Source organism: Homalodisca vitripennis, chromosome X, assembly GCF_021130785.1.
Source record: "Homalodisca vitripennis isolate AUS2020 chromosome X, UT_GWSS_2.1, whole genome shotgun sequence".
Lineage (NCBI taxonomy): Eukaryota > Metazoa > Arthropoda > Insecta > Hemiptera > Cicadellidae > Homalodisca > Homalodisca vitripennis.
In genome coordinates, this window is record NC_060215.1 from 140,008,110 (window position 1) to 140,152,288 (window position 144,179).

A 144,179-nucleotide genomic window follows, 5' to 3' on the forward strand; every position below is an offset into this window, starting at 1 on the left:
TAATTAGTTTTTTGTGCATTCTTAACCTTATGCCAAGGGATTTGACATCTAAAGAGGAGGGTGGATTCCAATCTTCTAAAGACAGTTCCAATTTGTAACATTAACAATGACAAATGTTCGAAAACCTGTTATCCCCCAGATAAGATTTGGCTTCCATGTTTAAAGTTCATTATTGACTATTGATCATTTGAAAGGGAAACATGATTTGGGACATTTGTTGTTAATGTTCCAAAAACTTAAAATTATGTTTAAAAAACCAGAGATTTCTCTCTTCTTCAGTGGCAGTGGTTAAAACAGAATATTTTGGAATTGATGCATGAAGAAGAGAATATATATATAAGTTTTGGAAACATAGTGTTTCTGTTTTGTAAGTTATATGGAGAGTTAGTTGTCTACTTCATTAAGTAATTAACTGGTATAGTTTAAGTCCAAATATGACGTTGATACAAATTTTATTACGTGTTGCAGTATGCTATTATATAGTATGGTAACTCTAAATAGGTATAAGTGTTATTCTTTAACTCAGTTATTTATAGTATCTGATCTCACAATATATCAGAACTAGTACACACTTACAGGCACAGAGAGGCAGTCCTCGGTTGAACCATTCACAGCTACTCGACTAGGCTCACTGTGAGAGGGTTTGTATGTGCCTCTGTCATTGAGATAGATGTGAACCTAACAAATGCTTACTAAGTGGAGAGCACTTTGTAGAAACACTTGTCTCCTGTCGTAAGGTACCTGTGGGCTGAACATGCCTATCAGTTCAAACTACAGATCACTGCCTGCACATACACACTGACAAAGGTTTCCTCTTTCCACTCTTATTTAATGAACTCTTTAATATAACTATTTACCAGCTGCCAAGTCAGCATCCTACTAGCTATTCAATCGCTTGCTTAGATATTTTTCTCTTCTGTGATGACATTTTGTGCAATTTATTTTTAATATTTAATATAGTTTATAACCAGCAAATAATAAGTAGACAAAATAAGAATAACAGTTTTATTTTTACATTACATTACTCTACATAACTTCCTCTACATTTTATCCTTTAACAAATAAAAACATGAGTAAGATGATTTAATTCTGTGTGAAAAGGCTCATTTGCCAACAATATGGTATCTAACCAATTTTATTAGTAGCAAAACTAAAATAAATGTACAATTATTCAGTTTTTTAAACAAAATCTCTTGTTCTCATACAAGATTTTCATTTGAATTAATATAAAACATACTTAAAACTAACAAATAAAACAAATCTGGATTTTTCTTTAAAATAAGCAAACATGATAAGATACTATTCTAAGCAGGTAACAAATAACTGCTTATTGATCAATCCTACGCTGTCCATTTTCTTGGCTGCCTTTGATCAGCGAAACCCCATCACACCCTGTTCTTGGATTTAAACGGAGTCAGTACTGCAGCTTTGGTTTCGTTTATTCTAGTTGGTGGTTGGACCCGTCTCTTCCAATCTTGTTAGAAATTCTGTGAAGTCATAATTAAAAAGTCTGTTCAATTTCTCACACCCATCCATCCCTTCAAACTCTAAATGTTTGTTTTCCCACCCAAACCTGAAATTGTTTATGATGAGGTGATCATAACTTATATACATATTTATGTTCCCTCTGAGCCGCTCTATTTCATCTTTCACTGCTAATAGTTGAGCACGTTTATCTCGCACTTCTTTTGGAAAGTCTTGATGTACGGAATATCGTGTTCCCCTCAGCCTGCTTACTTTAGATAATATTTCTATTATATCATCATTGTTTGGAAACTGAGCTAAGATAATAGATTTAGTTTTATTTAACGGGTATGCCCGGTTCACCCAGATCCCACTCGACGTTCCAAGAAATTCAACACAAAAGTCTTTTATTGCATCTTTTAAGCTTGTTTCCCTTGCAAGAGGAACGTGATAAAAAATTAAATTATTCTTGCGATTGTTGCACTCTAAATCATACAATTTTTTCTCTATTACTTTTTTTTCCTTCTTCAGAGAACTAACTTCGTTTTTCAGAGAATTATTTTCTCGTTTCAAAAATTCAATATCACTCTTCAAGGTCTGAACATCTTCTTTTGTGGCAACATTCGCCAGTTTATCATCAAGTAATTTACTCAAACCTGAAAGTGTGAGTTCTAAGACTGGTGTATCCATTTTTTTAAATTTCTTGTTCAATATCCTTATACACAATTAATTTTATATTGTAAGTTGAACCACACCAACAGTGCCAACCTAAAATCAACAAACACACGACTAGCAAGATTTTAATATGATAAGCTTTTAGTACAAATAATTATTTTAGTAATTTTCAAAATAAGTAAGTAGTCTTTAGAAAACTGGGCAATTTGTTATAAAATTTAATTCGATTATTTAAAAAAAAGAGTTGATGTGATATTTTTTCTCTGAATTCTGAATTCAGGGTTACCACATAAAAGCATTAAAAAGGACAGGTTTATATTAAAGGTTATAAAATATATGTATGAATGTTTTCTGAAGTTTGTAATTAGGCTGATGAAATCAATATCCTGTAAAACAATGTAGATTTAGGATTCTGTCATGCCATTATATATTAGAGAGCTATTTTTAGGTGACAAATATTTATTAAAATGCTTAGAAAATAGAAATAACTGAATAGAACATGTTTATTTGGTCATGACGTGTTCTATTTAATAAAAAATAAACTTTTTATTGTTATTTTTCTAACAAAATAAGGAAAGAATACATCTAAAAAAATACGGAATGATCATTCAAATATGGAAAGCGTGTTCCTCCAAATCTTTAACTTTAAATTGCACCTCTCAATGTCTTATCCGTTTCAATACACATATTGGTTCCATATTAGATCAAGGATTTGGCTATCGAAGCACTTCAGTATTACACTCGCTATTTATTGTTCACTGATTATACTAACATAATATTAGAGTATTACTAATAAAATATGCTATAAATAGTTCCGAACAATATAACATGTTAACTTGTTTAAAAATATTGGGCTGCAGGTCCACAAGAGGCCGGCAAAACAGTCAAATGTAAATATCAATAAAAACCAAACATTTATCTATTGTATTCAAGAATTCCATAAAATATTTTATCTGATTTAATGACCGATTTTGATGATTTTTTATGGTTTTCCATGATGATTAGATTGTTTGTGTATTGCCTAATGTTAATGGGTAGATTACATTTTTGCTAAGGTCCACTGTGAAATGTACAAGTTGTTTATGATGAGATTGAAATATGATTTTCATAAATCAGTGAGGATGATTATTTTAAGTTTGACGCATTTCATGACTAGTTGTATAATTATTACCCCATAACTATTCCTGCTCCTCGACATCTCTGCCCACCCAACAAAACCCCCATAAATTGTTTTTCTAATTGTAATAAGTCTAATACTTATTTGCCTTACATGGAAGTCACAGTCTGTCATATTTATATCGAAAAAGGACTTTAATATTAGAACGAATCTCTGTTAAAATTTCCTCAAAAAATAGGAATAATCCCCTTGAGTTAGTCTATTTCTATATTTGTAGGCCTTTCTTACTTTTGTTTTTCCATTACTGTCCTTAAATTGCAGTTTGTTTAATATCTACTCTTTTTTGTATATTAAGGAGAGTTTAAATGTTTCTATCATGAGCTATTGAATGTTAAGCCTATGTCTGGAAAACAAGTAAAAATTAAATAGGAAAAAATATAATAAAATCTTTTATTTTTTTTTAAGAAATAACCCATGAAGGTACAAAATTTTCAATGCATAATCTACCTATAACCTACACATGTACAAATGCATGAAATTACAAATAACAAGCAAATACGATGTTTTCATAATCAAACAGAGGTCTAACACAACTGAGTAAATAGCAATAAAATGGAAATACTATTTCTTCAAAAGCAAACAGTAGGCCTAACACTACTGAAAATAGCCAAAAACTCATTTATAAATGTAATTTAGTAAACCGGCAAATCCGAATATTATCACAAAACGGGCGCAAGCCTAGGTACCTAGCCTACAATGGTTTCAAATCAGAATATGGTCAAAGAATTATTATATAATACAAACATACTTGTTTAAATTATCTGTGTCGTATTCTGGCTAATAAATTACTTGAAATGTAATAATAATTATCAATTAAATTAGTCTAGACTTAATACACTTGTCTTCTTTATTTGAAGTTTGTAGTAGGATACGGAAATCAACAATAAACTCACAGATGACTAAAGGAATGGCTGCAGTTACTTAGGTTTTTTTTCTTTTTCCAGCAATTGGTTTGCAACCATGAAAGGTCGCCAACAAAGTAAACATTGTTTTCAAGATTAATACATATAATGTTGCTCTTATAAGGATGCATTCATGTTATTAAGTGTTAGCCAAATTTGAATTCATAATAGTTTTTATTATTAGGTTTAAGTGTGGTCTCTAAATATTGATTTACAATTTCTGTCGGGTTGAGCATGTAATATTTGTCACATTAACAGCATTTTAATTTATGTTTTCGTGATTTTAAGAATAGCTAATTCAGTCTTTTATAAATTTTTGAATTAATTTAAAACCGTTTCAGTTTTTGGCTGAATTTGAATGTACTGAATGTTTTATGCATGGTTTGAAAATTAAACCGCCGCTTTAAAAGTTTCGTTTACAGAAAAGTATTTGGCTTAACAGGCATATATTAGTGTACCGGTATAAAATAAGTTTGCATTTGAAAATATTGGGAATTGTACCCTAGATCTTCGAATTTTGGCACGTTCTATGCTTAATAATAATAATTCAAAAGATAAACTATATTATTACACATTCAATTTGGCCAGTAAACAACAAATGTTTAATTATGTTTAATTTCTGTACTCATAAGTTATGTTGCAAAATGAAATATTTTGGTTTATATTGTTTATGGATGATTTTTGAACAAGTACTTTCTTATATTATATTATCATTCATCTTTAGTTACCTTAAAGTTCAATAAAAGTCATGGAAATACTATTGAACTGTTGTTAAAATTTTTTTGGAAGATACCGTTGAGTTTACTGTATCCTTCGTTAATTCCATTGATAATCCTTCCCCTCAAAATCGCCTTATATAAAATATCTTATTACAAACATAAATAAATATTGCACGTAATTATAACAAATTCTACACAGGAAATAGGAAACGTTTTTAGGAAATAGGAGTTTAAATTTCAGGTGAATCTATGATAATATGAAAGAAAATAATTTCAGATATGATCAGGTCTGCCATACGTGACCAGATGAAGTTAATCATGTCATTCGTGCCTTCCAGATCTGGTCATGTATAGTATACGCGACCTGAACATTTCCGGACCATATCAATATTTCAGATAAGGCCTAATCTAATTTCCAGATATTGCTATATCTGGAAGCAATTCCATAACTGGCCAGATCTGCCCAAAACCATGTTTTTATCAGGCCTTTTTATTGTATATAGATTCTCTTATGTTTCTTGAACATGGAATGTTCCGCCTGTGATGAGAATTCCTCACAAGAATATTAGTTTAATCGCCACAGACGGCTCAGCCTACAATTGGCTGGGTAATTCTTGGGAATAAACGACTGAAAGGCTGGTATACGATTTGTGTTAAGCTTTAGATTACGGCTCCAATAGACGTGACAATAACACAGTTCACTACCACACGGTTTATAATCACGGCCACGTCCTAAATTTGAGGGGAGCTGGAGTAGGCTATCCGCCCTGGCGTCGCCCTTAGCGGTGATCGAGGCGTTCGACAGTCCCGTCCGTTTGTCATACGAGAATATTTGATCAACTAAATTATATTTTCTTCTGTTCTGTCTACTAATGTAGACATCAAATATTGAGCAATGACCATGTTCTGAACGAGATATGACTATACATTAATATTTTGGTGAAATGAATTTAAAATCACTCTTTCTCTATTTATGAAGACTAAAAACTACTAAAATTCAACCAGGGAGTTTTTTTCCTGAAGCGATGTAAGCATTAGGAACTGTTAAGTGAACATAAATAAAATTCACTCTGTTCTTTTCTACTATTTTGCTTCACAACTATACCTATTTAATATTACAGCCATTTTCCGTGTGGGTATAAGATAGATTTGCCGGAAATATGATTAAAAACTCAGGGCTAGTGTATAAGATACCAACATGACTTTTACTGTGTTTTAAATATTAGCCTAACATGTTTTGCTACAGATTTTGTGCCTAAATACATTTTGTGGTACGAAAAAAGTAACTGAAACTTCTGTGTAGAAAATTTCATTCTGGTGTCAGATTTGAACTATGAGACCTGTGGTTCTGTGGCTATTGGTCTTTACAAAAAGGTATGCACAGAAAAATTCACAAAATATGCATAAAAAGTAATTTTATAGTCAACCAGTGGAGATACAGAAAAGCCATTAGGCCTACGTTTTAGATAATTTTATAAAACTCAATACAAATTGGATATGATGTGCGAACTATGATTTGGCCGCTATCAGGCTCAAATCATTATTTTGAACGTAAAAATGATAGCAAAATTATAATTTTTTAAATTTAAACGAGTTTTGTGTCTAAGTTACAGCACAAAGTTACTGGACCTTTTTCATAAATCACGTCATTTTCTCATTTCCACGGAAAATTAGATTTGAGCTACGACCAATGGCTTAGCTGTCTTTTTCACATGAAAATCACTGTAATTTCTACTATGCGTGTGTTTTGTTGCTTAACCAGAAGAGATAGGACCAAAGGTTACTAAATCTTTTATGTAGTTCACTTCATTCACCTTTAAAGACTGTCAGATTCGAGCTACCTATAACGGTTTATCTGTAATCGGGCAAAGAAAGGCATGCACGTGTGAAAAATAGCAAAATTTTGTGTACTTTTTTGAGGGGTTTACAAGTAAATATTATTTGTTTATAAAATTTTCCTGTAGGTTATACTTCAAAAGGTACATTTGTACCAAATTTTAAATTTCTAGCTCTTCTAAAAGTATGATATATTTACATACATACAGAATATATATCAGTGAGTGAGTCAGTCAGTGAGTGAGTTACACATGCGGCTGTATAAGTTCTGTACTTAGATTAGAAGAAAATGAATCTCCTTGTTGATTGCCACGCACTCTTGGGTCACCAGCTTAAAGAAAACAATAGATGATAGTTTCAGGTAACAATTACAAACTTCCTTCATATGAAATAAGGTATCTTAAAGCGCTCAGTTTCATTTGAGAATTTGGAAAATATATAATTGTGTTATAAACAATATATAATATAGAAACAGTTTTTCTGTATTTAAGAAATCATTGTTAGTACTAAATTGACTTGTAACAACACTATATTGAACATAAATGTACATACACACCAATATGTTGATCAGTCAAATCTACAAAAATTATTCACTTTTAAAATTTGTTCACTCTTACATTACTGTTGTGATAATGGCTATTTTGTTATTGATCAAAGATATACTCATGTAATTCGGAAAGATTGTGTTGTTATTGATGTATTGCCATATCATAACAAAATAACCAATCATTTAAGCATCTTTCCTCAAAATTCAATATTCTTGTACTGAATTAAACATTAAAAATGTATAAAGCAAAATTCATCCATATTTCCCCATTTGTTTTTCCACCAATGCTTTTACTCTCAAACATAGTCAAGACGCAGATATAATATGAGTTTATAAACACGAAAAATATTTTTGTTCAGAAAAATCCTTACTATATGCCAAGGAAGCTCTTTCATAAAGTTATATTGTTTCCAAAATGAACCATTAATCAGGACATTCATCAAGGATGCTCCATTAACTGTACACGAATACACTCTCCTATTTCATCAATGATCTTGATGAGGCTTGGATGTATAGAATTAGATTTTCTCCATTAAATATTAGTTGAGTTTTATTGCCTTTGTTAATTATTTATTATGTTAGAATAAGTTTTCACGTGGATTGCTCTGCCATATTCAACGTAACAATAATTGTGTTGGCAGAATGCCTGTTTTTACTGAATTGTGAACACACTTCTCCTTCCACTTCAAAAATCATGTTTTATAATTTTCTACTGTAATTCATCAAGAGTATTAAGCGACTATTTCCTTACACAAATACACTATCAAGTCTTGGAACTTTTCCTGTAACAATGATGCTGCTTGTTTCTCTTCCCAGTAAATGTAGTAAATTTCCTATCTGAATCAGATCTGTGGAGATGCTTCTTAATGCTTTTTTCGTATTGAAAATAAAGAACTAACAGTGTTTTTCATAAGCTTTGCTTCATCGATGAGTAGAGACCCAACATCTGTCTCTAGATGACAATTTTGTAGATCTTCTGACAGGGGTGACAACTCAGTCTGCACTTCACTCACCAATATTTTGTATTGAAGTGATAACAGCTATTGTTAAGTATTACAATGAAAGACACATGACATTGCATGAGCTGGTATCTGCGCTTAGACTCTTTTGTATTTGAGATCTGAAGCAGACGTACCAATTCTTGAAACGTTTCTTTTATTGCAACACTAATGATGGAACATGTCTATAATCTTGTTATCCCTTCCAATTATGCGAAGCCAATAATGAACTTTAAACAGAGTATTGTACACCTCCACCTCCTAGTAGGTACAACCGAATGTTACCTTTTTCGAGCACAAGCTTCTTGCTGCACACGGCTATTGATACATGCTCAGATCGGTGAAATAACAAATTGACTAGTATGCTTCTTCTGAAATAGATTCTTTCTAGGTGTAGCAGCACTAGAGGCTGCATCTGCCAGCATACTGGGTACTTCCATAACAACATCTATTGCATACGAGTTATAACGATCAGCAGAATCTTAGGTATGAATGATATAAAGGTCAGGCAATACTTAAAGCTGCTATATGTAGAGCTTTATCCAAATACGCTGTAATCCAGTCTATAAGAAGATCTAAGGTGATACTTGTGTTCACTGCCAATCATTCAGGCATTCTCAAGGGTACACAGACTAACAGAAACAACAGCCTGTCATTAGATTATATCTTGTAGGGAATTCTGGAATTATCCACACTATGTATTTATAAGAGAATGTTGTAGACAAAACAAGGAATATATCCTCAGATTGTTTTTGATTCTGGTTGGTTATTTCATTCAATATTGTCAGTACCCAACAGGAATGTGCCAGCTTATAGTAGTCATGGCGGTGTGTGAGCAAACAAAAGAGTGATATTGTTCTACAGAGATGTATGTGAGGATTATTTAAGTTTGTAAAATTGAGTTTTTCTTTAAAAAAGGGTTTTTTATAACAGAGGGCCAGGTTTCCTGGACCTGGTAATTGCCTCTCAGCCATCCGGCTTATTGTGCACCCTCTTCCAGGTTTAAGCTGTGTCAAATCCCAGGACTTTGCAAAACCACGAGATCTGAAGTATGCTTGGCTGTTCCAACCCCTCTTCAATATGCCTAAGAAAACCTCGGGACCTTGAGTGTTTGCTCTGTAGTGCCAGACATTCAAATATGACGAGCTTGGCTGTTTGTCAACCTCACCACATTTCCTGCACAGTGTTTCCTGAACTGGAATACCTATTCTGTTCAGGTGGCTTCAGAATATCCAATGACCTGTAATAAAACCAGTCATATTACGGATCTCTGTTCTATTTATTCTAAGGGCATCTGCTGCAATGTTCCTTGATGGTCCATTGAGCAAGCACTTCGCTGTACGTTCCCCTCAGTTCTCTTCCAGTGTTGTCAGTGCTTGTTGCTTAGTTATTGAAAAAAAGGGTTTGACATTGTGATATGGTGTATCAAAGTGACAACTTAGTATAGAAAAATTGACAACTGGATAGACAATGTTTCATTGTTGTCCCACACTAATACATAAATTTAACCTTACGAAATAATCTAATATTACAATTAACGTATTCAGATCTATTTTTAGTTTAATTGAGTATGTGAATGAACATAGATTTGAGAAAATGAGCAACTCTAGCTAACCAAACCTTTGTGTATTCACACTAGTTTTATTAAAAAATGTCCTGCTGAGTGTTTGCAGTGCACGCTCAAACAACCTTTGATTAAAGAAAACCCTTATTATCAACACTTACCTTTCAGCTCTTAGTATATTAAATACGATTTTTAAGTTTGTTAAATATACTAAAAAAGTTATAGGCACTATTCAAAAATATTGAATTATTGCCTTTTTTGTTATATCAAATTTAATTTCCCAAAATGATTGTTCTTGTCTCTTCAGAGACCTTTAACATGATCTGTTTGAGAATTTCCTACATTTAATAACATTGTACAGCCGTTGAAGAGTTACAGTAACCTTCCTCTGGACTATATGCCTTACAAAGAAAGTCTTTTAATTGTAATTTGGAGACACTAAAAATAATTTACTATTCTCAAGTGCGCTCCCATATTTCGTATTGTGTATGGGACCAAGGAAAACTTGGATATTGTTCTCAAACTCCAAAAAAGGAGTTTAAAATAATGAAAAATTTAAACAAATGATAGTGTTAAAGACCTTGAGATTTTTACAGTATATGGATTATATATATATATATATATATATATATATATATATATATATATATATATATATACACACATATGTATATGTGTGTGTGTGTGAATGTATAAAATATGTAAAAAAATAACAGCCCCTCCATGTTAAGAGTGAGCCATAGTACAAGATGTGGTATTACACTGGACAGACATAGACTTCAGTTTTATGAGAAAAACACTAATTACGTGGGAAAAAAAATGTTGAACTAAAATTCCACTAACAATAACTGCAGAAAAAAAATAATGCAATATTTACAAAAAATTGAAGTCATACATGATTTTTTTATCTCTATATTCATTTGAGAAGTTTTATAGTTCTGGATTGAGCCGAGTTTTTATACAACAGCAATATATCAATTTGTGTTTATGTATTTATTTGGATTGTGTTGTGTATTTATTTAAATTATTGTTGCTAACTTATTGTTGATTACTGAAATATACTATTATTGTTATAGTTTAAAAATGTATCTTTTTAATTATTTATAATATTGTTAACTATTTCTGTATTTAAAAAAATCAATCTGTGTTATGGCTAAAGCTGAACTTATTAGGGCTTTGGTAATTAGATTGAATATAGGATTAGAGTATGTTATCATATTATAACCTCTTAGTTTTTAAGTATATTAGTTAAGTAATTTTTATGACGCTATTCGAAGTATACAAAATGTATATTCAATGAATAAAGAGAATTTCAATTCAGCTATAGTTGAAACCCATTTTTAATGTACAAATGTTCCTCATACAAATTAATAACCATATATAAATAAATTATGTCCTTATTTTTCATAACACATATTATCATAAATAGTTTTAAAGACAATGTCTAATATCATTGCAATTTAATTAATGACAATTTCTTTCTTTACAAACTTTATAAATCATGTCACAGAAATAGGATTCAGTTAAATACTCAAAATATTGCACAAAGTAATTTTATATTGAGTAATAAAGTCGGTTCAGGAGCCATCGATGTAAAGCCATCTTCAAATCCCTGCCTCTTTTAGACTGCAAGTTTGCTGGCATGTGGTTGTAGAGATTCATCCCCATGTAGAAAGGTTTTTGCTCAAACTGTCTAGGCGATGTGCTGGAAGTTTGAAAGTGAACTACTTCTTGTATTGTAGCAATGTAGATTGTACCTCTGCAGATTCCCCCATCAGTGTACATGATCACACCATGAATATAAAGTGAGACTACAGAGAGGATGTTCAAGAGTTTGAAGGAATTACTCCAACTTTCCTGGTGGTGGAAGCCTGCTAATGTTCTAAGACATTGTATTTGTATAATAAGGATTTGTTGAAGATTCGTAGCAGAAGTTCTGCCCCATGCAACAAGGCCATATCGTAACTGGGACTCGAAACGTGAGAAATAGTTTACTTTTGCTGCCTGTAAGCTGCTAAGAGAAACTAGAATTGGCTGGTGTTAAGTGTCTTGCTCAGACTGTCCACATGCTGAGTCCAGTTTAAGTATGTGTCTATGATTATGGTATAAATTTAGACTCTGTTTCTAAACTGATACGAGGAATGGCCAACTCATGATATCATTGTGATTTAAGCAGTTAGCTCTCAAGTGTTAATCGAAATTGCTAAACTATAATTTGCATTAGGGCAATTGAGCTGGAAGTAGGTCATTTACAGTTGGATCATTAATATAACTATGATTATAGAAACTCTCTTTCTATGTGTACGCAACTAAAGAAATATTCCGGGGAGTAATATTATCAATTTATTTACGTGTTTGCATGTATGTTACTGCACATACAACTGAAATTGTGATACTGTATGCTGAACAAGTTTCAGTATAATAATAAATAAAAAAGATAAGATTTAATTGAACACATTGGAGATGGGTTATTTAACCCTACATCGGGCGCTAAACGGAGTTTTCCTCCGTGTATTTTTTATTATTAAAAATAGTACTACTTTTCTGATGTTGGCAGTCGTTTCCCGCAGTGTACTTCACGAACATCTTTCGGAGAAGCGAAACAATAGCCTCCCGCTTATCTTTGTCAAAATCTGTCAGTATGAGGTCTACTTCCGTGCGAGACTGGACGATTCCTCCGTGAGCACCCGATGTTGTCTTTGTAGTGCTTGGACGAACGTGAGCACCTTATAGTGTTTAGTTTTTATGGAGTAATAATCCGTGTGCGCCTAAATGTGTGACCTGTGATGGTTTCTTTTTAAATTTTACAAAATATTTTATTTGAATTTTGTGAAATGGAGAATGAAGACGAGAGAATTGTCAGTACAGTACCCGTGTGCTAGGGAACATTTCAGTACTGTTTATGGAGTGAACATTGTCGTTATAAGAACCAGAAGGAAAATGTTTTGAAACTTTGTGTAGTGTTTAAAAAAAATTTTAGTAAAGAATAAATTTTTATTTTAGAGTAATAATTGACATTACAATTGTATAATATCTCAAGAATTGAAGTAAGTTGTTTTTGTAAGAAGTTAAAAACTGAGTTAATTTCCATATATTATTACAATAGATTAAACATTTTTACAATTAATTGCATTATCCCTTAAAATAAATCATGTTGTTATTATACAATAACATTTTTTAAGATTTTGAATTTCTTATTTGGAAAATTCATTACATAAGAGAGTAATTTTTATTTAATTTCTAAAAATGAATATATTACATTGTAATTAAATCAGTATGAATATTTAAACAAATAAAAATAGTTTAAACGACTATGATATCCATTATTCGCTAACCTGGAGGAAACATCCGTGAGCGCCTGACGGTGTTTCTAATTTTAAGCGCCTGATGGAGGGTTAACCATACATGGGTAGGTTGATTTTTTAAAATAATTATTATTGGATCTAAGAAATTTACTCAGTTTCAAAATCAAGGTCTTTATTCGTACATTACACAAGTTATTACCATCAAACAGGTAACCATTCATTTACATAAGACAACTTACTCTAGAACGATCTATACAATATTTATGCTAATTCTAAAAGGTCTCTTGCACACTATTTGAGGGCATACACAAAAATCTATGTCACACAAACAATGAATATTAATACTTAGTACAATATGTACCAGATCACTAATCCTAAAACATTTCTTACACACTATTTAGGAGTATACGTACACATTTTACATAAAATACATTTAATTATAATCAATAAAACTTATCAAACCTGTTTAACAAGAAACAGGATTTTTTAGACTCCGGTGATTGTTTTGTAGTACAAGAAATCAACAGCAATGCGTTAAAGACCTGATCTCTTCCTTGGTGGTAAACTAACCCAACACATAAGTGCAATTCAGGTTAAAATAAACAAATGTACTAGAGCGTTGAGGCATGCACAAGTCAGAAAACGTCGTAGGAGGCATCACTGAACCAGTGGTCATTTCCCTCCTCCTCATTGACTTCTCTTCATTTTGACTGGAAACTGTAACAAAATTTAAATAAATTTTTACAAAGCAAAATGGATCGGTTTAAAAAGTTGTTATTGATAAACGATATAAGAGGAATGCTATGCTTTAATACAACATTAAACTGTTTATATCAATTACTGGTGACAGCATAGCCTAATCAGGGGAAAACAATGCAATAGCCCATTGTGTGTATACTTGAAAATGAGTTTTGGATGCAATTACAGCTATAAGAAAACAAAATAAACTGAAACGCATACCAGATACATCAACAAAAGGTGCAGATCAGAAGATTTAACATACTAAGTTTGTTTCTATGGATTTTTTTATTAACATTTCTTAAATAAAAAAGAAAAGAGATTATGACGGAAAAAGGTAAGCTTAGACAAATAAAAATTAATATGTTGATATTTCTTCCAATATTTCAATTACTTGCAACCAATTGCTACTGTCTCAAGTGTTTTCATTCTGGTTTTCAGGAACTAGTGCGAGTCTATCACCCATAAATCAATATTTGGGTTTTTAATATTGAAGGTGAACCAAATTTACAGTTCAATTTAATAATAAAGTTAGTAGAAAGGTGTGTCCTTTGTTTAGAGATGTATTATTATTTACAGACGGTTTGGTCCCTGTACTGTAATACCATTGTCTTTAACTTCTTTCACAAATTAGATGCTAGCTGTTGATACACACGCACAATGTTTAAAGATATTTCGATAAACTCAGCAGATATACAAGGCACAAACATAAAAAATGAGACTGATATTTAAGGTTAGATGATGAGTGATTTCTTTTACCTTTATCCTTCCCTATCCAGTGGTTTAAAGGAGAAACTTATGCAGCATTCAGGCGAGCATAGTAGAATGATGTTTACAAATATTGTCATGAAAATGGAGTTCCGTAATGTTGATGAGCGGTATAATTCTTTTTGTGTACGTGTGAAACTTGGCAAGAGTAAAACTTGATGATTTTGAACAATTTCCAACAGATTTTTGGGACTAAATGTACCATGTACACAGTCAGTGGTAAAAGTGTTTGTTGAATGTTAAACAAGAGTTGGAGATTTCGAGTATTTCATCTGATTGAAAATGAGGTGAGATTTTAAGATTATACCATTTCATTTTATTAAAAAATTACTCTCAAATGATGGGGTTTTATCAAACAATTTAAACTTTAATTAGCCACCAATTTTGATAGAGTAACATTAGAGATCTCTAGTTTTTGCCATCATTTTTCTTTTTAAAATAGCCTTAAAATTAGGCATCACTTGCTATTTAAACATTTTGATTTACCCCCAAACTATCCCATTTTGGGGAAGGGGGTCAAAAATAAAATAAAATGTTCATGCATAAAAACTCATCAGTTGGTTATATAAACATGCCCCAAAGTAAATCACTTCATCTCTATTCGTAAGAAAGTTAATATGGGGAGGGAGGGACTTTTAAGATACTCGGTATTCTTTTCAATTTAGGCAAAAAGCGTAGATTTAACGTGGGTATGCCATCTTGAAATTTCAAACTCAAAGTTTGATTTTAGTATAGATAGTTAATTTGTACAACACTGATGGTACGATGACTACTATGAAGGTTGGCATAATACTCGCAACACTTCCAAATATTTTATTATATAAACTACATCATATTGAAACCTTATTAACAAAAATCTTAGACACAGACAAGGGCTGTTCAAAAAGTATCGGACCTTCTGTTCTTTCGCTTAAACGAATGAAACGCTGGTGGTCAAGATTAGTGGGGATGTGGAGGAGACTGCCATGCGTGCGCATGGACTGTTTCCTATTATGACAAAGCTTCAGTCAGCGGCAGTCAGCCTTGTAGTGTAGACCTCTCTGTTGTGCTCTCGGCAGTTTTTATCAAGTTATAAAATGGGAGAAAAACTTAAATTCACAAGATTCAACAGGCTTTTGAGGAGTCTGTCATGAGCAGTACTCGTATAAAAGTGTGGTACAACTGATTTTAAAATGGTCAAATGTTAGTGGAAAGTGAATCATGTTCAGGTAGGCCATCGACAAGCCGGAATGAGAATGTTATTGAACAAGTGCTAATATTAGTCACAGAAGACTGTTGTCTTACAGTCTGAGAACTAGCAGAACAAATTGAAATCAGCTTTGGGTCAGTAAATTCAATTTTAATCAGGGATTTGAAAATGAGAAGAGTGTCCACAAAATTTGTTTCAAAGTTGATAAAGAAGAAAAAAAATTGGCCTTGAAATTCCACAAGACATGCTGGACAGTGCAAACAGTAACCCTGACTTCCTGAACACAGTGGTGATGAATTCTGAATTTATGGATACGACCTGGAAACCAAGATGCAATCATAGCAGTGAAAACACAAAACATCTCAAAGACAAAAAAAAAAAAAAAAAAAAAAAAAAAAAAAAAAAAAAAAAAAAAAAAAAAAAAAAACGGTAAGTTCGCAGCCAAGTCAAGGTCATGTTGACAGTCTTCTTTGTTGACTCCAGTGGATTTCTTTGGAATCATAAGTACGCACCAAACCATCACAAAAGAATTCTATCTTGAGGTTATTCGTCACCTATGTGATGTTATGCGGCGCTAACGACCGAATCTGTGAGTAACAAAAACTTGGCAGTTCCATCACGACAATGCCGTTGCCCACTCTGCACATCTAATTCAGTTTTCTCACTGAAACACACACCTCTGGTTCACCAAGCTCCATACTCCCCAGACATGACTCCCTGCGACTTCTGGCTATTTCCTAAGCTGAAAATGCCCCTGAAAGGAACTCGATTTCAAGAAAGAAGATATTAAACAGAATACGACGGCCGAGCTTGACAGCATTCCAAAAGATGCCTTCCAGAAATGTTTTGAACAGTGGCAGAAGCGCTAGGAGAAGTGTGTGCATCACCAAGAAGGCTACTTTGAAGAAGATTAGAAGTCTGCAGCTCTAATTTAATAAATGCACTTTTAATTAACAAAAGTCCGATACTTTTTTAACAGCCCTCATATATTTGTTTGTAAAAACATGTCATTGATTTAGATACAGTCAATCAGAAATTATGTTTGTCAACATATTTACTTATACCAATATTAGTCCAAAGCCTTTGCACTTGATGAAATGGTGATTCATTCGATGGAAGGTATTTTACAAAAATGAAACCTGTCACAAGGATATTAAGGTGCCTAGGTCAACAATAGATGTGTCGTTAGCGATAGAAAACGTTTTAGATAGTACTGCTACTGAGGAGGAGCTACAAAAACAGGTGTCACTTGCTAAACAAGGTAAGAATATTGAAAACCTCTTACTGTTATGTTATTCAAAGTTTTCCAAACCTTTCAAAAGGTATTTAAAACTATTTAAGCCTAAAAATGCAATACAAATCTTTTTGATTATTAATAAAGGACATTTTATTTCGTAAACTAGGCTAACACAATTTGTAATGACAAACAGATAAGCTATGATTTTAGACATACTTTGAAAAATTACTGTGCTGTCGTGCTAATACATTATAGTAGCCTGAAAAAGAATACCGTAAAAATGCATTGTAAAAACTATTAAATATTGTAAAAGTAATATTTTTACATATTTTCAACGGTAACACGAACATGAATATTGTGCGATGACCTCTAAAGTATGTCCCAAAATTCCTCTCCTTATCCATTCCCATTTCCTTTCTTTGGAGGTTCTGCTATTCTTGTTTGGGTGTCGGCTGCTGAACGATGTCTTCTTAGCCATGTCATGACATAGGGGTCAGGCTTCCATCTGCGGAGCGGGGGACCTTGGAGTTTTAAAAGCAGTAGGGCTGAGACATAACTTACTGTTAATGAGTTCCTTAATGGTGTGAGGATGTTATTCATACTGCTGAACCCTCTTTCACAGTCAGCGGAACTACAGGGTATTATTTTAATGCAGTTTATAAGCTCTTGCAGTCCATCAGGTACCCGCCTGCTCTTGTCCAAGTAATCCCTGTAAGCAGTCACAGCTCTGTTGATGTTCAACTTGAAGCGTTTGCATAGCTGCTCCACTTGAGTTTGGCCAAACCCAGGTTGAATATCAGTAGGCCAGTATTAGAGTTCCAAAACTTTTAGTTGCTCTACAAACTCCTCGTTCTTGACAATTTCTTCGCCTAAGATAGCGGTAAACATTCTCTTCTTTAAGTTGCTGATTACACTAGAAATCAACTGCTCACCATTAAATTATACGATTTTAGGGTTTTCATTTAACTTTACAGAAGCAAAACAGTCTTCCCTCATGGCGACTTGTACCTCCAGAACTCTTGTCTTGTCCCAGGTTTTTCTTTCAAAGATTCCAGAATCTGATTGATCTATGAATCAGTTTGTCTGCAAATACAGGGGACGTGCTTCTGTTTTCCAGACTTTCAGACAACAAAACCAATTCAGCAAGAATGTCATACATAAATGCTAAGTTTAACTAAAACTTATGGGAAGTCAGCTTCTTCAATAAACAATTATATTTGCATCTATCAGTGGATGTTCTCTCAGGATCATCCATTGCTTTAGAGAAGTAGCTGGCTAAGGCTTGATAACCAAACCACACGGCTGAAACAGTACGAAAACTGCTTGCTACCCACCTCGTGCTTACAATTCTGCCGATTTTATACATTTCAATATCGAGCTCCTGTGCACATTCTTTTAACTCTCGCTTATTCTTTGGAGATGTGCTGTACAATGAATACAGTTTATCCATGAATGACTGGAAATGGTTAACCCCGGCTACTTCACTTATGGCTTCCCCAATACTTGAATACTTGAATACTTGAATACTTGTGATCTACGTCGCTGACCGACACTTGTCAGATAGACTGCGTCATTAATACACACAGTGTACAATAAATAGATAATTAAAACATGTAAAAATACATTACAAAATATTTACAAGATGGCGTACGACGTGAAAGTTAAAAAAGTGGCTCATGATTTAGTTCTTCCAGGGAAGTACAGAGGCCTCTCAAGCAAACGATCCTTTAACACCTTTTTAAAATCTCTCATTTCCAGTACTCGCACATTCTGCGGCAAAGTGTTAAAAATCTTGATTGCAGACTGTGGGTAGGCCTTTTGAGTGCCACTGAGACGACAGCGGGGCATGTCGAGGTCCTGAGCTCGGCGGGTGTTATATTTATGCACGTTGTCCTCTGGTCACAAAATCAGCCAAGTTCTCCCTAAGAAGCACCAGGGTGTTGAGGATGTACTGGCTGTATACGGTGAGAACGCCGAGTTCCATAAAAAGGGGCCGGCAGTGTTCGCGCAGGGGCCGATGATGTTAAGATTTCTTAAGGCCTTTTTCTGCAGCAGCAATACATCCCGAACAGCCCGGGGGAATGTCCCCCACAGCACAATGCCATACATCAGGTTGACTATGAAAAAGGGCATGATACACAGTCAAAAGATAAGGTCTGGTTATCAAAGCCCTTAGCTTCCTCAGGAGGTAAATGACTCGAGAGAGTTTGGTACATACCTTTGATAAGTGGTCGTTCCAACTTAACTTAGAGTCCAGCCAGAACCCCAACAGCTTTACCGCCTCCTGGAAGGGGACCCCAGTCTTCAGAGTGCAAAGCAGCGTCTGGGTTTTTTCTTCATTTTATCTTAAGTCTATTTACAGTTGAAAACCAATCTTTAGCCTCCTCTAGTAGGTAACTGGCTTCCAAACGTAGTTGGGTGATGTCGCTCCCTCTGCTCATCAGGGTCGTGTCGTCTGCAAATAACAAAGTTTGGTCATCCATATGCAGGTCATTGATCATGATGGTGAACAAAAACGGCCCGAGAACAGATCCCTGTGGAACACCATGCAGGATACTTTTAGTGTTTGAAGAAGCCCCCATAAGTGACACTAGCTGTTTACGATTGGACAAGTAATTGCAGACGCTGCTTAGCACTGTGCCCCCTATCCCGTATTTTCGTAACTTTGCTGACAAAATTTCGTGGAAAGACTAAACTACGTCAAACGCTTTACTTAGATCACATAGACCAAGTAAAACGGAATCTCTGTCCTCAAAAGCTTCAGTAATCCTATCAACTAGGCTAAGCATGGCTGTTGTTGTTGAGCGTCCCCTTCTAAACCCATGTTGAGCGTCAAGTAGCAATTTGTTCTGCTCAAAGTACTCCATAAGTTGGGTTTTCATTATGGTTTCAAACCACCTTGGAAAAGATAGGCACCAAGGAGATCGGACGAAAGTTAGATGGCAGCATGGGATCGCCCTTTTTAAAGACTGGTACTGTTCGAGAGGTTTTCAGAATCTCTGGAAATATCCCATTTCTGAGGCATGCATTAACAGTTAAAGTAAGAGGCCCTACAATCTCATTTATTACAGATTTCAAAATAAATGTAGACAACCCATGAACATCCTGGCTCCTTGAGTCCTTAAATCCCCTAACCATGCTTAGTACTTCAATGGTACTCACGCTCCTTCCACTTAATAAGCCTCAGTCCTGGTATAGGAGTCCATCATTGTTGCAACAGGGTCTGTCTGCACATCAGGCAAGCTTGAAATGATGTTATCAGCTACATTGGCAAAATAATTATTTGAAATCATCAGGAGTCGCCATAGTCATGGGGACAGGACCAGATTTCCTGTGACTGTTTACTATTTCCCAAGCAGACTTGCATGGATTGGAAGATTGTAAGATGTGGTTAGTATTACTGTTCTTTTTAGCCTCCTTGACCATCCAACTGTACTCCCTTTTCCTTTCACAGTACATTTTGTAATAAACATCCTTAAGAGCCAGGTTACCAGCACTCTTATGATAGTCATGAAGAAGCAAAACAGATGCACGCATTTTAGCAAGTTTCAGGGGTTGTACCATTGTTTAACCTTGGGTCCTCTGTTGGAGTAAGAAGGTTTAGGCTCATTATGCTTATGCTTGAAAAACTTTACAGGAAACAAAGAGTCGAATTTGTCCTTAAATGTCAGAAAAAAGATTCAAAATTAGCAGCAGGGTCAATAGGTGTTTTGCTTAATTTCCACTGGGCATTCATTAATTTCCCTACGTAGCAAGGACAAGGTTATTTGAATTTTATAACTCTCTTTTCAATCCTGTAATTAGCAAGCCAAGAAATTGGTGCAGGGTCTTACCATGTCTGTTGAAATCGTCAGCACCACAGCTCCATGGTCAGCTACGAGGGGATTGACCACTTCAGTTTCTGTGTTCCACGAGTCAGCGTTAGTGGCCGCAGCGTCCAAAACAAGCAGCCCCACGGGTGGGCACACGAGATGTTATATAGAGACCGTAGCTACGCAGAAGGTTTGAGAATGCGGCCTCTTCTCTAGAGGGTATCTCCAAGTGTATATTGAAGTCGCCACAGAAGAAGAATAGCCAGTTCCAGTCTGTGATTCATACAGTGCCATATGATAATATTAGGGTAAACAGATAAAAATCTCCTTGCTACACCTGAGTGCTTTCCCAACATGGCGTTCGCCCCGTAGCGTCGCTTGTAAAGGAAACCAAGTTTTGTTTTAAGTACTCGCCATTAAAACCATATCCTTCAAGGCACTGGAGAACACTGTTAAAAACTGTCTCAGCTTTTTGATCAGAAAGCTCGACTAAGTCCAAAAATAAAGTACTTGGTGGTTTATCCTTGATAATTTCACATTTTAAATATACAATGAGGACGAATTTAGAACTAATGCTTGTGGATTCATCAATGATTATTGACAGTTTTCCAGAAATTTCCTTTACTTGATTCAAAATGCGCATTTTCATTTCCTTTGAAATATGATCTATTATTTCGATCGCGCTATACCTTGAATGAAGGCCTACGCCGACATCTACCCCATTCAGTTTTTATAGCTCAAGCAATCCGAAATGGTCGCTGTATGGACGGTCGTTTTGAGCAATAAAATATGCCGATCTAAACACAGCCTTAGTTGAATCGAGCTGAGCTTGATTCATTTGATCAATTACTTGTGGCATCGAGTGTTTGTTTGATTTGTCAATAATTGTTTGAGCGATTTGGTGAGATTTCGACTGTTTATGTTCAATAATTTTTTCCCTCAAAGATATGAGTTGATTTGTTCTATTTGAGCCATAAAAACAAACTTTGTACGAACGCCACTCATAAGAAAGCGAAACATGTTCTTTTTTGTATGCTCCCAAATTACCGACTTCAAAACAAATTTTACAGCCTAATTTACCTTCCTTTGAGTCTATCCAAGGAAAAGCCGCCTTCTTTATCTCCCACATATCTTCTGTCCAAATTTCAGGCCAATGTGTTCTGTGGAGGGGGGGGGGGGGGGGGTGGTCATCTTCTCGAACTTCCTTTTCATTAGGCTCAGGCTCAGCGAGGTTAATTATTTTAATTTTAGCTTTTGGATTTGATGTTCCAGGAACTGGATTAGAGTCAGTCATATTAGGGGCACTAAAAATGACGTTATATATTTTTTTTTTAGGTTTTGGTTCCATCACTTCACAAAATTCACAAACTAATAATTAAAAAATTAGTAATAGGCTTTCACAAATGTATTATAGAGGACTCAACTCAAACAAAACTAACAGTATATACGGTATGCTGTTTGAACTCAACCACTACGACTAAGACTTTCGACGATAACAGCTTAATACAAGCACTCATAACAACATAGAGACCGGGAACGCGAATAACATGTCTCGACCTGTCTGTGTAAGTATACACACCCTGCAGTTAGTAGGAGATGGACGAGTTGCGAGTTACAAGAGTTGTCTATTGCACAGTGCCTACAACTACCTTGATACCACTCAACGGACATATAAGTGATGTGGGTTTGTTCTGGCCTTTTTATTATCCAGCGACTCGTCACCCGCCTACCACTTTTTACAGGCGGGTGGCGCTCCAGTACACAGCTCCGGCTCTAGATGCTATGCCGGAGCGACGCTCCGCTTCTTAAAGCTGTGCCGGAGCGCCGCTCCGGACCGCTCCGGCCCCACTACACCACTGATTGTACCAAAAGTTAGTTGACTTCAAGGTAGGTGGTGCAAACCAAAGTGCAGTACATAGAATGTTAATTGATTTCTTTATTCCAATGGGACACAGAAAGGACAAAAAAAAATTAGTAAATAGGCCTCAGAAACCTGCTGAAAGACTTAGTCAATTTATATTAAATGTGAAGGCGAGTACTAAATTGCTGCTTTGTAATTAACCAGAAGACAAGCTGGTGGAAATAATAAAAGTTGGGATTTCACCAGTTGCTAGAGCTAGGCTGGTATTTCGCGAGAACCTGAAAACATTTGATGACCTCGATAGGATGGATCTTAATTCAAGAGCAGAATATGTTTTACCAAAGAGGGAAGCCTGTTCAGAAAACAAAAGTGTGAAACAATTTAGTGCACAGCCCAGGAAACAATACGCATCAACACAGATAAGCAATGCTCTGTGTGTGATAAGGTAGACCACTTAGCTAAAAATTGTTACCAAAATAAAAGAGCCCCTAGGTTCCAGACGACAGCCAAAAATCCAGAAAATCTTGTAAATTGGGGGAAGTTGTTAAGCAGCAGAATGAAAGTGTCACAATTTCTCCCCCGTCAAAGGTAAATAAATGAAATAACGTGGAACGTAATTATAGTAAGGGTAATACCACACTGAGTAATAAATTGAAAAATTGTGTTGCCTCTAAAGTAGTGAATAATTATAGCACTCTTCCTGTACTAAAGATTGTATTAGGAAAGAAGTATAATGACAAAGTATTACGAGGGGTATTAGAAAAATAAGGTTCCCATGATTTTTTAAAATAGACAGCTCTATATTTCTACTTAGTGTTATACATCAATTTAAAACTTAAAAGTTAAGCTATTTTTCCACATAATCACAGTTTCTGTCCAGATACTTTTATAGACGATGCTCCAACTTTCCTATCCCCATGTTGTAGAATTCTGCCGCCAATCCTTTGAGGAATCGAGTAACCTCTTCCTTGACTTCATCATCGGTACTGAAGCGTTGGCCACCCAAGTGTTCCTTTAATTGTGGGAATAAGTGATAATCACTTGGGGCTAGGTCTGGGCTGTAGGGGTGATGGGGCACAATAGTCCAGCCAAAATTTTTCAGCAGTTCTTGAGTTTGACGTGAGACTTGAGATCGAGCGTTGTCATGGAGAAGCCTCACACCACTGGACAATCGTCCTCTCCGGCGGTTCTTGATCGCGCGTCTCAGTTTTCTTAATGTGTTGCAATATCTGTCAGAGTTCACTGTTGTTCCATGAGGCAAAAAGTCCTCAGGCAATATTGTCTCAACTTTTTCAACAACTCCATCTGAAACTGAAGGCCATCCACCTCGGTTTTCATCGTGAATTTCCATGCGGCCTTCACTGAATTCTCTACACCATTTCCGAACGTGTTGAACAGATATGCAGTTTTCCCCCATAAACTTCGATTAACTGACGATGAACTTTTCAATAGGTGAAATCTGTTTTGCATTTAAAAAACGTATCACAGCACGAATTTCGCATCTGGCGGTAACAAAGATAGGGAGCTCCATCTTCGAAGGCAGCTAGGCCGGCACTGTTGGACGTAGCGAGGCGCGAGTGGTATGGATAGAGAGAGGGACAGCTGATGAGTAAGGTAGTGTTGCCAGATTTCTCCCAACATATCGCATTCTGTCTCGGCGGCATAGGGGACCTTATTTTTCTGATACCCCTCGTAATACACTCTGACAGTTGTATTATTAACAACCAACATGGCTGACTGACTACAGTCAAAGTGAAGTGGGCTCACAGTTTAAGTGTCCTAAAGTGTGTATTTTTGACAACAGATTTCTACTCACTTCAAGAACTTTTGACCAAAGAATTAGCTAATATTTGGCCCTACTTATAACAAGAAACCTAGAAAAATCATGATATTTTATTGAATTCAGTCTTAGTAGAGCACAAGAATATTATTTTCTTAGAATATGAATGATGATGAATGAATTGATTTTATTTCCCAAATATATGTACAATATTAAAATCCAAACTGTACAATTAACTTCTAAAACATTTTTATTACATTACCGAACGGAGTTTGAAATGAGAACAAAGAATAAATATCATAAGAAATAATCATCATAAAATAAACATCATAAAAATAACATCATGTATAAAACATTGTCCTCGGGAAATGAGCCTGCATGGGCTATGAAGCCTGTGCGCAGACTCGAGTTGCTCACGCCAGAAGAAATAACGGACTGGATATACATTAAAAAAAAAAATGAATATAAAATATAATACAAAATAATACACTATTATATACCACATACACACGTGAATCTGGAATGAATATATTAAAAGGAAAAAACCGTGTAATTTTAATATGTACCTGTTTTAAAGAATTGGATATTATTAATTTTAAAAACATTTACATATTAGCAACAAGGGTAAATAAGCAGGGTCACCGCAGATTATAATGGGGTAGTGATAATGAATAATGATGGGATAGGAGTGGTGGCTGTTCACATGTCAAACTGTCCGCCTGTAGTTCGTAGACAACACTGCCTCGGCCTCCTCAATAGACAATGATAATATCCACTGGTTAACTTTCCTTTTAAAGATAATTGTAGAAATTTCATTGAAAAAACTAAAATTAGGAAACTGTTTACTTATATTAATAAAAAGCACGTGAGCTAGATAGTATGAGTTGGTGTTTGAATAAGATTTAGTTAATTGCAGTGGTAGAATTCCTGTTGATTTAGAATAACGTGTGTTATGGGTGTGTTGAGTTCTTTGAAATAAATCATCTAAATTTTTATACATGTGTATTAAAAGAAATTTTATAAAAAGTTGTCTTATTGTAAAAATTTTAGTTTCTTGAAATAAAATGGATGTTGAAAATCTATGACATTTTTTAACAGCTACTTTCAAAATTGATTTCTGAACCGTAAACGATCAAGATTTGATTTATAAGCTGCCCCCCAAGAAATTATCCCAAATGCAAAAAGAGATTGCACGTATGCATAATATACCATTTTCATTTCTTGAACATCAAGAATATCCCTAAGGTTCTTAAAGGCAAAGATATACTTTCGGGTCTTTTGTTTGAGATATTCAATATGATCTGACCATTTCAAACGGAAATCTATAATAACGCCAAGATATTTATACGAGTTTATTTTTTCGATTGCTTCGCAATTACAGGTACTGTTACTATGATTTCCACAATTATGTATGATCAGATTTTCTAAGACATAATCCGACTGAGGATTCAAAGAGATTGGCATAAATTTTGTTTTAGTTATATTTAAGGAAAGGACATTCTGATCAAACCACTTTTTCAGTAACATTTAATCATTTAATGCTTCTCGTCTCACATCCGCCCATATATTTCCTTTCAGAAAAATAAGTGTGTCGTCGGCAAATAATGTTATTTTCCCGTTTAAATTTAGCTTGGCAATATTGTTTATATATAATAAGAACAGAATTGGCCCAAGTGTACTCCCTTGAACTAAACTGTAGTCTACATTAATTGCATCACTACTAACATTACAAATTGAGACATATTGTTTTCTATTGGTAAAATACCTTTGGAACCAAGTAAGGGCGATGCCCCTAACACCTAATTGTTCTAATTTATTCATTAACTTATTTCTATCAACAGAGTCAAAGGCTTTTTTGAGGTCTAAAAAGATTAGCATTGATTTTTTGTTTTCTGAGATTGCATTATTTAATTCTTTATTTAAATCAAACAATGCATCCGAAATACTCCTATCGTCTCTAAACCCATACTGACACTGAGAAAGCACATTGTTTACCTGGAGAAAGTGTACAAGCTGTTCCTTAACTACCTTCTCCAGTACCTTAGCAAAGACACTCAAGAGGGATATCGGACGAAAGTTGTTTTTATCAGTAAAGCTGTTTGACTTGTGCAAAGGGTACACTTTAGCTAACTTAAAATTATCAGGGAATATTCCCTGGGTAATACTTAAATTGATCAAGTATAGCAGTGGTTTCATAAAAGTGCTTAAATTGTCCTTGAGGACCCGTGCAAAAACGCCATCATGACCCGGGGCAGAGCCTCCACATAAATTTGTCACATGCCGTATTATGTCCAGTTCTGTCACAGTACGTAACGTAAATGTCGCATCCAGCCTATAGTCGCTATCGCTCACCACTGGGTCCCCCACCGGGTTAATTGTATCGGCTAACAATTTCCCAACAGACGCAAAATAATTATTGAAATCATTTGCTACTTGGGTAATTTTATCGTTAGTAATGTTTGAATTTGTCGGCAGAAACTTTCGTATTGGAAATGAGTCCTTGGTTTGAACCCTACCCGCCAATTCATTTACTATTCCCCAAAACATTTTAGAGTCTTTTCTGTTTTCAGTAATTTTAGAACGATAATATTCTCTCTTAGCGTGTTTTAATGAAGTGCTTAGAGTTTGTCTATAGTTGTGGTAATAATGTTTTAATGACACATTAAAAGGTTGTTTTTTAATTCTTTTGCTTAGCTTATCCCTCACTCTTATTGAACAAATCAATCCCGCAGATATCCAAGGCTTAAGTTGAAATAATGAAATAATGAAATAATGATTTATTCTTCCATAAAATTTCAAAATACAAAAATATACATAAGTTTCTTAAGAATAAGCTAACCACACTGCCAGTAATGTGGTTAGCTGCATGTAAATTAAATTCAAAGTAATAATACAACTTGTTGTGAGTTCAGTTCACAATAAACAATTTAATAAAAAAACAGCCAGAATGCCACTCTCTGGGCGCCTAATATAAATACCTATAATACTATACAATACAAGATGCAGAATATCATACACAATATCACTGACAGAATAAAAAAACGTAATAGTATCACAACAACATAAAATAAAAAAGGTAAAACGAGTAGGATCAAGTAGCCGACATACACAACATAAGAACAAAAATAGTAAATAAAACTAACCAAAGAAACAAAAAGATTAAATTTTTTAACTTTCAAAAAATAGATAAGAGGATTCGTACAACACAACAGGAGCATTTACTTTAGTACAAAATTAAACAAAATTGTATTGTTTGTTTTCCAAAAAGCCATTGTTTTAACTTTACGAAGAAATAATTTTAAATTGTTTATGTCTTTTATTTCTGTAGGTAAAATGTTAAAAAATTTTGGTCCAGAATAGAGGAAACACTGTCTAAAAAAATTCTTGTTGACTTTAGGAATTCTAAAGATTTTACGACTTACATTTCTTGTGTCATACCTCAAAGAATGTGTTCCGTCATTTCCACTTCTCAGGTAGAATAATTTTAGAACCTTAAACACATAAAGGTGTTGTATAGGTAAGATTTGTAGTTGGCAATATAATGGAAAAGAACTGTCCCGTGGTTTTTTATTTAAAATTATACGTATTATATGATTTTGAAAAAACTCTTAACCTATCCATTAATGTTTTATACGAACCTCCCCAACAAATTACCCGTATTGCAACCTAGATTGAATTAAAGAAAAGTAGAGTGTTCGTAATAAATTTGGATCACATAGGCGTCTCAAAAAGTAGAAAGTTCTTAGCGTATGCGAAATTTTTCGATGAAGATTAAGAGTATGTTCGCTCCAGTTTAATTTGTCATCCAAAATTAATCCTAAGTAAATTAAAATTATCTACCCTCTCAATATTCAAACAGTCACAGTTAACCTTAGTGCAATTAAGAGTGTGGTATGTAATCGGATATTGAAAAGCAAAATCTCTATAGCCAAAATTTATGTACTTCGTTTTTTTTACGTTAATTATCATAAAATTAGAGTTACACCAGTTCTGTAATAAATCTAAATCGTGATTTATTTTACGGTACAGGGATTGTGAGTCTTCGTCTGAATAGAAAAGTGCGATATCGTCTGCAAACGCATTAACCGCACCAGCAAAGGGCTGTTCAAGAAGGTCGTTTATAAAAACTAAGAATAACGTTGCAGACATTACAGAGCCTTGAGGGACACCTGTCTTAATAAGCAAAGGTGGACTTAAATTATTTGTAACTCTTACCTGTTGGTATCTATTCGTAAGGAAACTCTTAAACCAGGTTCAGGGGAACGCCTCTAATGCCAATTGATTCCAGTTTATTTATTTAGCACGTTGTGATTAACAGAATCGAAACGCTTTTCGAAAATCAATGAACAAACCAGTCACTTTTTTGTTTTCATTTAGGCTACTGTAAATTCTGTTTGTTACGTTAATAAGAGCGTCTTCAGTGGATTTACCCTTTATGAATCCATATTGATTGGTTATTTAAAACAATATTTCTATTTAGGTAAATTTAACAGTCTAACATTAACTATTTTTTCAATGATCTTCGAAAATACAGAAAGAAGACTGATAGGCCTGAGGTTATCCAATTTAATAGATTTTTCTTTTTTGAATAAGGGAACGACAATACTTGTTTTCAATTTTGTAGGAAATATACCAGTGTACAAACTTAAATTAATTAGGTTTGTTTAAAACGGGGACAATATATTCAGCAATATTCTTCATAAGTTCAACAGAAAATGAGTCGTGTCCAGTTGAACGTTTGTTTTTCAAGTGTTTTATAACAGACATAACCTCGTCTTCAGTTGCAGGTGTCATAAAGAATGAATACCGATAGGCTCGAGATGTAGGTGGACTGTCGCTAGGCACAGCTGTTGTCTGACCTTGACCGCGATAATCAGCTGATGCGATAAAGTGTTTATTTATAATCTCGGCTACAGCTCTCACATCAGTCACAACAGTGCCATTATCTAACATAACCTTATCAACAGTTTTTGTTTATATTCCTTCCTGTCAGGCTATTTTAAAATTTTCCATTGTTGAAGCAGAATCTCCACTACAAGCGCTAATTTTGTTAGTGTAATGTTTGCATTATTTTTACGAAGTCTATTTCATTTTTTAAATTATTGCAAAATCTGTTATAATAGTTTTTAAAAGCACTGTCATAAGGTCTCTTTCTAAATGTTCTATGTAACTTCCTTCTTGTTTCTATTTTATTAATTAACTGAAGTGTGATCCAAGGACTGGTAAGGTTTTGCTTTACTTAATTTACTATTTCCATTACTGCATGCACTGCTGCTACTGATAACATCAGATAAAATACCTATAAAAGTATCGTAGCTTGAATCTACATCCCTGGATCGACAACAATCACCCCAATTTATATTCATTAACTTATGCTTAACCATATTATAGTCTATATTATTCCTAAAATTTATTTTAGTTTTTTCATGCATATTACTTAAAGTACAATTTTCTACTAAAACTAAGACCTAACATACAGTGATCGGTTATACCATTATCAAACACATTACTTCTAAATATATCTATTCTTCTGTTCTTAATAAAAATGTGGTCAATACAAGAGCTGGAAATACTTGATATTCGTGTAGGTGAATTAACCATTGAAAAAAATCCAAAAACTGTCCATTAGGCTCAAATAATCTTGTGTATTTTCCGTTATTATCCAGTATATTTAGATTTATATCGCCTATATATATTGTATCATTATTCAGAAGAGGAAAGATATTTGCTAAGTCATCAATGAATTCACTTTCTGAGTACTTCTGTAATCTATATAAACATACTAATCTAAAAAAATAACCTAAACAGCTTTACATTTAGAGACAACAAAGTCAGCAGTAACCATATCCATTTCAAACCTTATCAACTACAAAACCATTTTCAACATAGCACACTACTCCACCGGATCTATATGTGTTGTTACATGAAGCAAAAAATTGGTAACCTGGAATATTATAGAGATGGAGTTCGTCACTTCCAATCCAGACTTCACTCAAAATAATAAAAATCTAATTTGTTCTGAATTTGGCTAATTTCTGCAAGTAGAGTATTAAAGTTTTTTCTAAGGCTTCTTATGTTTGCGTATATTATATTGAAGCCTGATTTTTTATTGGCACCAAAGAAAGTCTTTAAGAGACATATTATAATCTGATTGTTTGTATCCAACATCAAACAGTTAGTGTAATATTAGTGGAACTTAATAAGTAGTAACAATATTCCAGGTTAAAACAAAATATAGAGCAAACCCCAGAAGTAATTTATAAGTCTAAATTTACTTATTAGATAACACACAACATAACATTTTAAGCTTACTTGAGTTTTTCAATGTCATCATTGGTCACAATCTTCTGGCATTTTTCCCCTTCATTTTTCCTAACAAAAAATTTTCCATCTCTACTCCAGGCGAACTTGTAGCCTATGTCCTTACATTTTATCTTTAGCTTTGATAAGAACCTTTTGTTTTCCGGGGACAGATGATCACTGATGAAGACCCTTTGATCGGGAAAAGTTTGATTTACCTGTTTAGCAGTTAAATTTCTCTTTTCTCTGTATTTGGTAATCCAAGTGTCCTTTAATGCCTTCCTTTGGAACTGGACTATTATGGATGGTGTTCGCTGCCTGCTGTATGACGGTATGCTATGCGGTGGGAAGCCGAGATATGACTATCTTCCAGCTCTACGCCTATCGTTTGGCTCACATCCTTCAGTATGTCGAGTATGTTTTCATTAGGCGATGATGGTAATCCGCTGATCTCTATATTATTTTTCCTAGTATTACTGCTCAAGAGATCTCACTCGGTCTTGCAGCTCGTATACATCAGAGGTTAGGCTTTTGTTAATTACTTTCAATTGCTCATTTTCTTTCCTTACCAAGGCTAGTTCATTTTTAATTTCTTTCATGATTGGTATTGTAGAGTCTGTTTTATCAGACATAAACTCAACTGATGCACGGAGTTCACTCATCTCCTTTCTTAGGTTGGCAAGTTCCTCAGAGATCTTAATTAGGCAATCAGTATCAATGTTTTAGATCATTACTCACGTTAGGTTGGTCAGGTTGAGATGATCTGCAGATTTTACACTTCCAGTCCTTGTAAGACCTTGTCTTTCTGCCCTCTAGATCAGTCTTAATGCACTTTATATGGAAAACTAACCTCACAACCACACGGAGCATATAACCTCACTTCCATCTTTTGATAGTTGATCTTTACAGACGCCACAGATTGATGACATTTTTTACTTATTTACAGTTATTATCCACTTTAACTGTACTAATCTAAGTTCTTCTTAGATCTAGTAGATATTTTATTACTTAACTTTGTGGCACTCTCGATTGATTTCTGTACTATATCGTTAAATAGTGTGGAACAATTATTGACCTCCAAGGACTCAAGTACGGGATCCCAGTGGGCGCGTGTCAGGTTGTCAGCAAGTAACATTCGGTCTACGTACGTCAATATTAAAAATTGAAAGAAAACAAATTAAAATATGCATTCCTAACTTTATTTATGAAACAAACATAAAAGAGTCCTATATTATACTTGCATAGTCATACGCTAAACTATAACATTCTTATTTTTAATGTATGATTAAAATTATGTACTTTATCAATTACAACTAGCCCCCTTACAATTTTTGTTGAGTTTATATTCATTACTATACTTTCAATGTACATCAAATGAGCATCATAATGAAACCCTTTATCTTAAAAAGAAAATTTAACAATATTCTTAAATATTAAAAATTGAAAGAAAACAAATTAAAATATGCATTCCTAACTTTATTTATGAAACAAACATAAGAGTCCTATATTTTACTTGCATAGTCATACGCTAAACTATAACATTCTTATTTTTAATGTATGATTAAAATTGTGTACTTTATCAATTACAACTAGCCCCCTTACAATTTTTGTTGACACACACACACACACACACACACACACACACACACACACACACACACACACACACACACACACACACACACGCACACACACACACAAGCATGCAACTACATACATACATCATAAAACTTGATTGGGCTCAGGGCAATTATCCTCAAAAGAATGATTTTCCTTCATTACGATGCAAAATAAAGAAAAACTTAACTAATGCTATTTCATACCATATTAAAAACTTTGTTTACCTATATATGTAAATTAGAAATAACAAAAATATTTGTACTGAACTTGAAAATAAAACTATATTACTTTTCTTTAACAAATCAAATACAAGTACGTTACTTACGAAAATAAAATAATGATCTTCAAAATTAACGAGATTCTGTAATGAAGGTGTCGAGATCATCAAGGGTTGTCACTCTCCTAGCGTTATCACCTTCCCGGCGCTTCACAAGAACTTTTCCGTTGACGTAACCAGCGAAATACAGCTCCCTTTCACGTAAAAGTCTCCTGGCCTTTCCCAGTAGCGCTTTGTTCTCAGCCGTTAAGTGTTCATTAATGTAGATTCTGCTTGGCGGTAACGCAGCTGCGATATCTGTCGACTGTAGGTTGTTCTTCCTTGAAGCCGCGAACCATTCGTCTCTTATACTTCGAGAAATAAACTGTATTATAATTGGAGGGTGGACCTGCTTTTTTGAATACAGTCTCAATTGATGCGCCACAGAAATGTCTTCCCTCTTAAATTGCACTCCGAGTTTTGAGGAAACTTTGTTTAAAACTTCGTAGATGTCTTCAGCTGGTGTAAGAGGTAAACCCTGTATTTCGATATTGGTTCTCCGAGAATATTGATCCGCATCCAAAACTCGAAGCCGCAGGTCCCGTACCTCTCCGCTCAGTCGGTCCCGTTCATGCTCCAACCCGTCGCATCTTGCCTTCAACTTGCACTGTTCTTCTTCCAAGTTGTTAACTTTGACATTAAGTTCTTTCATTTCATGGCACAGCTTGTTAACAGTTTGTTCAATACGTCCCATTTTGGCGTCGACGTTGGAAATAATTTCTGTTTTCATTACATTTAGGGCTTCAAGAATGGATTTTCTATCTTCTCCCACATCTTCATTGCTTTGTACGGAGGCTGATTCACTTTTGCAGGTGTCACATTTCCAAAATTTTATTTTAGTTTTTGTAAGATTTTGTACCGCACCCACACGTGTGCAAGCCGAATGAAATGTAACATTACAGTCCACGCACTTCAGTGTGACCTCGCCAATACGTAACTCTACACTGCATTTTCCACACTTGGACATATTCATAAAAAATACACACAAATAATAAAATAGATCTTTTACGATGAAGTAACAAAATAAATTTATACAACTTATAAAATAAAATATTCACTGGCAAAGCATATCTACATTACACTGGACAGGTTATGGCCCGTAGTTAGTGGAGACTAAAGATAAGAGCTCCTCGCTTATCGGCAACAAATAAAGGGACTAATAGCTCTTTAACATTAAGAACGGTTTTCTAACACCAATTACTAAAATTCACCAAATCAAGAGTGACATCACAGCCATCTCATTGCTGTTAAATACATAAACTTCCAACACAACACCAGCAGACCACCAGGTGGCAGACAGCAGGCGTAAGTGTGTCAGGTAGCCAGGAGCACAAACCTCCAGTGCTGACAGTGCGTCTGATGATAACTGACCTCAGACATCTACTCGCTATTCATTGCATATCTGAAAGTTTGACTGTGAATTTTCTGCTTTACTCATACTGACTTTAATCATCCTATACTTAAATTTAACAACAAATTGGTTATTCTTATTACTGAATACAATGCCCACAAAGTATCCATGTGGCAATTGTGGCATTGGAGTCAAATTTTCAGGCATAAAATGCACAGGTTTATGTGAAAACTGGTACCACGCAGGATGCCAAAATGTCATAGAAAAGAACGGAAAAAATCGACTTCTCAATATATTGGAAAATGGAAATGTTCACACTGTAGAACTGACAGCAAACCACACCAATCAAACCAAGTATTGACTGACTGATTGTTCCTAAATAGCTCGGACACCATTCAAGAACTAAAATATAGTATAATCAAAAACAATTTACTTGAAAATTCAAGCAGTCAAGAAGATAAACTGGAAATGGCTGCCAAAATAAGGTCTGCCTAAGCTGTAGAAAATGAGCTCTTAACACATTCAGTGCTGACGACACGTAAACGTTACGACAGTGAAGATTATAGGTTACCTTACTCGAAAGTTAGTTTCGTTTTTGATTTATGTGATTTTGAAGTGTTTTAACATGAGTGACAAAGACCCAACATATTTTCGTAATCCTGATAATTTAACTATCAGTGAAATCGACAGATATGCTCTTTACGACTCTCAATCTGATGAGTATAGTAGTGACGATAGTTTTAGGCAGAGTGGAAATGAATCAAGTGATGAAGATGAGTTTGATAACATCACGCTCGAGAACAGTTCTGTCCTTGACATTACTTCAGCCGAGCCCAATAATGCATCACCTGCTGCCAGTGATAACGATCTTGCTATACCTGGTCCTAGCCATATAAACAGTCTACCCTCAGCTAAACCAACTTCTCGTCGAGGGAAAAAAGCTTCTCGTCCTGTTTTGCAATGGAGTGAATTGCCCCAATTAAAAACATTTTTATTTAATGAACCAACGGGTTTAAGAATTCCTCCACCAGGTAATAAACCAATAGATTGGTTTAGACTTATTATTGATGATGTGTTTCTTCAAAGTATTGTCAAAGAAACCAATAGTTACGCAGAAAAGGTGTTCTTATCTGAACAAACTAAAGAAAAGTCACGAATATGTCAATGGAAAGATCTGACTTTGCAGGAATTTAACATATTCCTTGGTCTTTTGTTTCATACTGGAATTGTCCGTTTGCCACAACTACAACATTATTGGAGTACAGACAAGTTATTCAAAACATTTTTTGGTGAGTACATGTCACGAGACCGATTTTTGTTAATTTTAAGATGTTTACATGTTGTTTACTGTGATGAAAATAATGATCGATTACATAAAATAAAACCTGCTGTTGACTATTTCAACAACAAAATGTTGTGTATATACTCACCCAGTAAAGAGTTGTCGTTAGATGAGTCTATGGTTCTATTTAGAGGCAGACTTAAGTTTAAACAATACATTAAGAATAAAAGACATAAATATGGAGTAAAGCTATACATTCTTGCTGAACCAAATGGACTAGTAATGAAGTTTGCCGTGTACGCAGGTGCTATGGACATTTTGTCTGGAGAAGGACATGCCGAGAAAGTAGTGTTACACTTGATGGAACCATGGCTTGGAAAAGGGTATTCAATTTTTGCTGACAACTTCTACAACAGTATTTCTCTGACAAAATCTCTTATAGAGAAAAGAACCTACATTACAGGAACCCTACGATCAGACAGAGTAGGTGTATCAAAAGATGTGATAACTAAAAAACTTAAGAAAGGCGAAACGGTGGCAAAATACCATGATGGTATAATGGTAGGGAAGTAGAAGGATGTAAGAGAGGTGGTTTATATTAGTAACCAGTATGAAAATGACATGAATCTGTCCGTGAACCGATGGGGTAAGGAAAAAATTAAGCCCTTACCTATAATAGAATATAATAATTATATGAGTGGAGTGGATAGGAAGGATCAGCTCATGAGCTACTATCCATGTGAGCGGAAGACCATGCGATGGCACAAAAAGCTGCTGATCCACATTTTAAAAATGGGTATCCTCAATGCTTTTATTTTGTATAACAAGTTTGTTATTGGCAAGAAAATGACAGTGCTGGACTTTAGATTGGATATCGTGAAAAACCTTCTAGGGCCTGACAGGAAACATCAACATGAAGAAGAGGAAGACAACGAGGGGGAAGTGAAGCACCTACCTACAAAGCTGCCTTTGAATGACAAAGGAATCAGAGCAAGAAAAAAGTGTAAAGTGTGTACTCGTAACGGACGAAGAAAGGATACAACATACCACTGCAAAGCTTGTCCAGAAACACCAGCTTTGTGTCTTCAAGACTGTTTTGCTAGTTATCACGCCTAGAAGAAACGTTCTGTATATAGTGTAAATATTTGTAGTGATGAATTTATTATTGTGTTTCGATCCAGAGATGTAAGTAAAAGAAATTCCATTCTATTATTATTATTAAATCAAGTGCTATTTGTCACTTAAAGCTCCTGGACTCGTTAACGCGTCTTCAGCACATAGCGTCAATATGTGATGCTATATGCTGCCGACGCATTTACGAGTCCAGTGTTAATTTTTTTCTAATAAGGTAAAATTCGTAATAAAGTTTATTTTTGTACCCAAGACAAATATTTTTGATTGTCTACACATCGAAAAGTAAAATTTTTCTTTTCAGCACAGCCCAACTCATAGGTAAAATTAGTCAGCAGTTAATGTGTTAAAAGACGAACCACTCGAGGAAAAATTTGAGGAAATTGAAAATGAAGAAAAGAAACACGTTGATAAAATAGAACACTTACTTCAGCTAAATGCAGATGTTCAAGCTCAACTCACCAAAGAGAAGAACCTTCACCTAAAAGCGCAAATTGTTTATGAGGAACATGATTTAAAACTGATTCAACTCATAGATGGTTATGTAAACAAAATATCAGAACTTGAAAAAATTATTTCCTTACTGCAAAATAAAATAAAAAACCAAGAAATTAAAACTAAGACTTTTAAAAGCTCCACGACACAGACCTCCTCCAATGAAGAAATAATTAAGAACACATTACAGATCCATGCCACATCCCTGCAACTAGAAATGTCTGACATCAAGACAAAACTTCATCAGTTGTCAATGGCTATTAAGACCTCAACTTCAAGAGACAACCAAACCTCCCAACAGGATTGCAGCCTCTCCTGACCTCAGGAACCAGCCAAACCTGCAATCAAAAATTGAACAACACTTTGACAGAATGCAGCAGCAAATCTCTTGACTTCAGGAACCAGTCAAACCTGCAATCAAAAACTGAACAGAACCTTGACAGAATGCAGCAGCAAATCTCTAACCTCAGGAACCAGCCAAACCTACAATCAAAAACTGAACAGCACCTTGACAGAATGCAGCAGCAAATCTCTAACCTCAGGAACCAGCCAAAAATACAATCAAAAACTGAACAGTACTTTGATAGAATTAATCAACCCTAGACAGACCAACAGCTCAACCCAACACCTGGAGAAAGACAAACCAGAAGGAAAAAACTGAACCAACATCCCTTGATTATGGTCTATGCTAAAACTCCAAGTCAGCTACAAGTGATTGGCAAACAACACAAGCCAAGTCCAAAGAGGAATGTATTCAGCGTTTCTCTGCAAGTCTCAAAGCATTTACATAAACAGCTAAAGTGACCTCAGCACCCACTGAAGCACCTGTTCCAGAAACACCCTCCTCTGCCCCATCCGCTTTGACGAGAAGGCCTTAACCATTACTGCTACTAAACTAGGACCCTCAGAAACCTTTGCAGAACTTTATGAGAAAAACATTGACAAATTCAAGGGTAACTATTTATAAAATCATCTTCCAGCTGCAGCCATGAACATCTCACATTTTTTAGAACCAGGCAACAATATAACAGGCAACAGATAACAGTACTCCACTTAAACATTAGGATGCTTGAAAATAAAAGAGACCACCTAGATCAAATTTTGACTGAAATTAAATCTACCATAGTAGCATTGACGGAACATGGTCTCTCAGAGATGGACTTAAAATAAACTGGAATATCAGTGTATAACCTAGTGTCACAATTTAGCAGAACACACCATGACTACGGAGGTATAGCAATATACCAGAGGGAAGATGCTGACATCGATTTAGAGCTAGCAATTTCAAATCACAGTGAAGAACTTGTGTGTAAATCATAATTGGAATATACAGACCCCCATGAAGGTAACCTGGACGAACGTTAAATGCCCTATCGCAATTAATCGAAGAACTCCAACCCCATAACCACAAGTTAATCACTGGGGACATCAACATCAAAAGTCTAGTACCTAACAATAAGCAATATGAGATTGATGGAGATCCTTGCCCTACACGACTATCACAAGGCTGAACCTCCCTGCCACCAGAATAACCCATACTTCATGCACTTCTATTGACTGCATCTGCACAAACTTACCTCCTGACAATGTTGAAGTGACTGCTCTAGAAACAGGCCTATCAGACCATAAAGGCCAACTTTGTACATTAAACATTTGCCCAGAATAAAACCCAAAACAATACAAAATTAGGGAGGCAGATAAATAAAATAGCACTGGATCGGCCGAAAATAAATCTATCAAACCATGACTGGAGAAGGGTTTACGCTTCAGAGACAGTGGACGAATCCTACAACTTTTTTTACACATCCTGACAATGGAACGTAATGCAGCATGCCCTGTAAAGAAAATTAAGCAAAGAAGAACAAACAGAGTGGAACAGTTCACAGACAGAAGATCGATACATTTAAAACAGGACTATCTCAACTCTTCATAGGTATGACCTAACTGGGCGGACAGAGGATAAAACCATCATGGCCAAGAGGAAGAAGTGTTACGACCTCAACATACAACAAGATAAACAAGCAGAAGCAACCCAACAAATTCTCCAATCGGACAACACGTCTAAAGCAGTCTGGCAGATAATAAACTACGAAAGAACAGCAAACCGAGGCAAAAAAGAAGTCCAGCCCATGAAACTTGTAACTGCAGGCAAAGTACTATACAAACAAAACGAAATTGCACAGGAATTTAATAGTTTGCTAGTATAGCTGAAACACATTTAAAGCAAACAAACAGAACATCAAAAGTAAAGTAATAACTAGTACGCCATCCTCATTACAACAGAATCTGACTTTCTCATTGACAAATGAACAAGAATTTTAAGGTACAATAGCTGAGCTAAAAAACAAAGCCTCCTGCAGTACTGATGAAAACTCGGGAAAACTGATAAACCACTGTGTGGATGCTGTTCTGGCACCACTGACTATTATTATCAACAGGTCTCTTCAAATAGGAATATTCCCCTATGCTCTTAAAGAAGCTATAATGTACCCAAAGTTAAAGAAGGGGGACTGAGCTGGTTCAAAGTCTTGAGCCCAGTTATCTCCCCAGCTCATGTACGAGTGTCTTTATATTATACATGTAAGTGTTATTCATTGTGGTTGCAGAAGGCACTAACTGTACTGTTTCAGAGTGCTCTGCACGTCCTTTTCAGAGTGGCAAAGAAATTCTGAAATTCTTGTATATTAGAGGAAGAACTTGTAGTGAAATTTTTCCTTTTCAAGTTAATTTTTTGTTAATTCTGTTTTATTTTCCCACTAACATGTTAGTATAAGTTCTACGTTTCTCACTGACGAGGTCCAGGAGAGGAAATCTTGCTTGCTGCTGTCTTTCCACCATGGGTGGTCGCAGACACATTCCATTCCAGGGTTTTCCTGCTCTGTCAGAAAATTGGCCTCCATGATGAGCTGAAAAAAAAAATACCACTAGTTAAACAACTGTAATACCCTGCTATTTGTTTAATTTATTTATTTTGTTATGGTTGCCAGTTATTATAGTTTATATTTTGTTATTTAGTTTTTAAGTTTAGTTTAAATGCTATTTGGTTTTATTTCTTGGTTTCATTAGCCGAAGGATACTGGGTGGAACTGGCAGTTCTTGTTTTAAATTATGGCTTTTCCTATTTTTTCATTTATCCAGGTGCACCTGAAACACATGACAGAAATTTTGGGTTAACTGTAGTCTTGAGTTTTTTTTTTTAATTTGTCAGGCCAATAGTTGTTAACCCTCTCCCGCTCACATTTTTTCCAGGTGCTCACGGTGCTTCTAACCTCAATTAATTCGCTCTGCCGGTCGCGCTCGGTCAAAATACTCGGCGCCTCAACTTATACACGTTCTGTCATTGTAATTAATTATAATTATATATATTAATTATTTTACAAAAACATTTGGTTCAATGAAGTTGATCGTACGAGACCAGGGAGGGGGCACACGGACATCTGGGTGCCGGTGATGCGGGGTTGTTTGTTGCGCAGTTACTACTTGGTGAAGGTCATTGTCTGGCTCGCCTTCACTGCCACAGCCACTGTGATCACTCCGAACTACATCCTCAATGCCACCAACCACTTCACAAGGCTCTGGTACATCACTACACTCACTTGAATCGTCGCAATCACTACTAATAATGAGATTGATTTCACTGTCACTAAGTGTACTACAACCCGCCATTGTTTCCGCACAACTAATATAAATAGCAAAATAATGGAATAAATCTACTGTAAAAGTAAAGTAAATGGTCTCCTGATAGCAAAAAACCCTTAGTAGTACAAAATATTGCTACTCGAGAGCAGCACTTATCGGCTCTAGTGGGTAAAGCAGTGCGTGCCGATCTGTGCCGTTTAAGCTGCAGTGGCTACGTGGTGGCCGTGCCGATTCATGCCTTGTGAGCGGAGAGGGTTAAATTGACAGGAAGGTTCTTATCTTGGTTGAAGATGTCTTTGAATTTTTTTCAACTCTGTGTTTTGGTGGTGACTTTCAAATTAGGGAATGAATCTGAGCACACTATCCATGGTGTTCTTTTTTCCCTTCTAAGTTTAGTTCTGATCCGCCATCTCGTTCGCCACCATGGGTGCTCGCTTCCTAATTGTCTACTTTGGGTGTGTTGACGGGGATGTGCGGTTTCAGGACAAAATCGAAATTGGAAACTACCGCCCAATTTCAATTATTCCTACTTTCTCAAAAATACTGGAAAAGATTGTATTAAAAAGACTTCTGGCCCATCTAATGGAATTAAACCTTCTAACCAACAGCCAATACGGATTCAACGAGGGAAAGTTTACAACCACAGCCATGATAGATCTTGTAGAGTCTATTATAGATTATCTTAACAACAGAGAGTTCACATTACTACTGGATTAATCAAAAGCATTTGACTGCATAGGACACAAGATAATTCTAGATAAAATTGAAGGGCTGGGAATAACAGCCACTCCTAAAACCTGGTTTAAGAGCTATCTCACAGGACGAAGCCAACTAGTGGAGCTGAACCAAGACTGGATAGGACAATTATATTTTAGAGTAACAGTGCAGTTACAACTTTTGTTGTTATATATTACAATTTTAAGTGCCTTTATAAGTAGAACTTAACGTTCCTGAAGATTAAAAATATTACAGATAAGTATTGAAAGAGCATATAAACATACAGTTTAATTTTCAATCAAATATTACATTAAAAAAGCTTATTTTAATAGTATTTACATTTTTACATCCATAACCACATGTTTTTAATTTCTTTGATGGATTGTCAATAAATTTGTGGATTAGTTGGTATAAAAAAAACTTAGTGTTATTCTGTTGTAAACAATTACATAAAGTAAAAGAAAAGAGATTCACTCAAAATAAACCTGTCAAGGAAAATAAACAATTTCATTGACTGTAAATACAAATCCTACACTTGAGTACTGTGGTATTTCCTGTGGCAGATTGCAATCTATCAGGACAATCCACCTACCAGTTCAACCAACATGAACCTGTAACCTGTAATAAAAGCCTTACAGATAACATATTGAGTCTTCTGGTTTGTCATATTGTCTGCTGTGTTTACAACTGAAATCTTACAAGATTATTTGTTGACTAATTAAAACTATTGATTTGTTTTTTATTGAATTTTTAGTGTGTTTGTCCTTTTTTTAAATAATTTAACTGTGTACTGGTATGTCCAACGTAATATCAGATATGAATAATCACAGTATTTTAGATTCAGCTGCAATCTTGAGATTGAGTTTAACCCTTTTAGCCCCGGCGTCCGATATATCGGACAGAGGTGGTCTAGCTAAAATGCCCAACGTCCGATATACCGGACGTCTCGAGAATTTAATGTAGCTGGCTAATAATATGTCCAAATGCCATCAGTTTCGGTATAGTAGTCGGTGAAGAAACGGGCTACATGCAAAAACAATAAACCTTCCAATTGGCATCGTATTTCGTCGTCATTGAGCGTAGTTTATTTGTCGATGTCAGCTGTCAGACGACTTCAGTTGCATTGTTGTTGTATGCTGACTTATAACCTTAATTAGTTTGCGTGATTGAAAGCGGTTGTTTTTCGTGTGATTTATTGTATTATTAGTAAAAAAACATGAGTAAATGTCGTAGAGAAAAGTTACCAGTGAGTGAAAACACTTTGATAAACACTATTATTAGTGGTGAATGTGCTATTTTTGAAGACAATGAATTGAGTTGTTTATATAAAATGTATATATTGTAAATATTATTTCTTTTACTTATTTTAAAAATTAAACAAGTTTTAGTCTTACAAACCATTACAATTAGTTTGTGTTATTTTACAATTGTTATTATTTCAAAAGTGCAAAAACAAGTATACATATCTGTATACTTCTACTGACGTGTATGTGGAAATATATGAAGAAGTGCTTATGCAGCAATACAATTAATTGGATATATCTCCTGCATTTATCAAGGAAAGTTCTTCAAATTTTGTGTGTGTAGTAAGAAATATGAGTCCAACAAAATTGCTTCATTTTTCAGGGGCTACAATTTTTTTCTACCCTTTATGTATGTCCAAACTATAAAAAATAAAACATTTTTTATGTATATATGTACGCTAAAAAAAACAAATCATTCTGTAAAAGTACTTTTTAACTATTACATCTAAGAGTACACTTATTTGTGAACAATTTAAAACAAAAACCTAAAAATTATCTTCAAAAATAAGAAAACTAGATGTATTTTCCCTCAATTCTGCACTACGGTCCCTTATCGCCATGGGCTTTCTGGCAAGTCCTGGGGTTAAAAGGGTTAATAAGCTAATTGATAAATACAGTGAAGAAAATTAAAAAAAAAGTAGAATTACATGCACAATTGTTTCAACAATGGAATGATGATCTTGAGGGAAAAAGACGTTGGTTACGTAAATATGAAGAATTAGAACAAAAAAATGCTGATCTCGAAATCCAACTTTCAAATTTATATTTTAGAAACAAATCTCTGTTAGACGAAATACTGGAGTTAGAAAACAATGAACTTGAGAGCAGCTTCGAGCTGCCATCCTTTTTACCTTCTACAAATAAAAATTTGGAGCAAAAAAGCGATGAAGAAGCTAAGTTAGTGAATTATCTAAACAATAATATCAGCAATAATGAAGTTTTAATAAATGGCCTTAAGCATGAACTCAAGGCATCAAATCTCAAAATTCAGGAAGCTGAACAGAAATTTAAAAATGAGGTTTTAAGCCTCAATATGCAAATTCATTCTTATAAAGAACAATTGCTAAACAGCACACAACGGTTAGGGAATGCAACAATAAACCTATGCTTTGAGCTTCTAAATGAACAGATATGTCCCATTAATAACATTACTCTATCAAGTCCATCTGCAGTACAGCTCATTAAACTTTGAGCGCACCAAATAGCAGAACAAACTCTTGAAGAACTTCAACCTGAGAACTATAGTTTTGTGTTCTCTCCGCTTAATAACAGTGTATGCACAGAGGATAACAGTGGTACACATTGGTCACTTCTATTTTTGGATAAGGACAAAGCCTGCTAGTACCATTTTGATTCTGTAAGATATGAACCACAACAGTGCTCTAAACCTGAGTAACACAGTCAACAAACATCTTAAGGAAAACTGAACTGGGAACTATTTGAAGTTTTGTGTTAACAACAAAGCCTGCTGGTACCATTTTGATTCTGTAAGTGATATGAACCACAACAGTGCTCTAAACCTGAGTAACACTGTCAACAAACATCTTAAGGAAAACTGGAAATTATTTGAAGTTTTGTGTTAACAACAACAAAACAACCATGACTGTGGAATATTTACAATACTCCATGCAAAGTTACTTCTTGACAATATAATGCATAAGAAGTGTGTTCTCCCTGACGACAATGCATTATTGATAAATAATCAAATGGTTTTGGAAAAGAAATTAAATATCATTTAATCAATGTCACATTATTGGAAGCAGGTCTGTACTAACCTCAAACTATATCAAGTAAAAGAAAGTAGTATAAAGCCATCAAATAATTTTCCTGATCCTGCAAATACAATAACAGTAAATTTGAATGAAAATGAGAAAAGTGGAATGATTGTGGGGGATACGAAACCATCTGTGTCACCTATAAGAGTTAAAAATAAGTCTCCAAACCAGGATCTAAACCACTGCAGCACTTCACCTCGCCTGCTTAAAACAATTCCACCTTATGCTTATATAAATGTGCTAGCCGACAGCCATGGACGAGGACTAGCAAGGATTATAAATAACAAGCTACTGACGAATAGAACTCTGCAAGTTTTGTTTAACCCAAATGCTGGAATACAAGGTGTAATTGATGGAATTGAGTTAAACAAATTTACCTCCTCTGACGAAGTTCTGTTTATTTGTGGCTCCAATGATATACAACAATACAGTACTGAAAACATGTACAGGATGCTGGACTATGTGATTAAAAACAGCAATGTAAAATATATGGATATCCATTCTACCTTATAGGTATGACATAAAATGTTCAAGTTCTGAAATACATCAAAAGATATTCCTCATAAATAACTATATCTGGAAGATCTTCAGTGATAAAAGCTATGTAAAACTAATAGATTTGTATCGTTTTGAGCGAAATATGTATACAAAGCATGGTATGCATCTATCAAAGAGGAGAAAACAAGCCTTAGGAAGGATTATTGTAGATGAAGTGAGTGATATAACACCTAATCTTATATCATCGAATGGCTCAATCAAACAGCTACTGAGCACAAACACTTTGCCTGATGATGTTTCTGCTTCTTCGACTCGGGCTGCCGCCGCATTGACCGATGTTACCACGATGCCGTCTGTGGATGCTGCTGTACTGAATGAAAGGGATATATCAACTGACACCCCTACAGCACTAATTGATATTACCACGTCACCGAATGCGGGTTCGCTGTGCTGACCAAAGGGAACATATCGAATGAGACCCCTACAGTACAGATACATACGACCACATCACTGACTGCGGATTCTGCTGTGCTGACCAAAGGGAACATATCGATTGAGACCCCTACAGTACAGATACATACGACCACATCACTGACTGCGGATTCTGCTGTGCTGACCAAAGGGAACATATCGAATGAGACCCCTACAGTACAGATACATACGACCACATCACTTACTGCGGATTCTGCTGTGCTGACCAAAGGGAACATATCGAATGAGACCCCTACAGTACAAATACATACGACCACATCACTTACTGCGGATTCTGCTGTGCTGACCAAAGGGAACATATCGAATGAGACCCCTACAGTACAGATACATACGACCACATCACTGACTGCGGATTTTGTTGTGCTGACCAAAGGGAACATATCGAATGAGACCCCTACAGTACAGATACATACGACCACATCACTGACTGCGGATTCTGCTGTGCTGACAAATGCTGGTACCCCGTCTAGAACCACTCTTTAAATGACAAATGATTTTATGACACCAAATGGAGATGACACCTCACTGACCAGAGCTACTACATTGCCTAAAGATATCACTGTGGCGTGACGACCACACGTAATTTAATTTTAAAAGTTCTCGGGTTCTAATGCGGACACGGTGATGGAATCTAGCCCAGGTTGCTGTAATAAAAATTCTCTCCTCGGTTGGCCAAATAAAACAATTTAGTTTATTGCGAAAACAATTTGAATTTTATTGCATAATTTAGAATCAGTTGAACAATTACAAATTTAGAACGGGAGAGAGAGCGAGAGAGCGATTTCACGCGAGCTTGACGCGTTCAAAACCCTGGCACGACTGCGACTCAGAACAACGAACTCCAGGGAGCAGCGTTGTTCCAGACGCTACCTCAGCAAATTCCTGCCTGTTTACCACCCAGTAACTGCGCAGCTACTCTGGGTATGGAAAATTACCAGGCTTACTGCTGACAGACTTGGACTTACAATTCATGTGCTGAATTAAAATATATATCTTCTCCACCTGCACTGCTTAACCTAATAAGTCTGGCTGCATATATTCATTACTTGTTACTACAATTAAATGTTATGCTGAATAAAAATAAAATATATTACTGATAATTTAATATTTTAAATTGGCTGATTAAGACCGCATACGATGTTACCGGTCTGGTCTCAGAACTATATGCTGGGGTCGTCACACTCCCCCCACCTTAAAACCATACTTGTCCCCAAGTATGAGGAACCATCAGCCAGCAGCCAGAGGAAAAGTCTCTAATCTGCAGGGGAGGATCTCTGTCCTATCCTTTAGCAAGAAAATCTTAGTATATATTCATTAATTACCATGCCAGCTGTCACTCAGTAGCCTCAACTAAACGAAATTTAAATAAACAATTGAGTTCCCTAAAAAGGCAGAAATTTCTTTTAATAAAAAAAAGTATGCAAACGCGATACGTAATTCTTTAATTCGATCCGATCGCTCGCTCTCTTCTCAATGATTGAACACAAAAGATTCCAGGCTTACAACACATATATCATGGTATACTACAATACTAATTCAAGACCAGTCATTAACATCAGATAAACATTATCTCTAATGACCCAAATACGACTACCTAACCATTAACACATTTAAAGCAATACGTAGTACAAGGGAACTAACCAGTGCTTCTAAACTTAATCTAAAATACTTAAACGTTTCAAGTTGAACTACAACACAACTACATTTGATTATTCTGGTTGAGCACTCCAGGATAACTATGGTTTGATGGGTTTAATTTTAATAATTAAAAATATTAGTTGATAACATACCACATTTTGCAGAGCCTAATTAAAATTAAAATAATTATAAAGTGGTAGTCTTCTTTGTGAATTTTGAACGCTACTCCCCCATTCCTGGTTAAGCCTCGTGGGTTTTCACTCGGGGCCGGTTTCCTCAGTCACCCCTACTATGGATTATAATGGAGTTATCCTGAGTTAGTTCACTTGTACGTTGACTATAACACAAAACCATTATAATATGCTCAGCCAATAAGTAGCATGTCATGAATGACATCAAACTTAACTAACAAAATAAATCATTAAGAAACATCCTCAAGAACAGTACAAAAATTGCTAACATCTTAATTGTTCTTATTAAGCTACTAAGGCATCGACCAAACCATTACAGTACTACATTCCATAAGGACCCTGACAAAAAGACTTAAAACTAGTGGCTCGACCCAGTTTAGTGGGTGGCCGTTACACTGTAAATGCGAGGGGGTCTCTGGAAAAGCGGTTCAAAAACCTTTCATCTTTTAAAAAGTTTGCGTTGACGTTCTTCTGAACATCCAACAACTGGAGGACACATTCCTCACACTTCTCGACCTTCTTCAGTTTCATGACAGAAACAACAACAAAAAAAACTAAAACTAAAGGTTCCGCCCCCCACGCTTGGTTTTTAAGGGCATTGTGGACCTGGGGGCTCCCCAAGGTTTTCACCTCGCTTACCCCTGGAAACAGGGTAGCTCACCGAGACCTTCCTCCTACATTTCATTACATTCTACTGATGCCTTAGAGCTTAAAATTAACATAAGCCAAAAATGTTCATATAAAACTCACAATTCACTTAAAAGAAAACTAACAAACGAATTACAACTTTACTACTTCGGCCAGACTGGAGACGTTACACACCGCTTAGTTGGTTGCGCAAGCCAACTAGGCAGTTGCGACAAGTTAGTCTAACAATTAATTATTGTTGAACGCATGGGTATCAAGCCAACAATGGGTTACACAGTCCAGAACTTTGGGGTAAAGGTAGGATCAGGGTTAAGGGTATGTTTGGATGGCCGGCAGGTCCTTCCTGTGCCCCATGTGGTTGTCTCACATGTTTATTTTACTTACGTTTTGTCAATCGCTTAAAATATTAGCCAATTATCGAATAATTTGGAAAATTATATCTCCAAGTCTGCCTGATCAAAACATAAGATCAGTTACACATTCCACAACACTACAATTTAACAAATTAAAATGTTACATCTAAAAACATGGTTACATCAACAATCACCAATCTAACATAACTACGAGTATATTCCTTAATACATCTTCCAGTGTCTCCTTTAACAACTGTCCCGTGTGCACACATCTCTCAACACAACTTGACTAGTCAACCACAATTAACACAAATCGATCATTCCTTACTCAAGTTCTTTGAAAGATTATTCTGTCACAGCATTAACACGAATGTCTGGAGCAATCGGTATGGAGTTTGCCAAGCAAAACTTCCTCACCATACCACAGTGAGTTGAGGGACTCACACTTATTCAGAGTGTCATTACTCACAGTTACAAAGCTTGTATCACGTCCCGCAGTCGCTCGAGATTAACAACTTCGACTGCCTCCACGTTCTGTTCAACATCGTTTATCTCTCCAGGGTTCACACCCTCTTGGTCTCCTTCAGGACTGTCTAGTGACGTCAGGCCTCTCACTTTTGCGAAGACCTCGGTCAGAGTGGCGGAGCGACGCTGTCGGCGACGGTTCCGGCGACTCGACCACCATGCCATCACAGGCATAACAAATCTGTAACACATGTACACAAGCATCAGGATTGACACTAACCCAAAACTACCAGCAGCTGCCACTTTTGCAGCATAAAATCTTCGACCAAACAGAATGTGGGACTTCAGATGACGGACTACGTCCTCCGGACGGTACTCCTTAACACCTAATGTGCCCAGCCGTTCGTTCAGTCCCTGCAGGACTTTCACAGCCGTCTCCTGCTCAGAGCTAAACAGCTCCTTCTCCTCGCTTGTGTAAATTTCTTCCACATTTGGAAACACAATTTCACTTATCTGTTCTGAGAACACAGAGCTGCCGTGAATACGGGCAGGCACCTTGAATTCTTCAGAGACAACATCACACATATCAATTCCTCTAAATTCACCGACCCCCTTCACTACCGCGGAAGTTATATTCAGGGTCCCGTCACTAGTTAGACAGTTCAAAGTCAATCTGTGCTCCTCTGAGGCACTGTATATCCATCGGCTTGGAGTTTTGACAAGTACCGGGGACCTTAATCCCGATATTAATTTTCTACCACAGAGCCTCACTTGCTCGTAATGAAACATCTCAACCGCACAATTTGGTCTCTTGCTTACGCTTAACAGGACATTCGATAACGGGCAAACAATCAGTTGTTCCCCTCGACACTCTCGGTCGAATTCCAATTGATTGTACATCGAGTACATCAACCGATCCTTACTGATCAATAATTTTTGGGTACCAACTTCCCACTGGGTCCATACTTTGAGAGAGGCATCATACACCGGATAGATAATAATATCATATAATTGGAACATCTTATTATCGTTTGAAAGAGGCAACCTCATCACTACCCTTAAGGTGTGAATCGTTGTATAACTATGAACAACTACAGCAGAATAAAATTGATGAATATTTTCTAATTTAACAGGTGAATACAATTTAGTCGTTGGAGGTATAACCTTTTCAATTTCCTTCAAAATTCTTAGATACTCATGAGGTGTTAGCAAGTTACTGTCAACCTTCCCAGCTGCTAAGCTCTCAATTGCTTGATGGAATTTAGTTATCTTTTGTCTTGCACTACTTACTGTTTCTTTAGTATCCGAAAGCGCAGAACTTAACTTCAAATATTCAAAAAGAGTTTTTAACTGATAATGAGCAGCATTTGCTTGTGTGAAAATTTTAACCATTTGTTCATGCATATTAGAATGATATTCTTTTAATATAGAAATTACGTTATTTATTGTTTTTGCATGTGATACTATTTCCGCCTGCATATTTGCTAGAACAGTCACCTGCTCCTTAGCTTGATGCACTATTTTCTCGTTGGTGTTGTACAAATAATCCATTTTTCCATCAATAATTTCTAAATCGCTATTTTCAAGTGTACCAAACAGAAACTTTAACACATGACCTCCTGCATCTACTAAACCTCGTTTTCCACGTCTTTGTGGTAACAGTTTTATTAGATCATCAATTTCATTTAGGTATTCACTAACTGACTGCTGTAATAGCACAAATTCGTAACGAAATCCGGCTTCCAATTGAATTAATGGAGAGTGTGAACTCATATTTTCATTAAGTAGATCTTCGAAAAATGTATTAAAATGATTCTTTACCTCAGTTACCAGGATACTTAGATTTCGGGATTCCTCTTCAATCTGCGTCAAGTTGTACTGCAACGTGACTCTCCAATGGCTGTCCGTCAGCAGCACATCTCTGCCTCCTTCAAATATGACCCCTTGCTGGAAGCAGCTTACTACTCCCAGGATTAGAAAAATCAATCCTAAAACAGAACTTCAAATTTATATCGAGTTTTACCTTTACAACACGAAATACCAGTCCCATAAGCATGTCAAGCACTTCCCACTTGTCAAAGCACCACCGATATAATTCCCAACTATGGCACATAGTCTTCGAGGCGTGCTGGCCTCCTTTTTACACGTGGCAACCTATTTCCCGTACGAGGTGTGCCAACACTTGGTACAGGGATACCATCATCTGCTGATGGTGTTCCCTCACCAATACAGATATTCGAGTCTGGAATCTCGATATCGCCAACATCGTCGTCAACGTGCACTTCCGGCACCTGGTTCACCTTGGTTCTACTCACGTACGGTTTTACTCGATTTACGTGAACCACGATTTCTCTATTTCTCACTTTCAAAACTAAATTCAACGACGATAACACCTTGACTATCCTGTAGGGACCCTTCCATAGTTTTGACAGTTTCTTCACTCTGTGACGTCCGATACTCGGCACGTGCAACAGAACGTACTGGCCTTCCTCGTACAACGAATCCTTCACTTTCATGTTGTACTGCCTTTCATACTTGGCCCTGGCCAATGCCTTACGTCGCGCAGCAACTCCATGGGTTTCCTTTAACTTCGCGCGCAGAGTCTCTACATGATCACCAAATACCTCGTTATCTTCCGTGATAGTCCAAGTCACCCTCCATAGGAGCTTCCATTTTTCGCCCAAACAACATTTCGTACGGCGAAAATCCCGTAGCCTCATGGCTTTGACTGTTATAAGCCATAGTTATATATGGGAGATATTCATCCCAATCAGTCTGATGACGGTTCACAAAGTGACTAAGCATTTTGGCAATAGTCGCGTGTACTCTCTCTAGCCGACCATTACTCTGTGGGTGAAACCCTGTAGTCTGGATTTTCCTGATGTGCAAGAATTTGCACAACTGTTTGATCAGGTCAGAGGTAAAGTTTGCCCCTTGATCTGTAATCAAAGCCTTGGGAACACCAAACTTAGTAATCACTCTCTGCACTAGAGCTCGAGCCACCTGGTCTGCTGTTTGGTCAGGCAATGGTATAAATTCACAATACCGTGTGAAATGATCCATCACACTCAAGATGTACACGTTTCTCGACTCACTGATGGGCAAGGGCCCTACTATGTCGGCTGCCACTACTTCGAAAGGAACCTTGGGCTCGTTAAACAACGTTCCAAGGGGGGCCTTTGCCTTTCCATAGTTGGTTCGTTGACTACAACTGTGGCACGAACGCACATAGTCTAATACGTCCTTATCCATGCCCTTCCACCAGAATTTTGCCTTAATACGGTCTAACGTCTTAGCCACCGCTGCATGTCCCGTCGTTGGCAGGTCATGGTTCAACCTGATTACCTCACGAGTAAGAGATGAGGGGACCACAATCTTCTTGTCACCTCCGCTCACTCTGTACAGGATCTTTTCTGGGCTCAACTTAAAACACTTGGCCTTCCTTAACTCTTGACAATGAGGATCATTCTTTTGATGCTCACGCAGTGTGGCAAGGTCAACCACAGGGAGCTCGTCCCTGCGAGTAGCTGCGCACATAGCTCTACTGAGAGCATCAGCGTTGGTATGTCTCTTTCCCGGCTTGCGTTCCACGGTGTAAGTGAACTCAGCAAGCCTCAGCGCCCACCTCATTAGTCTACTACTTGGATCTTTCAAAGATAACATCCACTTTAGTGCTGCGTGATCTGTCACAGCCTTAAATTCACGGCCTAACAAATAACATCTAAAATACTTTGTAGCCCATACTAAACCTAGCAGTTCTCTTTCGGTCGTAGAATAATTCCTTTCAGCAGGAAAAAGAGTGCGAGAAGCGTACGCGACTGGATGTTCTTCTCCATCTACTTCTTGGGACAATACAGCCCCTAGAGCGTCAATACTGGCATCAGTAGCCAAGGTGAACGGCTTACTGAAATCGGGGAAGACCAACACTGGTGATGAGACTAGCTTCTGCTTAAGTGTCTCAAACGCAGTTTGGCACGCTTGATCCCAATCGAACTCCTTCCCTTGCTTGGTCAAGTCAAAAAGAGGTTTCCCAATGGCAGCAAAGCCTTCTATGAACCGGCGGTAATATCCGGCCAAACCTAAAAAGGACCGTACATCTTTTACAGTCTTAGGTACAGGGAATCCCTCTACAGCCTTAACCTTTCCTGGGTCGGGTTCTACACCATGGCCAGTTATTACATGACCCAGGTAGTTAACCTCGCCTACTGCAAATTTACATTTACTGAGTTGCACGCTCAAATTCACATCACGTAGCTTACTCAACACTTCACTCAAATGCGACAAATGCGAAGCCAAATCTTTCGAGAACAAGATAATATCGTCCAGATACACTAAACACTTTTCCCCTTTTAATCCCATAAGAACTGAATCCATCAGGCGCTGAAATGTTGCAGGCGCCGTAGACAGTCCAAAGGGCATACGTAGATACTCATAGTGACCTCCTGGCACATTAAAGGCAGTTTTCGGTCGACTTTCCTCATCTACCATAATCTGATGATAACCACTTCTCAAGTCAAGTGTAGTATACATGGTACAACCTCCCAGCGAGTCAAGTGTCTCAGCGATGTTGGGTAGAGGATATACATCAGGTACAGTCAAAGCGTTGACTGCTCTAAAGTCTACGCAGAAACGATATTTCTTACTGCCATCCACAGATTTCTTCGGGACGATGACTACAGGCGACGCCCACGGGCTATGACTAGGAGTTATTATTCCCTTGTCCAGTTGGTCTTTAATCAACTCATCCACTATGGGTTTCTGATGAAATGGAACCCGATAAGCTTTCTTATAAATCGGCGCAGCATTTCCCGTATGGATAACGTGTTTTACGGCCGATGTGCATTGCAGAGGCTGGGCCTCACTATGCGCAAACACGTCCCTGTATTCCTCTAGTACTCTTTTAACCTCTTGTCGCTCGGGTAGTCTCAAATGGCTAAGTTTTTCATCTACACATTTATCAAACAATTCGTATTCTTTGATAGCTAGTCCTACTCGCTTCGTTGTCACATCTACATCATCCAAGATGGTCTTCCGCATCAACTCTGCGAGTTTCAGCTTTCCCTCTTCATTGAGGTGTAGCCCATGCTTGGTATACAAGCGCCTAGCAAACCTTCCTCGCATCTCACAGAAGGACATCCTTCCCCGTCCCTCCGAATTGGTTCTTTTTACGAAGGACCTAAGTAGATCATTCGCTCTCTTCAGATCTCCTATTACATTCTTGTCGAACCTATCAGGAATTCCCATAACTACAATGCGAGCATCCCACTTATTAGGTATTGCTTGAAAGGCTTGTTGTAGGGTGCGCGAGTAAGGAGCACCTCTATCCACGTCATTAGTTCCTGCCATCACCAGTACCGTATCACCCTGAGTCAGCTGTGCAATCTCTCTTTTAAGATTACCCATCGCATCTTTAAGCTTACCATTAGGTACAAACCACGAACTGAGCTCAAAGTTCCCTGGCAACCTCTCTTCCAATAACTGCTGAATTCCGCGACCGTGACTATCCGCTATCAAGACTATCTTACGTTTGACCTTATCTATCGTATCGTTACTAACTGATTCCACTATTCCAAATTTAGAATTTACCGTAAGGGATACTTCTTCTCCACTTACATTCACAGCCTTCGCCCAACATTTATTGTTCACTATTTTAGTTAATACTCGTGCCAAATACACGCCCTGTATGGTAAGACCCACTGGTTCGACCACTACATCCGAACCCTCCAGATTATCATTAGTCGTAGATCCAAATTTGCTTAACTTCAACTGAACCAGTTTCTCACTCCGCGCGGGTATTGTGACATCTTTTGCGTTATACACGTAATTCTCTATACAACTGTCCTGGCGTTTAGCCACTCGGACAACCTCAGGTGTCGTAGTAGGGGCCTGTGCCTTTTTGTGGCGCGGCGCAACTACTTGCCTACCTGAATCGGGGACACTCTCACCCCTGTGCAACCGATTTAACCAAATGTCATTTCCAGACATACGGAGAACACCTTCCGTGATGTCTATCGATGCACTTCCCTCTTTCAGAATATCACAACCTAACACGGCTAAATACCCACGGGGTAGGTTACTCACAACAAAGTTCCCTTTCACCGGCACACCCGGCTTTAACATCAAAGTCACTTTTTGTCTGCCGTAAATCTTCAGAGTTCGTCCTGAAATTCCCCGGATAATCAAGTCAGGCTTTGTCATCGGAGCTACAGCGGCTCCACGTTTGATGAGCGACACCTGAGCACCGGTATCAATTAATATCTTTCCCTCGGCATTATCCACACGCCCCATGGCAACTAGTTCCTCGGCTAAATCTTTCACAACCGGAACTATTCGTATTTCTTTATCTACTCGGGCGGTTTCACGACTCTTAACTAAGGCTCCTACTCTAGGTTCACAAGTGTTCTTTCCAGTTGTTACATTTATTTTCGTCGCCTTGGCCTGCGGTTGTGGCTCATTTACTCTCGGGGACGGGTGGCGGCGACTCCACTGGCCCCTGCCCCGTTTCCCGACTGACTAGCACTAGGAGTGCTGGTTGGAAGTTTTACGCGACAATCCTTTTGTCTGTGCCCTGGCTTATTACATCGCCAGCACCTCGAGTCATTACTGGGTCTACTAAATCCCCTATTGTCCCGACACTCACGAGACGTGTGCCCCGGATTATGGCACCGATAACAAACAAGGTCAGTTTTGAAAAACCTTCCGTTCATCTGTAGCGCGAGACGGATCTTTCGATTGCTTCAAAATGTGATCAATTGCCACCGCTGTAGTGACGGCTTCTCGGATGTTAGTAGGGAATTTTAGTCTCGTCTGATCACCAACGTGTCCAATAAGACCTCGGGTAAAAGCATCCAAAGCTCTACGATCGGCTTCTTCCCTTAGTGCAGCATTAACTTCTGGGTTTGCAGTGACTCGCACTGTCTTTTCATTTAATGTCCGCACTCGATCAGCAAAAGCTTCAATCGTTTCACCCCTCCGTTGCTGTATCACAGACAACTGCTGGAAGTAACCATCTTTCGGAGCTTTGTCACTAAACCGTTGTGTCAAAACTTCTTTAAATCCCGCATAAGTACTCAACCGGCCTTGATCCTCCGATCGAATAAAACTCAAGGCGGTTCCAGCCAATCTCAATTTAGCAACCCTTAATTTTTCGTCGTTTCCCCAATGACTTAATTCACCGACATTGTCGATACTCTCAAAGAAGTGGAGAACAGCCTCCGGCTTTCCTCCATCAAAGGGAGTGATCGAGCCTACCATGTCGAACGTAGGTCGTTCTGTATGACCTCGCAAAGTTTCCTCCAACATGGTGTTCAGGTGGTCACTTCGATCCAACCTAGCATGACCAAGAGTCTCCAACCGTTCAGTTACCGCATCAATGGCTTCCTGGAGGTCCATTTCTTGCCCTCCAATACTAACGCGACCAGCCATTGTCAATCAGTTCAGGCACACTTACTTCCAAAAAAGTGGACAAGTCCCAACTTAGTTTTCCAAAAATAATTTTAAAAGATTTTTCTCAATTAAATTTTCAATTAAATAATTATGTGCTCTCTCCCGTTTGTGAAAAGTAATTAAAATCAAGAAATAATTTTAATGTATCGACTTGCAATCAATCAATCAACTTTCAATTCAGCTCTAATCAATCCACTTTTTGTCTAAGTCCTGAACACTAATCAAATACGAAGTTACACCACGATTTATTCTAAGTCAAGACAACCTACTATGTCTGAGCAAAGAATAATTCCAATATTTCAATATTTACTTTTCCTTCAAATTACCCAGAAAATATTTAAAATACCTTTTTACCTATCACTCAATTCATCATACAATTCATCACGAATGTCGAAACCTATTCCACAAAATTTAATCTTCTTTCTTCGTGCCTGTAAATAAACTTAGCAAACTAACTCAATCAGGGTTTGCTGGTTCCACCACGGACGAGAGGAAGAATTTAAACCATAATAAAAAAATCAAAAGTCAAAACTTTAAAGTTAATCAAAAGTTTAAAGTTTAATTACAATTTAACTATCATCAGATGAACAAGTTCCCAAAGTTTCAACAAAATATAACCAAGTCCAACGTTAATTTTTCAAAAATATTTAAATTTATAATTTATTTCACTTCCCTTTAATGACTACTACCCCTTATCTTCCTTCTCTCACAACGTGGTTAGCCTCCTGCCCTGTACCGGTACCTTTGAGTTAGCCTAACCAAGTCAGAAAGGTTAGGTTATCAACTAATTTGTATAATTAAGTTAGTTTTAGAAGCAGTTAATTTAGGTTAATCAGGTTTTAACTACCAGTTAAATCAGTACATTAAAACCTTAGAGTGTACGTTTATTTTTGATCAATATTAAGTATAAGAATTGAATTACTGAGGGACTAGTCCAATCAAAACAAAGTACTACCGAATAACTACTCAATTATTCACAACTACCGAAATAACGATTGTCGAGATTCAAGTAATCGACAACCGAATGCCTAACAAAGAATATAACTAGTTAGTAATGTCGAATGGAATTGTGGGAGCTTACAACAAGTATGGCGGACTATTAGCGTCTATTGTTCTCAGCCAATATGGCGTCTCTATTACAAGTATTACTTTAAAATTCAATAAAAATTATAAAAATCAATCAAAAAAAGTTTTCAATTAGTTTTAAATTTAAAACATTAAATTACCTTTGACTTAGCCACCTCGTGATTTCAACAATTTCAAATATTACGTTTTATAAACAGTTTCTAGGCTAGCATTATTCTACGGGCAGAATAAAAATTACTTACCCATCATCCTTGTCCCGGCTTCTTGCACCAACTTTTCGATTTCTTCAACGAAACAAAGAAACACTAATTTATTTTTAGAAAGACGAACCGACCGACAGAACCAACTGACACAACCCCACAGAACTCGACCAAATGCAGAACTATACCCCACAGAATTTTACCAACTGCAGAACTATACCCCACAGAATTTTACCAACCCCACACCTGACACCAAATATGTGGCGTGACGACCACACGTAATTTAATTTTAAAAGTTCTCGGGTTCTAATGCGGACACGGTGATGGAATCTAGCCCAGGTTGCTGTAATAAAAATTCTCTCCTCGGTTGGCCAAATAAAACAATTTAGTTTATTGCGAAAAACAATTTGAATTTTATTGCATAATTTAGAATCAGTTGAACAATTACAAATTTAGAACGGGAGAGAGAGCGAGAGAGCGATTTCACGCGAGCTTGACGCGTTCAAAACCCTGGCACGACTGCGACTCAGAACAACGAACTCCAGGGAGCAGCGTTGTTCCAGACGCTACCTCAGCAAATTCCTGCCTGTTTACCACCCAGTAACTGCGCAGCTACTCTGGGTATGGAAAATTACCAGGCTTACTGCTGACAGACTTGGACTTACAATTCATGTGCTGAATTAAAATATATATCTTCTCCACCTGCACTGCTTAACCTAATAAGTCTGGCTGCATATATTCATTACTTGTTACTACAATTAAATGTTATGCTGAATAAAAATAAAATATATTACTGATAATTTAATATTTTAAATTGGCTGATTAAGACCGCATACGATGTTACCGGTCTGGTCTCAGAACTATATGCTGGGGTCGTCACATCACAACACCAACCAGAGACACAAGCATGCTAAATAGAATTGTCACTGATTTAGCAGATGTCTCACCTTACGGTACATCCTTCAGAGGATGGAGTACGCCTAACACAACAGGGACTCCTCTATCTCTTTAGTCACAATGGACTCTTTTCCACCATTAACTAAAAATGTTATGATTAATAAAACAAATAATAGAAATGTATCTGTTTTAAGTAAGTGTAGTATAGGTAATAATAATACAAAGAAAACCTATTTTTTAAGAGACAGGGAGGGTGCAAACACAATGTTTAAAATCAGTTGATAACAACACCATAAATGGTTCTATTATGCAATGTAATATTCAAGGAATAAATGTAAAACTAAATGAATTTTCAATATTTATAGAAAGTACTCTATACAATATTAAGATAATATTTCTAAATGAACACTGTGTAAAAGATGACAATATTTAAATTTATATTTTAAATTCATTAAAAAAACTATACGCTTGCTGATGGGTTTTTCACAAAGAAATCAGAAGGTAGTTCATGTATACTTGTACACACTTCTCTGCCATACATTGTTAGGTCTGATCTCACAAGATTCAATGAAGAATATTTTGTTGAGATTGGGTGTCTTAATCTGCTTGTAGTTTCACTATATCGTATAGCTGGCTATTTGCATACTAAAGCATTTCTTAAAAAGTTAAAAGAGTTCCTTTTCTATATAGATAATGAGAATGAAAAGAAAAAAAATTGTGATTTTAGCTGATTTTAATGTTGATTTATTAAAATTTGATGGCAATTTTACTAACACTTTCAAGAGCCTACTAAAACAACATGGGTTGAATTGTTTAGAGTCAACTAGAAAAACAATTCATACAGAAAGTTGTATTGATAACATTGCAACAAATATGTTATATGGAAAGTACAATCTAACACACATTGAGCATGATTTGTAGGACCATAATGCTCTCGTATTACCTCTACCTCCCTACAAATTAAAATCAGAAAATCACTGGAAAATGAAAAGATTGTTTCCTCAAAGGCATTTTGGTACATTTTTGGATCAATTGAGAGATAATCTTGACAATATTATATTTAATAACAACTTAAACAGTGATTACAATACATTTCTTAGCTCATTTCTTGGATGTACGAATGAGAACTTTCCTCCTAAATTGATAAAAAATGTACACAATAAAAATACTGGTTGGATCACTTCAGATATTAAGGCACTTGCTGAAAGAAAAAGGGATTTACATAATATGGCTAAATACAGCGATAATACGGATTTCATTAATTATGTAAAATGTTTTAAAAGGACTGTAAACAAAATAAAACAGAGTGCAAATAATGCTTTTGTTGAACAATCTAATAATAAGATGAGGGCATGCTGGGCAGTTGTAAAAAATGAACTAGGTCTCAATACCAGAACTTCAAACAACTATGAATTTAAAATTACTGGAAAAGTCACAAGTGATAGTGAATCAACTGTTGAAAACTATTGTGAAGGAATTGTACGTAGTCTGAACATTCCTAAAGTTAAGATAATTACTAATAACATTAATATTGATGAAACTTCAAGTAATTTAAGTAAATTCGCTCCTGTGACTACAGCAGAGGTTAAACAGATAGTCCTAAGTTTAAAAAAATACTAAATCTGTTGGATGGGATGAAATACCTGTCTTGTTACTCAAGTTTAAGTGTCAATGTTATTGCACCTGTACTATCCAAATTGATTAATGTGTCTTTTGCCACCGAACATTTTCCTGAAAGGCTAAAATACTCAGAGATTATACCGATTTTCAAAAAGAGACAAAAAAAATCAGTTCAATAGTTATCATCCTATTTCAGTACTTAGTAATGTCTCAAAAATCTTTGAAAAGGCAATTTATATAAGCCTTCAGCAATACCTTGTGTCCCACTGTCTATTGTGCTCTGCCCAATATGGCTTTAGAAAATCACTGTCCACAGCCACTGATCTAGTGGACTTTGTTAATCAGATAGCCCGAGCCTTGGATGGGTCACAGTTTACTTCTAGAGTATTCAGTGACTTATATTTTCTAGTCGCTAAGATGTAATGATAGGCTACTCACCTCGTGGACTAGCAGAAGTTGCTCTGATGTTACAGGATCATGAAACAGCCCTCTTGCATTTTGCTCAGATTGCTGCATGACTCAACAAATTACATGTTGCTCAGATGTACAGCCTCATGTTCCCTAGATGAACCAGATAAATCTAAATCTAGATGTGTTTATGAACATGTGCCTGAAACAATCAAAATAAGGTTTGTTACATGATCAAGAATTATTTATTGCAGAATTGCTCCAAAATTGTTAGAACAAAATTATCAATTTACAAGTCAAGCATTTTGCTGAGTTGACAGGTTTGTATGACATATGGATGGTGGGTAATAAATACTCTACCCAATAGGCCAAAAAGATTTATCTGTTCCCTGTCCCCTCTTCTTCAAATACTTTGCGATTTTGATTTCTTCTTGTAAGGGAACTCATTTACAACATTCTTATCTTCAATATTGATAACTGTTGTGATACATGCAATCAGATAATTTTTATCTTATTATTAGGAATTTTGTAATGTACAACTAACCAATAGGTAGATAACTCATTACTTCTGAAGAACAGAGTTTTTTCTTGTGTTCCGTTAAGGGTCCAAAAGATGTATACCAAATCAAGTCAAATCAAATCACTTTATTCCACATACTCATTATATACGAGAAAATAACAAAGCTTATTCGTATGGAAAATTCCCAACAAGACTATAGGTCAGAGTGCTGGGAAGAGTTCTTTCTTAAATTTACATACCATTACATAAAAGCTATATTGATGTATAACGAAAATAAAAATAAAATTTCTTTAAAAGTATAACCTAACAACATTGAAAAGAAAGGATTACAACCAATACAAACAACTCGTCTAACAAACAAAAGCAGGCCCACGTATGAAAATTAATTGCTATATATTTAAACAGGTGCCAAGTTTTATGCAAAAATTAAATTAATAACTAATAGCCATAAAGAAATTAATTAACATAGCTTTGGACTGGTATTTTAGATATAAGGTGATAACAACAGCACCTCTGCAGCCCACGCTGTCACTCTCTGCTTCTTAAATTTCGTTAGGTAAATTTCTATATAATATTTGGGCCAGATAAAGTGTACTACTAATTTCTGAACTATGAATTAATCTAGGAATGAAATAACCGTAATTATCTGTGAGCCTTGTTGCATAACGATGCTGAGTTACAGTAAAAATCGTTCCTTCATTACTTCTTATGAATAATAACAATGTTTTAATAAAAAGTTGTCTTATATTAAGCACAGGAAATTCCACAAAAAGTAATAAAGTAGGAAATCTATAGCTCGTTTTTAAAATAGTTTTTACTATTGCTCTCTGTGTGATCGCCAGTGGTTCCGAGATGGCAGCGGAAGCACCACCCCATGCCAGTATACCGTATTGTAACACCGACTGCACATGGGCAAAGTACACAGTCCTGCACTGATCCACCGTCAACACCTGACCAAGCTGTGAAATGCATATATAAGTTTCCTTAAAGCTCTAGTCCAATACTGCACGTGTGACCGCAGGAGGGTTTATGATCAATGATAACACCCAAATATACTGATCCACACGCGCAATTGCTTCACACCCACACACATTCAACAGCGGATCACCACAGGAATGCATCCTCAAAGTCCGAGGGCAAGGATCGGCTTGATTTCTTGTAACAATGGGCAAATACTTAGTTTTACTAACATTAACTGTAAGAGAGTTATGGTCAAACCACATTTTAATTTTTGATAAATCTTCCGAAGCCTGTACCAAAACTTCATCCCACGTGCAAAACAAAAATATTTTTCTTTTGACATTTAATTTTGAGACATTATGGATATAAATCAAGAAAAGTAGAGGTCCCAAAGTGCTTCCTTGAACAACTCCAAAATCAACAATAGCATTGTTACTTTTGATTCCATTTATAGAAACTACCTGAAGCCGATTCTGGAAGTAACTCCTAAACCACTTTAACTCTTTACTTTGCAATAAGCTTTGCCCTGTCAAAAGAATCAAAGGTCTTTGTCAAATCTAAAAATGTAATCAGCACCCGCTTTTTCAAAGCAATCTGACTTGAAATAACTTTTTAATGTCAAACAGAGCATGTGATGTATTTATGTTACCTTTAAATCCGTACTGGACATTAGCAATTATATTATGTTGTGAGAGATAATTTAACAGTTGCTGCTTAACACTTTTCTATATAAGCTTGGAGAGGGTTGAAAGTAATGAGATGGGCCTGTAATTAGAAAAGGAGGCTTTTAAACCAGACTTATATAAGGGAACTACTTTGGAAATTTTAAGTGCATTTGGAAACTGTCCAGTACGGATACTAAGATTAATGATATGCAAGAGAGGAGGCGATAAGGAATTAATGTTGTCTTTAATTATTTTTGAAGGAATTGCGTCAAAACCAGGTGCTGATCTTCCTCTAATACCTTGAACTAAGTTACAAAGTTCTTCCTGAGTGACAGGCTGCATTTGAAAAACTGACTCCACTCTATAGTCAACATCATTCACCTCCGCCTGACCCCAAGGATGTATAGCATTTGTTAACTGTAACCCCACAGAGGCAAAATAGTTGTTAAATGAATTGCTGATTTTTTTTACTTCAGCAGGAGTAACAGCGTCACTGGAGTCAATGAACACGTCTACCGGGAAAGGCTGCCCACATACTGGCTTGCTGGCCACCTCATTGACAACCGACCAAAATTGTCTAGCGTTACTAGCGTTAGATAATTTATTTTGATAATAACTTAATTTTGCATGTTTGATTGTAGAACGAAGTATGTTCCTGTAGCACAGAAACTCGTTTCGCAGATTTACATTGAATGGTTGTTTTTTAAGTTTTCTGTACAATTTATCATGATTCCGAATTGATTTAATAAGACCCGCAGAGATCCATGGTTTAAGTTTTGTGGAGAGTTTAATTTTTTTAAATTTTTATTAACAATGTCTTGTAAAAGAGCAATGAACCTGTCTGTTGATAGGTCCACGTGGTTACAGTTAATAACCACAGCCCAATCTTGAGATTTAACTGAGTTTTTTTACTCCAACACAATCAGTTTTAACAAAGAAATTTTGGGTTTCAATTATTTTATTTTTAATACAAGATAATTCTATATTCAGAAAAATTGCACTGAGATCCGTTATAGCTGCATCATACACTGCGGCAGAAAGATTAAGCGTTTTTGGCAGTTTGATAAAATAATGGTCTAAGCAGGTGTTACTCTCAGATCTTGTTACATTGTCGATACAAGATACAAAACCAGCCTTACTCAAAACTTCCAAGTAACGTTGCTTTACATAATTTAAAGCCATGTCTAGAATGTCGCAATTAATATCCCCTGCCACAATACATAACCCATCACCGCTCATAGACTTGTTGCAGAACACGTTCATTGCGTCAATAAATATTTGCAAATTAGAACTAGAGCTACGATAAACAGGGAGTAAATGACAATCAAAACCGGCCTAGTTAAAAGTTAATGACAAGGCATTGGCCACCCCACCCAACAAAAGCTGACTACAGGACACTGATAAGGAGCTATCAATGTAGATGACCACGCCATCGCACTGATTAAGACTATTTTACGATCCAAACAAGTTAAAGCCTTCAATGTGCATGAGATTGTAATCATTTGTTAGCCAAGCCTCAGTTAAAATAATAAAATTAAACTTAACTGGAAAATTGTCTAAAACTACTAAAAGTTCATCAAAATTTGTATTATAACTTCGAATGTTTTGATGAACTATGTGTAATTTATTACTCTTGTTTGTCAGACAACCATTTACACCCAAAAAATGTCCAAACTCATAGTCATTACTGCAATTAAAACATGAAATAATGGGAATGTCTAAAAACTCAATCTCATCCGTTTCAAACATTAACAAAATAATAACTTAATAGCTAGCCACCTGGCTTATACAATGAGCTAAAATACAAAACAGATGTTTGCAAATTTTTACTTTACTAAAGTTAATTTATTACAATGAAAAATGACTCATTAATGGGCTATTGTGAATTTAATATATATTTAGGCATGTAGGTTACATAGACTTAAGGACCAACATCACTATGTAATTTTACAATTTATAAGCTCGGTTGTAAGCCTATATAAAAATAATTTTAATATACATAAAAGAGACTAACCTAGCTTAAAAAATAATGTGAATTTAAATTTTGATTAAAAATAATATATATATTTTAAATTATAGGCTTTATTACAATACTCCATACTCGAATAAGCTGTTTAACAATAACTATGTTTACAAACAACGCCTAACATTACTGGGTTCTAATCTGTACTAGCTATTATGTAGCTTGAGCATCATTCTGCACATTAAACTGCTAACAATAACTATGTTTACAAACAACGCCTAACATTACTGGGTTGTAATCTGTACTAGCTATTATGTAGCTTGAGCATCATTCTGCACAGTAAACTGCTAACAATAACTATGTTTACAAACAACGCCTAACATTACTGGGTTGTAATCTGTACTAGCTATTATGTAGCTTGAGCATCATTCTGCACAGTAAACTGCTAACAATAACTATGTTTACAAACAACGCCTAACATTACTGGGTTGTAATCTGTACTAGCTATTATGTAGCTTGAGCATCATTCTGCACAGTAAACTGCTAACAATAACTATGTTTACAAACAACGCCTAACATTACTGGGTTGTAATCTGTACTAGCTATTATGTAGCTTGAGCATCATTCTGCACAGTAAACTGCTAACAATAACTATGTTTACAAACTACGCCTAACATTACTGGGTTGTAATCTGTACTAGCTATTATGTAGCTTGAGCATCATTCTGCACAGTAAACTGCTAACAAAAACTATGTTTACAAACAACGCCTAACATTACTGGGTTGTAATCTGTACTAGCTATTATGTAGCTTGAGCATCATTCTGCACAGTAAACTGCTAACAATAACTATGTTTACAAACAACGCCTAACATTACTGGGTTGTAATCTGTACTAGCTACAAAAAAAAATCTAAAAATCTAGATGAATTTTTAATTTTATTGGATAGTTTAAAAATTAAATTCAACTGCATAGTCTTAACAGAAGCATGGCTTGACAACGAAAGTGAACTAATGCATTTGAATGGGTTCAAATTATTTAGATCCTACAACAACATTAATCGATCAGATGGGCTTGTTATCTATATAGATAGTGCGTAATCGGTGTCTTGCAGTGAGCTGAGACTTGGAGGGGTGGCCACCGCCTTATCTCTTGACTTCAATTGGGCCGGTCTCCCTTGTCAATTATTGGCTATTTACCGCAGTCCTAATTCAAACATTGTCCTCTTTAATGTCGCCTTGGATGAGTACTATAATATCAACAGAAACAAACTTTGTTTCTTAGTAGGGGATATTAATTGTGATATTCTTAATATTAATTCGAATTCACAGGAAGAACGGTACATGGATATTCTGAGCGATGCAGGTTTCGTGGGGTGTATAGATAGAGTAACGCGACCGTCTAGTAACACTTGTATCGATCACATTTTTGTAAAATTTCATAATTTGAGTCAAATTAATTCTATAATTCTAGAAACTACAGTGACTGATCACTATCCAGTATTGGCCCAGCTATATTTACAAAAACATACACACTACTCAATGCCTGAACCGTTTTATAATACGTATGACTGGGTAAATATTGGCAAAGATCTTTTGGACACAAATTGGGAACCTGTTTTAGAGAGCAATTGTGTTAATGCTTCTGTTGATACATTTATTGATATTCTGCGCTCAGTTATTAATCGTAATTCTAGAAAAGTAAAGATAAACGCAAAAAATAAAAAATTAAAACCATGGATAACTATGGGTTTGTTAAAATCGATTCGATATAGGGATAAACTCAGTAGATCATTAATAAAAGAGCCATTTAATACTCAACTGCGAAATAAATTTATTCGGTACCGTAACACGTTACACTCGACGATAAAGCGAGCTAAATTTGTTTATTACAATAATAAAATTGCTGAAACTGCAGGTAACATGAAAAAGTTCTGGTCCGTGGTTAATGAGGTGGCTGGTAGGACATCTGATAAGGAGCGATTTCCTGTTGAGGCATTCTGTGATCCGGAAAACTCTGATACATCGCCATCTGTGGAAAATGTCTGCGATTCATTTAATAACTTTTTTGCGTCTGTGGGACCGATGCTGGCGGGAGCTTTGCACCCCAGCGACCCTGCGGTGGTGGACGACGCGGACCACGCCGCGAGTGCTGTGTTTGATTTCCGCCCGGTTACACGGCAGGAAATTTTTAATATAGTGGCTGGTCTAAGAGGAAGCTCTTCACCAGGATGGGATAACATTCCTACAAAATTAATTAAAGATAATATTCAAGCACTCTCGGAACCCCTTTATCATATCATTAACTGTAGTATTAGAACAGGAGAATTCCCTAATGCGTTTAAAGTTGCCAAAGTTGTTCCCATTTATAAGTCAGGTGTTAAATCAGCAATGAATAATTTTAGGCCGATCTCTTTGCTTGCTGTTGTATCAAAGCTACTTGAAAAATGTATCAAAGTCCAATTGATGAATTATCTAGAGATGAATTTATTCCTTTCAAATAACCAATATGGCTTTAGGAGTGGTAAAAATACATCAGATGCTCTCTATGACATAACTAAATTCATATCGTCAGAAATTGGTTCTAAAAAGCGAGTCCTGGTCACCTTTCTTGATCTTGCTAAAGCTTTTGACTCTTTAGATAGGCGGAAACTACTATCAAAATTAGAATATGCTGGAGTAAAAAACGTAACGCTCAATTGGTTTGTCAGTTATTTTAATAATCGCCAGCAATTTGTTTCAATTAATGGAGTTAAGAGTAGCCAAACAAATGTGGACTACGGAGTGGTGCAGGGAAGCACCCTTGGGCCATTGTTGTTCTTAGTCTATATAAATAATATAACAAAAATTGACATAAATAGTAAGTTGTTTCTGTTTGCTGATGACACAGCTGTGGTGTCATCTGGCAGTACGTGGGAGGAGGCATTTGAACAAGCTTCCTTAGATCTGTCAAAAATAAAAAATTGGTGTGATCACAATACTCTGACTATTAACTTAACAAAAACAAAATATTTACCATTTGTTTCTAGAATAGATTTTAATCCGGGTCAGAGATGCCTCAAACTGCACTCCTGCGGTGATCCTTACTCCGAGTCCTGCGGTTGTGGTATCATTGGTCGTGTGGACCAATACAACTATTTGGGAGTAATTTTTGACACTAAATTGAATTGGGTACCTCAAATCCATTACGTGAAGAAAAAAGTTAGAAAGTTGTTATTTGCATTTAATCAGCTTAGCGCGGTATTGAGTGGGGATCGTATTAGGTCAGTTTATTTTGCCTACGTGCAGTCGGTTCTGCAGTATGGTATTCTCGCGTGGGGAGGAGTGTCGTCTGCTGTACTGGAACCACTTGCGGTCACACAAAGAAGTATATTAAGGATCATTTTGAGGAAAAGCCGCAGATATCCTTCTAATCTGTTATATAATGAGTTTCCTGTTTTAAGTGTAAGGCAATTATATATAAAATCTCTTTTACTGCATATACAAAAATACAAAGATTTTATTTTTATAGCGCTTCACCACAACTATACTACCAGAAATAGAATACAGTTTGGATATCAGATACCAAGACCAAATTGTTGCATAGAAAAATTTAACTCTTTTTACATAGCTCATGTGCTTTATAAAAATCTGCCAGAGCACATATTGGAGGCAGAGGGTGGAAGTGTAGTCGAGTACAAGCGTAGGGTGGGTCGGTGGTTGCTCAGCCTGGGTGATGCTGCTGCAGAGGCACTGATGCGTTCCAGTTACCAATAAATTACGAAGAAGCCTGTTAATAGCAAATTATTTGGGAATTTTGTGTAAGTAGGAATTATTATTGTGGGATGTGGTTTGGTGGTGCTGTTGGATTGTTTCCATCCATCTAATAGTAATATGGTGGTTAAGCGGTGCCTAAACTGTATAGAGATGGGTGTGTGTGTGTGTGTGTGTGTGTGTGTGTGTGTGTATGCGTATCATGTATGTAAGTATATGTATATACAATTTTTACAACAATGTATTTTGTACTACTTAAACAGATCTTTGGTAAATCTTTAGGTTAAAGTATGGTACACAATTACAATTACGATTACAATTAAGAACAATTAAGTACAATTAAGAAAAGACTGATTGATGGACTCTTCCCCTTACACAGACCTATAGTCTATATGGGGAATTATTCATTTAAATTATGGAGCTATTATGTAGCTTGAGCATCATTCTGCACAGTAAACTGCTAACAATAACTATGTTTACAAACAACGCCTAACATTACTGGGTTGTAATCTGTACTAGCTATTATGTAGCTTGAGCATCATTCTGCACAGTAAACTGCTAACAATAACTATGTTTACAAACAACGCCTAACATTACTGGGTTGTAATCTGTACTAGCTATTATGTAGCTTGAGCATCATTCTGCACAGTAAACTGCTAACAATAACTATGTTTACAAACATCGCCTAACATTACTGGGTTGTAATCTGTACTAGCTATTATGTAGCTTGAGCATCATTCTGCACAGTAAACTGCTAACAATAACTATGTTTACAAACAACGCCTAACATTACTGGGTTGTAATCTGTACTAGCTATTATGTAGCTTGAGCATCATTCTGCACAGTAAACTGCTAACAATAACTATGTTTACAAAACATCGCCTAACATTACTGGGTTGTAATCTGTACTAGCTATTATGTAGCTTGAGCATCATTCTGCACAGTAAACTGCTAACAATAACTATGTTTACAAACAACGCCTAACATTACTGGGTTGTAATCTGTACTAGCTATTATGTAGCTTGAGCATCATTCTGCACAGTAAACTGCTAACAATAACTATGTTTACAAACAACGCCTAACATTACTGGGTTGTAATCTGTACTAGCTATTATGTAGCTTGAGCATCATTCTGCACAGTAAACTGCTAACAATAACTATGTTTACAAACATCGCCTAACATTACTGGGTTGTAATCTGTACTAGCTATTATGTAGCTTGAGCATCATTCTGCACAGTAAACTGCTAACAATAACTATGTTTACAAACATCGCCTAACATTACTGGGTTGTAATCTGTACTAGCTATTATGTAGCTTGAGCATCATTCTGCACAGTAAACTGCTAACAATAACTATGTTTACAAACATCGCCTAACATTACTGGGTTGTAATCTGTACTAGCTATTATGTAGCTTGAGCATCATTCTGCACAGTAAACTGCTAACAATAACTATGTTTACAAACATCGCCTAACATTACTGGGTTGTAATCTGTACTAGCTATTATGTAGCTTGAGCATCATTCTGCACAGGAAACTGCTAACAATAACTATGTTTACAAACAACGCCTAACATTACTGGGTTGTAATCTGTACTAGCTATTATGTAGCTTGAGCATCATTCTGCACAGTAAACTGCTAACAATAACTATGTTTACAAACAACGCCTAACATTACTGGGTTGTAATCTGTACTAGCTATTATGTAGCTTGAGCATCATTCTGCACAGGAAACTGCTAACAATAACTATGTTTACAAACATCGCCTAACATTACTGGGTTGTAATCTGTACTAGCTATTATGTAGCTTGAGCATCATTCTGCACAGTAAACTGCTAACAATAACTATGTTTACAAACAACGCCTAACATTACTGGGTTGTAATCTGTACTAGCTATTATGTAGCTTGAGCATCATTCTGCACAGTAAACTGCTAACAATAACTATGTTTACAAACAACGCCTAACATTACTGGGTTGTAATCTGTACTAGCTATTATGTAGCTTGAGCATCATTCTGCACAGGAAACTGCTAACAATAACTATGTTTACAAACAACGCCTAACATTACTGGGTTGTAATCTGTACTAGCTATTATGTAGCTTGAGCATCATTCTGCACAGTAAACTGCTAACAATAACTATGTTTACAAACATCGCCTAACATTACTGGGTTGTAATCTGTACTAGCTATTATGTAGCTTGAGCATCATTCTGCACAGGAAACTGCTAACAATAACTATGTTTACAAACATCGCCTAACATTACTGGGTTGTAATCTGTACTAGCTATTATGTAGCTTGAGCATCATTCTGCACAGTAAACTGCTAACAATAACTATGTTTACAAACAACGCCTAACATTACTGGGTTGTAATCTGTACTAGCTATTATGTAGCTTGAGCATCATTCTGCACAGGAAACTGCTAACAATAACTATGTTTACAAACATCGCCTAACATTACTGGGTTGTAATCTGTACTAGCTATTATGTAGCTTGAGCATCATTCTGCACAGTAAACTGCTAACAATAACTATGTTTACAAACAACGCCTAACATTACTGGGTTGTAATCTGTACTAGCTATTATGTAGCTTGAGCATCATTCTGCACAGTAAACTGTTAACAAAAACTATGTTTACAAACAACGCCTAACATTACTGGGTTGTAATCTGTACTAGCTATTATGTAGCTTGAGCATCATTCTGCACAGGAAACTGCTAACAATAACTATGTTTACAAACAACGCCTAACATTACTGGGTTGTAATCTGTACTAGCTATTATGTAGCTTGAGCATCATTCTGCACAGTAAACTGCTAACAATAACTATGTTTACAAACAACGCCTAACATTACTGGGTTGTAATCTGTACTAGCTATTATGTAGCTTGAGCATCATTCTGCACAGTAAACTGCTAACAATAACTATGTTTACAAACAACGCCTAACATTACTGGGTTGTAATCTGTACTAGCTATTATGTAGCTTGAGCATCATTCTGCACAGTAAACAAGATATCATTAATGAAAAACACTTGTTAATATTCATTTTATATAAACAAATTAACTACCCTCTAAAATGGTATAAATAATATCTAAATCTAAATTTATGAAATGAAATGACGACAAATTATGATTAAAAGCTGAGATTAGAGCTATTTATACATTCTGTAAAAATAGTCACAATAGAATATATTTAGAAGATCTTATGTTAAAACAAACTAGCATTTTTAATTCAACAATTATGCCTTAATGTAAGTAAACATTTTAGCTTGTTTCCATAATGTTCAGTCTATTGCTGGTCTAATTTTTTACTTATGACATAATTAAAAAAAAAACCTACTAAGTCAGGTAGTAACTATGTAAGTAGTACTATGTAACTACATTTTCAACAACAAAATTGAAATTCTAAGCTCCAAAGTTTTAGTTTTGGATCATTTAAACACACACTCATACTTATGTAGATTTAAATAACAGTATACTTTAATAAGGGTTTCTTTTTTTTTAAACACTTAGTGGTTATTTGCAATAATAATAAATCCAAGGCTTAGATAAAGATCTAAGCATATTGTTTATGCAACTGGTCCTCGGTCCACTTTCCTGCCCTGGAGTCGATGTGCAGTAGGATGTCCACGCCCCTGCAGCTCACATAAAGTACTTGTGTGATACTACCCAGAATGTCATACACACTTTCCCTAGGTGTCACTGGCACACCAGAGATCAAAAGATTATTCTTCCTAGTATAGTCAAGCACTTGTTGCTTCACGGTAGCAAGCTCTTCAGTCAGTTTTTTGTTCTCTCTTCTTTGAGTGTCAACATTTTCACCAGCTTCTCTACACTGAGCCTTGACTTCTTAAAATTCAGCTTTTAAAAGCTTAAGTCTGATTTGACACTTTTCAAGTCTGATTTGACACTTTTAACCTCTGCTTGCACTTTGTCTAACTTAATATTGTTACTGTCCCACCTGTTGTTATTTTCCTTCCTGAAAGCCGCTATAGCGTCCAGTATAGTTGAACTGGCAGTCCTGGACTGGCTTGTCTTGCTGCTGTTAGATGCACACTCAACCGCACAACTTTCACACTTCCATTTCTTGTTGCGCGTCACAACCCCTACACACTTGAGATGACATACAGTAGTACAGTCTGAACACTTTATACCATCCTTAGTAGTTGTGCTGATATCCTCACAACACTTAATTGAACTTTTCAACCATGTTTTCGTAGTAATATGTTAGCAGGATTAACACAATTATAAATCTACTGAAGAATAAAACAATTGAAATATTTGTACACAGCTATAACTGATTTCAATAAGCACATAATCTCAAAAGAATAACTTGCAAACAAGTAAGGACAGCCAGGTGGCAGGCTAAAACAAACTACTTAGCCTTAGACCGGAGAACTGATAAGCGATGTGAACAGAGAACTGAAGATAAGAACTGAAGATAGTATAGATGTATTATTGAAAGCTACTCATTATAAAGTTACTAAAATTGTACTTACAATAAATTTACAGATGTTTGTTTGGGGGAGGGAAAGTGACACTTCATTTATATGTTATTTCCACCATATTATTCTACAAAAATTTAAATCTCGAGTCAAAATTAATAATGATTTAGAACATGAATATTGTAACTATAAATAACTTGTACATAAACTATATTAGCACTCCCAAAAGACACAAGATTTCATAATTATGACACTAAACACTTATTAAAAATTCTTTTTGCAAAACACAGAACAGCTCTTTATGAAAATACCCATCATTCATCAGGGCTAAACTCTACAACTATGCCCCAGCTGACTTCAAGCTACTGCTAGGTGAAGCGCTGCAGCACAGATTGAACTCCTGGTTGACAACTACCCCAATTTACTCAATCAAAGCGTTTGTACACAAATGACAGTGGACTTAAATAAAAGAAGACAAAATGATAACAATGTATATTCTTGCAATTTATTGAATTGTATAATTTCAACATACTTGACACAATTCTCTGTACTTGATGTTTAGAAATAAAGTACATGAATTATTTTATCACATTCTATTGCATTTTAGGAGCATATAGACCTCCTGGAGGAAATTTTAGCTCAGCTATAGACATCAGCCGACAATCAACATAACAAACAAACCATTCTAATATGAGTAATATACAGGGTGAGGCAGACCACCCGTACAGTACGTATACCGGTCAAACCAAACGAGGTAGATTATTCGTAACAACTTAAACCCCCCTAATTCCACCCCAAAGAATTTGGAGAAATTATTTTGAAATCTCTAAAAACTCCCTAAAAGGGTAGTTTTTTGTGGGGTAGGGGTGGTTTTTGGAAAATTTTTGAATGTAAAGGTATGTTGAGTTATACCTCATTTTAAAGGTATTTCTTCACTGATTATTTTGATGCAAAAAGTTTGAACCTATCTTGCCGCTTGTGTACAGGATACATCAAAACGTTAAAAAATCAGGGGTTTGTGGGTAAAAACTACCTGCACAAATGTAGAGAGACGATATTTTTATTCAAAACTAATGATGAGACGGCTCATCCAAGAATATTATCAAATGCCATCCTACCCCAATATTTACACATTTTAAAAATACATCGAATTTTGAAATACTTAACAGCCCCAATCTAAAAAAAAAATCAAATGGCAACCTACGTTGTGTTGTAGATAATTAGAAAGGTCTTTAAAAAATAAACATTTTCTACATTTAAAGTTTGTCTCTATCTCCAATGGTTATGTCTCTATCTCAATGGTTGAGATCTCTATCTCCATCTCTATCTCAAAACTGTAGTACAAAAATAATTTTTTAATAATTTTACTCAATGTATTTATTATAAAAGTCAGTGCAATGTGCAAGTAAAAAAAGTTCCAACAGTAAACTTGTCTCTTATGTTTATGATTGAAAAAAAAATACTGTACCCAATTTTTAAGAGAGTCTTTTAAAATTTAAAAAGGTATTGGAACACTGTAAACTACAATGTCTTACGATAAGTGCTGAGTTCTCTCATGAAACAGGAAAATTACCCAGTTATTAAATTACTACATTTTGAATTATAAAAAGTTTTACACTTAAATTACACAAAATGTATAGGAGAAAACCTGTTGTTATTTCATCATTGATGTGAGTGCCATGGAAGGAAGGAGATTCCTGTCATTATTAAAAAAAAAAAACACTTCAAACTGGTTTTGAAAACAAATCTACCACATTACAGCAGCATCATGGTAAATTATCAATATGACAATTATCAATTATCAAACTAAAACCAACAATAACCTAGTAACTGACCTCATGAAGAGTTAAAACCGGTGCTCAAACTGCAACCCATTGTTTTCCAGACAGAGTTCAATCCTTGAGGTGAAGCTATCTACAGCTCTCACTATCTCTTCTCTACTGATTGTGTTTATAGGCTCCCTTACCCGCTGCATCATGTCCTCTCTAATTGTTGATGAGGCTATGATTGGTTTTAAGGGCCGATTTTGTTTGAAGTATATATGCCCAAAATACCTGCTGTTAAGTATTTTTATTATAAGGCCCATCATGTTTTTTATTGCCATCAGAGCGGTCATAAAATTTATGGCTGTCCCAGCTTCGGCCAAAAGACACCTCAAGAACGGCACGGGATTATTAAACAGCACAACCGCTGTTCTTCTTGTTTGGGGACGCACAGATTAAGTGAATGTCAGTCTAAATTCACGTGTCGAACATGTCGTGGTCGTCATCATACCTTGCTACACTTCACTGATCGGCCATCGGACCGCGTTCGTCCCGTTGTGGAGAACGGCCGTGACGGCGGCCGGCCTGCACAGAGCAGTGCAACACCTACACCTGCTGTCCGCCCCTCGCCTGCGACCACAGCGCTCTCACCTCCTAGCCCGGCCGAACACACCACACTACACGCTCATGGCACCACTGCATCGAGACCTCACCCCTAGTACCACGGTTCTTCTGGGTACTTCTCTTGTCAAGCTCACTGCCTCTAACGGACAAGCTTATGTCTTTCGTGCCTTAATTGATTCAGGAAGCATGACTAAATTTTATTAGCGAGAAAGCCTCCCAACTGTTGGGTACACAGCGCCGTCCGGCCACTATTAATGTCGCCCGGCCTTTCTCAAACCTCTGCTCACACACGCGGATTTTTTAACTCTGGGCGTGGAAACTCCTTTGCTGGCCACCCAGTTGCCGCCCCGCACTCGTTCCAACACATTGCCACAAATCACTGTAGATCTCCCACGAGTGCAAATATCTCAGGAGGTCATGAATAAGGTTAAAAATATTACACTGGCTGATCCAACCTTCCACCTCCCTGGTTGGCATTGACGTGCTTATTGGTGGAGCGCTATTTCCACATATTCTTACTCACGAGACCTACTCTCTTGGTCTCAATTTACCTCACGCCCTGGGCAACCTGTTTTGGTTTCGTGCTGATGGGACGGCTCCCTGCACACCACTGACGCAGTCTGTCTCTACTATGGCTGTCTCTCTTCTCTCGACTGCTGAGGTGGACCTCCACGCCTCTCTGCAGCGTTTCTGGACACAAGAGGAACTGTCTGCTCCCAGTAAAAGGTCTGCAGAGGAAACTCAATGCGATGAATATTTTTCTACCACGCACTCCAGGGACCGTGAGGGGTCGATATATGGTCCGCCTCCCTTTCAAGGACACCAGTACTTCATCTGGGAAGTTCCAAAGTTCATGCTGAAAGTAGACTCTATTCACTCGAGCGCAAGCTCCACGCTCCCACTAATGTGGAGTATTATAATTTATATTCTGATTTTATACATGAATATCTCTCTCTAGGCCATATGCAGGGCTGCCCTACTCCTGACTTAAGCACTCCCCACTACTTTCTGCCACACCACGGTGTTTTTAAGGCACAAAGTAGCACCACCAAACTACGCGTCGTTTTTGACGCCAGTGCCAAAACCAGTTCCGGACTCTCTCTCAACGACACTCTGTTGACCGGACCTAAACTGCAAAATAATATTTGTGACATTCTTCTGCGCTTCCGCCTTCAGAACGTAGTGTTCTCTTGTGACATCAGACAGATGTACCGCCAAATCAAGGTGCATCCTGACGATCAACATTTCCAACTGATCTTATGGCGTGATCACCCCACCGACTTGATGTCCACGTTCAAGCTCACGACAGTTACCTACGGCCTGAAACTGTTCACCCTACTTGGCCATCAAAACGCTACATCAATTGGCAGAAGACGAAGGTCACCGCTACCCCATGCTGCTGAGATTCTCAAGCACCAGAGCTACGTCGACGACCTGATCTGCGGAGCTGAGACTGAAGAACTCGCCGCTGAACTTCAAGATCAACTCATCAAACTCCTTCGGCTCGGTGGCTTTGAGCTCCGGAAGTGGGTCTCGAACTCTCCGAGACTTCTGCACACCTTCCTGAAGATCATCGGGAAATCCCAGTTTTTCTGCAACCCTCTCAGGAGCCTCATTTCTCTATTTTGGGCCTAAAATGGACCCCTCTGACTGACACTTTTACGTTTAACTAATTTTTCTTGTGAAAACCCCACTAAGCGTAAAGTGTTAAGTCTCATTTCTCAAGTCTATGACCCCTGTGGTTTTTTGGCGCCTTGTATAATGCTCGCAAAAAATATTATGCAACTCATATGGATATCTGGCATAGATTGGGATGATCCGCTCCCTCCAGAAATATACAAAAAAATGGCACGCATTTTTATTTGAACTTAAGCACGTTGCTACTATTACAATTCCTCGTGCTATCCCCTACTCTGCTGCTACTCACTGGGACTTGCACGGTTTCTCTGACGCCTCAGAACTAGGCTATGCTGCTGTAGTCTACATCCGCTCTACCTCCAATGACACGGTGCACGTAAGCCAAGTTATGGCTAAAACTCGCGTCGCTCCTCTCAAAAGAGTGACGCTGCCCCGACTGGAGCTATGCGCAGCTCATCTCCTGGCCCAACTTGTGAAATATTGTGTTACTCAATTAGCTCCCACCCGCAAGTTTGGTTCTATTGTTTGCTGGTGCGACTCTACTGTGACCCTCGCGTGGATCAAAACACCTTCTTATCGCCTCAAAACCTATGTGGCTAATCGTGTGGCGCAAACTCAAGAGCTTGTGGCTGTGGAGTGCTGGCGCTACATACCCAGTGCTTTCCAATCCTGCTGACTGCGCCTCCCGTGGGATCCTTCCCTCTCAATTGGTGGATCATCCCCTTTGGTGGCATGGACCCGACTGGTTGCGTCTCCCCTCCTCGGCCTGGCCAGATACTGATTCCAGCCTGGACTCGGTCTCTCTGGAGGAGCTAGGGGAGCTGAAGCATTCCACTCCTGTCATTGCCTTGGCCACAGCACCCGCCTACGTGGGACCTCCTCATCCAGTACTCTTCCTGGAGGAAATTGCTGCACGTGATGGCCTACGTCTTACGTTTTATCCACAACTGTCGTTTCACCAAAACGCCACTTCGGACCTCTCTCCAAGACAGAACGGGACTCCGCCCAGCTGCGAATTTTCAAGACCGTGCAAGAGGAAGCTTTCACTGAAGATCTAGCTCTACTTGCGGGACCGAAAGACGTGTTCTACCAGACTTCAACGCCTCGGCCCCATTCCAGGGTCCGGATGGACTTCTCCGCGTCGGCGGCAGACTGCGCCACGCTGACCTCCCGCCGAACGTGTCTCACCCGTGCATCCTGCCCAGAAGCACCCTGTCGTGGACCTCCTCATTGGACCATGTCCATGTCAAACATCTCCACGCTGGCGCGCAGCTTACTCTCTCTCTGCTCTCCCAGCAAGTCTGGATCCTCTCTGCACGCAGCGTGGTAAGATCTCGCATTTTTAGATGCCTCACATGTTTTAAGGAATCGGCCTAAAAATAACGCCCCTCTCATGGGCGACCTCCCCAAAGCTCGCATTACTCCAGCCGAGCTTTTCTCTCCACCGGACATGGACTATGGTGGCCCCTTTTCGCTCAAGGTCCATAATTTACGCTCTGTCCCGCATTATTAAGGCCTATATTTGTATTTTTGTTTGTATGGTTACGAAGGCCGTTCACATTGAGGTGGTGACGGACCTGTCCACCGAAGCTTTCCTTGGTGCTCTCACTCGCTTCGTTTCTCGTCGTGGCCTGTGCACAGACCTTTATAGTGACTGTGGCACGAACTTCGTAGGTGCTAAAAATGCCCTACACAAAAATCCTCACGGCTGACCAGCGCAAAGTCCAAGACTTTGCTGCTGACGTTCAATTCGATTCCACTTCAACCCTCCTGCTGCTCACCATCAAGGTGGAATTTGGGAAAGTGCCATCAAGAGTGCTAAACACCATCTAAAACGTGTCATGGGACTCCACATACTAACTTTGTCTCAATTCATGACGCTCACAAGTCAGGTTGAAGCGATGCTCAAACTCTCGCCCGCTCACCTCGCTCTTTCCAGTGATCCCAACGACCTTCTCCCACTGACGCTGGACACTTCTTGATCGGCTCTCCTCTGGTTTCCGTGCCTGAAGAGAGAACTTGATGGACATACCCACGAACCACCTTTCTCAACTGGCATCTGGTTCAAGCGCTGCACCAACGTATCTGGAAGCGTTGGCAGCGAGAATATCTCCAGACTCTTCAGCAGCGCCTCAAGTGGAGCACTCCTTCCCGCAACCTCCAACCTGGAGACCTCGTCCTGGTGCATCAGGATACTCCCGCTCTCTCATGGCCCCTTGCACGGGTCACTGATGTCACTCCAGGACAAGATGGTACAGTTCGAGTGGTACATCTCAAGACCTCAAGTGGAACTCTCACTCGTCCAGCAGTGAAGGTGTTTTCTCTTACCTCACCTCTACAATTAATTAACTGTCTCTCTACCACCGCCTATAACCTTTGTAATTTGAGCCTATGTTGCTCTTTCTCTCATTGAATCCCAAGGTGATTCAAGGCGGCCGGTATGTTAAGTATTTATTGCATTAAATAACTTGTTTTTTATTGCCTAATATGAAAAGGCTACTTTTATTGAATAATAATTATGTATATATTTTTTGTGCAACTTATACTCTATATTTGCCTTTATTTACTAAACTGTATATACTACATTAATTCCATATCTCTTTCTGCGGCCTAGTGCCTACAATACCATTCCTTACTGGATTAAAATATTCACGTACAGTGACAGACCAATGAACCATTGTTTCCCGAATCAAGCTGTTTACTGTAAACTCACCAACCAATCACAACGGTTGACTTATCAATTGCCCACCTTGCAAGCGTAGGCACGTTTGCTCATTATACTCTCGATCCCGCCTGGGGCACTTATGTACTCTCTAGCCACTGCTTACCATACTTACTCTCTCCCCATGTGTTACTCTCTCATTTAAATATTAGTTTATTCTATTTGTTGTACATTTACATTAACATTAAAGTCAGTGCTCTGGATTGGCAATCTCTACCAGAACGTCTCTGCTCCCGGACACCCGCGTCTACCGTGCTCTACAGGACTGGCCACAGTGTTATGAACTATTCGTTTGCGGTCGTATTGTGCGTGAGTGAATCCGTGAAGGACATCTTCCGTCTTCACGGCCTGCCTACAAGACAGCAGCCTATTTCCAACACTTACTGATCACAACCTGGCCCTCAACAACAGCAGACTACGGTTAGGTACCTCTCATGAAAATAAAGGTAACTGTTTATTTATACACTTTATTTGAATATGCACTGTTCATAAACTCATTATGTGTAACCTAGTGAACTCTTGTTAAAATCAGTGTGTTCGGCGTCTTCACTGCCTAGTGTGAAGTGGTCCTTCTTAGTCGAGCCTCTAAAATATTATTTCACGGTTCTATAACCAAAATTCATTCTTTTCACCTGCAAAATGGGGAATAAAAATTTAGGTATCTGCTTGTAGCAGGACCAGCTATTTTTTGTTTGGAAAAGTATATTTGGGTAAGAAGGAAGAAAGAAATAATGGACTATTACTTGGGGAACAAGTTGTTATGGACGTAGTAGAACCATTTTTCGGGCATAACCATCACGTCTATTTTGACAACTATTTTTCATCACTTAATTTGTGTAATGTGCTTTTAGAAAATGACACTTACTCATATGGAACTGTACGAGTAAATCGATTTGGATGGCCGGTTGAGTTCAAAAAACCAAAATCACTTAAACTAAAACGGGGTGAATGTTTATCTAGACAAAGTGGTAGGGTTGTGGCGACCGTGTGGCACGACAACAGAGTTGTTTAATTTTTTCAACAAATGCTAACCCTAACATAATATTACAAATAGACAGAAAAGCAGGAAAAGGTAACTATAAAAGTTGACTGTCCTCAGGTCGTGAGCCAATACACAAAACATATGGGAGGAGTGGACAGGTCAGACCAGTATCGCAGGCAGTTATTATTATAGTTTTGGTAGGCAAAAAAAGTGGTGGAAGTATATATATCACTTTATTATAAATACTGCCATAGTAAACTCTTTTACAATATTCAAACTGTTCAACTTACCCACTGTAAACAAACATGGCAATACACAACTTGAATTTAGAAAACAACTTGTACAACAACTGATAGGGGACTTTAGTTCTCCACAGAGATTAAGAAGGAAACAAAATTTGGTGTCTCCAAAAATCCCTTATAAACTTGAGAAAAAGCTTACAACACAGTTTGCGTTGTTTGTCGAGAAAATGGGTGAAAAACTGATTCTGGTAAGGCAATAAGAAGTTACTGGACCTGCAAACAGTGTGCAACAACATTCTGTAACCCATGCTTCCTGTTATTATGAACGGGAGAGGGTTAATAGCAACATGTTGTAAACTGTTGTTAAAATTGTATAGAAGATAAATCCTGTTGGTCATTCAATTTGAAGTTAGGTACTCAAATAAAACAGACATAAAACCAGGTTAAATAAGTATTATTCAACTATTGGAACAATCTGTAAGCCGTATCTAAGAGATTTTTCACAAACGTATGTTTGAATTTACCATAACGTCTTGCTCCAAGTATTTAATTGAGCTATCCAGGGACAATGCTGACTTTGCAGCGTATGGAAAGTGTAAGAGTGATATTCGTTTTCGATGTGCTGGGATATCGAAGACCACATGGAAAGCTAAGACAGCAAGGGAGAAGCAGGGATGGAAATGTGAGAAATGTAGATCAAGTAAAACTCGTATAACGGGCCTAGGTCTAGGTGAGGAGGGCTCTGAGAATCCTGCACTTCTTGCTCTCAAGAAATTAATTGTGAAGATGTTTGGAAAACAAGAGAAGATTATTACGGGTCAACAAGGGTTGATAGAGTCATGGTGGTGATTGCAGAGTTTGAACAAAAATTCAAAGACATTTTTGAGAATTTAAGAAAGTTAGAAGAGAATACAGTTTCTATGCAGGGAGAAATCGATGACCTAAGGACTTCCTTGGAATGTGAAAAAAAATTACAAAAGGAGTAAAAAATGTCATCACAAGTATACCACAGACGGAGAGGGAAGACGTTGGGGACATCATCGTTAAGCTGCTGAAAAGAAATGAAATCAGGAAAAAGGAATTCACAGATCATCGCCTTTCAGAGCAGAACGGTCAGACTCCAATGCTCTACAAGGGGTACCAGAGTCAATATAGTTCGTACGAGGGAATTATTTTATAAAAATTATATATTATCAAATTTTTTACAATACAACCTTATCTCCTTCAAAATAATCTCCATTACAACTAATACATTTGTCCCAACGGTATTTCCATTGATCAAAACATTTTTTGTAGTCATCTTTAGAAATGGCTGCAAGCTCGAGCTTCGTTTTTTTCTTAACCTCTTCAACGCTGTCAAATCGTTGACCTTTCAAGCCTCTTTTCATGTGTGGAAATAAAAAAAAGTCGCATGGAGCGAGGTCAGGCGAAAGTAAGGTGCGTGGGGCAGCGGAACCATGCCGTTTTTGGCTAAAAACTGCCTAACTGAGATGGCTGTGTGTGCCGGTGCGTTGTCGTGGTGGAAGAACCAGTCTCCAGTCTGCCACAAATCGGGTCTTTTCTGGCAAACTTTTCGCTGAACTGAGCTCCAAGTTAACCCACTACTCTTGATAGTTCCTCAATTGTCTGTCGACGGGCGGTGAGCACAAGTTCACGAATTTTCTCAACATTTTCGTCCGTTCGAGAGGTTGATGGACGTCCAGAACGAGGTTTGTCTTCAATCGACATGTCGCCATTTTTAAATCGAGCGAACCACTCGTAGACCTGAGTTTTCCCCATAGCATCATCTTTGTAAGCTGTATTCAACATTAAAATAGTTTCTGCAGCATTTTTACCAAGTAAAAAACAAAATTTCACAGCTGCACGTTGTTCACTTAAACTTGCCATGACAAAAAACGAAACAAGAACAAAACAGGGTTAGCGAAAACAGTCACTACGAACGAACAGAATGCACTAGGACAACGGAACTGGGGTCACTGAGCTTGCAATGGTTGCGCGACACACGCCTAGCGGCAGGAATGTGTACTACACGCTGCCGGCTGCCAGCAATACAATTCCGGTTTTTTTTGGGTACCCCCTCGTATAGCTAGAAAGGTTAAGCCGTAATAATACTAAAATCAGAAATAATGAAAATATTTTAACACTATTTTTGTGAACAACTTCAAAACTATCTTGATAAACATAACATAATTAATCCAGCTTAATTCGGATTTATTAGTAAGAAATCAACAATTTATTTACTGGAAACTCTAAAAAATTATATAAATGAAGCTTTGCATGAGAAACAATTTGTTATGGCAGTGGCAACAGACCTGTCAAAGACTTTTGACCTAGTTAATTATAAAACTATAATAAAGAAGATGAAGGATATTGGAATAAGAAATCAATTGTTAACATTATTTTAAAATTAATTTGAATATAGAAAACTAGCAGTAGTCATAGAACAGTACATTAGTGGTAGTTATACTCAAAATAGTGGTCTTTTACAGGGAAGCATAGTATCACCTATATTATTTAACATCTATGTAAATGATCTAGCTAGTATGAAATGTAATAGCTCAATCTTGCAATTAGCAGATGATAATATTCTTGATATGGCTCATAACTTTTTGTCAATGTGCAATAGATGTATTGCAGGAAGATTTAAATTTAGTTGTTAAATACTTTTTAATAATGATATAAAAATTAATGGGAAAAACACTAAAGCAATTATATTTAGAAGCCCAAGAGTTGTAATCGATGTTAATATTCGTAGAGAACTATTATTATATTGTCATAAACTCAAATGCTTAATGGGTACCAACCAATGTCAATTCCAAAACCTTGTTCTTAATAACAATCTGAAACATCTTGGTTTAAATTTGGACTATAATATGAAGTTTAGTAAACAAATTGATGTACTCACTATTAAGCTGAGATATATTTTATTTATACGTCAGAAAATACGCTTAGATTTTCCAGTTTCAACAAAAAGAATTATTTACTTTTCTTTGGTGCAAGGTTACTTTTATTATGGAACCAATTTGTACCATGTAGCTCCTTAATACATAATAGGCCCTTAAAAAAATATTGTAAGGATAGCAAAAACCTTGTGTTATAATAGGGAAATGGAAATGCTAAGCATAATGTCATTTAAATCTTTAGGTGAATTTACTGATTTAAGGAGGCATTATTTTATGAAGAATTTAGAATTTTATTATATGTAGATTACAATTTAAGATACAGAAACTTTTTGGTCCAACATCATGAAAATAACTATGGCAAAATGGGTTTATATACTGAGGTGGTGGTTCCCTCTCCAGAGGAGACGGAGCCTCCCCTTCCGTGCCGTACCCCAGGGGTTCTGAGCCCTGATTGGCCAGTGGATATTTTTGGGTCTACACGTGTGACCTCCAAGAACGGAACTGGTTTCCCACAGCCGGGCCATTAGTGGTGAGCCGACATCCCGGACACTGGTTTTTGGAATGTTATTTTAAGCTGCGTGTGACCTTTCCTCATGTGGTGTCGTCCTCCCTGGGAATCTTGGCTACATGAGTGTTTTTAAGTTGATGCCTAATCCAAGATAATCCTGTCTGCATTCCCAGACGCTCTTTACTACCCTGGGAAGAAATGTTAAGAGGGCCACTGTCCTAAAAGCCTCTCAGATATCTGTCTACTTTCCTAACTGACTTCCAATTTGGAGTAGAATGATTCATAACACTCGCCCCTTCTTAAGGGTGTGAACACATAGGGTTCTACCACACAGGTAAGCAACTAGGGCTTGTGTCATGTTCCGTAACATTGCTAGTGTGGAGTCGTTGTCCTGCGGATAGCGCTCCATTTCGTTTGATGTCACTTTATAAACGGTCTAACTTATCCCAAACTAATATTCAAATTCAACTATACCCAATGGACTTCGGATTTTTCTAAACTTTTTACTTGTAAGTCACGCTATGATGCCTCAGCTATAGCTTAACATCTAATTATAACTGGCTAAATAATTATATATGAAAACACAAGTTAGATATATCTAAGTCTATATGGCTAAACATATTTCCTTTCTTAATGCTGAGTACATTTCTGATTAGTATTAATTAATATCTTATACTACAATGTGTAACTGGTATGTTATATAGCTATAAGTTGAATTCCCTATAATAACGTTTGAATACAAATTTTCTTTTATTATTATTTCAATTAATAAATTGTTTCTCAAGACAAAATAATCACGGTAAAATATTATTATACAATTTACTCGATATTTCAGTGGGAGAGCGTGGTTATCGCTACTTTAACCATTTCCGTTTGATATGCCTGCGGTTTTGCCTCATTGTTACAATTTACTGTATTACTTGATACCATTATGTGACTATGTGTGGTGCGTGGAGGTGGTTCGCTCGACTATTTACACGTCGTCCGAGACTGATTCCATCCGATTGTCTCCGGTATCGAGTGACCATCACTGATACCTCGACGACCACCCCGGCGTATACCAAGGTCATAGTTATAGACCGAGTTACCAGGGTGAAGACTTCGGTGATCATCCCACACTAAGGTAACATAATGCTTCTTTTTGTAATTATAAAATTGTTTGTCTGTTTAAATGATTGTGAGGTGTAGCGTACGCTAACAACAAAAACCGTACTGTTCAACATAAAAATATTTCTTCTTTATAATAAAATTCATGTAGAAGAATTCGGAAAACCAGAACCGGCTACCGAAAGAAATCACAATAGGTTGAAGAAGTCATTTTTCGAAAACTAGAACTGGCTTGATTGATATTTTACTAATATTGGTATTTTCTCTCCCAACATAGCATGGCTTTACCGGTACGGGAAAACCTCTGCTCTAACCAAGTTGCGAGTCAGTGTGGGACTAACTGCCACGCACAACACCGACCACAATCGATGCATTTCAGGCAACTTCCCACCAATAGCTCCGGTATCACACCACTGTGGTTACCCACGGCCACCACAGTTAAACAATAAGAAATTGATAACGGCCATAATATACTGCCTGTAAACGTCCCCAATTTAGCTGACTTCACCAGTTACACTTAAATTCTTACAAGTCTATCAGTACAACTATTTTATACTTAAGATGTTTTATATTTATAAATCAACATCTACACTAACTATCGATATAGCAAAATTAGTAAGCTTCCTAATCTCTTATTCTATTTTTTTTTTTTTTTTTTTTTTTTTTTTTTTTTTTTTTTTTTTTTCCAACCTCCCAGTCCACCACGGCACATCCCTCTTCAACCGGTTTTGCCTGGGAGGACAGTTTTTCTCGTAGGCCTTTATTATAGCTTGCTCTACTATTTGTGCAGACCTTTCTAATTCAAATTCATTTTTCTGAAAGGGTCCTATTTCTTCCAACTCTTCTGCCAGGGACTCTCTGTAACCTCTCCAGTTGGTCGATTTAGGAACCCTGTGGGTCACGTATCTTTCCCCTATCTCCTCTATGTCGAACCTAATTGGACAGTGGTCCGATAGTGAGGCCTCCTTGGAGACGTGCCACCTTACTATATTTATGTTTTTGAGTCCTGTAGATAGGGTTATGTCTAGGACTTCTTTCCTATTTCTAGTTATAAAGGTTGGGCTTGACCCTCTATTCTCTAGCACTAGATCATTGCTGAACATAAACTGTAGAAGTTCCTCACCTCTCTTGTTTGTGTTCGTACTTCCCCAATACGTATGGTGAGCATTGCAGTCGCAGCTGAGAATGAGGGCCGAGCCTCTGTCTCTGCAGCTCTGCAATAGTCTTTCTATTTCTTTCGGTGGGCAGCTTGTTGACGGGTTGGGGAAGTAGGCTGAGGCTATGGTAACCTCTCTGTCCCCTTGCAGTGAAGCCACCTTCACTGTAGCCGCCACCAGATCTCTTGTTATTAGATCTGTAATCGGAAAGACTGTTATTAGTTTTGAAGTTAGAATACTAGTTTTTGGGTTTTCAATTGTTCAATCATAAATGAGATTACCTACCTGAGTTGTCAGTCCTCTGATGCAACCTCTATTGATCCAAGGCTCCTGGATTAGGGCGATATCCAGGCCTGTTGAGATAAACCTTCTTCCCAAGATGTCAGTTGCGCCCTTTGCATGGTGTAGGTTTATCTGTATGGAAACATTAAGAAACAAAACGAGGAAATTATTAAAATGGGCAAAAAGGACAGACGATTGGCTCCCTTATCTACAGGCCCAAAATGAATATAAAAAAGAACTTAGAACGAATAAAAGAAGAACCTGGAGGAATTTCTGCAAAAATATTAACAGTCTTCCCGAGGCATCCAGGCTTCAAAAAACTCTCCAAACGGAGCATACAAATCCTATGGGGACCCTAGTAAAGGACAATGGAGACCTAACTATGAACAGGAAGGAGACCTTAGAACTACTTCTGGAGACACACTTTCCGGGGGTCAGCTAACTCGTAATGAGGATACTTATTCTCTATATGGGGGGGGATCCAGTCGGGAGGTGGCAAAAGCCAGACAGTTGTCTAACAGACTATTCACACACGAAAGAATTAAATGGGCGATAAGATCGTTCAAGCCATTTAAATCTCCTGGGGCGGATGGAGTTTTTCCAGCCCTTCTTCAAGAGGGGCTGGATATTCTATTAAATACCCTTAGCATTCTATTTAGAAGCAGTTTCGCCCCAGGATATATACCAAAGAACTGGAGGATAGCACTAGTGGTGTTCTTGCGAAAAAATGACAGGGATCCAACAAAACCCAGTTCGTACAGACCCATAAGCCTAACCTCCTTCATGGTGAAAACTATGGAAAAAATAATAAATAGACACATAAGGGACGTAATTTTACTGGAACACCCACTTAGTCCCACACAACACGCATATATAGAAGGAAAATCAACCACCACTGCTCTCCACAGTTTAGTGAGAGAGGTGGAGAATACCTTCGAAAAAAAGGAAGCCCTGGTCAGCGTCTTTATGGACATTGAAGGAGCTTTCGACCGAGTAGCATATCAATCCATGAAGACTGCGATGGAACGTTTTGGAGTTTCCCCAGACGTAGTCAAATGGATAGTAGCCCTCCTAAAAAGCAGACAGGTGAAAGCCAAGTACGGGGACGAATCGGCTGCGATCACGGCCCAAAGAGGCTGCCCCCAGGGGGGAGTCTTATCTCCCCTCCTGTGGGCGATGGTAGTGGATGATCTCCTAAGAAAAGCAGAGGCCTGTAAGAGACTCTTTGGATTTAAATGGGGACTTAAACCCAAAATGATATATTGGATTTATGAAACCATAGTAAAACCTATGGTCACATATGCTGCTCTAGTGTGGTGGCCGAAGGTCGAACAAACAACAGCTGCAAGAAGGCTACAGAGTCTCCAGAGGTTAGCTTGCTTAAGCATCACGGGAGCAATGAGCTCCTGCCCAACACTAGCAATGGAAGCGGTTCTGGGTTATACTCCTCTTGGCCAGGAGGTGATGAGAACAGCTGCGATGAGCGCAATGAAGCTACTAGGAACAAAGGTAATAAATGCTATCTCCCTAGAAGGCCACATGAAGATATTGGAAAATTTTCCTGAGGCTGAAATGCTAACCAAAGTATCTGATACTATGGTTAAGAAATACTCCTTTGAAAAACCATATACGGTCTCTATCGGAAGTAGGGAGGAATGGATTAAAAGGGAGGCCTACCCTAAAAAAGGAGTCCTGAAGTTTTACACCGATGGTTCACTCCTAGACTCTAGGGCAGGATATGGAATACATGGACCTGGAGTTGACATGGCTGTGCCCCTAGGAAGACATGCCTCAGTTTTTCAGGCGGAGGTCATGGCAATAGATTCATGTTCTAGAAGACTCACACAGTTGGGGACAAAAGGATTATCATACCTAATACTCTCTGATAGTCAGGCTGCACTGAAGGCACTGGATACCTGTTCGATTGATTCGAAAGCGGTCTGGGAATGCAGGAATGCTCTAGCAGAGCTAGCAACAAACAACAGAGTAACACTCGGCTGGGTGCCGGGTCATGAAGGAATTCATGGGAACGAAAAAGCGGACATCCTCGCCAAAAAGGGAGCAGAATCCACATTGGTGGGGCCTGAGCCAGGTTGTGGAATATCCTTCTCCAACATTAAAGCTCTGGTTAAAGATTGGGAAAAGAGGACAAGATACAAGAATTGGAGTAGAGCCTCGGGTTTAAGAATATCCAAAATGTTTATCTCTCCTTATGCAAAAGGGTGGACAGCTCTCCTAGACCAGAATAAGGAGGATATAAGACTGATATTAGGAATGTTGACAGGACATGGCCCTCTGAGGAAGCACCTTTTGAAGGTGGGCCTTAGTCGGAGCAGCGAATGTAGACTCTGTGGAGAAGAGGAGGAGTCAGCAGAGCACATTTGGTTGGATTGTCCTGCCATCGTAGAGACTAGGAAAAGATACTTGGGAGCATATCTCCTCAGCCCCAAGGACATCAGAGAACAGGAGCCCTTAAATCTGATTGGTTTTTGCAAAAGCCTCGGTTTTTGAGGGCACAAATTAAAGTAAGGGAGGCGCAAAGGTCCTTTTAGGACTAAGTGCGGGGACAAAGTGTCCTCTTCCCTCAGAAGGAAAAAAAAAAAAAAAAAAAAAAAAAAAAAATCTCTTATTCTAGCAATAATATTTAATCCTGGTTGCTCTAATTGTTACATCAACAAAGGCTAAGTTAGTTTACTACAAAAGTCATAAGTAAGTATTTTGTAATAATAAACAATGTATATGTACAAACGAACCCATGTCTACCAGTCCTGTGAGAAATAGAATAATAATAATAATAATAACACCAGTAACCTATAATACGCAAGGCAGTAAACAAGATAAATTATTGTAACATAAGTATAATATATAATAATATAATATATATAATAAGTATATAAAGTAAAATAATATTCTCATGCTAATCCAATAGATACATAATAGATACGATACCATATAATAATACATAAAGTAATAAATGACAAAACTAATAACTCATGCACATTACAGCTAATCAATATATATGTATAGTAAGCAATTACCCGTCATGCATTCTTTAAACAAAAACTCGACTCCAATACTGTTTTCCGACTCTAAATCAAATAAATTTAGGCTGCTCCGCTTACCCCACATGCACGTCACGACCTCAGGCTCCCCAATCAAAGGCACGCAACCCGCCTGCCGGCAAGACATCAGCCTTCAGAAACTGAGCTGCAAACTACGCACGAATGGGCTCTCATGCTGCATGAAACAGCATTGTAGGCTCCAAGTAGATCAAGACCTTGCCAATTATACGTCTACCAAGGCTATAAGTATATACCCAAGGTCAAAACTATATGTGTATACCCAAGGTCAAGGGAAGATCCACAATCACCAAGCTTATTCCACAGAGCAATACGATTACACTGTGCGGTCATACTAACCCAGATCCAAATTTCCTTTATGATGACTTACTCATTAACCACAAAATCCCAAATATTTCAATTACTTATTTATGTCATGAACACAACATTGATCAGTCTACTAACCTTCAAGGTCAATCGTCCACCTACCTTCCTTTGCGAATCATTCAAAAGAATAAGCCGACCATATTGCTGCCTAAAATTTATAAGGTTACAAACCTAAACTAAACCCATATTATTTTCATAATCATAAGTACCGCTACCGCTACTTACAACATTTCTCCTGTTAAAAAGTTCATTACCCCAATATAAAGTTACAGCGATTAAAAATGCTACACTTACACACTAACAATATCATAATGAACATTATATGCACTCAAGTTAGCATAATGCCATAGATCACATTTAATACTATGATACACTGTGTCGTTCCTGTCACCTGCGCTGCGATGTTGTCCTCTCCAGGTTGTACACTCAGCCTGGTCATCATTGTCTTGTGTCGCTGCTGACTGCTATATCTCCTGCTCCAAGCTCGGAACTGCTTCCTCTTCCTCCACTGCTTCGTCTGGCTCGTCCAACCGTAGTCTGGTCAACCTTACTGGAGGGGTATTCCTTTCCTTTGGCCTGCAACATCTGACTAGCAAACAGAATAATGCACACACACGTTGTCTCTGCCAAACTCCCACTACTAACAGGATTAAGGCAATTAGTCCAAGCACTGACTGAATCCTGGCAAAAGTGTCCATTTCACCACGTCTTACTCGCACAATTTCAAGGTCAATTGTCTGTAATACCTTTTTCAAGTTTGCAAAGCTGTCCCCTGTTGTTGAACTATTTTTAATAATTTAATGTAGTGTCACTAAATCACTACTCACAACAGATGAGTTATGATAACGTTCCAATACTAGCTTCTCATTTGACGATAATAATGAAGGCACTTCCGGTATCAATAAAGAGTCCGTTAAGTTCCCATATGACATGGAACCTCTGTAATAAGGAAACAATACTACTTTACTAGAATATATATAACAGTTCGATGTACCTGGCAAAATACCAGCACCAGAAATTGTGATTGTCGTTTTCCTTACTTCATTAACACAGTCTAATGTAATAAGCAACTCGCTTGGCACTGAATAAACCCAAAATCCTCCATTAAGAACTCGGTGGAATTCCATTGGTATAGGTCCAGACAGCAGACGATGTTGACACACTTCCGGCACAATGAGTCCCCTCTCCTGGAACAGCAAGGCTTCGCAGCTTTCCTCCCGCCGTACTCGAATAGGGAAGACTGGATCACACACCGCCAACCTCCCTTTGGTGCAGCTCTTCAAATCCCTCTCAGTTAGCGTTGCATACCTCTGTTGGTCATTGGCCACCGCCAAGTAATCACTCACACCCTCAAGGCTCACATACTTATCAATAGTCTCCATGTAAACAGGAAATGTTAAAATTTTGTACAACACAAAATGACGGTCTACTGACTTAATTGGAACTTGAAAAATGATTCGTATACCGTCACTATATGCAACTGCATAGCCTTTGCATATAGAATAGAATATATGTACCATGCTGATATCAATAGGTGCTAAAAGTGAATAACCTTCAGGTAACCTACGTACCAATTCCGTTAATTTAAAAGGTGATATCAGTACTGAACTAATATGACCTTGCGATACCTCATCTAATGCCCCTTGAATTTTGAATAATTCTGTATGTATATTTTGAATAATAAACTCCATACTTCTTATTACCGAATATAACATATGCTGATATACAATTGTTCTATTTAAATCCATAATATTATCCCGAACTTCTCCCACAACTTTTGCAATTTTATCAAAATTGTTATTCATTAATTTAGCAATGGTTTGAACATCCCCTTGTGTGACTCTCAACCCATCTTGTAATTCCTTCAGGTAGCTGATTTTTATTCATGTGAACTATATCTTTGTCCACTTTGGCTAAAATACTAATCTTTGTATTCAATTCGTTAAAGTCATCTACATCTAATGTTCCAAACAAATACCTTAATCCTGTTCCAACTGAATCTATTAACCCTCTTTTCTTACGAGATCCGTTATCCGTGGTACTAACTGGCTCCCTAAATTCCATAAGAACATTTATTTGATTTAACATGCTCCTTAATTGAGCTATCCCCTGTCTTACTCTAAGAATTTCACCTTTTGGTATGTCAAGTTTATGCTTCAATAAATTAATATCCAGATCCTGAACAAGTTTCGAGAGAGCTATGACCAAGTTATTGTAAGACTCAATGTCCAACGAGCTAGCTACTGTCCAATAATCCCCTGAAATCGTTATGTCCTTTTCCTTAACAAATAAAACCCCCGTAGGTAGCAGACTACAATGCCTCTCTATACACTCCAACACATGGCCCCCATCTGCACACACTGCTCCTCCGGTAAATCCTGCAATATAGAAATAGTCCCTATTAACACGACGTCAACGTAAAGCTCAGCCCTACACCATGCGAGTGTTAATTCCAATGTTAGTTTTACTAAATACACTCTAAACTTCGCTGCTCGATGATACCCATTATAGTTTCACGACATATTATGGTAAACTATTAACACTTCAGTATATAACGTTTTATGCTACGTGCTTACCCAATTTTACAATTATTTACATATTTTTCCTCAATAATTTATTATTCCTATTTACACTTGAGAACCCTTAATCCTTAATAATACAAGTAATTTCCCAATACACAGATTTACTGCTACAGCCAAGAAAATATTTTCATCTTTACACTCTCCTACCAAGGAACTGCTGAATACACAAGGAATTGTCATCATGAATTTATTTACCTTAATCGAATTAACTTTTACTTTTTGACCTGGTATTATAACCATGCCTTCCCGTTTGTTCTACATTCAATTGATCCTCCTCGGCCCCATCCATCTCTGGAATGACCGGTAACCTAACGGAAACATCTGGCCTCCAATCCAAATCTCGGGGATCATCAATCATTGTTAAATTACCTGAACTATCACTTGAAGGACTAGGTACTGACTCTGAGCACACGCTCATAGGTGACAGTACCTCCTCTATGTCAGACACACTGGTCCCAGATTCATCTATGTCACTAAATGTAGATTTCTTAATATTCAATCCATCTAACCTATCTTTTGCAAATATAGGCCTAGATCTCCACAATAATGCATTTGCGGCTTCCCGCTCAGATTGCGGTTCACCACAAACCACAGATTCACCAACCACATCTCCTATCTCCTCGTCCTCTGCGAATAACTGTTCCTCTACCCACTTTGCCACTTGGTCGTAATTCTTTATAATTTCATCCCTTAATCCATCCCTAGCTGGCTTCAACTTATTTACATTAATAATAACCTTTCTCATAACCAATTGAACTTCATACACTACACTGGATATTTTACGTACTATTTCATGTGGACCCGACCAAAATCTACTAAATTTCTACCCTGGCGCATGCTTCAAAGCCTCATGATAAACATAAACCTTATCACCTGGTTCAAATTCTACAGTCTTAGTATTCTTATCATAATACTGCTTACTCCGCGTACGACTCTTCTGAGTCAAATCCGTGGCTAATTTAAATGCCTCTTGTAATTTCTCTGGTAGATCTACACACAGTGAATCAGTTTGCAATGTACAATTATAGTCATCATCACTTGGTACGTTCATCTCCCTTCCATGCATTAGGTAGAAAGGAGTGGCTACATTCTTTGTATTCCTCAACGCCATAAGAACATACGGTAAATGCTTATCCCAATCAGTACTGTGGTTATCCACATAATGCGATAACATAGCAGCTATGACCGAATGTCTTCTTTCTAACAACCCATTAGTAGATGGTTTGAACGGTGTTCTCTGAAGTTTCTTAATTCCTAACAATTTACAAGTATTTTTAAACAAGCTACTCAAAAAATTTGTCCCCATGTCAGTAAGTAATTTTAATGGCACACCATGCCGCACAATTACTTGAGTGACAAAAGCATGAGCTACCGTCTCTGCTCTTTGATCTTTTAAAGGCACCGCTTCTATCCATCTAGAGTGGTGATCAATAAATGTTAAAATGTACTTATTCCCTGATTTAGTCGGTGGTAATGGTCCAACAATATCTAATGCTACATAATCCAAGGGTTTATGAACAGGTTCAAAGATCTCCATAGGAGCTGTCTTCCTGTTCCCTGGCTTCCTCAAAGCGCAAGATTGACAACTATTTACATAATTTTCCGTATCTTTTACTAGGTTTGGCCAAAAATACCGACTTTTAATACTTTCAACAGTTTTTTGTATTCCTAAATGACCACTAAAAACAGCATCATGACTCTTACGCAAAACTTCTAAAACCATTCCTTTTGGTACAACTAACTTATGCCCATCTTCTGCCTTTTTATATAACAATCCATCCTGGTCTATTATAAACAATACTTTGAATTTGACTTCACCTCCTCTATTTTATTTCTACAAAATTCGTCTAGCTCTTGCGTTTGACGCACTAGATCACGCGACCACAACGGATCACAGACCGCATGTATCCTTGATAAGCTATCTGCTTGTAAATTTTGACATCCTTTCCTGTGTACAACTTCATAATCAAACTCGGATAGTAATAATCCCCAACGGCATAACCTTGATGATGGATCCCTCAAAGAGAAAATCCATTTCAAAGCAGCACAATCCGTGACTAAAGTAAATCTCCTCCCATATAAATATGGTCTCCAAGTCTTAACTAAATTTACCACTGCTAATAGTTCACGTTCTGTAGCACCGTAATTTTGCTCAGCTTTATTTAATGCACGAGAATAATAAGCAATCGGATGCTCCTCTCCATTAATTTTCTGAGATAACAAACCCCCAATTCCTGTTTTAGACGCATCACTGGTAACAATAAATGGTTGATCAAATTGTGGATATTGCTAAACAGGTTCCGTAACTAACGCCTGCTTTAAAGTTTCAAAAGCTGTCTGTTGCTCAACCCCCCATTCAAAATCTACATCCTTACGCGTTAACTTACTAAGTGGTTTCGCTTTATCACTGAAATTTGGAATGAATCTCCTATAAAAATTCACAAGACCCAAGAAACTACGTACATCCTTTAATTTAGCTGGAATCGGATACTTAAGTACTGCATCAATCTTTTTAGCATCCGGTTTTACTCCGAATTCACCAATAGTATGTCCTAAAAATTCTACACTCCCTCTAGCAAACATACACTTTTCCGTTTGCATTACCAAATTTGCTTGTTTTAACCTTTCAAAAACCTCCCGCAATCTCTGTGCATGATCTACCATTGACCTTGTAGCAATTATTACATCATCTAAATATACTAGTACTCCAGCTCCTTTCAATCCTCTTAGAACACTGTCCATTAACCTTGAGAAGGTTAACGGAGCAGACGTCAACCCAAATGGCATCCTTTTGAACTGCCATAACGAGTCTGGTAACACAAAAGCGGTTTTAGGACGATCCTCTTTCGACACATTTACCTGCATATAACCAGCAAACAAATCTAAAGTAGAAAATACCTTACATCCTCCTAACGAATCTAGAGTGGTCTGTATTAATGGCAAAGGATAACTGTCCTTACGCGTCAGAGCATTTAGTGCTCTAAAATCACAACACAGTCGATACTGAGTTGGCTGATCAGGTGGCGCATCTACACTCCTTTTCTTCTTTACCAACACTATAGGACTACTCCATGGAGAATCTGACGGTTCAATAATGTCCCTAGCTAACAAATCAGAAACTTGCTCCTGAACTACCCCCTTTAATGCTTCTGGCAACCTATACGGTGCCATTTTGATTGGCGCAGCATCCCCTGTAGGAATCTTATGCTCAATCAAGCTAGTACATCCTAATGGTCCCTTTCCATCATAAAACAAAGACTTATACTCTAACAAAACGGGTTTCAAAATATTCCTATCTTCTTCACTCAAATGAGCTAACTTCTTGTCTATTAAGGTCAATACGTCCATCTCTTTACTCGAATTAGTTCCCATTACTATATTATCCCATACTTCCTCTCCTGTATTATCTGTTTCCTCCTGTAACTGTGACCACACTTCATTATGCTCCCTTTTAACTACACTGGCTGCTAATTTACCCAAGGTTAATCCCGTTTCCTTACTAATTTCCGAACACACGGCTTCCCCGCCGCTATCACTACTTTGCCAGGCTTTCCCGCCTGCATCACTATTTACCAAGGCTAACCCGCCTCCACATTTGTTTACCAAGGCTATCCCGCCTTCACTTTCACTACTGTCATTCAACAAGGCTAACCCGCCTTCACTTTTATTTACCAAGGCTACCCTGTCTTCACTTTTACTACCATTATTCAACAAGGCTAACCCGCCTACACTTTTATTCACCAAGGCTATCCCGCCTACAATACCATTTCTATCACTTCCTAAGGCTACACCGCCTACACTTTTACTACTTTTACTCAACAAGGCTAACCCGCCTTCATTTTCATTACTAACACTTCCAGAGGCTACCCCGCCTACAAATACTTCCTTTTTCATTACTTTACCCACGGAACCATCCGCAATTACTTTACAACTCTGCTCTTTAACCGAGCTTTTAACTTTTTATTACTCTTTACTAACAACTCTTGATTCAACACAACACAAATAACATTATCTTCATCCTTACACAATTCTGCGGCAATACCTAGCCATTTCCCCTTTTTCAACACCACACTCGAACTATGGGGATTTAAAAGTCTACACTGCACTAACTATACACCTGAATCCTTAAACACTTTGCTAACAACCCTAGCTACACAAATATCATCAACTTCATTACTACTGACTTGTAACTCATTAGACATTGGCTCAACATACACTTCATTTACATTAACAAATCTCTGACCTTTCACCGTTGGCTTTAACACACATGCTATCAAAATTTCACTAAGTTCCGGAACTTCTATATCACAAGGCATGACCACTTTCCAGACATGAGCTCCAACTACTGGTTTCCCTTCCTGTTCTTCCACAACATTAAATGGTTCCTTTGAGTTCGCGACGCTCATAGGTTCCATTGCTCTCACACATCTGTCAATAGGATCCTTTATCGACGGGCTCAAAGTCTGAATAGTATCAACCCTTAGGACTTCCTGTCCTCCACTAAAATCCAAAATTACACCCAATACCTTCAACGCATCAACTCCCAAAATTCCATCGTAAGGAATGTTCATTTCACAAATAAAGAAATTAACCTTAAAGTATTCCCCTTTATAACACACTAGCACAGTTTGTTCTCCATAAATAATTATATTTTCCCCTGTTACTCCTACCGCCTTCACACAGGTCTCTGTTGGCACACACATATATGCCCCCTTTCTCAACAATGAAATCTTAGCACCTGAATCTAAAAAAAATGTAAACACTACACCTTGAATTTCAGCTTGAATGGTTAAGTCAGTATCACCATCCACATAAACACTAGGTACAAAAGATTCCTTGTGTATTTCAGGTCCCTCAGCAGGGTGGCTTACACCGACGGACCTCTGGAGGTTAACACCCCAGAATTTCGCGTTTGAATTCTGCAATCACTCGCGTAGTGTCCCATTCGTCTACAATTGAAACACTCTACCTGGGCTAACCTAAAGGAATTAGGCGTAACATCAGTTTTCGGGTACAACAAATTTTGCGTACTACCCCTTTGATTTGGCTCTGATTGTGTTGTGGCTACTGGACCACGCCCCCTACTCTCTATTTCCGCTTGCAATTCCCTCAACATTTGTCCACGGCCCCTATACGTATTCTGAGACCGACCTCCGCGACCTCTACCAAACTCCTGAGGTCTACCATTTCCTCTACCTCGGTTAGGTTGATAACCCATATACGCGCCTCTTCCTCTCGGCCCAAAATTATTCCTCACGGGTTGCCTACACTCTGATTTAACGTGTCCTGGCTTATTACAGTTCCAGCCCTGTACCGCAAATACCATAGCATCCTCTACTACGGGCTTACTCATTTCCTCCGCTTCTACCATGGTCGCTATCTTTACTGCTTCCTCCCAGTTTTCCGGAAATCTAAATCTCGTTACCTCACCGGGTAAACCATGCAAAAATGACGCTAACATCCGACGTTCCGCCTCTTCATTCACTACTTTCTGTTCTTCCTCAGCATCTTTATGCCTTATTGTTAACGACCCCAAATGCCTAACTCTTTCCGCAAATTGTTCCACGCTTTCACCCCTCTTTTGAACAGCACTCTGCAAATTAGTATAGTGATATTGATCAGTTCGCTTTCCCACAAACCTCTCAATACAAGCTTTCCTGATATCCTCATATTCCAATAATGAAAATCCACTTGAATCTACTTTCGAAAAATCAAATTTTGTCGTAATAAATACTTCAGCTGATCCCTTCACTTTCAATCGTACAATAGCAACCTTATCTTTCGGTCCCCATCTTCCTAATAACGCAGCTTGGTCAATTTGTGCGAAAAAACTGACGCACCAAAGGACCGTTCCATCCCTTTTAAATACATCAATTAACGCGGCTGGACCAGTATCTATAAACCTACCTGTTTCTAACATGCGTAAGCAAGTGGCTAAGTCCTCTGTCTGTTGCGCAATCTGTTGTGTCTGTGCATGTGGTGAAACTCCATCACCTCCTGCCTTACCTCCTGTTGAACCTCCAACCATGATTATTCAAGTTATATAACTCGTAAAATTAACCCAGCGTACCGTTACTTGCCAAAAACACTTGAACCGACTTCGTATTGTGTCCCAACGAACCCAAGATAATCACTACCAAAACAATCAAACTTATTAAACTGACAATACTACCCAATACAACCCCTTGTACAAATGAACAAACATGAATATCACTCATTTAATTTAAATATTCTATTACTAGTTTAGATACTTTAACTCTCTTCACGCTCGGCTCAGTCGTATAATTAGAAAACCCATTTAACCTTTTCTCTATAATCCTAGTTACAAGTGACCGCAATAACGACTCACAACCTTCTATTAACAAATCCGGATCTACAATAGGTAAATAATAAGCTGGACTACTTTGGCCTGACATTGCATTTTGGCACGTCGTAAATTACCTCATTTCCAACAACATCTGTCGACACGGTCGCAAATCTTACCTTTGGAACCGGTGGTGGTGCGCAAGTAGGCGCGGCAGATAACTTCCTGACTTGCCCTGTTACTGTGTCCACAGGATCATAAAAAGCTGTTACTACTGCCGATCGAGTACCTAATCTTGTAAATAATTGAGCTTCCAATTGTTTCGGCTGCACTGCCTTACCATCTACAACCTGATCTGCTACTTTCCTATCCATAAAGCTATCACTCGATCTTTTCGAAAATTTACTACCCAGATTTACTCCTAATAGATCCTAAATAATGGTAATAAAAATTAGTTTCTACTGGATCATTCAAAATATAGGCCACCAAATTATCAATAAAAATACCCCACTCATCAAATTTACCCTTAAAAACTGTAAATAACACTGGATAAAAGGCTAACGTTACATGAACCCTCAGTTTACGAGTAAATAAAGTATACTCCATCAACATACATGTGACCAATTAGCATCTACGATAATGATCACGACCCATGAAAAAATTAAAATACCATTCCCTGTTTTCCTGGGAAGACAAAACAAAATCAATAAACCATACACGAAACGATTCCCAAGTATCTTCTGTACCTCCCCAAGCTAAATACAAATTCTGAATCATTCGCGATGACAAAGTTCCTCGCAATCACACCTCAAAGACTTGTTCCAAATCCATCAACCAATTTAAATGCAACAACAATTTAGTTAATTTCTATAAACCAAGATTGCTCCAAATTTATCCCTTAAATCTACACAACGCAAAGAATTGTGAGGGCTTCGGCAAATTTGATTTACAAATACCCTCAACCACACATTTTTATTAAAATTCCCAGATAAAACTTTTTGTGAAATTAGTTGGAATTGATCTACAGAGCTCAGTACCTCTTCTAACCGAATGTCGTAAGTATCCTGACTCAACTCACAATAAGTGAACAACAATACTTTCTTAATAGATCCACCTAAAAACTCTAATAAATGATCAAAGTATATCCTATTTTTAAAACATACAAAATCACTACTAGTTGACATTAATAACTATAAGCTAAACTCTCCAGCATGATACATTTATTCTAAAAATTCCCTTTTTTCAAAATTTAATTTAATTTCAAACACTCAAGCTTTTACTTCTGACACCAATTGTTAAGCATGGTTGGGGTGTACCTTAAATGTCAGGATAGCAAATAAAGGGCAACTTAAGTGCTTGAGTATTTGAATATAAGTTTATTGATCCAAAGCATCTTAGTAATAATTATACATTGAACACAAGTTGTTCTTACAAGGCTGGTTAATACTGGAGACTACCAGACATAATAAAGAGCTGAGGGCTAGCGTGACTTACCCAGCACCATGGACAATAGGGCCAACAAAGACATGGCAGCACGGAGAATGACACCGGGCAGAACTCGTACAGGACTGGGCCCCGACTCGACTGCGCTGATGCGAGGCTGAGACGACGAGATGACAGATGAGATGAGAAGAACTGAGAGATCTACTAATTTTGACTAAGTTTGGGTTTATATACTAAGGTGGTGGTTCCCTCTCCAGAGGAGGCGGAGCCTCCCCTTCCGTGCCGTACCCCAGGGGTTCAGAGCCCTGATTGGCCAGTGGATATTTTTGGGTCTACACGTGTGACCTCCAAGAACGGAACTGGTTTCCCACAGCCGGGCCATTAGTGGTGAGCCGACATCCCGGACACTGATTTTTGGAATGTTATTTTAAGCTGCGTGTGACCTTTCCTCATGTGGTGTCGTCCTCCCTGGGAATCTTGGCTACATGAGTGTTTTTAAGTTGATGCCTAATCCAAGATAATCTTGTCTGCATTCCCAGACGCTCTTTACTACCCTGGGAAGAAATGTTAAGAGGGCCACTGTCCTAAAAGCCTCTCAGATATCTGTCTACTTTCCTAACTGACTTCCAATTTGGAGTAGAATGATTCATAACATTAAATTACCGAGCCTAATAAATTCATTAGAGAGAAATGCAACACCTTCAGAACAAAAATCAGATAAATATAATAATTGGTGAGTGCTGAGTATCGATCAGTTTTATTTTAAAGTAATTTTTAGGTAAAGCATTAAATTTTAAATTTTTAGCCTATAATTCTTTTCTAAACATTGAGTGTGCAAATAAGACGAATGAGGTGTAGTGGGCCTATATACTGAACTGATAGAAACTGAGAAAATTTGACCAGAAGACATGTGCTAACTATTCTTGACTGCACATAGGTATGTAGTTTTTAAAGTTTTATTCCGTAAGAATATGTTAAGATTGAGAAAAATATAAAATTGCTCATGTCTGAGTATAACATAACTGTAAATGCCTACTTTATAAAATTTTGTTTACATATCTTTGTTAACAAATTATTAGCTGTCAATAAAAGTAGTGCAGCCATCTGTACAAGCCATACGAGTTACAAGGACAAACTATGGAAAAAGTAACGCGAGCTGTCTGCAACCTTGGTGTGGCCAATGTGACTGGCCTTTCGAGTGCAAAAGAGTTTTAGGTTTTAAAAATTGCATTATACAGAATCTATAGACCTACTTTTATATGTAATAGAAATATATTTAATTCAAATTGAATACAATAATTAACTACTCTTGAGTCATGTAGTACTTACTATTATTTCACTGGGTAGACATTTGTGATAGCATTTACAAAATGCTCGAATGGATCACCACCAGTAATCATTATTTCTCGTTGATACATATATTCTGCAGGATGGCCAGCAATGCAGTCACTTGGGACACCAATTTTTAAGGATTTCTTTGTAGTTCTCCAATTAGATTCTATAAATAAGGTGTTTGGGATTAGTGGATCTACAAAGTTTGTATTCAAAATAGTGCTCAATGATTAAAAGTACATTTTGTGCCAACATCTGCAAATTCATCGCCATTGTTATTCTTGTTCACACTAATCTAATTACTACATAAACGAAATAACAGCTGGCAATGAAGTCACTAGCCTAGTTAGTATGTTATGAGATGAAAACAGCTGGAAATGATTAATTATGAATATCAATAGGTATTCAATAGTTAAACTCAATAATCATGATTAGGTTGTGGCGGTGGCTGCATATTATACTGGAGCCCAGAGCGACAAAGAATCACATTTTACAGACTCTAAGACCCCATCTAGACTGCTTTCCAGCACACGCCGGTGCTGACTCTGTATTGTTAGCAGTCTTGCTACTGTTCTACTCTTTTACTTTCATAAAAAGTGTCATAAATGAAATTGGCATTTCCTTATTCATGTGTGTAAATAACTATCTCATGGAAAGCAACTTCCCAGCCAAACTTAAAGTATCAAAGATGGTTTGAATATTTACAATGAATTGTTGGCAGCAATGAATGTGGCAGCTGTAGACTGATCTCCGTGGTCCCTATCTTTTCCAAAATGTTTGAAGTAGTTATAAAAAGTCAGGTGAGTACTTTCTTTGAACAAAACAATATTTTTAGCACTAGTCATTTTGGTTTTAGGCCGGGGAGGTCCATGATCGATGCAGTCGATGAGTTTATATCCTTTATCCATTCCAACCTTGAAGTGGGATTAGGTGCCGTCTTGTGTGACCTATCAAAGGCCTTTGACTGTGTTGATCAGGACATACTCCTGAGAAAATTAGAGTTGTATGGTGTGATTGACAGTCAACAAGTTCTTTTCAAGTCATACCTCAGTGAAAGGTACCAAACCGTTTGTTCAAATGGAAAGTTTTCTGAGAATTCTGATGTTAAGTACGGGGTACCACAGGGGTCGGTACTGGGGCCATTTCTATTCATAGTTATGGTAAACGATTTGGTTTCTTGTGTAAGCTCGAAATCTAAATTGTTTGCTGATGTTGCACCTTTTGCCACATCACACTTATCAATCGCTTCCTTGCAGACAGAAATTGATAGTTTACTTATACAGGCGGATAACTGGTACAGAGCCAACATGTTTCTGATGAATGTAAAGAAAATACAAAAAATGTACTTTTTCTAAAAAAAAAAATAAACTAATAACCATGGAAATAATGACAGTAGCCAAACGGTGAAGCTTTTGGGAATTATACTTGATCCTAAGCTATCCTGGAATCCTCGTGTTGACTGTATAAAAGGATGCATAGTGATTTACCTTCTAATATACCTTAAACAATGCATACCAAATGATAGCTTAAGAATAGTGTATTTTGCGTCTTTTCATAGCACGATAGCTTATGGTTTGCTCTTTTGGGGCAACTCCAGTGGCGTAGAGTGTTTTGATCATGCAAAAGAAGGCCATGAGAATTTTAGATGGGGATGATCTCAGAGCTCACTGCAGGCCTATATTTGTAAAATTAAAAATATTAACAGTGGTAAATCTTTACATACTTTTTGTTTTGTTGCATGTTAAGAATCATTTTAGCAGCTTCACGCTTAACAAGCATGTACATAATTATATTACTAGAAATAGAGATTTAAAAGATTGAGTAAGATCTTGTCTTCCTATGAGTTTGTTGGTGTATCACTTTTTAACAAACTACATTTAAGTGCTCACAATGTCAGTGTAAAATAATTTAAGAAAGTCATGCATGACTTGCTTATTGTAAGACCCTTTTACAAACTCGATGAATTTTACAGTTCTGACACTAGCATTTTAAAGTTTGAGGAATTATAAGTTGCATGTTTACTTTAATTTTTACCTAAAATAAAGCATGTTAATTTAAAAAGAATATCTTGCACTGGGTTGCATGTTTGTATTTTTCATTGTTACTAGTCTACTTAAATTTTTAACTTATATGTTTACTTAAAAACAAAACACTTTTTAACTTATTAACTATTGATTTTAGCTATTGTTTTGATCCAATGGTATTATGCCCGTGATTTCAACATGCGTTTACAGCACGATTGATTATATATATATTTGAATATAATTCTTGATTTGTTTTAACTTTCAAATTGTAATTGCATCAAATTGTGACGAGATCCACTGTATGTAAATATTTAATGATCAATAAAGATATCTATCTATCCATCTTTCAGCACTGCTTTATGGTAATTATTTACTTGAAATAATGTATAAAAGGGAGGAAAGCCTAAATAATAACAGAACTCACAATGGAAACATCCCTGCCCTTCAGTGCAGGCTTCGGTGGCACCACACTACACTTGTGGCAAAGTAAAAGAAAACACCCTTAAGATAGTAATAGTATTCTCTTTTTTGAAGATAGAATTTAGTTTTAGCCTGGTTCTTAAGCAAATCCCCGCCAGAATTGTCAGAGTCCATTCTGGAAAATGTGAAAGATAAAATAGTAAACTGAGCTATACTGAAAAGTTATGATAACACTTATATACATTGTATAAGTAATTCTTACACTGAACAATATACCAAATCAATACACTAAATTGAGCTAACAATTTGTGTTCAAAAATTCATACCCTTCTAGGCTGAGGTTACTTTGACACTTGGAAGTTTGGAGGCTGTATGTCTTTACAGTATTTGCAATCCGAAACATATTATCTAGTGACACTATTAGGCCCAACTGATAAAAAACACTTTTTTGAAAAGAAAAGTTAAGTGATTTTTATTATTTATAGTTGGAATATATGTTTAAAACAAAATTAATTTAACACTCTTTTTAGGTTAGATTTTGGAACACCAATAACTGAACGAAAATAAATCAAATCTGTTCTGGGTTACAAAGTTTAAATAATGTTTATCACGTTTCTAATTTCAACATATGCTAATGATATTACCACCGTGAAGTTAGCGTCATTTTGTGGTGCAGACCGTGAAGTTATCGTCCGTTTATGCTCTGTGCATAAATGTTGCAGTTCCCAATTTGAAGGCACTTCCAATAATTCAAAAACTAGGATGAAATGTATAAAACTACTTATTAAAAAGTGATAGATCTCCAAATCTACACAGTTTTTCGTATCGAACATTTCCACAAAGGTGTCTAGTTAGTTTTATAATAAAAAAAAATCTCAAATATAAGAACTCGAACGTAGAGAACGTATTGTAAATGCACGATAGACGTGCGCTCTCGATTAAAAATCACTCCTGAGACAAATCAAAACAAATACATGCAGTTAAAATTTGTACACAAATGCTCTGAAACGTATTTTAATATAGAAACGCCAAACAGGTGGTGTCGACCGTCAGAGGTTCTATCGTCTAAATAAAATGCACGTTTGACGTGCGCGTTCTTGGTTAAAAATCACTCCTGAGAAAAGTCATAACAAACGCCTTCAATGAAAATTTGCACACAGATGCTCTGAAAACTATATTTTAATATACAAACGTCAAACATGGGGTGGGAAAGATTAGCTGGATGGTTGGGATGGGTAGGAAAGAAATGATCAGATTATCAGATAGATCTATATATTTATGAAAATAGAAACGGAGGGTTATTTCTGGAAATATGAAAACAAACCCACCTTATTCGTCTTTTATTTGTTCGTTCTCATTTATGATTATAAAAAGGCGAACATATTAGTATTAGTGTACTATATATTTCGCATTACGCTTCACTACGAACAATTTAACAAAATTAAACACAACATAACAAAAAACTTAAAATACAAATCTATAAATGAATAAACATAATATTTTTGAAATATACAACTGATGTTCAAACTATAGTTGTAAATATGTCATGAATGTTCAGATGATTTAAATTTATTATCGAAGATTCATTCCATGAGGAAATTTTCATTTTGTGTTCTCATTTTCATTGTTCTAAATTTCTTCATTTTGACGTATTTTAATGATTATTAATTTTTCGTATTAGTTTTACTTTATATAAATTTCCCCAAAATTATTTGTGCATTTTACCATGAATGACGTATGGTTTTGTTTCATCATTATGTTTGAAATCATAACGATGACCTGTCATTCTTTTTTTTTTAGACTGTTTGTCGTAGAGCTAATATAGTCTTTCGGGCATATTTTACATTGATTTGGATACACTACGTTTTTCGTATCACATGTCAAATCACCAATAATGCTGTAAACCCTTTTAGTTCAATTGCTTTTGGGTTCTGATGACTCTTATATTTCATTACATACCATGCATTTTGATTGATTAGATGGATGTGCTCCCTTGAATTAAGTTTCCACATCAGAATCAGCGGGTAATTTTGGTTTTGATATAATGTCCCTTAAGGTAGGAGGTCTTTTAAAAACAATACGTGGAATACTTTTCAGAAATGAGCTGTCAATAGAGAATTTTATCATAATTTTTGAATTAAATGAAGCGCCTTAATCTGTGAACTGCAACATCTACACACAGAATACAAAAAGACGGTAACTTCACGGTCTGGTCGACAAAATGACGTCGTGGTGGTTCACCTGGTTCACTGTGGTTGCTACTACAGCCGGAAGTCTGGTTACCTGCGATTATCTCTTTATAGAGGTGGGAAACATCGTTCCTTATCAATAATCTATTTTAATAACAGTTTTATTAAAACTATTTAATTTCCATACTCACACTTCATTCAAGTGAGTCTTAATGAGGTAGGTGTTTCATGACAGAAATATTCTTGCTAATTTAACCTCCATTATTTACTTTAAGCTGAATTAGGTTATACTGCATTTAGAATCCCAAGTTTATTTGTTTTGTTTCTTTCTGTGTTTAACATGTTAACTAGTTGTTTTATGTGGCTGTATCCACTCAGTTAGTTAGTTGTGTCGAGTATAGATGATAAGGGAAAAACTCAAGAAATATCTATAAGGAAATGTGAGTTCAAAATTTGTTTTAGATCAAAATTAGAAATGACAGTTAGTTATTTAAGATAGAATGGTGATGATTGTATTCAATTTGTTTATGTATGTGTTTTAGCTTTGTATAGGAATCATTATCGATATAGGTTGCCACTTTCATTGTACATGTAGAACTTAAGTTGCATGGCTACATGTCTTGTCAAGGCTTTCACAGGTTATCATGCATTATTTCATTAAAATCATATTAAATCATTTGAACTCCGGAAGTAAACATTTTGTTTCACTAGTACCCTACCAACAAAATAAAGCCGAGGAAATTAAGAAACCGCAAATGTTTTAAGAGGTTTTTGCTGTTTTAACTGTGTGTATACATTATTATGAGGGTTACTATTGTTGCAATAGTATCAACATGTTTTGGATTCTTATTTGTGATTTCCAAATTCTATTGAAAACATTTTTGAATCAACACTTCCTTACTAAGTTAAGTTATAGTTTTTAAGAGCTTTTTTCACTTGTCAATTATATTTCACATGATTCTGAATGGGACAGTCACAGATGACTATAGTTAAAATTTTGGTAAAAACTTATTGTAGCCACTTCACACTATTTGTCAAAATTTTATTTTTGTATTTTCTGTTTGAAACTTATATATAGATAACTAAATCAATAAATTACTGTAGTTTAACAAATAATATTTTGATTAGTATTTTCTATATTCACTTTCGCACATTGTCATGAGTCTGTTGCGGCTATTTGTGGACAAGTGGTTGGCAGTACGCAAATTACCCATTGTTAAAAATTGTTTTTTTGGATTTTTATACGTCATATTTTATGTAAATTGAATATATTCTGGAAGCTCATTTAACCCCTTGACTGCTGTAAACGTACATATACGTTTTCGTCCGCGGAGCCCTCACTGCTACGCCCGTAAATGTACGGAACACGATGTATCTCTTTGTTGTAGTCCACTACTACTGAACAAAGGGGCCCACACCATCTAGCGGCCTCAATATGAACTATCTGGACACTATTCTCTTGTTGATTGGTGCTGCTACCTGATATATTATATTTCAACTACCACAAAACCACGTGCATTTCTGTTCTGAATAAGTTTTGTCAAATGTCAGTCACAGAAGTGGTCTTGTCTTGTGCTTTTATGTGTTTTCGGACTTATTGAGGTGTTTTATTTATATAGTGTTTATTTATATAAATATAATTACTAGTATAGTATTACTACTGGACATAATTTTGTTGTTGTTGGATAATTAGACTACCATTATGTCTATGGATAACGAAGGCGAGTATGAGATTAGAAGATTTTTAGAAATGCCGAGTTCTGAAATAGGATTGGATTTGAGTGATTTATCAGAGGATGATGACGTTGTTGATACTGACCCTTTATACCAGCCAACATTATCGGTAAGTGAATCTGAATCCGACTTGGATCTTGATTGTAATACACTATTATTAGAGGAGGTTAGTGATCTTGACATCGTTGAGGAACAGAATTTACCTGGACCGAGTAGGGTAATTTCTAAACGAAAAAAAACTACCTCTAATGTAAATAGAAAAAAGAATAAGATAGAGAGAAAAAAACTGTTCAAACCTAAAGTAAAATCAAAAAACCAAAGTAATAAAAACGAAGGGGTTAATATAAATAAAACTAAATACACTCATTCATGGACATCAACTGATTTTATTCCACAAGTTTTTGAATTTGATAATTCGGAAAGTGGGGTAGTGGATTCAGACACATTTTCAGAGAATTGTTCTGAACTGTATTGCTTTGAAAAAATTATTACTGACGAATTGTTAGATTTAATTGTTTTGGAAACAAACAAACAGTTTGAGTACATTGTTTCCACATCCCCCCCTTCAGAACACTCTCGATTGAAAAAGTGGGTCCCAATTACGAAGAAAGAAATGAAGTTATTTTTGGCTACTACAATGTTGATGGTACATAACAAAAAAATAGCCATTGAAGATTATTGGTCGAGTGACCCTCTTCATAAGAATAGTGTCTCTAAATGCATGTCTAGAGACAGGTATTTTATTATTTTGCGTTTATTGCACTTTTCTGATAATACACTTCCTCCCGCTCATGGCAAACTTAGTAAAATAAAGGAAGTGGTTGATATTTTCAGGGCAGCATTTTCCCGCAACTTCAAACCATTTAGAAATCTATGCATTGACGAAAGTTTGTTGCTTTTCAAAGGACAGCTTGGCTTCAAAATGTTCATCCCCTCAAAGAGAAGTAGGTTTGGAATTAAATTATTCCTGTTATGTGATTGTGAGACGGGTTACATACTTGATAGCATTGTTTATACTGGGAAAGACACTGACTACTCCAATTCCGAAAATCTTGGTATTTCCGGAGCAATTGTGACAACTCTTCTCCAAAATTATCTCAACAAAGGCCACTGCTTATTTATTGACAACTGGTATTCCAGTCCCGACTTATTTACATTTTTGCACAAAAACAAAACTAATGCTTGTGGGACAGTAAAATCTATAAGATTGGGAATGCCACAGTTTCAGAAAGAGCTAGAAGTAGGTGAGCGGGAAGCCCTAAATAATGGCACAAGTATAGCAGTCAGGTGGATTGATAAACGAGAAGTTGTCATGCTGACATCGGAGCACAAAGATGAGATGGTATCTACTGGTAAACTAGACAGAAAAACAAAAGCGGCCATTGTGAAACCCATATCTGTTCATGACTACAACCAAAACATGGGAGCAGTTGACAGGTCGGACATGATGATCGTCAATGTAGAATGTGTACGCCGAACTACTCGATGGTATAAGAAGCTTTTTTTCCATTTTTTGGATATGTCTATATTAAATGCACATGCCATATACCTTTGTCAAACAGGCAGAAAACCAACGTTGCAGCAGTTCCACCTAGAGCTTGTTCGCCAAATAATGGCTGATAATTTGGAACCACGGACAAAACAGAAAGGTGGCCGACCCTCTGTGGGTGATAATCCAATGCGTCTAACACAGCGTCATTTTCCATCTCTTGTACCATCCACGGAAAAAAAGAAAAATGCACAACGTATTTGTCACGTTTGTAAAAACACAAAACAAGGAGAACAGAAACGCCGCGAATCGCGCTACCAGTGCGCTGAATGCGATGTTGGGCTGTGTGTGGTGCCGTGTTTTGCACTATTCCACGAACTCAAAAATTATTGAATAATAACTCAAAGAGCTTTACAAAGTGTAAATACAAACAAATGTTCTAAATAAATACGTTTCTTTTCATTGTGAGTATTATTTTTCACTTGCTAAAGAATTATAAACAGATAATTTCCTACCCATCTTTAGTTCCTTCAACCCCCCTCCCCCCCACCATCCCATTATATAAAAAATACGGGTTTCCCCCTAATTACTCCTTATTGTATTCTGGAACTGGCCCTCTAAATAAATAGTACTCAGAGTGCTGTATAATATTGTTTTTGCCAATAAAATGATTAACATTAATTTTGGTTGCAAGTGGCAAAAAAACCCCGCAGTGAGGTGTCAGTACTGCAAGAGTATCACAGCATTCAAGGGGTTAATAAGCTACCATTTCTTTGATTTAAAGGACAAGGTAGAGGATATGACTTGTTTTAAAAATATATTAATTTCCCTGAATCTCTGTGAATTCCTTTGAAATACTGTGACATTCTTAGGCTTGTGTTTTTCCAAAATCTCAGAGTTCAGATGAGCGTATTTGGTTGTACCTAACTGACCTGGTGTACTGACAAAATCTCTGAACCACAATGCTAGACTGCAGGCTGCTCCATGGTAGCACTCTGTTGGTTATTGTTTATTCTGTTTACTTTTCCAGATTGGATATATGTATTTCCAAACATCACAGAAAGGAAAGTTATTAGGTATGTACGATGTTATGTCGACACATTGAAAGACACAGAGATAAAACTAAGGAGCTGAAAATTAGGTGATAGCAATGTATCGTCACAAAATTTCTCGCTTATCGCTGGAGATGAAATGTACCAACCACCGTAGCTTTATGGCATTTCTTGAAATACAACTGGTGACGATAAACCTTTACCTTTCCACTCGGTTTAAGGGTTAAATACAGTGTTACAGTTGTTTATTTGGTTTAAAAATAGACTAGAGAATGGGGGATTTTGTGCTGGGAAAACTGGGGAAAACCCGGGAATTTGGACAGATGTGTTGAATTACCACCCTGTTTAAATCTATTCTTTTAATCCTTTTGGTTCCAACATTGTATTTTTAGGAAGTTGACAAATTATATAGATAAAACTTTTGGGATTTGTGATGAATGGGTGTACAAAGTCATAATAATCACAGACATTTTTAAATGCTCATAAGACCTCATTTTAATGTCTTCATTATATTACTTACAATACTGTATTCGTCTAACAAAAATGTTTGTAACTAATTTAAAAAGATTTTCCCCTTTGCATTTATGTGGTTTAAAATGGTTAATCTAACTTTATATTACATTAATTTCAGTATACATTGGCTCTGTAACCATTCTTGATGAATATGTAAATAAAGATATTATTGATTGATTTTACATGATTTGTTGACAATGCCTAGCTTTATATTGCTTAATTATGTTACATGCTATGTAAATGTTAGTGTATCACAAACTTTTATAAATGGCCATAAGACTGTAAAATATTAATTAAGGCCAAATATTTAATCAGTATTTTAGAGTCATATAATTGTTTTTACTGTATCCTGTAATACACTATCTATATAATTTTAGTACATTTTCATATTTTGTTGCAATGGTTTGTTCACAAAACTTAAAAAAGTAATGTTTATGATTTTATTTTTATCTCAGACATTTGTGCATACAGTTTAATGAAACTTTATGTAGTAATTTAATGTTGAGTTCTTTTTTTATTACGTTTACAACAACGGCTAACTTCCATATTTTTTTGTATGCCATCGAATTTTTCAATAATAATGGCTCAAACATTAATTGTTTTATGTTAAACACCTAAATTTAACAAGAAAAGTATGTAGCCTTCTTAATCAAACAAAATTATTTCAATATGTTTTTTCAATGTTTCTTTGTGTTCCGTAATGTGGAACCTAAATTATCCAAATATCATTCAGTTACAATTTATTTGTTAAAAAATGCATAAGTTTAAATACAAAATCAAATATTGTCATACTTTGTTGTACAATATTTAGTACTAATTTATTGTTTGCTATTACTAGATTGAAGATAAATTGAAGAGAAACTCAAATGCAAACCCTTGAAGACAGAGAGTGGTTGTTAAAAAGAGATGAATCAGCTGTATGAACAGGAACAGGAAGTTAAGCAGTCTCAAAAATAATACCCTAGCCAATTAGACGATCAGGTAATCAATTACCTCAGTGGTTATTTTATGAATTATTTGTGGAATCTCATCACACTTATACTAATATCTTTGGAATAGGTTGGGTCTTACACTTTGTTGGGTCAAAAATGAATCAAGCCGAATAATAATAATATATTTATTTTTCTTTGAATACAGTAGCAATGACTACATTATATATAGGGGGAAGTAGGGCACCACAGGATACTTCTTGTTTTGATTTTTTTTAAGGATTAAAGAAAAATCATAAAATGTTAAATGAACATATAATATATTTATTATACATTAAAAAAACACCCTTTTTAAATATACATCAAACTTTGGATATTTTTTGTTTGTTGTTTTTCTAAACCCTTACACATTTCATTTTACCCTACCTCGGTTGGGTAAAACGGTATAGGACTTTCAGTGTTAAAAGTTCCCAAAAGATAAAAAGTAAAACCGGTACCTTTAAAGTGAGTTAATATTACATATACTGAAAATGAAACAAATAACGAAGTTGAACTGCAAATAAAGACTTATTTGGTCTTAGCGGTTAAAAACATTTCTATTCACAACTGCGCAAAAATCACACAAAAAAGAGTAATCTTCTTCTTCAGCCTTTGCACAAGTCTTGTGTACCCAACCTTGGCAGCCAGAACAATGAATCCATCCCATACCAGCTTTTTTGTCTTGGTGAAGAGCATTACAGAAAATGCAAGCTTAACCTTTTTCAGTGTCATCTGACAAGGATGAAATCCAGTCTTGGGAAACTTTATGAGTAGGTTTATGAGCAGGTTTATGAGCTGCCATTTCATTGTTTTTAGGGTTTTTCCTTTTTGTTGGGTTTCTTTGGGGTTTTACCACTTGGAACTCTACTTTTTTCATCTCTTTCCCCTTGGCCTGATTGGGTTTAGGGACTTTAATTAGGCTAGTGATTTTCTTAGCAGCTCTAGCTTTCATCTTCTTAAGTGATTCTTTCATTTTTTCTTTTTTTTTCATTTTGTTTACGCTTTAGTTCTAACTTGTAAAGGGATGAAGTTATTACTACTGTTTTTTTTCTTTTGTCACTCTTCTTATCTGCCTTTAGTCTTTCTAGTCCTACATGTGAAATAGGAAGCAATTCTTTTGGAGAAATAGAAATGGCAAGCTAGGCTGAAAATAGGTCAGTCCTATGCCTTAGTTTCCTGAGGATGTTGGTTGGTCTAATCTGGTGCTTAGCTTGCAACACTAGTCTGAGTATCAGACGGAGCAGAGTTCTGAAGAAGGCCTGATCCATCTGGTTCTGACTGGAGTACATCTTCAGGTTCAGCTGGCTCGTTCACTGAAGCAGTGGCTGCAGTGTTGTCATTTTGCTAGGAAACACTGCTGCTCTGACCTGACGGCATCGGTCGGTCTGTTGTAAGTGAATGGGCAAAAAGAGGGTCAGGATATACATCAGGATTAAATGGACAAACGGTAGTTTTGCAAAAACCATTGATGGTTGTTTCCATGATAGCTGCTCAAGTATATGTTGCATTAAACAGCTTTCGTAGATTGAAATGCATCTTTCCGTATGTGTAAAGAGCCACTTCTTAATTTCCTGCTCATAGTAAGCACTTAGCGGAGTTATGGCGGTGACGTCCAGAGGTTGAAGTTGATATGTTGTGTGTGGGGGAAGGTTAGTATGACAACATTCTACTCCCTAGCCAATTTGATGAGCTCCATACTTTTGGTGTGGCTTTTATGGCCATTTAAGAGTAAAAAAACTGGTTTCTCTTAAGAAGTGTTGGAAATTCAAGAAACCTTTTGAACCACAAGATGAAGGAGTCCTTAGTTATCAATCCATCTTGTAATATGCACCCAAGGAACCAGGTGGAGTGTCATCCATGAGCCTTGGATTCTCTTTAACACTAGGGAACACAAACATGGGGGATATACAAACTCCAGCTACGCTTATACACATGTCAACTGTTAACAATTTCCCCTGCTCGGCAGAAGTTAAGCAGCCTACTTTCTTTTTTCCTCTTAATGATAAAACTCTAGAGGGCTTGTTAGTAACAGTAAGAAAGCCAGTTTCATCAACATTATAAATTTTTTAGGGAGATAACTTGTACTTTCCAATTAGAGAAGCTAACAGGTCAAAAAAGTTTGTTACAGCAGCATGGTTGAAACCTCTTGCCCTGGCATAGAGGTGGCTTCAGGGTTTCATAGCCTAAGTTTACTATGTCTACTAAGAAAGGAGACAGCTACTCTTCCTTGCCAAGTTTTTCTCTTTGTTAAATGAATGCTCGATTTGGTTTTTTTCCGCTAATTCGAAAGCCAGTATTTGTAAATCTATTAAAGTGATGCCAAAAAGCCTCTCCTCCAAGTGCAAAACATGTTGACCAGATATTTTTCCTGGCCCAAAGTGAAAACGGTTTCATAACGTCCTAACTTTTTACCTGCAACTTGTAGGGAATAATTGTTCATGTTAGCTTTCTTTACCTTCCTTTCGAGGAGGATTGTAAAATTGTAGGTATAAAGTTGTCTACAATAGTAGGCACATTGGTCCGGTACTTTTTATTTAGAACCAGGATCCTTTGCAGTTTTCAACTTTTCTTTGTATGAAATGCAAGTAGAACAGGCATCTGTCACTGGAGTGCCAAATCCAATATTATATTCTAAACAAAACAACGATCGGAAAAATGTTTTCTTCACTTTTAACTCATTTGACGACTGATTGTTGTAAATCCTCCAAAGTTTACTTATACTTAAATCTCCAGGCAAGTACTGCCGAGCCTGTGACTTTCCTCTGCAGTAGTGTGTTTCTGTGCAGTTTTTTAATCCTTCAATAAAATGTCTGACTGATAATTTTTTTCGCAGTGTATCTCTGTGACATTTTATCACCACCGCGTTTTTCCCTGGGCATTTCACCTGTAATTAAATGATTGCGAGCAATCCTCTGCACTCTATCTTTTGAAATATCTAAGATTCCAAGAAATGTTTTTTGGCACACTTGAAGTTTGAATTCAGAAGAATTCTTGGTACTTTGGGATTATACCGACCACACCAGTATGAAGAACACAAAAATATAAATTTATAGAAACAAACATGATAGAACGACAAAACAACTCTGTAATTACAAAATCACAAACTTACAAGCATTTCCAGGTATTGTGATCGGCATTGTTGTCGCTGTTATCTTATCTTTCTCGAGAATCCCGATTACGGCAGGGCCGCGCGCGGCATCACATGATTTGCACGGTACATAATTGCCTTTCCATTACAATTCAATTTATATTTCTGATCAGCCCCTCTAGAATTTGATATTTTACTGATAGGTACTATTTCGAGGGATATTTTTCTTTCGTTGACATCAGCGCGGGCTTCGGCAGGACCAAAGCACCTTTGGTGCTGCCGAAGCCCGCGCTGATGGCCGGAGGCACTCGCATTTTGGGGAGGGATTTGCGATAAGAGTATTCCTGTTTTATATTGACGAAATATTGTTTTACGCTAATCTAGTAATCAGTAGAAGCTAAATGTCAAATAACGATTCGTGTCTGGGTGTGGTCGGTATAATCCCAAAGTACCGAATTCTTAACTTTAACATAGTCGTTAACACTAATACCTTTCTTGGAGCTATTCTCCTTTGAAGACCTTCTTCTAGCAGGTTGACGTATTCTAATATACTTCAAAATGAATGAGTCTTGGATGGCCTTGTCAGTTTCCTTGTAAAAGTTATCATGAAACTCCTTGACATCTCCCATCCTTAGACTTTTACATCTAAATGTCTTATTTCCTTTGTGGCTACAATATGGCATGTTCGGCAATTTCTTTGACTTATGCCTGAAACCAAAAGTTTATATGTAGATTGACTGTTATAGTCTTAGCTCAGTTACCTTTACACCATATAATGAATATTTATGAAATCCTTGTGTTCAAGAGTAAACATTAATGCAAAACAATCCTTTACTCTTTTTGTAATACCATAGCCTACTTTTATTTTCCAATTTGTGGCAATGAACCTACAATTATGAACCCAATGATTTAATTTGAATAATGTTAACATGTGAGTAAGTAAACAGCTGATCTGATTCTATTCATATCCAATGCATTATTCAAATTAATCTTGTGAAGAAAGCTGTATTAACAGTAATGTTTGGTTAGGAACCTAGACCTAGTAAACAAAGTAACTTACCTTTGGCGTTTTTGCTATTGTTCTTTTCCAGTTTTCAGGGTCTGCCTTCTTCTTCCTACCTTTTCCCTTTTCTGCCGGAGATATTATACAACTATCCATATTACACCTGTTAGTAAATAAATGAACAGTATTATTTAATGAAATAAGCAGAAAGTTAATACAGCAACAGTGGCTTCTTTGACAAGCACAGAAGCACAAAATGGGTGCAAGCTGTGTGGTCACGTGACCTTCCAGCTGAGCTGTGATTGGTTAGTTGGATTAGACCAGTTTAGGCATGACAGATGCGTTGGAAAAGGCAAGTTTTGCTTTGACATTGCATTTTCTACGTTAGTTTTAACAGGAAAAGACCAGTTTTAGCACAAAATTTCTATAAAAAACATATAGGGATTTACCGAAGGAATCCAGTGCTATAGCTAACTCAATTTCGGAAAAAAGTGGATAAGGTGAGTTTTGGCATGGGACGCCTCAAATAATGGAATTATTTTTCCAATCTGAAACAATAAGACAGGAAGGGGTAAAAGCAAGCCTCTTCTGGCTCTATGTTTTGGTCCTAGACCTTAGTGTTATAGGGTGTACGAATTTTGATGGTTGAGGTTTGTTTAATAGGTATAATCTTTTCGGTTTCCTTGTTAATTTAAAAAAAAAATAGAACTAACTAGTTGGTCTGCTTTTTATTTATAAAGCCTCAATAAGTTTGCGTTAAGCATGTTTTTTAGGTTTATTATTTGCTGACTTTCTAGTAGTAACTGAGATGTTGAAACCACCTCACACAGCACTTATGGCTGCAGTATAGTAAGTGGCCACCACCACAATCAAATCATTGATATTCAAGGTTATCTCAACTATCGAAACAAAAATGTTGAAACAAATTATGTTATAGGTATTTTAAATTATAGTATAGGTTCATGTCAGAGGTTAGCTGTTTTTATATCTAAAAAACTAGTAATTTAATCATAAATAAAAAGGTATCTAGAATATTTTTATTTATAAAATGTAACAAGCAAAACAGTGTAACATTTATACTTTATACTATTTTGAAGGATAAATGTGTCTAACAACTTTTGACACAAATAACACAAGTACATCACCATTTTACTTGCGGCCATTACTCAAATGCCTTACAAATGAATTTACTTTGCTGTAATTAATTTCGAACAAAATTGTAATTCAATACATTAAAAAGAGCCATCATTACATAATCAATAATTGTAAAGAGCTATAATTATAAAGGTTTTGTACTTAATAGTTTAGATATTTCTAATCGATAATATGATACCCTGTAATTCCAGGAATAAGTTAACAATTGGTATGTAACATTTATTTAATTTCAACCTCTCAGTTCTCGGGTATCATCATTTTATTACTGTTCATAGTACTGCAAATTTCATTTTTCCAATATGGTAGTTGAATTTGTTGAATTTTATTAGAGGACACTTGAAAAGAAGCCACGTGGAACAGTTGCCATAATTCATATTAAGTAAAACTCCATACAGAAAATTAGTTTGCACATATAATAAAAAAAAGTTGGGGAGACTTTAATAAGCAGCCTACATTTTATAGTTGATTATTGTTATCAAACCAATCAATATAATATCCATCTTCGATGTTAGATAATAATTGTACGCGACACGAATTATAATAAACTAATAACTAAAATAACATTAACATTTTTAATCTTTTTTAACTCCTCACAACACCTCTTGTATTTGATTAGATATTAGTTACTAAGCTCTTTTAAATTTTAACAGTCAGCTTGAAATGATGTGTCATAACTTTGGTGTCACATTTGTGGAGGCTAACTGCTGGATTGCGAGGCGAGATCTTGTCCTGGATTCTTTGTTTGAAGGTTATTTTTGACGATGGAAGGATTGTGAAGGAAACAGGATTTTTCTGGACATTTGCCATTGTTCAGTGAAACAATAAATCAGTAACACTACGTTTCGAGATCTGCAATCTGATCTCTTCTTCAGGTAATAACGTAAACCTAATACACCTGGAGGCCTCACTATCGGACCACTGTCCAATTAGGTTCGACATAGAGGAGAGACAGGGGAAAGATACGTGACCCACAGGGTTCCTAAATCGACCAACTGGAGAGGTTACAGAGAGTCCCTGGCAGAAGAGTTGGAAGAAATAGGACCCTTGCAGAGAAATGAATTTGAATTAGAAAGGTCTGCACAAATAGTAGAGCAAGCTATAATAAAGGCCTACGAGAAAAACTGTCCTCCCAGGCAAAAACCGGTTTGAAGAGGGATGTGCCGTGGTGGACTGGGAGGTTGGAAACATTAAGAAACAAAACGAGGAAATTATTAAAATGGGCAAAAAGGACAGACGACTGGCTCCCTTATCTACAGGCCCAAAATGAATATAAGAAAGAACTAAGAACAAATAAAAGAAGAACCTGGAGGAATTTCTGTAAAAATATCAACAGTCTTCCCGAGGCATCCAGGCTTCAAAAAAACTCTCCAAACGAAGCATACAAATCCTATGGGGACTCTAGTAAAGGACAACGGTGACCTAACAATGAACAGGAAGGAGACCTTAGAACTACTTTCTGGAGACACACTTCCCGGGGGGTCAACTAAACTCGTAATGAGGATACTTATTCTCTATATGGGGGGGGATCCAGTCGGGAGGTGGCAAAAGCCAGACAGGTGTCTAACAGACTATTATTCACACACGAAAGAATTAAATGGGCGATAAGATCGTTCAAAGCCGTGTTTAAATCTCCTGGGGCGGATGGAGTTTTTTCCAGCCCTGCTTCAAGAGGGGCTGGACATTCTACTAAATACCCTTAGCATTCTATTTAGAAGCAGTTTCGCCCTAGGATATATACCAAAGAATTGGAGGATAGCACTAGTGGTGTTCTTGCGGAAAATGACAGGGATCCAACAAAACCCAGTTCGTATAGACCCATAAAGCCTAACCTCCTTCATGGTGAAAACTATGGAAAAAAATAATAAATAGACACATAAGGGACGCAATATTACTGGAACACCCACTTAGTCCCACACAACACGCATACATAGAAGGAAAATCAACCACCACTGCTCTCCACAGTTTAGTGAGAGAGGTGGAGAATACCTTCGAAAAAAAGGAAGCCCTAGTCAGCGTCTTCATGGACATTGAAGGAGCTGTCGACCGAGTAGCATATCAATCCATGAAGACTGCGATGGAACGTTTTGGAGTTTCCTCAGACGTAGTCAAATGGATAGTAGCCCTCCTAAAAAAGCAGACAGGGTGAAAGCCAAGTACGGGGACGAATCGGCTGCGATCACGGCCCAAAGAGGCTGCTGCCCCAGGGGGGAGTCTTATCTCCTCTCCTGTGGGCGATGGTAGTGGATGATCCTCCTAAGAAAAGCAGAGAAGAGGGGGATAAGGCTTACTATGTTATGCGGATGACCTAGTGCTTATGATTAAAGGGAAAAAACACTGGCAGGCTGGAACGCCAATTACAAACAGAACTGAACATCATAAGCAACTGGTGTCATGGGGAAGGTCTGCGGATCAACCCATCAAAAAACAAACCATGATTACCTTTACCAGGAAAAGGAAATTCCAGCTAGCTAAACCGGTCCTGGAGGGAATCAGCATAAACCAAACAAAAGAAGTGAAGTATCTGGGTTTAAATCTTGGATGAGAAGCTCACTTGGAACTCCCATATTAGAAACAAGATAATCCAAAGCAATAATGGCCCTTGGGGCCTGTAAGAGACTCTTTGGATTTAAAATGGGGACTTAAACCCAAAATGATTTATTGGATTTACGAAACCATAGTGAAACCAATGGTCACATATGCTGCTTTAGTATGGTGGCCGAAGGTCGAACAAACAACAGCTGCAAAAAGGCTACAGAGTCTTCAGAGGTTAGCTTGCTTAAGCATCACGGGAGCAATGAGCTCCTGCCCAACACTAGCAATAGAAGCGGTTCTGGGTTTATACTCCTCTTGGGCCAGGAAGTGATGAGAACAGCTGCGATGAGCGCAATGAAGCTTCTAGGGACAAAGGTAATAAATGTTACCTCCCTAGAAGGCCATATGAAGATATTGGAAAATTTCCCTGAGGCTGAATGCTAACCAAAGTATCTGATACTATGGTTAAGAAATACTCCTTTGAAAAACCATACACGGTCTCTATCGGAAGTAGGGAGGAATGGATTAAAAGGGAGGCCTACCCAAAAAAAGGAGTCCTGAAGTTTTTACACCGATGGTTCACTCCTAGACTCAAGGGCAGGATATGGAATACATGGACCTGGAGTTGACATGGCTGTGCCCCTGGGAAGACATGCCTCAGTTTTTCAGGCGGAGGTCATGGCAATAGATTCATGTTCTAGAAGACTCACACAGTTGGGGACTAAAGGATTATCATACCTTATACACTCTGATAGTCAGGCTGCACTGAAGGCACTGGATACCTGTTCGATTGATTCGAAAGCGGTCTGGGAATGCAGGAAGGCCCTAGCAGAGCTAGCAACAAGTAATAGAGTAACACTCGGATGGGTGCCGGGTCATGAAGGAATTCATGGAAACGAAAAAGCGGGACATCCTCGCCAAAAAGGGAGCGGAATCCATATTGGTGGGGCCAGAGCCAGGATGTGGAATATCCTTCTCCAGCATTAAAGCTCTGGTTAAAGATTGGGAAAAGAGGACAAGATATAAGAATTGGAGCAGAGCCTCGGGGTTAAGAATATCCAAAATGTTTATCTCTCCTTATGCAAAAGGATGGACAGCTCTCCTAGACCAGAATAAGGAGGATATAAGACTGATATTAGGAATGTTGACAGGACATGGCCCTCTGAGAAAGCACCTTTTTGAAGGTAGGCCTTAGTCGGAGCAGCGAATGTAGACTCTGTGGAGAGGAGGAGGAGTCAGCGGAGCACATTTGGTTGGATTGTCCTGCCATCGTAGAGACTAGGAAAAGATACCTGGGAGCATACCTCCTCAGCCCCAAGGACATCAAAGAACAGGAGCCCTTAAATCTGATTGGTTTTTGCAAAAGCCTCGGTTTTTGAGGGCACAAATAAAAGTAAGGGAGGCGCAAAAAGGTCCTTTTTAGGACTAAGTGCGGGGACAAAGTGTCCTCTTCCCTCAGAAGGAAAAAAAAAAAAAAAAAAAAAAAAAAAAAAACCTAATACATAATTACAAACTAGGTTAACTAGGTTGTACTGGATGATAAGACACCTACTGAACAGGAGATGTGAGGTGCGGCTGTCGGCTCTCTTTGAGGCTGTGATAGCAAATCAGTGAACCGACTAGAGTGACAAGCACTTCAGAGAAACTGATAAATCATCTGATTGCGATAATATATTGTGACTTAAGATTCGAACAAGAGAAGACTCAGACAAGTTGATAAGGTACAGAGATTACTCAAAGTTTAATTTGAATGACACGTTGGCCATGGTTGCTGAAGTGGACTGGGGTAAAGCATGTGATTTCAGCAGTGATATAGAATATTTCATAACTTCCAACACTAAAAACATTTTTGACAAACATGCTCCAATGGTTACTAAACGAGTAACAAAAATTAAGGCTCCCTAGAGAACCTGAGAAGTTATAGAGCTCACAAAAGTGAAAACCAGGTTGAAGAGGCAGTTTCTTAGGAGTCGGAATGATGCTAGCTGGGTAATTTTTGGAAGTGTTTATGGCTGAATGGTATAATTGGGCCAAAAGATCAAAAACTGCATTCAAACTTGAATGCTAATGACAAAAACAAGTACTTCACAGAGATGGGAACATCTTGTGAATCTGATGAATCATTGGAGCAGTAGTATGATATGAACAGAAGCGTAGGACTAACTACTGATTACGTTTAGGATAGTTTCACACAAAGAGATGGTGTCAGCAATGAATAAAATTACCTATAGGTCTTTTTAGATATGTATATATTTTATGTTACATAGATATATTTTAAGATATGAGTTTCCACAGAAATGGAAGATGTGCTTAGTAAAACCACTGCCAAAAGCACAGACACCAACAAGTGTTTCTCTTCTAAGACCCATATCCATTTTACCAGGCATGTTGGAGATAGTGGAAAACTTGGTTGTTTGGCAGATTACAGATTTTGTTGATGAACAATGTATTCTCCCAAAACTCCAGTCTGGGTTCAGGAAACATTACGGGACATGTACTGCACTGGTCAACTTGTTTAAGATTCAGGATGGAGGCCAGTGTAGTTCACTAGTCATGCTCGACTACTTACTGCAAGTTTAGTTAAAAGTTTAAAGTACCCCGTCTTGTTAAAAGTAAAGAGCATTAATAGCAATATCGACCTCCTCTAGTAATGGAATAAAAAAGTTATTCAACATTACAACATACCGCATAACCGTGTTTTCCCTGTTATCTTCAAAGAAGTAAGGTCCATAAATTCTCTCTTGTTGTTCCTCCGATTTGGTTGGGGCTATGTAAAGGCTTGGGTTGAAGCTCTCTGTTATGAGCACTCTAAAAATAACTCTTTTTTTGTTGGTAAACATTGTCAGAAAGGTAAAAATTTGCTTCATCCAACATAATCAATAGGTTAGAAAAATTGGACAACTCATGTGTTAATGCCAATAGTTTATCACAGAACACAATTCTGCCATAGTTTGGCTTTAAGTTCTTGCACAATTTTAATTTGTACACAAGGATAAAAATGAAGATCCTCAGAAAAAAATGTGTAAAATCCTCAGAAGAGATCTGTTTGAAAACCCTAGTGCTAAAGCTTGCTACCAGGCCGCCCCCTTTGGACTGCGAGTAACTTTAACTCTCACTCTTTCCACATTGTTTGGTGTGCGAATAGTTGTAGACTTCCCACCAATTTTCTTTTGGATAGAGACTGTATTTCTAAAAAAACTTGCCCATTATTTAATTGTTTTTAGATCTGGAACAGCGCCATGTCAACCAATGTTATAGTGAGAACTAAACATTCTTTGAGTTTTTACATAAGAATCACTCTTCTTATAAACGTTTCTACAGTAAAAGCACGGTTTTCAGGACTTATTTTCTTGATTACCTGATGATTTCGCATGCAGTTTAATAGCTCACCTTTTGATTTGAAAGTATATATGTATACACAATAAACTGCTGAAATAGTTTTATTGAGTCGTGAATATATTTAACCCTCCAGCTGGTATGAAACGAATATTCGTCGCCAAAGGCCCGTCCGATTTGGCAAGAACCAATATTCGTCGCCAAAGTAGACGTGTACAGTTATTGAAATTTTAGGCAATTAAGGTCATATAAATAATTGTTATTTGATATATTCTGGAAGAGCATTAATTATAGTACCGATTTACTGTTCTTACTTCGATTATTGTCTTCTTTGTTTACCGTAAAACAACGTTCTCTATGGACAGCTGACGTGAACATAGTACGGGTCAACCCCGTTGTTGTGAAAATGTAAACAAGTGCCGGGTTTTGTGTTTGAGGTTACGAACCCAGCATATAGTAATATAGTATTTGTGGAAATTGTATTTTATAGTGTTTTAGTGTTTTTATTATTGTTGTTTAGCTTTCTTAGCTTATAGTTTTAGTGGTTCAGTATAGATGAAAACTTTAGAGACCAATCAAGTGATCTTAGAGAGCTCGTATTGGAACATCCAATGTCCAGTGATGACGAAGTTTTTTCTGACATTGAGGTAAACCCTAATAATAGTAATAATGTAAATTATGATGACGATGACAGTTTGACTGAATTTTCCTCTGATAGTGAAAGTGTTTATGTACCTGATAAAGATCTTTCTCAATGAAGAGATGGGCATGACAGTGAATTTGGCATTACACAATCTAACATAGACCTAGATCTTCCTGGACCATCCAATGTTAGGCCTAATCCCAATCTATGTATTATTTCAAATGAAACAAGTCCTAGTAGGCCTACCAACATTTCAGTTTCTACTGATGTAGTCCCTAGATGGATAAATATTTTTCCACCCGAACCAGAAAAAGAAACACCATTTTTGGTCAGGGATTCTTGTACCGGCCCTCAAAACTGTCCACCTAGGAACTCTAGTCCTATAAATTATTTTATGTTATTTTTTACAAACAAAATTTGGCACCTCATTTCGAGGGAAACCAACAAATATGCAGAGAAAACGATACATGACACCATGGAATCAGGGAGAATGAAGAGACACAGTAGGCTTCAGAATTGGGTGAATGTGACAGTCCAAGAAATAAAAAAATGTATTGGAATTTACATAAATATGGGAACTACACCTAGAAATAACATAGAAGATTATTGGGATACAAATCCCTATCAGTACATTCCTTTTTATCCAAAAACTATGACTCTGAGACGTTTTCAACTGATAAATTCAATGCTACATCTCAACTCAACTCCAAACCCACCGGTAAAACATCCTGGCCATGACCATTGGAACAAAGTAAGACCATATATTGATGAGCTCAATACAAATTTCATTGCACATTTTATGCCTAAACAAAATATATGTATAGACGAGAGTCTAATTGGAATGAAAAATAGGACTTCCTATATTCAGTACCTTCCCAACAAAAGACACTGCCGTTTCTGCTTGAAAAAATTTGAAGTTTGTGACAGTGAATCCAGTTATGTGTTATACTCTGAAATTTATTCTGGTTCACAATTTCTCTCTGATGGTAATGACCCTTTGGCCCAAAAAGCTGTCCTTCACCTTTTGTCTAAGACAAACTTGTTAGACAAAGGATACCACTTGTTTACAGACAACTGGTACACAAAAGTCCCTTTAGCCGAAAAACTTTTGGAGAGAAACACATTTCTAACTGGTACTATTAGGAATAATTCCAAAGGCCTATCAAAAAGTCTAATGTCAAAAAAACTAAATCCAAATGATATTGTTTATTTTCGCAAAAATGAGCTTCTCTTGGTTGGTTTCAAAGAAAACAAGAAACGAAAAACTGTTTACTGTCTTACAACTGGTTGTCATGCTGAAAATGTGCAAGTGCGTAGTAGGAGCGGAAATGAAGCAACAAAGCCTCTTCTCATAAAAAAATACAATCAGTACATGGGAGGGATGGATGTCAAAGATAAATCTATCTATCATGTTACATGTTCAAGAGGTACTAGAAAATATTGGAAAAAGATTTTCACTATCTATCTTGACATGTCATTACACAATGCATATATTTTGTATAAAAACAACACTTACTTACTTACTCCGAGGGCCATTTATATCGGAGGTGATATTTAGCCGCACCAACAAAGCTCCTCCATCTTGAACGGTCCTCTGCATCTTCCTCTGAAGCGCCCATCTTCTCCATATCAGCCTTCACCTGGTTCCACCATCTCACTTTTGGTCTCCCACGGGGCCGTCTTCCTTCTGAGTTACCATACATTACCCTCTTCAGTTTGCATTCCTCTTCTCTTCTGAAAACATGGCCTGCCCAACGGAGTCTTCTGCACTTTATTTCTCCTATTACATCCGTACTATTGTAGAGCTCCCTGATTTCTCTATTATGTTTTCTTCTCCATACCCCTTGTTCATATGATGGCCCATAAATTTTACGTAGAATTCTATTCTCGAAAACTAGAATGTGTTGTTTTTATTTCTATAAAAACAACACTGACAAACCATATAGTAGACGTGATTTCTTAGTAAGTGTTCTCTCACAATTGTGTGAGTCAGACAGAGAAGTTGTTGTTCCGCCTGGTGATGTCCTTGGACCTCGCGAAACTACCCAACACGAACTGTCGCTTGTGTGCCGTATGTGAATCTAAGAGCTTGAAGAAGAAAACCAATTTCATTTGCCCTGGATGTAATTGTGGAGTTCACCCTAAGTGCTACCATCTGCTTGAACACTATTCCAGACCAGTTCGACAGGGAGGCCACAAACGCAGGGCAGAATCCATTGACGTTGAGTGATAAAAATTAAACTTTGTATATATTGTACATATGTCGTCGTGTAATAAACATATGGGCGTAACTGCAAAATAACAACTTTTAAGGAGAGCAGTTTTAAGAGTCTTATACCTACGTTTGAAGTTTTAAATCTAGATATAAGCGGGCTAAGTCAACCAAATTTTTGCACATACAGTAGAACCCCTCATTTCCGGCCTCGGTTTTACCGCACCTCGGTTTATCCGGCCACTTCCCGGAAGCCAATATCGAGATTTATTTACCACGGCTTGCAGACGCGCAGTTGCACGCACTAGTCTCCCACGACTCTTGCGTTATTTTGGTGTATCTATTTGTTTACATTTTCCTGTGTTGTCCTCAATTGAGCTAATAGGTTTAACCTGTAAACAGTTCGTTGATTATTTCCAGTGCGGTTAGTACAGTACAGTACAATTGTTTTGTTTCATCAAGTGCTGTGTACTGTAGGTTGGTTTATCCGGCCGAATCGTTATCCGGCCAGGGGCTCGGTCCCGTGGTGGCCGGATATGAGGGGTTCTACTGTAATACCTTAGAATATGGACAACAAAGTACACTAGTTATTTTTTATTTTTTACATCCATTTAAAATAGCATTTAAAGCAGATACGCCTGTGTCTCCAACAAACAAATTAAAAAAAATCAGTCATGCTCATTCATTTTCAAGATCTAAACTGTTGTAAATGACAAAAGAAAGGGTAGAAAACTAGATTTGAGCTTGTTAAATTATATTTATTACATACAAATCATTAAAAAACAGAAAATACGATTTTACAATGTGAAATTCAATGTGGGCCCAAGATTAGTTTTTTAAACTTGATACCTTGTGAAAATCAACTAGTTACAATCACTTTTCCATTTAAGTTAATCATGGCGCAGGTATTTGTAAAACAGCATGTTGTCATCGCCCCGTACGATGGGTGTTGGACCACTGCAGAGCCCCATCAAATCATTGTATTTATATTTCGTCACTTTTGGTTCATTTTTCTTGTAGTCTTTTTGGCTTTGAACTGGGATCAATGTTACTTCTGGGCACTGTCAAACTACTGTATTAACTGTCTAGAATAGAATAGAATAGAATAGAATATTCTTTATTGCACATATTCTTGGAGAACAGGGCAAAAGTCATGTTTATGTTACAATTTGGTGTATGAGTTAGTGTTTGTCAAAAATTGTGTGTTCTACATTTGAACAAATTCTTGGATTGTGTAAATTGGTCGCTCCAGTAAGCCAGTTTCTCAAGGAGGCTTTGAAGTTCTTTTTCTGGCAGTCTTCTTAGGGATTCAGGTAGAATGTTGAAGAACATTGCTTCCTCGATAAGAAGGTTTCCTCTCAAATAAGCTGAGATGATGTTGATTTAGTGAGAAAGTTGCTCCTGTGTCTGGTGTTATAGGAGTGTCCGTCTCCAGTCCTTGCTTGTCCTGATTTGATTGTATAGAGGATTGTCTCTTGGATGTAGAGTCCCTACTACAGTCAGAATTCTCAGTTCTTTGAAGGCTGTTCGGCATGTGTCAAGTGGTCCTAGTCCTTTTAGAGCTCTAATTGTCCTTTTTTGTAGAACCAGTACCCTTTGGAGATTTGAGATTGTCGTGCCTCCCCAGGCTTATTCAGGCCGTATCTCAAGTGAGATTCAAACAACGAGTAGTATGCTGTCATAGCTACATCAGTGTTGCTGATTTGTGCAATTCTCCTTATTGCGTAAAGACTGCTATTTAGTTTTTTGACAGAGCTGGTTGATGTGTGGTTCCCAAGATAAATTTCGGTCCAAGGTGAGTCCTAAATATTTTCCGAATTCTATTGTAGTTACTTCTGGGAGACCATGATAGTTATTTTGAGTAGCTGTAAAAATTAGTTGTTGGGTTTTTGATTCATTTAAAAACCAAATCATTTAGGTTGCAATATTGTTTAGCCATATTAAAAGCTACAAAGGAGTCAATGTCTAGTTGATCTTTGTTTTTGTTTGCTACAATAAGGGCTGTATCATCGGCGTATACGATTACCATTTCACAATGGTTTTGAAGGTATTCTGGAAAGTCGCTAGTCAGAAGGATATACCAAGACGGGTCCAAGAACAGAGCCTTGCGGCACTCCTCTGCTTACTGGTAGTGGTTCAGATTTTACTTTTTTGACCGTGTTGTGTGTAGTGTAAGTAATTTCCACAAAATCTGTGTCCTATTGCTGAGGTAGCTCTTGAACCAGTCTATTTCTTTGTCAATGATTCCCAGAGTTTGCAGTTTTTTTTGTAATGAGCTTGTGGTCTAGACAATCGAAGGCCTTGGTAAAGTCCAAAAGTATACTTGTGGCTATATATCCTGCTTCCAATTTATCAATGATGGTTTCAATTAGTTGGACCAGTGCTGTTGCTGTAGATCTGTCTTTTACAAAACCATGTTGTCTCGGAGTAAGAAGGTGGTGCTGTTTGAGATGGTCCAGTAGTCTAGTTAGCACTACTCGCTCCAGGATTTTGGAAAAAGTGGAGATAAGTGAGATTGGCCGATAACTGGTGGCTTCGTCAGTTGCTCCAGTCTTATATTTTGGATAAATTTTTTGCGAGTTTCAACCCGCTGGGAAAAGTCCCTTGTAAAAGTGATTTGTTTATAATAGTTGTTAGTGGAGTGATAATTTCATGTTTGCATTGTTTGACCAATTTAGAAGATATTTCATCGTCTCCTGTTGATGTTTTTGATTTTAAGGTGTCTATGATGTTTCCGACTTCTATTTTCATTTGTCTCCTGGAAAATTAGTCTTGGTATTTGGGGTATGTAATTTGGTTCTATTGTGTGTGTTGTTCGTTGTTCATTTCCTTTGGTATCAAGTGTTCTGTCAGCAATTGTAGCAAAGAAGCTATTTAAGTAATTGGCAATGTCTATTGGAGAGTCTGATGCGTAGTCCTGTATGTTTAAGCGTTCAAGTTGAGTTTTTTCTAATCTCTCTTTTCTTTCATTATTAATCACTTTCCACCATGGCTTTTTGATTTGTTGTCAGATCTTTCAATGTAGGAGGAGTTTAAGCTGTTTTCTTAGGGTTTTTTAGTTTTAAGTCGTAGGATTTTTTCCTTTGGGCTGTTTCTTTTTTGTCGTCAGGATGGCCCTTAATGTGTTCTCGATTTAGTGCCTCTAAGTATGCGTTTTTTTAGCGCCTGGCTTTCATCATCCCATATATTCTTGGTGGGATTTCTTTTATGTTTTACTATTTTGAGAGGGCAGGCTATGTTCATTGCAGATTGGAGGATCCCATGAAACGCTTTATAAGCAGCATCCACATTGTCTGTGAGCATAACTTGTGACCAGTTCCTGTGTTTGTAGATTATACCTCAGTTCTTCTACGGTTTCTTGTGTTAAATTGTCTTCTGTATGATTGTTGTCTGCGTGGGGCTTGTCATGTTTGTAGAGATAAAAGCATAACTGGGCAGTGTGATCTGAGAGGCCTGTTTTTAGCACTCTGGTTGATATTTCAGTTTCGTTAATGTTGGTGCATATGAAATCTATAGAAGTCTTGCTGTGACTGGTTATTCTTGTAGGGGGTAGGTGAAGTCTGCTCAGTCCATAGCCGTTGAATCATATCGTCCAAGTTTCTTCTGTCTGTCGTTGCTTGCCACCAGGTTGTCTACATTGACATCACCCTATTACGAGTACCGGGTTTTTTAAAAGATGTTATTTTGTCCAATTCAGATGATATAAAATATCTAATGCTTCTTCCAAAGTTGCTACTAGGTGGCCTGTATAAACCTAAAAGGTGCAAGAATCCTTGTTTCATCTCAATTTTTAGAAGGATGGTTTCACATAGAAGTTCTGATGTGGTTCCTGATAAGGATATTACTGTAATTTTTATTTTTAAGGTTTAAGTTTGCAAAGACAGCCACTCCACCTTTTCTGTGTTCTTGTCTATTAAAGCTGCCTATAAGTCTGTAGCCAAGGATTCTAGTGCTCTCCAGCTTTTCGTTGTTTAAGCCATGCTCAGTAAGTATTAGTAAGTCTGGTTTTGTTGTTGTGGAGAAAATGAGCAAGTCTGTCGGTTTTGTTCTGAAGGCCGTCAATATTTTGGTGTGCAATCATAAGTTTCTGGTGCTTATTTCTAGGTTTGGAAGAATTTATATTTTGGGGATTTTGATTTATTTTTGGTTCTTGTGCTGTTGCTAATTTCGGCTCAGCTATGTCCTTGTGGACTTGATTTTGGTTTTGTCTAAAAAAAGTGTCAAGTTGGTGGGTCGCATCCTGTGAAGAGGTTTGAGTCTGAGGTCCTGGTTGTGTAGGAGACTGGTTAGGCATATATGAGGTGGCAGTTTCACATAATGCAGAGGGTTTGCCGTATTTTTTTACCTTGTCTTTATAAAATGTTAATATTGTCCTTGTACTCATCAATGTGACGGTTGAAGAACTCCTCGATACTTTCTCCTTCTTTTCTGATTTTTGCTAAAGCTGGTGGTGATCTTGAGATCTTATGGGAAGATGTGGAAGCTGAAGTTATTTTAAGGCCAGGCATTTCTGATGTGATGTCGTCAGAGGACTCGTTTCAGAGGCTTGTCGCCCTGGTTGTTTTCTTGAGTCCTGTCCTTGGGGTGTTGCAGCCTCCTTGCATTTGGCAACTTGCAATGCTACACTGAACTGAGTCTTCTTTTTGTTTTTAGAGATTTTTTTTTGATACATTAAATTTAGAGCAGTTATTTTTCTGACTTAGATGTGATGTCATTTTGTGGGGATTTGGGGTTTGAGAGCAAGTTTTCCCAACTTGTTCTTTTAATTTTTGTATTTCACACTCAGTTTCATATTGCCTTCTTTTAAGGGCAGTCAATTCAGTAATTGTTATCAATGGTAAGAGAGTCTCTCCTGTATGTGAGCATGTTTGAATACCAACGTCCCGATTGGTAGCTTGAGGGATTACTGATTTTATTGACTCCGATTTGGAAGTGAGTTCTTTTATAGTTTTTTCTAAGTTAAAAATTGTTTTCTCTAGATTGTCAATAAGTTTGCGTTGGTTGTTGTCTTGTTCTTCAAAAAAATTCTTGGAGCTTTGTTTACACATACAAGTCTACATGGCTTGTTATGAAAAAAAGTTTACAAGGTTCTTTCTTCAATACCATGTATTCGACCATACTTGGCCAGTCCACAATATTTCCTCCTTCGTCGTCTTTTCGTACGGTAAGGATCATTAGTTGTTTGGCTAAGGCCATGAAATCCAAGAAATCAGAATTTTCCATACTGTGTACATCATATGGATGTTTCCTGCGTGCCAGGCGTATAATAGATTTGAGTTCGGAAGGTACAGTAACATTGCCAGCAGTACTTAGTGCTGAACTTATTGCATTATGGGCGGAATTGCCCTCATTTTGGCCATGGTACGGCTCAAAGAATTTTAGCGATATAAATCTGATACTTTTAGAAGTACATACAACATTAAATAACATTGTAGCAATGGCAGAGTTTTTGTTCTGACCACTGCATCCATCAGAGAACAAAAATACATCTTTGACATTCTTGTTATCAAGATTACTTAAGTAGTCATACAGACATGACGCGATTTCACATGATCCTCTTCGGCCTAAGCCCTCATGCCAAACGTAACAACTACAATCTTTGTTGGCGATGTTATATACAGTCATGTTGTAATTTGTAAGTCTTCTATGGTAGAAGAGCTTACTGTCTGCAGCTATAGGCAGCAGTATTATTTGCTGTAAAAAGTAGCACATACACTGACTCATCTACCAGAAGATCCTTAACGTGTTGTTTGAAGGCCTCAAAGCTTTTTTTCTGAAATATGGGCTTGATAGCGTTGTTCAAGGTCCGCTTTTTTATTAGGGTTGCCACTTTTGTAGGTATTACATAGCCCGCATTGGTCCTTTTTTGGGTGATGAAACCCAAGGTTCATTTCCCTGAAAATATTTGAGTAGGTGAAGTAACTGGTCTTTATATTTTCTGTTTTATTTTCCCTGTTGAACATTTCGACTATTTTATATAAACTCAGGTCCGGGTGCAAATATTCCTTCGAAGTTGATGCTCTACAGTAATGAGATTCTACACATGGGGAACGGTTAATGTGGTTGATAATTGCATCCCGAACAATTTTGTCCTGATCTTGTAGAACTTTTGAGCGACCACCTCTCTTTTCTCCTTCCAAAACCCCAGATTCTTGTATCTTTGATAGTAATGTCCTAACCATTTTTTCTGAAAAACACAATTTGTTTATAAAAAACTTTTTACAAACAGGAATTTCACTTCCTTGTTTGGGAAAAAATATACAAAAGTATATGATCTTCGAGACTGTTCTTTTCCAGTTGTTTTTCTCTTAGTGGCTATTTTTACATATCTTACAATGTATTCCCTCTGCAGTTGGAGGCTTCCAGTTCCATAGAAATCAGTCAATATTTGTTGTCTTTATTCATCAGCAAATTGAGGTTATATTATTTCCCACAGTAAAACTAAGACTGACAGCTGCTACTTTTGTTATTGCCAACCTCTCCACGTGAAAAATCCCCTCAAAATTCACAGAATGGCTATTCAATGTTAATTTTTAACAGCACTAGAAATATTAGAAATATACATTGAATGACCTTAGTTAATGAAGTTAAGTGATTAATACTCAAAATAACAGATACACCAGTATGCCTCTGCCCTCTAGTGAACTGAACAAGTTTCGAGTTAAGAAACATACGGGCGTAAGTGCAGATACGCCTCTATGTCTCTGCTTCTAACAGCTGAACAAAATAGACATATGGTCGTAAGTAAAGATAGGTCTCTATGTCTCTTGTATTGAAAGCATAATGTTAGATACAACCCCAATATTTTTCACAATAACTTTTAAACCGTAGGAGATTCAGATACACCAGTATGTCTATTGGATAGAGCGCATAAACCATAGTGGGGTTATGGTCTTATCTCAAAATCGATAATTTTTCAGTTACGCCCTTATGTTTATTGCACGACGATGTGAATAAGGTAAGATTAAAATTTATTATTTTATTTTATTTTTGTTTTATCTGTCATATTTATATAAGTATAAATGTAGTCATGAGATTATGTTTACCCACAAACAATAATATTTATTTAGAAATCTACGCATTTTTGAAAATAAGTAAATATGCACGCTTTTTCATACAAAGCCCTGTAACACATACGTTTAGGGGTAAAAGTTACAGTAATTATATGTTTTTGGAATCAGGACAAAATTTTGAATAAGTTATACATTTACAGTTTTGATGTAAAGCTAATTGCTAAGCAGTTACACAACGGAATATTTACAAAAATAATTTCCAAAAAACATTTTTCTTACATTTTGTAAAAAAAACAAAAACATGTTTAATGCTCTCCATATAGTTGTGAATACATTGACATATAATAGTTTATATTTGGACTAACAGTTACGAAATGTGATACATTTTAAAAAACATCTGCGAGGCTGTTAAAATAGAGCTGCCAGTACAGAGTGACACCATTGCCAGTTCTAGGGATAAGAAACACTCATCAGTCGCTAAATAATATAAATCACAATAATTATTAAACTTTTAGTCATTTTTGTTTTCTTTGGTCTTTGTGAGTTATTTTTATATTCCTAGTCAGACGTTCTTCACAGAACAAGACACAGAAGAGGATATACCATTGGGTCACACCGAGGCCCCCTTGTAGGTAACCTTCGTTGGAATTAAAAGCTGCAGTGAAAAATCATCACTAGGTTTATTGAATTGTCTCGTATCCATTGAAATATTTTAATTAAAATTATCTTCTAAGCTGGGGTTTTGCTCCCAATACTCAGTAACACCTGCAGCTTCTTTGTAGAATTGTGGGTATTAGGTAGCAGATTTGTCAGTTTGGTCTATTCAAATCAAATCATTCTTTAATCACTTATACATTGAGTACAGTGTTAAGTCAAGATAACAAGTTTTAAATAAGGTTTTAAATCAATGTAGATAATAAGTCCAGTAGTGTTCTATTGGCTCCTCCAGTCCAGGAACTCCTTGACTGTGTATATGGATCGGCCAAGGAGCCATGTTGTTAATGCAGTCTTCAAGTTCTTCTTAGGTAATTGATGTAGGGCATGTGGCAGCCGGTTGAAGAAGACAGCACCACAGTAGGAAGGCTTCTTTTCATAGAGGGTCAGCCGATGAGTGTGTAGTGCGAATAAATTCCCATGCTGTGTGTTGTATGTGTGATGGTCCGCCAGCCTGGCTTCGTCTGATTGTACAGCATGCAGGGATGTACATTGAGTAATTGTCAATATCTTAAGTTCTTTAAATGCTTCTCTGCACATGTCTTTGGGTTTTAGTCCTGCTAATGCTCTTATGGCTTTCTTTTGGATAAACAATACTCCCTGACAATTTGTTGCACTTGTGCTTCCCCATACCGCTAGTCCATATGTAAGATGTGTCTGGAACAACGGGTAGTATGCTGTCAGAGCTGCTTCTTTGTTGCTTATCTGTATAATTCTTCTTACAGCATAAAGGCCAGAGCTAATTTTTTGGAATAGGTAGTTTACATATGATGTCCAGGTCAAGTTGTTATCTCTAATTGGAACTATCGAGGATAATGCCTAAATATTTAGTACAACTTATGTTTAAATTTTTGTAGACCTTGGTGATTATTTCGAAGTGCGGTGTATATTTGCTGGTTTGATTTATTTTCATTCAGAATTAGGTCATTTTTAGGCAGTATTGTTTTGCCATATTGTATACAGTGTTAGAGCTTATTTCAAGTTCTTCTATTTATTTGCTAGCAGTGATTAGAGAAGTGTCGTCAGCAAACATTATATTTTCACAGAATTATTCTAGATATGTTGGGAAGTCATTGGTTAATAGTATGTAGAGCACTCACTGGACTGAGTACGGATCCTTGGGGTACTCTATTCGTAGACAGAGCTCCAGATTTCACTTTGGTAATTTTGTCATTTACCTTACAGGTTACTTCTACCACTTGTTTCCTTCCACTAAGGTAGCTATTAAACCAAGTTTCTTTCCCAGCATACCCAGTAATTTAAGTTTTCTTAAAATTAGTCTGTTGTCAATACAATCAAATGCTTTTCTGAAATCTAGCTGAATGCTGGGTGCTATGTAGCCCTGTTCAAGTTTGTCAATTATACCTTCAACTAGTTGGACCACCGCTGTTGTCGTTGACCTCTTCTTTATAAAACCATGCTGTCTGGGGGGTAAAGAGTTTGTGTTCTTGTATGTGTTCTGTAAGCTTGTTTAGTACTATACGCTCTATAAGTTTTGAAAAGTTTGATGTGAGTGATATTGGGCGATAGTTTGCTGCTTCGGTGGTTTTGCCACTCTTAAACTTAGGGTAGACTTTAGCTACTTTCAGGCTACTGGGGAAGACCCCATCGCTTAGCGATTTGTTGATTAGATTTGTGAAATGATTTCATTTTTACAGTATTTAATTATTTTTGAGCTAATCTGATCTTCTGGCAATGTTTTAGGTTTCATCCCTTCAATAATTTTCATAACTTCCTCTTCAGTAGTACTGTAAAATTTTAGCTTTTCGTGACATTGAATCTGCAGGGTGTTTATCAAATTAGATTAGTTTAAGGTAATATTTTGGTTGTTTTGTTGTAATGTTTTCTCTGCTATTGTGGAAAAGAACTTGTTAAAATGAGTCAGCAATATTCTCAGGTGTGTTAAAAGTCTCAACGTCCACTCTCATACTCTTGGGAAGTGCAGTAGTTGGTTTAACTTTCCTCTCTACATTAATTACTTTCCACAGAGGTTTTAACTTATTTTCAGGTTGTGCAATAAAATCAGAATATTGTTTTTTTTTATCGATTTGAGGTTGAGGTCATAGTTTTTCTTCTTGATTGCAGTTTCTCTTTTGTCTCTTTCATTTTCTGTGAGGATTTCTTTGTTAAGTGCCTCTAAGTAAGCTTTTTTTTAGAGCCATACATTCAGTCCCAAATATTTTTTGAACTACTCCGGTTTGTTTTGATTTGTTTAAATGGACATGCTGTCTCATATGCAAATCTTAAAACAGCATTGAATGCTTCAAAACCAGTTTTTGTGTTTGCTTCTATGGCCCGTGCCCAGTCTTGGGCTGCTAATGTGTTCCTTAGTTGCTCCATTGTGCGTTGGTTAACCAGCCTCTGTTTGACCCTTATTTCAGGGCATTTAAAGTCAACCCTCACAGAGCACAGCTGCGCAGTGTGGTCAGATAGTCCAGTCATGAACACACTTTGTGAAAGTTGGGCTTCACAAAGGTTGGTACAGATGATTTCAATGGACGTCTGACTGTTATGAGTGACACGTGTGGCAGGTAGTTTTAACCTTTTTAAGTTTATCCAGACAGTACCTCTGTCAGACATGTGTTATTGTTGTTAAATTGTCCACTTTTATGTCTCCCATTATGATAATTGGGCTGTGTACACTGGGTATTTTATCTAGTTCTTTTGACAAAACCTCTAACGCGTTTTCTAGTCTGCTTTGGAGTGTTCTGTAGATACCCATAAGGTACAGATGATACCTTTTAATACTCATTTTTATAAGGATGGTTTCACACAACAGTTCAGTTGTTGGGTCTGAAACACTATTCTGTTGTAACAGTATATTAGTTGCAACCATAGGTGAATCCAGGAGGGAGGGTTTGAAGGTTGTAACCCTCCCCTATTGATAAAAATATTCCAACACCATATATAAGGAATATTTTAACTTGTGTAAAACTGAAATTATTCTCTTAGTGAAACCATGTTCATAGTTCAGTTTTGTTTTGATATTTTGCTTATAACAGCTGACAAACAGTAAAACAGTATTTGTTTCGGATTGAAGAGTCTATGTCCAATCCATAATGGTTGAGAAATGTAATAAATGCCAGCCCCTTTTGTATCTTTCCTGTGCTTCAAGCAAGAAGACTGAGTAAAATGGCATTAAAAATAGTTAAAAAATCATTTGTAGCCTGGTTATGGTAGTAGAGTCTTTGTTATGATGAGCTACATAACATTAAACTCTCCAAATAAAATAGATTGATTTATCATCGATTTGTGTTTGTGTAACCTGCGTTCGTTCATTGTTTACGAAAGTTATGTACAGATTGCTTACATGTGTTTGTGCCATATTTTATGTATAAAACCCCCAAAATAAGACAACCAATGTAACAAAATATAGTACTTTGTAAGTAGTAAACGGGATGTTCTTTTTTTTTGTCTATATTAATTTATCACCTCGCCGTGGATCTGACGCGTCTATGAGTGGACGTTAACCGCTCAGGTATTAAAAAACTCAAATTACATATTTCATGTGTTATGATTAATTGTGTAGTTTTATATACAGTATATACCTGTGTATAATCAAACATACATATATCGGTTTAAATGCCAATACCTTTTTAACTTGAATAGTATGGGTTTAAATAAAAAAACTTCATTTAATTGTACCTGTATATTATATATAATTAGAATAAAAATATACTCCAATTCTCAAGTAAAAGATGTATTTTCAAGAATCCCATTTTATAGTTTATAAAATCAAAGTAAAAGATAGAGGATGTGATTTGTAACTCTTAAGATATAGCAATTTTTGAGAGGCCGTATAAATTCATATAAAATAACGTCGTTTTCTTATCCTTATATGTTATTGGTTGGTCACCAATAATTTTGACTTAAGTTTTAACCCTATTTGTGAGGCATACATTAGAATATAATCTCAGAAGTCTGCCAAACTTGGAATTTTTAATATTATAGCATTTAAACAGATTCCGGGGCGAGCCCTCAGCCACAGATTAACTGGGAGGCATGGAGAATTTCCAGATTTTTTGGTAGTGGTAGCCTCCCCCCCATTAGGTTATCCTAGATACACCTATGGTTGCAACAAAGGTGTGAATTAAATCCGGACCTATACCAGATTCTATACCAGAGTTTCTTTGATAGGATTTACCTTTATAGGAAAATATAAAGGGGGTCCCTAGAATTCCCTTGATAAATACTAATATTGATAAATGAAATAAGCCCTTTGTTTTGTTTTTCTAAAGAAGATCCTTCATGGAGCTGGGTCCCGGGAACTTCTGTCATACGCTATACGTCTCACTTCAAACATCTACCGCATTTAAATAAACACCTATATCACCCTAGAAACAATTTTTTACTCTTGGGTAGTATTTACCCACGTATTCGAATGAACAAAAATTATTTTTTGTGTTATTTTGGACTTTATAACCAAAATTATGGAAAAAACCTGGAGTTCTCACGAGAAGTCTGAGTCCCCTCTCCTCTACCCCCTAACCTCCTCTTCAGCCAAGTTCAAATTTTTACTGGCTTCTCACCGATGGAAAGTGACCTAACTTAACTGATCCGCCATTTTTATATCTCATTTATTGCTAGTCCATCTTACCAGAAGTAGCCTACCGTGTTCTATACAGTAATTTCTTTGTGTTTTGTTGTGTGATGCAGGTTGTGCAAGAGGAGTGGCCTATTTTACCACAAGGACGGCTACCTTTACTGAAATAAGCTGTTTCAAAACAGAACACGGTACGTCAAGTGTAGAATCAAAGGCTGTGGGAGCACCGCGAGGAGGGCTCCTGTGGTGATTCGTCCCAATACTCACGACCATTCACCGGACGAGGTGGAGATAGAGGTTCTGCAGTTCAAGGCAGAACTGCAGAACTGACGGGCTTCGCAATGAATGAAGGCTGACGTTTTGGGAAGTGTTTGATGTCGTCAGTCTGCAGTAAGTGTTGATAAAAATATTGATTTTAATCTTTTAAAAGGTTTAATTTTCCATCTTCATTCCAATACATCCTATTGGTAATATTTTTCATTAGTTTACTATTAACTACACATTTTACACAAATATGTATAAATAGTCTGTTCCTTAATTCGTAAATAATGAAGTTTGAATATAGTTAATCACTACTCACACTAGTATCATCAATGGTCTATCACAATTAATAGTCATTATAAAATAAAAAAGTTTTACATAAACTATGAAACTTTTATTGTTTATTATGTTAAAACATTTATCTATGAAATTTCTATAGTTTTAAATACTATAATGACAACTCTGCTAAATTTAAATCTAAATCCACATATTCCAGTAAACAGGTAAATCTTTCCATCATTCAATCTTAATCTCTAAGCTTTCCCATTATTATATTTATTCAATTTTACTTCCACAAAAATCCAGTTATTTTAATCCTGGATACATTGAGTTCTCTTTAACCCTTTGAACCCCAGACCATTAAATATTGATGGTGGAAAAAACGTACCAAAATCATTTGACCTAAGAACTACCGAGAATCCCCGGAGCAGAAACAGCTGTTTTGCATACTGTTTGTAAAAAATTAATACTTTTGCTATTTTTTATGCTATTGTCTTGTATTACACACCAAAATGTCCAGAATGAAATTGTATACACAGAAAAAGATTAGTCTGAAGTATAAAAAAATGTTTAACAGCATTAAAATAATTTTAAAATATATGTATATAGATTTTTAGGCAAAAAAAATTGATTTTAAGATTTTTTAATTAAAAAATAAGAAATATTTTTACCATGGGCACCCACATTTTATTTTTCTAAATTTAGTTTTGTGTATGTAAAAAAAAAAATTATATTGATATCTCTAAAAATAAACTTTTTTGAATTTTTATATAAAAGTATGCGACTTGTAAAAACCTCTAGGCATACAACATAAAAATCACGGATATTACCTAAATAAATAAGTTAGTAAATAAATAAATAAAAAAATTAGTATTTTAATAAAATACATATAAATATGTATTAATACTCATAAAATAAGTATTTTACGATTTCAAATAAATATGTATTAAACGCATATACCATGGCGACGATATTACGTCGCCCGGGGATTCTCGCAACTTCATTGGCGACGATACATCGTCGCCGCAGGGATCTTCGCATATCTTCGCGGCGACGATATTTCGTCGCCTGGGGTTCAAAGGGTTAAAAAGAGTATTACAACTGATTTGTTTGTCTTTCTCGCTAGTCAAACGATATGTTTTTGACCCTTACTTGACTGTTTTGACTAATTAAAATCCTCAAAGTCAGATTGATTTCCCAACTGATTTTAAGATTAGTAAAGCTATCCCAATCTTAAAAAATTGAAAATTTAACCTTGATAGGTTAAGGATTGGCCTCAATATATCAAGTTATAAATTTCTCTTCTTAAGATTACTTAAATTTTTAAAAATATTTTATAAAATGGTACATTTCTGCATTACGTAAAATCTACTGTGCATTACTGTACTGCAATATATGACTTAAGTTCTTGTACTACTTTCTTGAAACCAATGTAATATTTTCATCTTAATCTGGTTCTATCATAATATCTCCACAACATCCGCCACTTCGTTATTTCTTTGAATAGGAGTGACTTGAGTAAGTTGAGCATAATTTTATTCTCTTTTTCAATTAAATTATGGCTTTTGACGTTGTTGACCAGGATACTCTCAGGGTAGCTTAACCCGCCAGGAGGCGCACAGATTCTATAACGTGAGAGGGCGCACACTGAGTATTCCTCCAGGTTTAGTAAAAATGCTATTTTCATTGTATAAACAGTATATATTGAAGTAAATACTAACCAAATAACACTTCTATGTGATTAAATAACATTAGAACAATTTATAAATTGTATAATTGTATGTTATATAATATAAAATATAAAAATAGGTATACTAGTGGATATTTATGATGACCTAATGTCTAAATCTCCTATAAAGTACTGCTACTGAGTTATTACAAATAATAAAAAGTTAATTAATTAGAAATAATGAATAACATAACTATTTACATACATAATAATGAATCTTTCCTTTTTTTTTCCTGAGTGTTCACTCATCATCCACTTCCATTTCCTCTTCACCTTGGACGCAGTCAATGCACTGGGCGGGGGCGGCGTGTTCTTTGCAGATGAAGAATTGGCACTTCACACATCTAGTTTTGGATGGTTGATTTTTGCGCCAATCACACTTGAAGCATCTTCCAGTAAAGATATCTGCTGGTGGTAGTGCTCGTCGAGCTTGAGGCATTTCCACTCATAGAATTCTACAGATTAGCTCCTTCGTCAATCTTGGAGTGCCTGCAACATCCACTCGAGATAGCATGTGCTGTTTACAGAGATCCTTTGCCAAGTTTCTCAGGAAACCTCTTCTCAACATTTGCGGCTGTTCCATATTCTCCTTCAAAATAATGAAGCCGTTCAGTGCTGCAATGTTCAAGAGCGAATAAAAAACAGTCATTGGCCATCGGTTGCTAATTCTTGCTACATTGTAGTTTTCCTTGTATCTATCAACAACATCAACTCCTCCCTTACTGGTGTTGTAAAATAGTACAATTTCCGGTTTTCCAAATGTATATGAAGTCTCATTTTGGTCAATCATATCGTCACCATGCATAGACGATATCAACAAAACGTTCTTCTGTTTGTTTCCTCGATATGACACCATAGTGCATCTCTCTCTAAATGCAAACATTGAGCTGCCTACAGGCCTGCCCTTGGTTTCAAGCAGTGTTCTTGGAATCTCACATTTGTTTTTTCGCAGTGTACCTACTACAGTGAGCCTGTGTTCATTTAGTAACTCAAAACACAGTGGAATGGAAGTAAACCAATTTTCAATGGTTACATTCCTCCCACTGCCTGAAATGGGTTCTATTAGTCTTTCCACAACACTCTTTGGTGAGTTATTGACTTGATACGGGCCCTGAGGTTGCTTACCTGCATAGATTTCAAGATTGCTGGTATAAAATTTCTTTGCACACACCATTGCAAAAATTTTTATTCCATACTTCGCTGGCTTGTTTGGGATGTATTGTCGGAAATCACTCCCACCCCGAAATGCTTCAAGCATCTCATCCACTGTGACAAACTCACTCACAACATAGTGTTTCTGGATGTTATCTACAAACTCTGCAAATAAGTCTCTGATTGGTGCCAGTTTGTCGATTGATTTCCTGTCATCTCTTGTGTTTATATCATCAAACCTTAGTGCACGTAGAAGAAACTTGAATCTTTTTATGGACATGACGGCAGAAAAAAACTCAATACCTAGTCCATCCTTACCCCATAGATCATGTAAATTTAGATGACATGCTTTCAAAACTCCTGCCATATACAAAATACCAAACAAAGCTTTGATCTCTGCTGGGGTTGTAGGTTTACAGTCTCTTTCCCTCACAAACCTTTCTTTATGCGCTTCTATCCATATATTTGTATTTTCAACTATTTCAATGATCATCCCTTCCGTAAAAAATAGCCCCCAGTAGGCGTTCTGGCTTGTTTTGCATCATTTCCGACATGACCAACGCTCATTCGAAGAATGTTTCTGGCTCGAGTTCTTGCTTGAGGCGTTGGTTGAAGATCCCAGAGCATTTTCATGTCTTTGCTAATATAAGCAAGCCTTCCATTAGCACGAATCACATCATTTTCCAGTCTGTCTTTTAGAGGAATATTTTCGAGGTCGACTGTATCTTCTAATACAATAGACAAGACAATAGACAAATTCTTTATTTACAAATTCTTTGAGAATTGTAACTCGTCAAAATTTGTTACAGATCATATAAATACAATTGCGTAGTTTACAAACAATGAATTTACATGTAAATGTCCAGTTTGGTTGTTAGTTTTGCTCTCTGTTCAGGTATTCTTCTAACGAGTAGAATGGATTTTGCAGCAGCCACAACTTCACCTCCTTCTTGAATTTTGCCGCACCATGTCCCTTCAGGTCTTCTGGCAGGTGGTTCCACAGTTTTAAAACCCATGTAAGAGGGCTTCTCCTCAAATAGAGAAAGTCGATGCCCAGGAAGATGAAAATCTGTCGCTCGTCTTGTGTTGTAATGATGTGTGTTACATCCTCTGGGAAAACCTCTCTCGTGCACACAGGTTACTGCCTCCAGCACGTACAAGGATACAACTGTCAGAATTGAGAGGTTGATAAAAGCTGGTTGACAACTCTCTCTTGGCTGTAAGTCAGCAAGTGTTCTCACTGCTTTTTTCTGTGTTACCAGCACACGTTGGAGATTTCCTGCAGATGAATTACCCCAGACCAGGAGACCATAGCGAAGGTTCGATTCAAATAAAGCAAAGTAGGCTGTTTTTGCAGAGGGTACATCACTTATTGATTTTATTCTTTTAATAAAATACTCGACATACAGTCCAATACCTAATTTCCTGCACAGGTTGTCAATGTGCGTTGTCCATTTGAGATCTTCATCTATTGTCACTCCCAAGTACTTTGCCTCTGATGCTGCTTGGACGTTAGGCAGGTGCACAGTTTGTTCCTTTTTTGGGCCCAATATGAGTTGCTGGGTTTTAGCTTCATTAACTACCAGGTTATTAATATGGCAGTACTGTACCGTCATGTTCATTGCAGTGAATGACTCGTATCTCCAGGTTTTCTGGGGTTCTATCGGCTAAAAGTAGAATGGTATCATCTGCATACATCAGAGTTGTAGCAAATTCATCTAAGTACTTAGGTAAATCGTTCGTAAATAGAGTAAAGAGTACAGGACCCAGGACTGATCCTTGGGGGACGCCCCTTAGAACTGGAAGTGGACTGGATCTGATGTGTGCAATTTTATTGTTTTGAGTATGCCGGATTTCAACTACCTGTTCTCTATTGGTTAGGTAACTCCTGAACCACTCAGCTTCAGTGCCCCGTACTCCCATGGTATTTAGTTTGGTTAGCAGTTGTTCATGGTCAAGGGTGTCAAAAGCTTTGCTTAAATCTAAGAATATTGCTGTTGTTGTATTTTTAGCTTCTATTTGATCTATTAAGTATTCAATAAAACTAATTAAAGCTGTCGATGTAGATTTATTTTTGGTGAAACCGTGCTGTTGATCAGTAAGCAGATTATTGTATGTCATGTAGTTTAGGAGACGATTAAGCACAATCTTTTCAATAACTTTAGAGAATGTTGAAATTTGCGAGATTGGGCGATAGTTTGATGCTTCAGACTGATCACCTTGTTTAAAAATGGGGATTACTTTAGATAGTTTTAGTTGATGTGGAAATCTACCAGATTGGAAGGACATGTTTATTAGAGTGGTTAAAGGATAGGCTATTTCATGTTTACAAGCCTTCAACAACTTTGGT

At 36.9% G+C, this 144,179-nt stretch overlaps 1 protein-coding gene across 6 annotated transcripts; it reads right to left on the reverse strand.

The window, feature by feature from the left end:
* Positions 1 to 13,342: 13,342 nt before the first annotated feature.
* Positions 13,343 to 86,419, reverse strand: LOC124369917. Of its 6 annotated transcripts, none has more exons than XM_046828098.1 (5): positions 86,358 to 86,419; positions 74,581 to 74,799; positions 60,475 to 60,646; positions 39,829 to 39,973; positions 13,343 to 13,904 (listed from the first exon to the last, which is right to left on the reverse strand). In XM_046828098.1, the coding sequence occupies exons 3-5, from the start codon at positions 60,550 to 60,552 to the stop codon at positions 13,753 to 13,755; spliced, it is 375 nt and encodes a 124-aa protein (XP_046684054.1). In that variant the 5' UTR covers positions 60,553 to 60,646; positions 74,581 to 74,799; positions 86,358 to 86,419; the 3' UTR covers positions 13,343 to 13,752. The 6 variants fall into 6 exon arrangements, with proteins under 6 accessions (XP_046684054.1, XP_046684057.1, XP_046684056.1 ...); XM_046828101.1 differs by lacking the exon at positions 86,358 to 86,419 and adding an exon at positions 80,125 to 81,943 and having other exon boundaries at positions 39,857 to 39,973; XM_046828100.1 differs by lacking the exon at positions 86,358 to 86,419 and adding an exon at positions 80,125 to 81,942 and having other exon boundaries at positions 60,475 to 60,597.
* Positions 86,420 to 144,179: the final 57,760 nt, after the last annotated feature.

What these genes read in the sequence shown, in the direction of transcription:
- LOC124369917 (XM_046828098.1), bottom strand. Translation starts at nt 60,552, where the DNA reads ATGCAGCAATCTGAGCAAAATGCAAGAGGGCTGTTTCATGATCCTGTA. An exon ending in AACTTCTGCTAGTCCACGAG is followed by an intron (nt 39,974 to 60,474) that starts GTGAGTAGCCTA and finishes TTTTTTTTTCAG; the next exon opens with CTCATCATGGAGGCCAATTT. An exon ending in CGTAGAACTTATACTAACAT is followed by an intron (nt 13,905 to 39,828) that starts GTTAGTGGGAAA and finishes ATTTTGTTACAG; the next exon opens with TTTCCAGTCAAAATGAAGAG.